Source organism: Asterias amurensis, chromosome 12 (assembly GCF_032118995.1).
Source record: "Asterias amurensis chromosome 12, ASM3211899v1".
Classification (NCBI taxonomy): Eukaryota; Metazoa; Echinodermata; class Asteroidea; order Forcipulatida; family Asteriidae; genus Asterias; species Asterias amurensis.
In genome coordinates, this window is record NC_092659.1 from 18,346,337 (window position 1) to 18,447,483 (window position 101,147).

The 101,147-nt window shown below is 38.3% G+C and overlaps 7 protein-coding genes and 1 pseudogene across 9 annotated transcripts; 2 read left to right on the forward strand and 6 right to left on the reverse strand.

Moving 5' to 3' along the window:
* Positions 1 to 14,466: 14,466 nt before the first annotated feature.
* Positions 14,467 to 19,520, reverse strand: LOC139945560 (E3 ubiquitin-protein ligase TRIM32-like). Its single transcript, XM_071942956.1, has 2 exons — positions 19,303 to 19,520; positions 14,467 to 17,613 (listed from the first exon to the last, which is right to left on the reverse strand). Exon 2 carries the CDS (start codon positions 17,581 to 17,583, stop codon positions 15,838 to 15,840), a length of 1,746 nt encoding a protein of 581 aa, XP_071799057.1. The 5' UTR covers positions 17,584 to 17,613; positions 19,303 to 19,520; the 3' UTR covers positions 14,467 to 15,837.
* A 7,253-nt stretch (positions 19,521 to 26,773) lies between these two features.
* LOC139944796 (E3 ubiquitin-protein ligase TRIM32-like) lies at positions 26,774 to 34,234 on the reverse strand (annotated as a pseudogene).
* A 1,283-nt stretch (positions 34,235 to 35,517) lies between these two features.
* Positions 35,518 to 42,129, reverse strand: LOC139945543 (E3 ubiquitin-protein ligase TRIM32-like). Its single transcript, XM_071942931.1, has 2 exons — positions 41,944 to 42,129; positions 35,518 to 41,126 (listed from the first exon to the last, which is right to left on the reverse strand). The coding sequence occupies exon 2, from the start codon at positions 41,094 to 41,096 to the stop codon at positions 39,360 to 39,362; it is 1,737 nt and encodes a 578-aa protein (XP_071799032.1). The 5' UTR covers positions 41,097 to 41,126; positions 41,944 to 42,129; the 3' UTR covers positions 35,518 to 39,359.
* A 5,691-nt stretch (positions 42,130 to 47,820) lies between these two features.
* LOC139945535 (uncharacterized) lies at positions 47,821 to 52,026 on the reverse strand. Its single transcript, XM_071942920.1, has 2 exons — positions 51,769 to 52,026; positions 47,821 to 49,791 (listed from the first exon to the last, which is right to left on the reverse strand). The coding sequence occupies exon 2, from the start codon at positions 49,761 to 49,763 to the stop codon at positions 47,835 to 47,837; it is 1,929 nt and encodes a 642-aa protein (XP_071799021.1). The 5' UTR covers positions 49,764 to 49,791; positions 51,769 to 52,026; the 3' UTR covers positions 47,821 to 47,834.
* Positions 52,027 to 53,865: 1,839 nt separating this feature from the next.
* LOC139945044 (WD repeat domain-containing protein 83-like) lies at positions 53,866 to 59,345 on the forward strand. The gene is made up of 4 exons (XM_071942298.1): positions 53,866 to 54,303; positions 55,746 to 55,940; positions 56,518 to 56,741; positions 58,160 to 59,345. Exons 1-4 carry the CDS (start codon positions 53,949 to 53,951, stop codon positions 58,301 to 58,303), a joined length of 918 nt encoding a protein of 305 aa, XP_071798399.1. The 5' UTR covers positions 53,866 to 53,948; the 3' UTR covers positions 58,304 to 59,345.
* Positions 59,346 to 63,630: 4,285 nt separating this feature from the next.
* Positions 63,631 to 78,764, reverse strand: LOC139945296 (uncharacterized). 2 transcript variants are annotated; one of them, XM_071942644.1, is made up of 14 exons: positions 78,576 to 78,764; positions 76,230 to 76,362; positions 75,253 to 75,287; positions 74,259 to 74,322; positions 73,553 to 73,650; positions 72,661 to 72,747; positions 71,645 to 71,736; positions 71,074 to 71,179; positions 70,134 to 70,260; positions 69,760 to 69,844; positions 68,765 to 68,913; positions 67,947 to 68,112; positions 66,571 to 66,741; positions 63,631 to 66,284 (listed from the first exon to the last, which is right to left on the reverse strand). In XM_071942644.1, exons 1-14 carry the CDS (start codon positions 78,621 to 78,623, stop codon positions 64,979 to 64,981), a joined length of 2,667 nt encoding a protein of 888 aa, XP_071798745.1. In that variant the 5' UTR covers positions 78,624 to 78,764; the 3' UTR covers positions 63,631 to 64,978. The 2 variants fall into 2 exon arrangements, with proteins under 2 accessions (XP_071798745.1, XP_071798744.1); XM_071942643.1 differs by having other exon boundaries at positions 63,631 to 66,287.
* A 508-nt stretch (positions 78,765 to 79,272) lies between these two features.
* Positions 79,273 to 82,644, reverse strand: LOC139945566 (testis-specific serine/threonine-protein kinase 6-like). Its single transcript, XM_071942960.1, has 3 exons — positions 81,828 to 82,644; positions 80,861 to 81,411; positions 79,273 to 80,328 (listed from the first exon to the last, which is right to left on the reverse strand). Exons 1-3 carry the CDS (start codon positions 82,351 to 82,353, stop codon positions 80,116 to 80,118), a joined length of 1,290 nt encoding a protein of 429 aa, XP_071799061.1. The 5' UTR covers positions 82,354 to 82,644; the 3' UTR covers positions 79,273 to 80,115.
* Positions 82,645 to 83,508: 864 nt separating this feature from the next.
* LOC139945081 (protein Wnt-11b-2-like) lies at positions 83,509 to 100,562 on the forward strand. Of its 2 annotated transcripts, none has more exons than XM_071942335.1 (6): positions 83,509 to 83,988; positions 88,205 to 88,440; positions 96,207 to 96,508; positions 96,919 to 97,021; positions 98,655 to 98,844; positions 99,402 to 100,562. In XM_071942335.1, exons 1-6 carry the CDS (start codon positions 83,900 to 83,902, stop codon positions 99,574 to 99,576), a joined length of 1,095 nt encoding a protein of 364 aa, XP_071798436.1. In that variant the 5' UTR covers positions 83,509 to 83,899; the 3' UTR covers positions 99,577 to 100,562. The 2 variants fall into 2 exon arrangements, with proteins under 2 accessions (XP_071798436.1, XP_071798437.1); XM_071942336.1 differs by lacking the exon at positions 83,509 to 83,988 and adding an exon at positions 87,731 to 87,795.
* The last annotated feature ends 585 nt before the right edge of the window (positions 100,563 to 101,147 follow it).

Consider the following 101,147-nt stretch of genomic DNA (forward strand, 5'->3'; position numbering starts at 1 on the left):
TAATGGTCTTTCATGGTTTTCTCTAATTTGTGGGGACTGGAAACAAGCCGTTTCATGGTTTGATAAACTTGACTTATTGTCGCCATATTTGTTTTTTTTTTTTTTTTTTTTGGGGGGGGGGGGTAATCCATTTATTGTAGTAATATCTTAAAAACAACTTTATTTACCGAATGATCACTTTGTGAAACTCCCCCTATATGTCCGCTTAAATATCTCGCTCATAGACAATAACGCAAACTCTTCTATATCTTATTTCCACCATGCAAAGTTTCCAATCCTACTTAATAACACAATTAAAAAATACCAGATTGGATCCGCCTTTGACAACCATCAAAATGAACACCATGGAACTCACTGCGACGAAAGAAATTGTAATACAAGAAAAATAGACATGGAATTAAACTCGTGCTTCAATTGGTTTGTGTCCGGAATTAGTTACGCATCATTCGGAGCTAATTTACGTTTTGTTGGTTTTGTTTTGTTTATTTGGTTTCTTTACTCAGTGCACCTTATTCCCAAATCTCTGTTCTATTTATTTTCAATAAAAAAGTAAACACGATGTTCTACGTAGTCATTTTTGGTTGTTGTGTTTTTTTCCCCTGCGGCAGAGATTTATTAATATTTAATAATTCAGTATTCTCCGTCATAAATTATTTATAATGATGAACTTGACCCATTAAACTAATGTTGTTGTTATCCCCTGCGAACAAACACGTTACAGTTTTGTGTTATTGATGATTTCCGCCGTTGGCTGCGCTATTTCCTTGGCTCCCTGGTAACGTACCAGCTGTGTGAACCAGATTTAAAGCAGACCAGTGTAAACTTATGCCAGACGTAGTGACGTCATATAGCGGGGCGCACGCTAGCGGGGCATTGGTCGTCGAAGCTGCGAGTGAAAAATGGAAGAAAAAACAAACACCCTTGTCTCACAAGTTGTGTGCTTTTAGATGCTTGAATTCGATACCTCAAAATCTAATTCTGAGGTCTCGAAACCAAATTCAACTATTTTAGTGGAAAATTATTTGTTTTCTCAAAATAAGTTACTTTAGAGGGAACCGTTTTTCACAACGTTTTATAGTAGCAAAAGCTCTCCACTACTCATTACTAATGAAGTTTTTATGCTAACAATTATTTTGAGTAATTTCCAATAGTGTCCAGTGCCTTTAAGATAACGGCGTGTTGACGTCATTGCATCAGGTCTATTGTCTGCTCTTATACACTGCAGTATATCCACCATTGTTCTTTCAGAAGAACAGTAATGATATTAAAAAATAGTCCAGAAATAATGATGAGTAACAAAAGCGCTGTTTCCGAGACTTAAGTAGCAGAAAATAAATCTTAAAGTTGTATTGATTTTGTATTGTTCTTATTGTTGCTACTAAGTTGGTAGACTTTAATTTCTTTGTCAAAGGTTTTATCTTTTAAGGTTCACAATTTTGAGTTTAATTAAAAAGAATGAACTATGTCTGGTTTATTATTAGCAACCACATAATTCGAAGACAATTCCAAGGGTTGGTGGAATATAGGCCATTTTCCATATTCAATCGGAACAAATTAAGTCATAATTTTGATGTTGTTTTTTGTTGTCGTTTTTCGTGACATATTTGTTGTAGCGAGTGCTTTCATTGACTACATGTTCAACCTATGGGCAGTAGAATTTTATATCCTTTTAATGTATGTTTTCTTTTGTTTAATTTGCTATATGCGTTCCGTGTTTCTTTAAAACTTTTGTTCACAGCAACGCAAATATTCCCGGTGAAAACAAAACCAACATTCAATTATTCCATGGACATGAACTTCTCCTTTCCAATTGTCAAACACAACGATGCAGACATCCCCCCGCGAGTCAAATGTCATAAAGATAATTTCCCCAAAGCAAGCCGCAGCTTTTTAGAAAACCCCTTCCATTTTTTATCAGATCCTCTCGAGTGCAGTTATACCTTAAGTAAGGGTTTTACCACAGCCACGAATTAATTTAACGCTCTAAGGCAGTTTGTCTGGATCCAGCCTCGGCACTTTTCCCCCCACAAATGGCCCACGAAGGAGGACCCTTTCGCCCGGCGAACTGAAGCTAATCAACATTGATGCTTGTGCAAACAGAACGAGTAGTTCATGTTTGATCGCTCACTCTATGTGTTGTCTTAAACAATAAGTCAAAACCTCCCCGAGCCTTAGAAGACCAAGCATTCCCCATTGAAGACTTAACTTGTTACCACTCAACACGCAATAAGACTCGGCACTTTGCTCTTTAAGGGACTTAAAACAGAGGAGTCAAAGTCAGTTTTAAATTGTTGCACTTGGTACGTTCTTGACGTTTACAGAACTGGGTGAAAGAATCTGTTATTATAGGCAAGTGTACGTGACACCCACACTAAGCAGACCGCTAACAAGCAATTTGCAAGTTAGATTTGAATATTGTCTGGTACAATGACTTGCTTAGTCACAAGTTACCGCTTACAATTAAATATACTCAGTCAGTTTCCCTCGTGGTTTATATTGATATCTGAAACAAAAAGTCGCATCCCCTTAAGGTGATTCCCTTGGCTAGATTATTGTAAAAGAAAATTAGATTGAATGTAACTTCTCCCCAAATAGTCTTGTTGCAAAAACTGATTGCAGAATTGTGATAAATAGTTGATTTCATTTCAGTGGAGCTTTGTTCCATTTTAATGTCCCAACCAATGTTGTATGTTCCCCGAGGGAGGCACATTATAATGTCAATGTGACACTTGATGCGTACGAACGCACTATTTAGTTACACTTAGACTCTATTGAAAGCTTCCTTTTGACTGGTTTATTGTGAATTAGTAACTAGGTATAGTGTGACGTACATAACGGGTTGGCGATCGCAATGTGTTTCTTCCCACGCATTGATCAAAGATTGATAGCATTTTACATGTGGTATAGTGTCATAATAGCATCCGTTAGCATTATCGATGGGGGATAGACAAAATGAAAAGGGGGACAGTTATTATATGATGCTCTCGAAAGACTCGGGTTTAGTTTTCACAAAACAAGAGATGAAGACAAAAATGGATCATTGCTTCGTCTCGGGGGGACTCATTCTAAAAAGGCAGGGAAATTGAATACGGGCATTTGGGAATAACACCGCTAGACAAATGTTGTTTGAAAAGTCCCAAATAATAATCACGGTAACCTTTTGCTCCTTCAATTGTCAAAGTGTAGATTATTCAAGGTATACTTGTTTTGTTCTTTTAGAGACAAGAATGATGTTTGTGGATTGAACTTTAAAGCGGTGAGCCATATACCGACCCCTTCCGACCGCAAATAAAGCTTAGAAAGTTAGTGTTGGGGCAATTAAATGTCACCCGGGTTGTTTGATCATATATCTTTGTCTTATATATACATCTGTCGTCAATTGTTCCACACAGATTATAGGTTAACTGATACAAAAAAAAAACATTATGTCTGTAATTAATAAGAGGTCAGTTGATAGCTGACATAAATTGAAAACAAAAAATAACACAAGAATTTGCTGAACGTGTGGGCATTTTTTTCATTGTGATTTTAAGTCGATAAAAAAGCTAACATAAGTTTGGCTCGCAGGCAAATGTCATATTTTTGACTTATTCTTCAACAAGATGTATTTCTTGTGTGTGTGTTGGGGGTAAATAAACAAACAGCAATAAAAACTCCTTAAATTAGACATTCAGTTCTCACATAGTGTGATTTTGTTTCGCTCTTCGCTTTTATGTATAAATATATATATATAGAAAAGCTAGACGTTTTAGTATTCACTTTGTTGTTTTATTATTTTAGTATTAACCTTTTTTCCCACAGCATCTAACCCTCCTCCACAGCTATGTCAAAATCGACTCCCACTTACACGCCTGGCTTCTCATCGCAACATACACAAGTCCATGGTTGGGCTAAACTCAATTCAGCTTGTCCATGAAAGTTGTTATCTTACCGCAAACACCTCTTTGAACTCCTGCCTGGCGGGCCGCTGAATCAAAGGATGGAGCTTGCACAAGGTGTTTGATCAAATTCTTCAAGATGTTTCACAGACCAATTCATCGCTAAATCAATAAACACTTACAGCATTATGCCAAATTGGACTTTGGTAACAATTCTTGAAGATGCGTGAATAACTTCAAAGCTCATTTGATATGGAAGACATCTCACTTGTTCTTTAAACAAGTGGGTTTTAGTTTTCGCTTGAAATTACAATTTACTTTTATTTAGTGATGTGTAGCTATTTTACGATGTTCTGACTCAAATCTGCGCTTTTAACATATACAATTTATAAACAACGGATATAAGAAATGAAGTTTAAAGAAGAAAAAAGGAATACAAAATATCATAAAACAACATTAAAATAACCGGATTTGATAATTAAAACAAAAAACGGAGGTTTTCTTTGTGAACAAAAAATGACAAACCTCAGCCGAATCATGATTATAGCTATACGTCCAAATGTTTTAGATAAAGACCATGTTATACGTATCGAAACGTCGTGTATTGACGCCTCCATTATTAAAACATTGATGACACTTAAGCTTAAGAAGGCAGCATGAATTGCTAAAGGTTTGTCCCCCTGAAATGGACTTGTTGGATTAAAATTGAGAGAATATTCATCCGGTTTAATCGAGTAATCAACTCGTTGCCTCTCTCGCAGTAGAACCAACCTGCTTGGAAGGATGGCAGTATACCACCCGAGGCAACCAAATCCCTTCATTCTCAGTCGAGCAGGAACTGAGGGATTTCGAGATAGATTCCAGACGGATCCGCGTGTAATTACTTTGGAATTGTGAAACTTGGCAGATCTGGATATCAGTATATTTCTTTCTCTGTATCCAATCATTCTACAGTTTCACGTGCATCATATAGGTTGCAACAGAATTATATGGTTTTTAATCAACTCTCTGACGTGGATTTACAATGAATCCAGAACTGATTAGAGAATTGAGTATAGTTAACGCCCGGACTATAACCTCAAAATGTTTGTATCATGACTGAAAGGGTTTCTTGATACCTTTTGTGGATCATGTTTTTACTTTTATTTGATGTTTGATTACACACGATTTATTTAAAAGCTGCACTGTTATTAACTAACGTAAGCGACCTGTGCAAAACAATATTTTTTACATAGCTGTTACAATAAATAGTTTGAAACAATTGTCAAGGGCCTAACGTTTCGACTCTAGCAGACCTTTCTCTTTAGACCACTGCTTGTATTTTTAGTAAAGTATATGCTGTTTCCCTATGGCAAGCCCTGTCTTAACATTACTAGATGCTTCCAACGGAACATAAATTGTAATTCAGATACCATGGATGACTGGATGCTTCAAACGGGACATACTCTCTAATTTAGATTCCATGGGAATCCGCAAGGCGGGAGCTCCATCGTGGCAGCAACTACGTTTAGACTGAGTCCCTAAGGTGTGTCATATATAGACCAGTAGTCACCAGTTTACGCGGCAATGGTCGTTTTCGGGTCTTTAATATGTCAATAAAACACTCTGCGTCCCTCCTCATTGTCTACGTTCCTTTTACATGAAAATATAGTTGTAACGTGAACATGTATTTGAATTCTCTGTAGACTAATGACAACTTGATGGAGACGTTATAATAGCAAGAAAACAACACAATTTGTATCAGCTTCATTGATTATAGATTAGTATACTTTTAGATGCTACCTTAATCACTGGCGTCACAAGGGAGTTTTCTGCTTGAGTGTTTCTAGTCTAATAAAGGCTATTTTTTGTTTCTTAACACAGTTATTAATGATATCCATAACCATAAATCCAGTGATGCGAAACATCACCGTAGCTCCCCCACTCCCCCCCCCCTTAAGCCAACCTATAACTTGCTGGGACGCCACTAACAGTCTCCTGCCTTTGGGCAGACGGGGGGGGGGGGGGGGGGGGGGGGGGGCTCAGTGGTTTCTCTCTAAAGTAGCTTGTGCCTAGGGTAACATAGACGTGTCCTCCTCACAGGCAAAATACGAACTGTCTTGTTACATTTTTATTCGAATTACAGCAAGCATAACATGGCGACCAGAACATCCCATCCAGTATAGCACAGAAGACTTAAGACACTGGACACCTTTGGTAATAATTGTCAAGGGCCAGTCTGCTCACTTGGTGTATAACAAAAATATAAGTTGTGTGCTTTCAGCAGATGCTTGATTTCGGGACCTTAAAATTTATAACTCTGAGGTATCGAAATCAAATTCAAATATTCTAGTGGAAAATTACTTTTTTCGAAAACTACGTTGCTTCAGAGGGAGCCGGTTCTCACAATCTCTTATACTATCAACAGCTCTCCATTGCTTGTTACCAAGTAATTTCTAACAATTATTTTGGGTAATTACCAATAGTGTACAGTGCCTTTAAACATAACCTTAAAAGTATGATTGCTCTTTGAGTATGTCTTTGACTCTCCTCTAATATAATCCATCATGTTTTGGTAACATGCTAGCCAATTAACCTAAACCAAATGCTGCCATCTTGTCTTAAGGGCACTGGACACTATTGGTAATTACTCAAAATAATTATTAGCATAAAACCTTACGTGGTAGCAGGTAATGGGGAGAGGATGATAGTATAAAACATTGTGAGAAACTGCTCCCTCTGAAGTGACTTAGTTTTCGAAAATTTTCCACGAATTTGATTCGAGACCTCAGATAGAACTTGAGGTCTCGAAATCAAGCATCTGAAAGCACACAACTTCGTGTGGCAATTGTGTTTTTTCTTTCATAGTTATCTCGCAATTTCGACGACCAAATTGAGCTGAAATTTTCACAGATTGGTTATTTGATGTATACACCAAGTGAGAAGACTTGTCTTTGACAGTTACCAATAGTGTCCAGTGTCTTTAAAGGCATTGGACACTTTTGGTAATACTCAAAATAATTTTAGCACAAAACATCTTGGGTAATGAGCAATGGAGACCTGTTTTCGTGATAGTAAATAATATCGTGAGAAACGTTCCTCTGAAGTAACGTAGATATTTGAGAAAGAGGTAATTTCTCACTCAATTCAGCTGAAGCCTTTTATAAAGCGACTAAAAAAGAAAACTTAATGCAGCAAGGGTGATTTTTCTTTCATTATTGTCTTACAACTGCAATGACCAATTGAGCCCAGATTACCACAGGTTTGTTATTTTATGCATTATGTTTCAATACACCAAGTGAGAAAACTGGTCTTTGACAATTACCAAACGTGTACAGTGCCTTTAAAATATCATCTCGGTGTATGTCGGCCAAGACGGTTGGATAACATCTCAGTCAACATTTTGCTTTTATATACTTGATAATAAAACCCACTCAGACATCATTTGTAACACTTAAGCTACCTGCTGGTAACTGAGATATGTTCATGAGGGGGCATGATAAATAAACTTTAGTGTCGAGCACACAAACGTAGCAATGAAGCCCTCAACAGGCAAAGACAAAAGTGGTGTTGTATTTCACTCCAACATTAATCTTACTCCTGTATAAGTTTTCTATCTTTCTTCTATTTGTCTGTTTTTGTTTGTCTTTATTGCTGGCATTCTACTCTCAGTGACGGACACCATCGGAAGCGTCGCCCGAAACTTCTGTCCATGAACAATTTGTACACTCTTTGTACAATGTTCCAGTAGCTATGTTTTGTCCATGCTCTCGCTAAATATTTGTTTCAGCGCCCCCAACGCACGTCAGGCATTGGTCTCGGATCCTTAGTGACACTGCCGTTTCAAGATTTCTTCTCTCTTTAAAAAAATTGGAACAAACTACAAGGGAATCTGCCTGGGTATTTTTTTTATTTTTTTTTTAATTAGGGTTTGAACGAAGGATAACTTTACTCAGAGCGGTCTTCCCATTAAAATTAGCCAATAGGGGGTTTTCGATTCGGGACGGGATGAGGAAGGGTAAGGGAGCGAAATAGTTGATCTGCGCATGCGCTGAACTGAACTTGTATCCGTCCTACAGAGTTTGAGGACGGTCTTAGGGTGAAATAACGTCCAGTCTGTAAGACGTACCGAGTGGTTTAATGTTGTACACGTTGTTAATGGTTGTTATGCACTGCACTGAATCGTGATCCTGTGGGTCATGTCACCGTCGACCTAGCTAGAAATCGAAACAGCTTATAAATCAAGACGTGAGCGTGAGCGCCAGGACCGCCGCGTCCGGTTACTTTCCGTCACGTACGCCCTACCGTCCCGAGTCGAAAGCTCCCTAATATCTTCGAACGAGGTGTCAGTCAGAAGCCATATCACCATTAGCCCCGCGGAGTCTGTTCGAACCATAAAAATGTGCAAACAATATAAGTATTTTTTTCAGATTAGTATTGTGTAATTCAGCATAGTTTTGTGGCTTTCCATGTGCTTGATACGTTTTTTCCAAACTTATGTTTTGCAACAAAATACGTAAACGTTTTTGGTTTATTTTATGGGTTGTTTTGCAAAGCTTTCCAATTGCCTGTATTTTGTTACCGCTTGGGGTCGCTTTTATTCATATCTTAGGCCTATTATCTGTATGATGTTGTTTGTATCAATGGCCAGATAAATAATATTTAAGTAATTACAGTTTTACTGAGGACAAAAACACTAGAATTAAACTAGATGTTTCATTAGTCTTTGCTTTGACAACTCCACCAGATTTACTATATGATTTGAGGCATTGCATGATGAGATCAATATATATATATATATATATTTAGTTTGCGGTAACACCGTGTGTGTATCTACCAAACCATCCTACAAATCTACTCTGCGGTAGTAGAATATAGAAAGACAGTTATCCAGATTAATTGGTATATTAGGTTTTTATGACTTGTGTGATTATCATTTTCTTTTTATATTATGATTTATCATGACAAGAAGTGGTTTGCGTTTGTAGGGCGGTTGGCGTCATGATACGTCCCAAGGTTCCCGATGGGTCTCCCGGTTGGGTTACCGCCTATGCTTTTAAGTGCCATTGCTAAAACTACTGTTTCCGTTAGATGTTGCCAACTCGCATGCAAGCAGCCAACCGTGATCGATCGATCGGACAGTGGTGGAAAAACGCGCTTCCGTACGGGGGCATTGTTTGCTGTCCGCCCATGTGACTAGAATCTGAAATCGCTCACACGCATTGCTCCCTATAATGGACCTGTAAGTAGAAATGCCAATTTTGCTGCATTGAAATTCAACTATTCTATTAAATAGAAAGAAACTATAATCGTTTGAAATCGTTTGTTATGAAGTGCATATGGTTTTAGAAAGATGTTTTAAAAGTAGAACTTAATTATCCCGACAATGCCTCGAAGTTTCGTGGTTTTCATTTTACTTTGCGAACGAACACGGTCGGCCATTTTGGGGAGTCAAAAAATTGACTTCACAAGCCGGCTATATATAGATGATGGAAATATCTCTAAAAAGCAACGATCCACACAAACAATGCATCGACACTGTTTGGTTTCATTTTTACTTGGTGTAACACGGTTCTAAATATTGTCTACTCAATTGGCTCCATTTTCCCTCTATATTACCTTGACCTCGATGTAGTTGTCTCTGCTCCTGCAATATTCCGCAATAAAAACATTATATATAACTACATTTTGATGAAACCTGTTTTTTAGGTACGAGACAGCTTGTACCAAATAAAATGTACCGATTCGATGTGGCACTTTGTGAAAATCAATCTGAAATGTAACACTTCAACGCAAGGTTATCCTCTTCACATTGCTTTAAAGTCATTGGACACTTTCGGAACAGAAACAAAAAAGTTCACAGATTTACAAATAACTTACAGGGTTTACAGAAGGTAATGGTAAAAGACTTCTCTTGAAATATTATTCCATGAAATGCTTTACTTTTTTGAGAAAACATTAAAACAATTATCAATTCTCGACATTGAGAATTATGGATTTACAGTAAACAAATGTCATGACACGGCGAAACGTGCGGAAACAAGGGTGGGTTTTCCCGTTATTTCCTCCCGACTCCGATGACGGGCTGAGCCTAAATTTTCACAGGTTTGTTATTTTACATATAAGTAATTGTGATACACGAAGTGTGGGCCTTTGGACAATACTGTTTACCTAAAGTGTCCAATGGCTTTAATGGCTTTATGCCTGTATTGCATTCATTTTCTTCCACATAACTATTTTGCAAATTAAACAGGCATGAATTTTTTTAAACTGGTAAATGTTACTGTAAATTGAAAGATAACATGTTTCCGTCTATGTTTTGTTGCACATCATGTTATCTTTCAGTTTGGAAATACGTTAATTTCCAAGCCGAACTATTTACAAACTTACGTTCGACGTGTATAACAAATCGACAGTTAAAGAGTGGATTCGTAACTACAGTTGCGTGTAGATTCGTAAACAGATAATCTACACTTACATCGATAGAGTGACGTCACAGAAATAGTTTAACAACCGTGTAATGGCATGCTGAAACATTGAACAAGCACCATTGCCCCTAACACCCCCTCGCCCCTAAGCTGAGCAAATTTGCTCCGGTAAATTGGAAGAGGAATTCCCCGTCTGTTTGTTTTCTGTAATTGAAAGGCTGTGCTTGAACCTATGGACTTCAGATTTAGCGGACGATCATATCAGGCAAGATGCGACACTGATAGCGTTGTCTCTGATCGGTTTTAGGCTGAAATCTGCAAAAATAAAAAATAAAGCATCGCAGATTTATTGCTTCGTTGCTGAGTTCATATTATCCCAAAACATGTTTTGGCGCTCTGTTTTGTTTTACTTTTATAGATTTGGGAAAGTACGAAATTGCAGCGTTGAGGGCGCCGTCATGGCAATATGAACCATCGTTACCTATAGTTTACTTTGATAATATGTTGTTTTTTTTTTGGGTCACCACGCAAATTAATGTGGATTGTAAGATGTGAGTGCGGGAGTATACAATTTAGAAAATTAATGCAAAAATTGTGCGTTTTTAAAAGTTTTTTAATTCTTAATTTTGAATTTGTGTTAATATTATGTCATATGCACGGAAGTAGTTGATTGTTTTACTTTATTTTTATTTTGTTTACTTTTTTATTTATTTGCTTATTATTTCTTCGTGTTCTTTTTTTTTAAAACAAATTCCGTCTCTAAAGCTAGCAAACCGTAATGGTACATAAAACCTTCAATATTGTGAAATTCTGTAACTATGAAAATCAATATTTTAACAAAACAACACACCAAAATCACCCCTTATGAGTTTTGTTTTCGTGTAGGAGGTGCATATCCCTGCTGTGCTAGCAGGAAATATAATACTGACTTCTATATACAAATCCTTGTATAGTACGTTCCTGGTCAGCCGCCCCTATCACCGCAATATGTCACTTTGGATGTGGAAGGTTTACGGTAAACTCTGACAACCCCGATGCTTAACCTTTAATGTGCCCCTTATACTGAAGTTCTCTCACAGATAAATACAGTATGTGTGCACAGCACATATATACTCCTATCTAGGCCATTTTAGCACACCCACCCCTGCAATCCATTTTGTAGAAACTCCTCGTGTGCGTCATGTACCTTTTACAAAAGTAACAAATTCCTCGAACCATGTTTTATAAAGCCCAAGCGTTGTTGACACGGTTTAACATTATACTACATGCTCACCGTACCAATTCCCCGATCCTATTTAACGAAGTCTCTAGTTTTAACTTTAGCTTGGTCGTTCACTTTTTACTTGTTTATCTTTGTAGTATTATCTTGATGGGGAATTCTCCCACACACCTTTTAAGCTTTGTGGATGCTGCGGTTCATGCATGCTCATACGGATTCAACTTCTCGCATTCTGATCTGAAACAACCGGCAGAAAGTTCACTCAGTTGGACACAATACTAAAGCACGGTGTTGTTTCTAAAAGGCCGGCTCTGGACACCTTTGGTAATTGTCAAAGACCAGTCTTCTCACGTGTTGTGTCTCAACATATGCATTGATAACAAACATGCGATAATTTCGAATCAATTGGTTGTCAAAGTTGTGAGAGATGGAAGAAAAAACACCCTTGTCGCACAAGTTGTGTGCATTCAGATGTCTTGAATTCGAGACCTCAGCTGAGGTATCTTATTCAATTTAAACAGTTTAGTGAGAAATTGCATCGCGTTGTATTGTAACATGTTATCGCTAGCTAAAGTACTGAGGAGACCAACGCGTGGTGCTCAAGCAGACCACCAAGCTTGAAACTATACGTCCCTACTCCGTGAGCTATCAACCCTGCCAATTAATGCAATTAAAAATGGTAATAATGTCTCTGCGTCATTTTGTGATATAAGAGCAGTGCCTTGCGCACTTAGCCCTTGGAAACTGCATTTATATAAAGAACAATTTGTTTGTAATTAATTAACGAGCATAATACCGTACAATCACCTCGTTCATTTATAGCCTTGCGTTTTTTTGGCATTATCTCATACATCTCTGGCTTGATTGAAACAGTATCCTATAGGGAGGCCCAAATTGCAACACCATTGGCAAATCTTTATGCAGATTGCACACCGTGAAATTACATTATCCCCAGACCATTTCATTTCCTGGTCGGGTAAGTGACAGAAATTTCAGCGATTTGTCGCAATTTGCGATTTCCCTGCCGGTGATTAAACGAACACAAATCGGTCGGGGGAGATCGTGGAGCTTGCGAGCTATAGGGAGAGTGAGGGAGAGAGAGCCGAAATTGACCGCGGTATCGGATTGCGCTGGGACACGAGCGACGGGGCGATTGGGACCAAAACACCGCTGGAAAGTTCAGGCCGACGCACCGATGGGACCGCCACTTTCTGCGGTCGGATCGACAAATTTGGATTAATAACAGAGTCCCAACTTGATTACCATTGTCTACAGTTGCAAGCACCGTGGCAAACTGGAGATTAGGCGGGAGTTAACGAGGCTGGAACGTGACGTCAACAATGGAGGGCCTGACAGATTTCGTGTCATCCAAACGAAGTTTGTTGGCGGCTAATGGTCTTCATCGCTCTTAGCGAACACGTGCTGTAATATACAGTAGCGAATTGTCTCGTCCAGTTGTTCAGCTCAACGGGAGATATGACCAGATATTGGTCTTATTAATATACGAGCGATATAGATCAAAATATGTGTACAAGGAGTGACCTGATGATCGTGATTTCTTCTGGAAAGAAAATGAACTTCAATCTGTTCTTTTGATGTGACTCTATCTCTGAAGAAACTCACGGGTCAGAACTGAACCGGATCAATGGGTCCCATCTAGATCCCGAACCATTATCATCTGTAAGGGCGAACCGGGAACTGGTAACTAAGCTCAGGCTCAGCGCAAGTTTGATCAATTACTGTATCATATTGATACCGATTATTGAAATGTTTTCCGTTCTGGGTGAGGAGGAGGAGGGTATCTTAGGGACAGTACCCTTGTGACGTCACTGCAACTCGATCGCACCAGTCTGGTAATTTTCTATTTCACTTTGGCCGATGTAATCTCCTGTGATTGTTCTTCTCGGTATGAAATCCATACCCTTTATTCCGAGTGTCTCGGTTTTTGGTGGAACATGAAATAGCCGTAGGTGGAGTTCATGCCATCGGATGAACCACAGAAACGAGTTTATTGAAACACGTGATGTATCCGTAAGCAACATTCCTCGTCCTGTGTGTTTGTGGACAAAGCCACCACCAAGCCACCATGAGATATGTAAATATTTAACATAGCGCGTGCGCGCGCACTTGGTTGGCAAGTACGTCACAGTGCTAAACCAAAACGAGGCCATGGGCGCAGCCACTGCAAGTGGTGGCGGACGTGCGCCCATAGCCTCATTTTGGGTAAGATTTATAACGTCATGCATAAATTCCAATATAACATCAAAGGCACAATAATTGGAAGTAATCCCCTACATGTTTTCTGCCCATCCAGGGAGCTGAATCAACGTGCTATTCGAATTGATTGCTGTCAATTTTGTAAAGTGCTGCAAGCCGTAAGATAAACAAGCAGTGCTCTATTGCGAAGGCCGGACGGCAAGAGCGCCATTTTGGTAAGCAACAACTTTCGTTTTGACATGGCTAACAGTGCGCTATGCGGTCTACGTATCAATGCGATTCACATCTGCTGATAGAGGGGGCCATAACACTTTACCGATACCATGCTATGACCGAGCCACTAGGCGTCCTCCAGGGTCAATTCCACAAAGAGTTGGGACTCGAGTAACTCGTCCTAACTCGAGATAAGACTAGTCTTAACTCTTTGTGAAATCCACCCCTGAAGTCATAAAACCGTAGTCGGTGGAATGAGAATTATATATCCATCGTCAGACCAGCCTTTAGTCAAGGCGCACGCAGCAGCGGCACCCCAGATGTCACGCACGAAAAAAAGACTAGCGCTAATCTTGACATCTGGGGTGCCACGTGCGTCTTGACTAAAGGCTAGGTGAGACCAACCAAAATGATACCGTTTTGATCATAAGCTCGGTGATATAATTTTACCAAAAAGTCCAGAACAAAAACGCCCCAAGAGTAAAAACAAATTAAAAACAAAAACAATCTGATAATTGAAATAAAAGTGGGAAGTTCCACAAGCCATTTAATACAGAGAATGCAGTAATCGTTATTTCTATCTTTTTTTTAACAAGCCAAACAAATAAAGATACAAAATAATGGTCATCGATTGAGTGATTTTAGTTCTACTGATAAATCCATAACATAACCCCCAAGGAATGCATTTTACAAGCTCTCGATATTAGAATAGAAAAACTAGAGTCTATATAAAGCCAAGCTTGCTGTTAGAACAAACTATTGCTGATAATAGGTAGCCTTGTGTTTAATAATTAATGAATTACTATTTACTGCCATGTATGTATGAGCATCATGTCAAAAGGTGGCGCCCTAGCATTTATGCTGTTTTACCAAGACATGTCTGAACTAAAACTCTATATTTTTAATAAGCAAATTGTATCATTGCTTTAAAAGAAAATAAAGATCAGCTGTTACTTCCAATCGTTAAAATTTACTCATTAGGCGAGTATTTTCTTTAAATTAAATCGTTGCATTAATAATAGTGAAAATACAAAGGTAATCAAAGGAGTCGAATCCATAAAATTATACAACAAAGAAATGCAAAATACAAGTTCTTGACATTGAATAAATTAACTAGACGTGGCTACAATGCTGTTTTACCAATGCATGTCTGGACTAACACTCCTACATTATTAAGCAAAATGTTAGCAACATGTCGGAAGAGTATAAAATAAGCTGTTACTTTCAATTGTTGAATAATTAGTTTGTATTTTTTTTTCTTTTTTTTTTCAGCGAATTTGTTTGCAAATGTAAATGGCGATGCTAAAATCAACTTGAAACTGTGAAAATGGTTAAAATAATGAACTGGAGTTGTAAAAGAGCTATAATAATGTACAATTATTGAAGCCAGGATCTACTAATTTAAGATTGCATTTTGATCGTGATCAAGTGTCACATGACGTCACTTGAAAGGAGCACTTTTCAAAGAATTATTTAAAATAAAATAAAATGTGCGATCAAGTTAAACACTGTGCATGTCTTCCAGCCGGGATGTGTTAGATATAAATATATTTACATCCCAAACAAATGACGTCATCGTTGTCAAATGACGTCGCCTTAATGGTGCAGTTTAACATGATCTATATAATTTGCCCAACATTGCATTATTCAAGCCGATTTGTGTAGAACTGCACCTTTAATTCATAATTGACTTATATCAATGTGAAAGTCGATCATATGATTCTTGAACCGATTTGTACGATTTGAATAATAACGATTTTTACGTGGATTGTCCGTATGACAGTCTATATTCACATTCTTGAGTATGACCGAGAGTCTCTCGTTTGATTATTACTTTTTCTAACTTTGTGAGCTGTAACTGCCTTGAAAATGTTTTTTTTTCCGACCATGACGTCATTGACACTCACACGCGATGCAAGATCTTGACCGAGTGCAGATTAGCCACGATGAGGTCACCGGTAGGAGTAAACGTCATGCCTAGAGGATTGAACAAGCCACGAGCTACACAGCCGATGTGCTCACCTGATGCATCGTAATGATGTATCTCACTGATTCCCTGTTTACCGCGATGACTAGACACATAGATGTCTCCAGCATCGTCGCAGCACACACCAGCAGGTTTTACAGGTTTACCGTCAATGGAGGTGCTGATATTGAACACCTCGTTTCCCATGAAATCCACACAAACTAGTTTCAACTTAACGTAGTTTTGGAAGATCAGTCGCTCCTTGCTGCTTACAGTTAGCTTGCATGGCTGGCCAATTTCGGCATGATGTATTGTGGAAATGATGGATCCATCCATATTATGGAGAGAGATAACCTTTCTCTTACAGTCAGCCACTGCAATCCGATCTTTCTTGTCCACAGCGATTCCACTGAGTAGACTCTCTGACTGCCCCTTGACTTGATTCTGTGAGGGTCTGAACTGACGGATATATCGCAGTTCTTTATCATAAACCTTTACATCCTGTCCGTCAGTAACCAGAAGCAGGTCATCAGAGGTCACCGCAACACCTCTAGGAGTTTTTAGTTTACCATCCTCCGTTCCACTTTGAACACCAGTAGATTTGTAACTACCATTTGATGTAAACGTGGATAATAGCTGCCTTTTGTAGTCACAAACGACAATGTCACCATTGCTAAAACAAGCAACGTCCGATGCCCCCTTGAACTCCCCCTCACCTTCCCCTTCTTCACCAAACTCTGTCTTCACCTCCCACTTCTCTTCCTCTAGTATTTCACCGAGATCTGCATCAGCGACGATATCATGACCTTTGAAACCGATGAATGACCTGCTATGCTGCACTGTTTGAAACTGAAGCTCTTTGTGGAAGTCTAAGTTGTGCATAACTTTTGGCTTGAGGTCCAGCAGCTCAAAGTTATCAGCTTGCTGCATTAAGTCATTGACTGAAGCTACGATCTCCTTGCCGACGCTCATCTTATCTTGATTGCTGCTCCGTATGCTCTTAAATTCCTTAACTCTTTCTTGACCTATTTCAGTGACTCTTTCTCGAAGGAGGCGAGATGCGTTTCTTAGTTTAGCAATTTCCTCTTCTTCCTTGGCCAAAATCTCTGCTAGAGTCCGGTCGACCATGAGCTGCAATCTACGCTCTGAATGTTTGATAGAGTCATCCACTTTTTGGAACTGCTTGTGACACTCATCGAACTTCATCAATTCCGCTGTAACAGCTTGACGGAAAGATTTAACGCATTCAGTGATTTCGATTAGGGTATGTGCTTGGTGATCGAGCAACGCACATTTGACACACACAAGTAAGTCACACGTGTCGCAATGAAAACACAGTTCCTGGTCAGTGTGTTTCCGGCACTTTGACGATTCGGTTTTTGGTCGCTGATTTGGACCTTCAAGATTGATGACGTCATCAATAAGCGAGCTCAAGAAAAAGCTGTTGAGAAGAGCCGACACTCCCTTAACTGGGATTTTAGTTTTATTTCTACATTTTGGGCAAACAATAAAATCCGTCTTCGGTTTCCGATTGTCTACAAGTTTTTGAAGACATTTTTTGCAAAAGCTGTGGTGACAATTCAGGATTTTCGGATCGATGAACCGTTTTAGACAGATTGGACATTCGATGAGTTCCTGACTAATCTCGCAAGTGGTTTTAGTAGGAAGTGCAGCTGCGGCCATCTTGATAATATTGAGCTGTCCAGTATTAACCTGAAGTAAACGAGTTTAATGTTCGTTAGTTCATACAGGGATTGAGTACAACAATGGATGAAGACTTTTAGACACTAGGTGGCCGCGCATCGCTGGGTAAAATCTGTTGGACTCGAAATTATGCGCATTCCCAAGATTTCATAAATAAGGTGTTAATTTGTTTAACTGAATAGAGGATGTCAACAAGATGGCAATACAACAATCTTCAAACGCGGTTATGTTTTGGCCAGTAATTTTGTTTTTTCTTCATAAATTTAGTTAATTCTGTCGTATTTTTTTATGAAGAGTTCCGTAAAGATAGTGTAATAAGTTGACTTGTTATTCCAAGCAATGTGACGGTTTGTTTTAATCTGGGAGCTGTGATTGTTTTACTGACAAGGTCGTATAATGTACAAGATGATGTTGAGTATTCCTAAAAAATCTGAGGATTTCGTCAATGATTTTGTACAAAGACGGGCAGAAAAGTGTCCCCAACAAATTTGTTAAAAATGTTGTCTGGTAGCGCCCTCTTTTGAATCCACTCATGTACCTTTTTAGGGCACACAAACCGGGGGACAAAAATTACATAATGTTATTATTTACAGTTTACCATGAAAGTTATCGCACCAGCGCGAATGGGATACGTAACAATAATTATAGCACTTCTGCGTCCCATATTCAACGAGGCCGATAGCCGAGTTGGATATGGGACGCAGAAACATTTTCTTTTCTTTATTATTTTTCTTCGATGAAACTTTCACCACAGGTTTGTTATTGTATGCATATGTTGGGATACACCAAGTGCGAGTACTGGTCTTTGACAATTAGCAAAGGTATCCAGTGCCCTTAACCACAACAACTTGAATTCGATTCGATGCTCTAAACCACTCGAACATGACACTCCATACTTTATAGTTGACTGACTCATTGCAAGTCAAACGAAGCAAACATTTGTAACTGCATGTTTATTTGACCCACATTTATTGTGACATTGACTTGAAAACTAGTCCCACTATCACTAGGGCTTGGCCCACATTAAATTTGTTTTTTTTTAGAGTGCTGGTAGATGGTAGCCCCAATGAAGTACTTTCCCTTAACAAACACGAAACAAAGCAAATTTCTAAAACATCAAATTACCCAAATCTGTCGCTCATTTTTGTCATATCGGTTTCAATACAAGAGCGTTTTCTCTTCTCAATTAAAGACAGTGCGCGGACACTATTGGTAATTGTCAAAGACCAGTCTTCCCACTTGGTGTATCTCAACATATGCATAAAATAACAAACCTGTAAAAATTTGAGCTCAATTGGTCGTCGAGACAATAATGGAAGAAAAAAAAACATTGTCACACGAAGTTGTCTGCTTTCAGATGCTTAATTTCGGGACCTCAAAATCTAGTTCTGAGGTCTCGAAATCGAATTCGTGGAAAATTACTTCTCTCTCGAAAACTTCCGAGGGAGCCGTTTCTCACAATGTTTTATACTACTAAATACCAAAAGCTCTCCATTGCTTGTTACCAAGTAAGTTTTTATGCTAGAAATTATGTTGAGTAGTTACCAATAGTGTCTACTGCCTTTAAAATACTTATTTTCCGTAAACCAGTTTCATAATCGTATCAGTTGTTATAAAATGTCCCACCCATCAATCTTTACGTTATTATATCTTGTCCGTCATGACAACATAAGACCCTTGTACAAATTGACGTCTTACCTGAAGATGTAGATGTGACTTATCTTCACTCACTGCGTAGAGTTAGTTGATCCTCTTTGCTGAACTTGTGAAAGTGGCTGATGGCCGGCAACAATGATGGATTCTTAACTACAAATTTAAAATTGCTCAAATAAAGTGGAGCTCTTTGCAAACCCTACTTCTGCATGCGAATGTTCAGCGAAAATATGATTGTCTGGCCATACACGCAAATTCAATGGTTTTTTTAACACCACTGGAAAAACCCAAACACTATTAATAATCCGTGATAAGAAAACAAGGACTTTGTACATTGTATGGTGGCCTAATGCAAACTTTGCGAAGGTACGCGCAGTGTAAAAGTCCTTTATTTCAATGAAATTTGCAGATGTGTTTTGTGGAACTTGATGTTGTTAATCTTCCAACTTTAAAAACAACGTTCCTCACGCTTATTGTGCGGCTAGGTTTCACTTACCACTCCGAATTTAACAAGGAACAAATGCCAAACAAACAAAAATGAGTGGATCTTATGGAACTCCGTACCTCACGACTGTGGCCTCCTTCTACCCCCATCACTACGTCATCATTGATGCACGATCGTGGGATCCCCAAACATGGACATGTTTTTGGAACCTACATTGTTGTTATTCAAATCAAGCTGCCAATGTACACAATAATTGTGTTGACTGAGAGATAACAACTAGTTAATGTTTGATTTTTACGGTATGTGATTTGTAAGTCAAGTACAAGTTTAAATAAACAAATGCAATCACAGGAGCCACTATTATGCTGAACTTTTGTTTCTATAAACTCGCATTTAATCTAGAGTTATGAAAGCAGCATCAGAACAATGCCTTGTTTATTTAAAAAAAATCTGTATTATTTTTTTGTCAAATAAACGAAATCATAAAAAGGTTTATTTGGCGTGGAAGTGTCGAGCACCGAATTCAAACTCTGGTGTTTTTGATGAGAGAGTGTGGGTTCGAATCCCCAGCCGTGACACTTGTGTCATTAAGCAAGACATTTTATCCATTGCTTCGTCCTTCAGATGGGACGCAAAGCCGTTGGTCCCATGTGTTGTGTAACGCGTGTAAAAGAACCCACTGCACTTATATCGACCAGAGAAGGGGTTTGCCCCGGTGTCCCCTGGCTGTGGCTGCTGTATGCGCCGTAGCACCTTGTAAACCCTTATAAGGTGCTACATAATTGGGTCTCAGAATTCTTCACTGCAATAAGCTATCTTTCTGAAAGTTTGTATATACTCAGCGCCTTGAGTACCTTATTTGGTAGATACTTGCGCTTTATAAGACTTCGATATTATTTGTATTATTATTAATGAGACTTGTTTGCACCACAACATTTCAAACCAAAATTCACCTGATCATTCAGCTAGTTGTATTTCCATCTTTATAAAAAAAAAGGTTATTGCTGGACCAAATTTAGCTCTGATTGTTTATATCCATGAATATTAAGCAACAATTTATAATAATTATAATAATTCACATATAGGTAAGAAATAACTGACAGTGTTGAAATTTTCAACTCCAGTTTGAAATTCTAAACAGTCCGGGTATTTATGGCGCGGTTCAGTCAGATTGCGATCCCTGGTGTAGCACATCAACGACTCATGATAACAAGAATCCATTCATCATGACTCCAATGAGATAATTTGCTGGGAAAAGCGGAACCATTTTTAATAATTAGTTGAAATTATGAATTAAAAAACCCCATAAACTTCTTTATTCTTAATAATTTTTTCCCCTGCAACTTCGCTGACCAATGATTGAGCCAAAATGTTCACAGTTTGTAAGTTTATGCACGGGATACACCATGGGGATACTGGGCTTTAACAATTAAAAATCCTTGACAAAGGAATGTGCTTTAAAATAACTAATTTTTTCCTTAAAAAAACAACGTTATTATTATACGTAAACAGCTAAAAGCGCTGATAATAAACACCGCCCCCCCCCTTCAGCCCGCCCCTTCCACCTGTGTGAGCAAGTTCTCTCTTTTCGAACGCGAGGTGGCGCAAACGATGTGAAAACCGAAATCTCAACCTTTTCTACCAAGCATCAACCTCACGTAGTCTGGTCCCCTGACCAAAGATTCTTTGACGTCTCTTGTTAAAATTCACAGGTTAGGTGTATCACCCACGGTTAAAAATAGAGCATGACGCAACTTGTTAGGGTCGGGGTCATCTCCAGGGAAACCATGTCTGCACGTACTACTAGTTGCAATAACGTAACCCTCCTCCCAACGGCCGCCAGGCCGGAGGGTTACGAGATTATTTTGATCGTCAATTAATGACAACACGTATAATTTCGACAGCTAGTCACCAGATTTGCGCCATTTTTACCACTTTCAAAAATCATGAAACTTAATCCTCAATCAATGTCTAAAGAACACTCAAGTCAAAACACCTTTGAAAAAATATTTTTGAAGAAAAAGGACAAAAACTTACCAGATCCCGGAGCGATTTCCCAGGTTTATATATTTTGAACTTGTCGCATCGCTTTGCAAACGCTTTATTTGCAACTCCTGCATTGACAATAGCTGGCATAAAAACTCCTGGATCTACGGCCGACAGGACTGACATTACCATTCCTGACGAACATCAACGATACTGTCCGAATGTTGACGACAACACGTTCGGAACATTTCGGATAACTTCAAAAAGGAGGAATTCCTCCTTTTTGGTCACGTGATTTTGGGTGATACCGGACCCTAAATTCGACAGAGCCTAGTCGGAGATTTTGGGGTCTGGGAACCAGACTACAACCTCACGTTCATCACACGCTTAAATCAACGCTAATGAGAATAACGAGGTTGAAAGTTTACTTTTAGGACCGGGACCGTACGCTGATTGATGGAGATCTGTTTTCTAATTTTTCGACACTGTTTGAAGGGAATTTTCACCGGTTATGGCGGACAAACTCCCCTTAAAGCTCAACAAAACACTCGAGTGCAAACAAGGGGCAGTTCTGAGTGTTTAGCTGCATGCTCCGCGAGAAACGTGAACGTGAACGTCAATTATGTCGTTAAAATCTCACGTGTTTAGCCTACGTGAAGAAACAAATGTTCACGTCAGGTACGTACGTGTGCGCGCAGACGTCTAATCGCATACGTGAGCATGCAACAAGCCCAAAGTGGCGACGTCACCCAAAACAACACAATTTGTTTACGTTCGCGGTCACGGATTTGCTCGCGTATAACGTGCAGCTAAACATCGCTATGAATAAAAAAATAAAAAAATCGACACACACAAACACACTTCCTTATACAGATAATTAATTGGTAATACAGATTATTATTAGCTGAACACAAATAGCTTACACAATTTGTTTACAAAACATTCAAATACACGCAATGCAGATTCAAATACAGTGCAGCTAACAAGACATTATTATGGTGGCACAAAAGATGAACACTATTATGTTGTGTGGTTTACCACCATTTGCTTTATAAGTTTGAAGTTAAAAGAACTGCAATCGGTTGATTGCATTATGTCTTTGATTAAACCATTATTGAACATTTGGAAAAATTTTTACTTTAGTAGAACTACAACAAGCAATTACAACCAGTTTGCAAATTTGTTTTGAAAATCGTATAACATTTTGTAAGGACATCGTAGCCAAATATCTTTCTAAACATTTGTAATGAAAATCATACGTTTTTATCACTCTTAATATTAAACTATTGGTTATTATAGAGTTATTTTGTTAGTATAAAACCTTTTGAGAATCATTTAACTTCAAAGTCATCATGGTTATGGAAAAGTATATCAGATTTTAGGATAGTTTTATTGTATGTATTCACATTTATATGGATTAAAACTATCGAACTATTCCACAAACCAAAGGGTTTGCCTTTAACTGTTTCCATTTTATCATCAAAGGCACACTAATTGGAATTAATCCCCTACATGTTTTTCCTATCTGCCCATCCAGGTAGCTGAATCAACGTACTACTCGACTTGTATAGTTGCTCTCAATATTGTATAGTGCTGCAAGCCGCAAGATAGGCAACCAGTGCTCCATTGCGAAGGACGGCAAGGACGCCATTTTGGTAAGCAAAAACTTTCGTTTTGACATCGCTAACTACATGGCCCAATTTCATGGCTCTGCTTACCGTAAGCACAGAATCGGCGTTTACGGATGCACGGAATTCTGTGCTTACGGCAAGCGTATTTCACGGGTTAGCGGTGAATTTTGGCTTCTGCGCGTGCGTTATTATTATATCGACGTCATTAGGCAGAAATTCGGCGTTTGCACGCCAGCGGGGAATCGTGATCGTAAGCACACAATTTGGCGGTAAGCAGAGCCATGAAATTGGGCCCATGCAGTGCGCTGCGGTCGTGGTATTATGGCGATGCACATCTGTCAATAGGTAGAGGTCCATAACACTCTACCAAGAGAATTCTACATCGATGGTCCATAGAGTTATATGGTCAGACCTAGCCTTTAGTCCACGCGCACGCGGCGGCGGCACCCCCAGATGTCACGCACGAAAACAAAAAATACCAGCACTGGTCTTGACCTCTGGGGGTCTTGACCTCTGGGGGTGCCACGTGCGCCTTGACTAGAGGCTATAGGTCAGACCAACCAAAATGATATCATTAATTTTGATAATCAGCTCGTTGATATTTTAAACTAAAACATCCATAACAACAACGCTCCCAAAGTAAAAAAAAATTAAAAACAAAAACAGTTGATAGTTATAATAAAAGTGGGAATTTCCACAAGCCACTAAAAACAGAGAATGCAGTAATCGGTTTTTTGTTTTGTTTTTTTTCGTGTTTTTTTTACAAGCCAAACAAATAAAGATACAATGGTCATCGATTGAGTGATTTTAGTTCTACTGATAAATCCATAACATTACCACCAAGGAATGCATTTTACAAGCTCTCGATATTAGAATAGAAAAACTAGAGTCTATTATAAAGCCTACAAGCTTTCTGCTAATACAAACTATTGTTGATAATAGGTAGCCTTATATGTTTACTAACTAATGAATTATTATTACTGCCATGTCTGTATGTGATCATGTCAAAAGGTGGCGCCCTAGCATTCATGCTGTTTTACCAAGACATGTCTGAACTAAAACTCTATATTAATAAGCAAATTGTATCGTTGCTTTAAATGAAAAATAAAGATCAGCTGTTACTTCCAATCGTTAAAAGTTACTTATTAGGTGAATATTTTCTTTAAATTAAATCGTTGCATTAATAATAGTGAAAATACAAAGGTAGTCAAAGGAGTCTAATCCAAAAAATTATACAACAAAGAAATGCAAAATACAAGTTCTTGGCATTGAATAAAATAACTAGACGTGTCTACAATGCTGTTTTACCAAGGCATGTCTGGACTAACACTCCTACATTATTAAGCAAAATGTTAGCAACATGTCGGAAGAGTATAAAGTAAGCTGTTACTTTCAATTTAGACCGTGGGATGATGCTCCAAATTCTGCTTTTCAGTGCTCTACCCTACACAACTACTTACATTTGGTCTCAAAATTTGAAGAAAATTCAACTTACCACCCAAAAAAAGTCGTCAAGCACAAAACTTGCACAGTATGGATTTATTCGCGAAATGAAGCACAATAATACAGCGAGAATAAATGGCTGAACGTGCAACAAAAAAATAGATGACTTATAAGCTCGGCCAATCATAGCGCATATGACATGCATGCGGATGTGTAGACCAATGAAAGAGCTTGTTTCGAAGTCCTGTGGTTTTGTGGCCCTTTTCGAAACGACGGCGCCTGCGTTGGATTCTGCTTCAGGCTCCCTTATCTCGTCTGAAGCCCTGACTGAGCGCGTACGCAAAGTACGCACAATTGCCAAAACAACCGCGGGGCCAAGCTAGCATGCGGAGCCGAAGCCGTGGTTTCGAGAAGGATTTCAGAAAGATGTCGTCTACGCTTCTCAGGAAACTTCGTCCTGTGTGAAGGGAAGAAAGTTGCGAAGATCGGCTCGTTTTATGTTACATGAAAACAACATAAATTTAATCCGAGCTAGTTCGGGAAAATAGTTATCGCTGGCAGGAGTTCGTTGGCCCAGCAGTGGTTAGGAAAAACATCATGATCATCATGACATGTGAAAATGTGTATGCTTGGAGTTTGGAGTTGGACGCCATGGATGGATGACATGACAGCGACCTACAAAAGACAAGACCTTCCGATCCAATTTCACCAGAAAGCACAACGGCAGCTGCTGGTTGGAGTACCGTGGATGTACTAGTGGAAGTTGAAGGTATTTAGGCAACATTTCTTTCCAGAATAAGTTGTGCTTCAATTCGAAGCAAAGCAGTTAATCATTTTTTTTAATTTTTTTTATTCAAGTCATGAAGTTAAACAAAATGAAATGCTCCGATCTCTCAAATATATGAAACGAAATCAGAGTCACGATCACATGATGAGGATACACATTTTGGTGATGAATCATGATGATGACACACATCGGTTTAAGTTATTTACTTAATACTTGAATTAATAACAAAAAACATACATCATATTCATACATGCACTGTTACAATTAGTAATTACAATTACATGTACAGACTACAGTATGAAAAATCAAAAAACATTAAGTATTCAATGCACTAGGCCGATTAAAAATTTACACGATTCAGGAAAAATTAAATTGGCCCTTACTTACTAAACTAAAACACTGAAGTGGAGGAAGGGCAAGGGTACATACACGTACCCCAAGACCCCCATACTAATCACGTGATGAAGTATGCTTGAATAATAATAAATAACATCCCCATCTTTATTCTTAAAATTCTAGAGGCAAACAACCAGATTTCTTTGAGATGTGGTATTAAAATTAAAATTTTGTATTTAAACTAAGGGGAACAAGCCTAATTTTGTTTTCAAATAAGATGAGTAAACTAGGGCCTCATTTATTTGTATTTCTTTTCTTTTCAGTATGACATGTCCGCTCTGGGTTAGTGGTATATCAACACTTTTCGCTGACAATGAAGCGTGCAGGTAGTAGAAAGCTAAAGAAGAACAAAAATTGAAGGTAAAAAAAAATAACTTGTTCATTACTCTCGTCCACCAGAAGAAATACTGTGCGTAACCTTCTAACCTTTTTTTCTTTTGTTTTCAGGAAAACGAGAGAAAAAACTCAAATGAATATATGGTTAACTGTTGGTATTTGTGAACAGGACCAGTATCCCTACTATTATATAAAAAAATCTATATATAAAATCTGTGTAAATTTTTGCAAGAATTTGCTACAAGATAATGAAAAGTTCAAAGTATTGGGTAAAAATGTCCTCTTTATATCAAAAGCTTTCCAGTGCTCTTTATCATACGTTTTGTATGGATTGACCTTTAGTAGTTGGGCACAAGTTGACTAGGGTATGAGGGCATGCCACTTGGATATGAGAAATTCATATTGCCTAAATAAACTTTGGATTGGATGTGTACTACAATTAAGGAACAATGAGTTGATCTACCTTCACCAAAACTGTACATGTTTGCTTTTCCTACATTATTTTTTTTATTTTGTGTACTGTCTGTTCAGTCATCGAGTATGCTTTTATAATTCGCTTGCAGAACGCGAGAATAGTGATGCCATTAGCAACGAGACAACTGAAGGTGAACCACGATCAAAAGGTTGCTACGCTCTGACACTGGTGATTCTGAAACGCCTCAGCTGAACGTGCTCCCCGAACAGTGTATCATGCAGATTGAAGAAGAAAGTATGTAAAGGAAAATATCACACAGCAGATGTTCCTGTCAACAAATCAATTTCCCCTGCACAGACTTATGCTTTTGTGCCAATTGCGGAGTGGCTACAAAGGACTCGGACGGGGATGTTTATTCTGATGATAACTAATTTAAACAAAATGTTGTCTGAATCATCATTTTCAATAGAAAAGTAGAAAAAACAAGAAGAGAATTCTGCACAAGTACAATGTGTAAAAAGTAAGCTTTTGGCTTACCAAAATATAAACCTTAAAATAAATGTGGAACAATTTATTTGAGAATTGAATTAACCCATCAGTTACTGTGGTACCAGAAAGACAGTTTGGGAACTAGATTTATATTATTTTCATTCAATTTTGTAAAATCTTTATATCTTTGAAATTGTTAACGGCCCTGTCACACCATGGTGTATCGCCTTAACGTATGCCGGCGTATAGGCCTACAGAAACTAGTTCGAGCATTTTAAAAGTTCAAGAGTGCCCAACTTCCCAGAATCGCATCCATAGCGTACTGAACGTATACAAAGCGTATGACTAATGAATTGATAGCGTATCACTAACTTAAAATGAAGTTATGTATGTTACATGTGGATACGTGAGAATACGTCAAGACTTTTTGGGGATACGCCAGGCATAGGTTATACGGCACATAAACGGATTTATTATTGTTTTAAATTGAATTGTGTGGGGGAATTTAAAAGGGCCTTTTCAAGAAAGTAACATAATTCATCATGATAACAATGAGTATTGTACTAGAAATGTGTCATTATGATATGAAGAGAAGAAATTAAAAAAATCTTAATGTCAACAATATCCTTTTTTTGTCAAGTTCATTCATTCAATCGATTACAATTTAATTAAGGCCTGTCTAAGCTCTGAAAACTTAGTAAATGACCAAAATGAGGCCCAGAAAGTTTGTTAGTGACATTAATTTGAAACAATTGAAATAACTCAATTGGGGAAATGATTGATGTCCAGGGATGTTAAATAATTAATTAATCTGGGAGAAAAGAGCTGAAAACCTGTAAATGAAAGCAAAATAAATAAGCCAGTATATTTTCCCCATTCGTTTGTGCACTTGGTGATTTGCCCATAGAGTTTGTGCATAGTTCTCCAGTTTTGACCAATAGAGGGCGCTATTTTTCTATAATTATTTTCTAATTAAAATAACTCATTACTGTGCAAGTTTTGCCCTTGACGACTTTCACATGTTATTCAGGACTACCATAAGAACATCTGGGGAAAAATTCAGGTAGTTGCAGAGGGTAGACCACAAAACTCGAAAACTAGAGCCCTTTTTGATGATCATCCCACGGTCTAATTGTTGAATAATTAGTTTTTATTTATTTTTTATTTTATTTATTTTATCTTTGCTTATTCTTTTCAGCGAATTTGTTTGCAAATGTAAATGGCGAGGCTTAAATCAACTTGAAACTGTGAAAGTGGTTAAAATAATGAACTGGAATTGTTTAAGAGCTATAATAATGTACAATTATTGAAGCCAGGATCTACTAATTTAAGATTGCATTTTTATCGTGATCAAGTGTCACATGACGTCACTTTAAAGGAGCACTTTTCAAAGAATTATATAAAATAAAATAAAATGTGCGATCAAGTTAAACACTGTGCATGTCTTCCAGCCGGGATGTGTTATATATAAATATTCACATCCCAAACAAATGACGTCATCGTTGTCAAATGACGTCGCCTTAATGGTGCAGTTTAACATGATCTATATAATTTGCCCAACATTGCATTATTCAAGCCGATTTGTGTAGAACTGCACCTTTAATTCATAATTGACTTATGTCAATGTGAAAGTCGATCATTATGATACTTGAACCGATTTGTACGATTTGAATAATAACGTTCACGTTCCTGAGCAGGACTGAGAGTCTCTCATTTAATTATTATTTTACTTTGTGAGCTGTAACTGCCTTGAAAATGTTTTTTTTTTTTTCGACCATGACGTCAATGACACTCACACGCGATGCAAGATCTTGACTGAGTGCCTATCAGTCACGATGAGGTCACCGGTCGGAGTAAACGTTATGCCTAGAGGAATGTACAAGCCACGAGCTACACAGCCGATGTGCTCACCTGATGCATCGTAATGATGTATCTCACCGGTTCCCATTTTACCGCAATGAACAACCACATAGATGTCTTCAGCATCGTCGCAGCACACACCAGCAGGATTTACAGGTTTACCGTCAATGGAGGTGCTGATATTGAACACATCGTTTCCCATGAAATCCAGACAAACTAGTTTCATCTTGTCGTAGTTTCCGAAGATCAGTCGCTCCTTGCTGCTTACAGATAGCCTGCATGGAATGCCTATTTCGGCATGATGTATTGTAGAAATGATGGATCCATCCATATTATGGAGAGAGATAACCTTTCTCTTACAGTCAGCCACTGCAATCCGATCTTTCCTGTCCACAGCGATTCCACTCAGTAGACTCTCTGACTGCCCCTTGACTTGATTATGTGAGGGTCTGAACTGACGGATATATCTCAGTTCTCTATCATAAACCTTTACATCCTGTCCGTCAATAACCAGAAGCAGGTCATCAGAGGTCACGGCAACACCGTAAGGTTGGTTTAGTTTACCATCCTCCGTTCCACTTTGAACACCAGTAGATTTGTAACTACCCGTTGATGTAAACGTGGATAATAGCCGCCTTTTTAAGTCACAAACGACAATGTCACCATTGCTAAAACAAGCAACGTCCGTTGCCCACTTGAACTCCCCCTCACCTTCCCCTTTTTTACCAAACTCTGTCTTCACCTCCCACTCCACTAGTATTTCACCGATATCCGCATCTGTGACGACGTCATGACCTTTGAACCCGATGAATGACTTGCCCTGCTGCACTGCTTGAAATTGGAGCACTGTATGGAACGTCAAGTTGTGCATAACGTTTAGCTTGAGGTCCAGCAGCTCAACGTCATTGGCATGTAGCATCAAGTGGTTGACTGAAGCTACGATCTCCTTGCCGACGCTCATCTTATCTTGATTGCTGCTCCGTATGCTCTTAAATTCCTCAATTCTTTCTCGACCGATTTCAGTGACTCTTTCTCGAAGGAGGCGAGATGCATTTCTTAGTTTAGCGACTTCCTCTTCTTCCTTGGCCAAAATCTCTGCTAGAGTCCGGTCGACCATGAGCTGTAATCTACGCTCTGAATGTTTGATAGAGTCATCCACTTTTTGGAACTGCTTGCGACACTCATCGAACTTCATCAATTCCGCTTTAACAGCCTGACGGAGAGATTTAACGCAATCAGTGATTTCGATTAGGGTATGTGCTTGGTGATCGAGCAACGCACATTTGACACACACAAGTAAGTCACACGTGTCGCAATGGAAACACAGTTCCTGGTCAGTGTGTTTCCGGCACTTTGACGATTCAGATTTGGGTCGCTGATTTGGACCTTCAAGATTGATGACGTCATCAATAAGCGAGCTCAAGAAAAAGCTGTTGAGAAGATCCGACACTCCCTTATCTGGGGTTTTAGTTTTCTCTTTACACACTGGGCAAATGATAAAACCCGTCTTCGGATTCTGATTGTCTACAAGTTCCTGAAGACATTTTTGGCAAAAGCTGTGGTGACAATTCAGGATTTTCGGATTGATGAACCGTTTAAGGCAGATTGGACATTCGATGAGTTCCTGACTAATCTTGCCAGTGGTTTTAGTTGGAAGTGCAGCTGCAGCCATCTTGATAATATTGAGCTGTCCACCCTGAAGCCAAATAATTTTAATGTTCATTAGTTCGTACATCAATGGAGACACTAGGTAAAATCTGCTGCACTCACAAATAATGTGTACATTTCCATTTTTGAGCAAATTTTCCATTCAAGTAATTGTAAAGGCTTCAGGCATGGGAGCTATTTATATTTGGGCATCTGAAAGCACACAAATTAATGTGACTTTGTGCAACAATGGTGTTTTTTTTCCATTACTCTCTTGCAACTTCGATGACAAATTGAGTTCAAAAATGCACAGATTTGCACGAATGTCAATGCTTATTATTCATTTAATTAATCTTATCAAACAACTATTTATTTCTTAATTTCAAACTTACATTGCCTATGATTTGATGCTGAATGTGATTTTGAAACTGTGGAAATAAACTGATTGATTGAACTGATTGATTGTCAGATATTTCCAGTTCAGTTGTACTAAAAAAAACGATGTTATTGCCTGATTTCATGATATTGACTCAAAAACTGGTCCCCCTTATCTGGCTTTTTTAACCAACACGGATCCCCGGACCTTGCCAAGAACGCCAGCAAGTATTTGTCCCTTATCTAAACAAAACGAGATACCCGGAATATTGACATGTTCGAAATTATAGTGTGAATTCATATCCGGTTTCAACTGTTTTGACAAAAAAAAACTAAAATCATGTTGTACCAACCGAAAACAAGATCATATCGGATGTTGTGTTTGGTTGAACATTAAAACTGTTGATGTATGCCTATAGTGTGCGTCAACACAATAACCCTTGTGCAAGTCCTACCTGAAGATGTAGATACTAACTGTGCTAAACTTCGTAGGCCTGCAGTTTGTCCTCTTTGCTGAACTTAAGGAAGTGGCTGATGGCCGGTAACAATGATGATTTCTTAACGACAAATTAAAAATTGCTCAAATACAGTGGAGATAATTGCAAACCCTATACTTCTGCATGCGAATGTACAGTGACATATGATAACGTTTGGTCATACACGCAATTGCAACACAACTGGAAAAACCCAAACACTTTTAATAAAGCTCAATAGAAAATTGGGCTTTATAATGCGTTCTATGATGGCCTAGTGCAGCCAAAGCAAGCGCAGTATGTTCCTTTATTAGATTTTTTTTTTTCAAAGATGTGTTTGTTGAACTTGATTTTCCATTTCCAATTGTTGTTTTGTATTAATACTATTATGGGACAATGTTGACTCGGTTAATATGCATCCTTTATTAATATTGGTTGCTCTTCTTTGTGAACGAACAAGAAAGATATCAAGGAATCTTTTAATTCCCCGATGATGCTCTGCCCAGTGTCAATTGGGTGAAGTTCCGTGGCTATCTGTTTCTGTGGAAGGCATAGGCCTATATGGTACCAATTGCAGTTCAGTGTTAAGTGCCTTGGATTGTCTTAATGATAATAATAATAATAATAATAATAGTAATAATAATAATAATAATAATAATAATAATAATAATAATAATAATAATAATAATAATAATAATAATAATAATAATAATAATAATAATAATAATAATAATAATAATAATAGTAATAGTAATAATGCAAAATGACTTCTGGCACATTTTTTTGTAGAATTTTCATTGGTTAATTTCATAAAAGTTTTTCTTAGGCCTAAATAAACAAGGCAGAGAGCAATGATGTTAACATGTTTCAAGAGCGTATCACACCAAGACAAGAATATTTCTGAATGTCAAGATTACAATCACACATAAATAAATGACTGTACAAACAGATGGTGGAAGTTATGGAACACCGCACATTATCCTCCAAACCCTCGTCATAATGCCATCAGTTATTATGATCATGACATCCCTTATATGGACATGTTTGTGGTACCAACTTTGTTAATATTCAAATCGAGCCGACAATGAATAATATCAATCATTCTGACTGTGGGGTAAATACAAGAATGAGTCCGTTGTGTTTGATTTTTACGGTACGTGCTTTTGTAAGTCAATCGCACAAACCGTACAGGCCTGCTCCAGTGCACTATTTTGTCGAATACATGTCTGGCCATTTTTTTTTTTACTAAAGGTAAACAAGTGCAATTACAGGGAGCTATTAGGCAAAGATTTACCTCAATTTGTTGTTCCTCGCTGGCACAGAATCCAGACTCAGAACAAAATCTCCCTTATTTAAAAAATCTGTATTGACAAAATAATGAAATAATTAAGGTTTATTTGGCGTGAATGAGACTTATTTGCACCAAAACATTTCAAACCAAAAATCACCTGATTATAGTTGTATTTCCATCTTTTGAAAAAACGTAGTCACTGAACCAGTCCGATTGTTATATCCATGAATATAAAACAAACGTTTATCCACATAATGGTTAGAAATAAATGTGACCCTCTCAATACTTAAGAGAGTCGTATAAGGATAAAGGCTAACGGCAAGTTGATTTTCTTTACACTCGGTGCACCATTTTATTTCCTGAAACAGACGAAGACAAAATACATGTTGTCAGGTCTTCGCTGGAATCATTATCTTAATTAACTTATAAAACAAATAATCACAGAACAGTATTTATGTACAAACAGTATTAAATGAAATCGTAAACGGCTTTAAGTAAACAGGTATGTCTCAAGATCATGACATGTGATTTTCACATCATGCGCCATCTTGATTATCGATGGAAAACAACAACTTAAATGCAAATAAAACTTGGCCGATGCTCCTGATCGGAAATGTTTTAAAGAACAAATACTTATAAATAGCAACTCTTGTCAAATAAACTACAAGGGTATAGTTCAACAAATAAATAATAAACTTGTATTCAGAAAACTAAACCGGGACAAATCTTTAGTCCGGCAATCAATCAATTCCATTAAATCTCTAATAATCTCGAAATGAATAAAAATAGAATCAATAGTGGTTGAAGATAAACACCAGTTTACAATAATGTACATGAATGATGATTTTAGAGGGAAAATGTATGAAAATAAACCAAAAGATTATTACCTGAAACAGACGAAGACAAAATACGTGTTGTCAGGTCTTCGCTGGAATCATTATGAGGGTGGCGGAAGCGCGCGAAATGGGAATGCTGTCCAAGAGAGGGCGCTTCTCTTGAATAATTAAATGTTACATAATAAGTAAGTGCAATAAAAATAACAGTGGGGGTACAATTTCTATGACCGTCACATAAATAACAGTGATGGATTTTTCAACTCCAGTTCTAAAAAGTCCGGTTAAAGGGACCGCCGTTCAGTCAGACTGAACAGGATACGGTCTTCATCGCTCTTAGCGAACACGTGATGTAATATACAGTAGCGAATTGTCTCGTCCAGTTGTTGAGCTCAACGGGAGATATGACCAGATATTGGTCTTGTTAAAATACCAGCGATGTGTACAATTAGTAACCTGATTATCGTGTTTTCGTGGAAAGAAAATGAACTTCTGTTGTTTTATCGTGACTCTATAATTAAACTCTATAGAAACTCACGGGTCAGAACTGAACCGGATCCTAGGTCCCATCTAGATCCCAGACCATATCATCTGTAAGGGCGAACCGGGAACTGGTAACTAAGCTCAGGCTCTGCGCAAGTTTGATCAATTACCGTGTGTTATTTTGATACCGATTATAGTACGGGACACACCAACATCTAGAAATCGTTCTGAACCAAATCCCGGGCCCCATCTAGATCTCGGACCCAATCCGGTGTAAGGGTGAACCGGGAACTGGTAACAAGAGTGGTTTTCAGCCCAGGCTCTGTGTAATTTTGTTGTTGTCATTACCGATTTACAGAACGGATCACACTAACCCGGAGTGAGCTTTCTTTTAGTATTTACTTTGTTTTGTAATCTTTGATTTGCTCATTCTGTTGAGTAATCATGTTGTCCTTTGTTTCATTACAATCTAGTATAACTTTCGATGTTATCAACTTTTTGGTTGAAGTGTTTTGTTTTTGCTCTGGGTGTGAAGGAAGAGTAAATTCGGACCTTTTTTTGTTAGTGTTTACTGTGGTTTGCAAATATGTGTCATTATTATTAATTGAACATGTTTTTTTTCTTTTTTTTCCTGGTGTTTGTTTTTTGTTGTTGTTCTTTTTTCCTTCTCGGTATGAAATCCATACCCTTTCCGAGTGTCTCGGTTTTGGGTGGAACATGAAATAGCCGTAGTTCATGCCATTGTGCACGAATGAAGGCGTTCATTGGCTGTGAGTTGTGCGCAGCGCGTGCACACAATATAATGGACCCTTCCCATGACATATGCTAATTACATTCACGCATGCGTACAGACCCTGTTGGTTGGCAACCGCCATAGAGTTGTGCACTAAGCAGACGCGCAATCGCGTCTGCGTCACGCACCCATTAGCCGTGTACAAAACAGCGCGATGTTCCCTCATTTTGCCAACCAAAACGTTAGTGCGCACGCGCTACGTGCAATTTACATATTTCATGGGAAGGGTCTATTTAGGAGGTTTAGCTGCATGTTCCGCGAGAAACGTGAACGTGAACGTCAGAAAATTATGTCGTTAAAATCTCACGTTTTTAGCCTACGTGAAGTAACAAATGTTCACGTCAGGTACGTACGTGTGCGCGCAGACGTCTAATCGCATACGTGAGCGTGCAATAAGCCCAAAGTGGCGACGTCACCCAGAAACAACACAATTTACGTTCAGTTTACGTTCGCGGTCACGGATTTGCTCGCGTATAACGTGCAGCTAAACATCGCTATAAATAAATAAAATAAAAAAATAAAAAAAAAAACACTCGACGCACACAAACACACTTCCTTATACATAAGTAATTGGTAATACAGATTATTATTAGCTGAACACAATTAGCTTACACAATTTGTTTACAAAACATTCAAATACACGCAATGCAGATTCAAATACAGTTCAGCTTACAAGACATTATTATGGTGGCACAAAAGATGAACACTTTACAAAACACTATTATGTTGTGTGGTTTACCACCATTTGCTTTATAAGTTTGAAGTTAAAAGAACTGCAATCGGTTGATTGCATTGTGTCTTTGATTAAACCATTATTGAACATTTGGAAACTTTTTTACTTTAGTAGAACTACAACAAGCAATTACAACCAGTTTGCAAATTTGTTTTGAAAATCGTATAACATTTTGTAAGGACATCGTTATAGCCAAAAATCTTTCTGAACATTTTGTAATGAAAATCATACGTTTTTATCACTTTTAATATTAAACTATTGGTTATTATAGAGTTATTTTGTTAGTATAAAACCTTTTGAGAATCATTTAACTTCAAAGTCATCATGGTTATGGAAAAGTATATCAAATTTTAGGATAGTTTTATTGTATGTATTCACATTTATATGGATTAAAACTATCGAACTATTCCACAAACCAAAGGGTTTGCCTTTAACTGTTTCCATTTTATCATCAAAGGCACACTAATTGGAATTAATCTCCTACATGTTTTTCCTATCTGCCCATCCAGGTAGCTGAATCAACATACTACTCGACATGTATAGTTGCTCTCAATATTGTATAGTGCTGCAAGCCGCAAGATAGGCAACCAGTGCTCCATTGCGAAGGACGGCAAGGGCGCCATTTTGGTAAGCAACAACTTTCGTTTTGACATCGCTATATACATACATGGCCCAATTTCATGGCTCTGCTTACCGTAAGCACAGAATCGGCGCTTACGGATGCAGTGAATTTTGTGCTTACGGCAAGCGTATTTCACGGGTTAGCGGTGAACTTTGGCTTCTGCGCGTGCGTTATTATTATATCGACGTTATTAGGCAGAAATTCGGCGCTTGCACGTCAGCGGGGAATCGTGATCGTAAGCGCAGAATTTAGCGGTAAGCAGAGCCATGAAATTGGGCCCATGCAGTGCGCTGCGGTCGTGGTATTATGGCGATGCACATCTGCCGATAGGTAGAGGGCCATAACACTCTACCAAGAAAATTCTACATCGATGGTCCATAGAGTTATATGGTCAGACCTAGCCTTTAGTCCACGCGCACGCGGCGGCGGCACCCCCAGATGTCACGCACGAAAACAAAACATACCAGCACTGGTCTTGATCTCTGGGGGTCTTGACCTCTGGGGGTGCCGCGTGCGCCTTGACTAGAGGCTATAGGTCAGACCAACCAAAATGATACCATTTTGATAATCAGCTCATTGATATAGTTTAACAAAAACATCCATAACAACAACGCTCCCAAAGTAAAAACAAATTAAAAACAAAAACAGTTGATAGTTATAATAAAAGTGGGAATTTCCACAAGCCACTAAATACAGATAATGCAGTAATCGTTTTTTTTTTTTTTTTTTTTTTTTTTACAAGCCAAACAAATAAAGATACAATGGTCATCGATTGAGTGATTTTAGTTCTACTTATAAATCCATATAATAACCACCAAGGAATGCATTTTACAAGCTCTCGATATTAGAATAGAAAAACTAGTGTCTATTATAAAGCCTACAAGCTTTCTGCTAACACAAACTATTGCTGATAATAGGTAGCCTTGTGTTTACTAACTAATGAATTATTATTACTGCCATGTCTGTATGAGCATCATGTCAAAAGGTGGCGCCCTAGCATTCATGCTGTTTTACCAAGACATGTCTGAACTAAAACTCTACATTTTTAATAAGCAAATTGTATCATTGCTTTAAAAGAAAATAAAGATCAGCTGTTACTTCCAATCGTTAAAAGTTACTTATTAGGTGAATATTATTTTCTTTAAATTAAAGGGACACCCCGGCCGAATTTGGGCTATTTTGGGCTACAAAATAGACTAACATAGACTTCAACGGTCTTCCAGGAATGAAGAAGATCAGTCCTTAAAAAAAATCATCATATTTAGGCGTTTTTGACCATTTTAAGACAAAAACGCAGGTCGCGTGATTGTTCTAACCAAAAAGTGGTACAAACAATCACGTGACCTTCCGGGCTAGTTTTACTTTCAGCCGTCTAAAAGTTACTTGTTTAACCAAATTTTAATCTTTTTTTTACAAAATTATTTACGAATAATTGACGAAAAAGATCATGTATTCAAATTATCGCTACAACATGTAAATAATGGTGAAAAATCTAACGTAAGATTCACATTCAAAGAGTCCGTGTAACGGAAGCTTGTTATATTGCCGCTTTGTTTTTTTTTTTATTTTTCGCTAAATACGTGACATTTTGATGATTTTTTTTTATAGCAACCATCTATAAAAACATTATTTATTATTCAACACCTCTAAATTGCGTAAACGGTGAGCCGGTGTGTCCCTTTAAATCGTTGCATTAACAATAGTGAAAATACAAAGGTAATCAAAGGAGTCGAATCCATAAAATTATACAACAAAGAAATGCAAAATACAAGTTCTTGACATTGAATAAAATAACTATAGACGTGTCTACAATGCTGTTTTACCAAGGCATGTCTGGACTAACACTCCTACATTATTAAGCAAAATGATAGCAACCTGTCGGAAGAGTATAATATAAGCTGTTACGTTCAATTGTTGAATAATTAGTTTGTATTATTTTTTTATCTTTGCTTATTCTTTTCAGCGAATTTGTTTGCAAATGTAAAAGGCGAAATGGTTAAAATAATGAACTAGAATTGTATAAGAGCCATAATAATGTACAATTATTGAAATTAGGATTTGTTACATCTACAAATTTAAGATCGCATTTTGATCGTGATCAAGTGTCACATATGACGTCACTTTAAAGGAGCACTTTTCAAAGAAAATAGTGAAAATACAAAGGTAATCAAAGGAGTCGAATCCATAAAATTATACAACAAAGAAATGCAAAATACAAGTTCTTGACATTGAATAAAATAACTATAGACGTGTCTAGAATGCTGTTTTACCAAGGCATGTCTGGACTAACACTCCTACATTATTAAGCAAAATGATAGCAACCTGTCGGAAGAGTATAATATAAGCTGTTACTTTCAATTGTTGAATAATTAGTTTGTATTATTAATTTTTTTTTTTGCCTTTTCTTTTCAGCGAATTTGTTTGCAAGCAAATGTAAATGGCGAAGCTTAAAATCATCTTGAAACTGTGAAAGTGGTTAAAATAGTGAACTGGAATTGTACCAGAGCTATAATAATGTACAATTATTTAAGCCAGGACTTGTTAAATCTACAAATTTAAGATCGCATTTTGATCGTGATAAAGTGTCACATGATGTCACTTTAAAGGAGCACTTTTCAAAGAATTATATTTAAAAAAAACCATGTGCGATCAAGTTTAACACTGTGCATGTCTTCCAGCCGGGATGTGTTAGATATAAATATTCACATCCCAAACAAATGACGTCATCGTTGTCAAATGACGTCGCCTTAATGGTGCAGTTGAACATGATCTATATCTTTATAATTTGCCCAACATTGCATTATTCATGTCGATTTGTGTAGAACTGCACCTTTAATTCACAATTGACTTATATCAATGTGAAAGTCGATCATTTATGATTCATGAACCGATTTGTACGATATGAATAATAACGATTTTTACGTGGATTGTCCGTATGACAGTCTATATTCACGTTCTTGAGTATGACTGAGAGTCTCTCGTTTAATTATTATTTGTTCTAACTTTGTGAGCTGTAACTGCCTTGAAAATGTGGGTTTTTTTTCGACCATGACGTCATTGACACTCACACGCGATGCAAGATCTTGACTGAGTTCCTATCAGTCACGATGAGGTCACCGGTCGGAGTAAACGTTATGCCGCCAGGATTATACAAGCCACGAGCTACACAGCCGATGTGCTCACCTGATGCATCGTAATGATGTATCTCACAGGTTCCCACTTTACCACCGCAATGAACAACCACATAGATGTCTCCAGCATCGTCGCAGCACACACCATTAGGATTTACAGGTTTACCGTCAATGGAGGTGCTGATATTGAACACCTCGTTTCGAATGAAATCCACACAAACTAGTTTCAACTTAACGTAGTTTATAAAGATCAGACGCTCCTTGCTACTTACAGATAGCCTGTATGCAATATCGTCATGATGTATTGTAGAAATGATGGATCCATCCATATTATGGAGAGAGATAACCTTTCTCTCACAGTCAGCCACTGCAATCCGATCTTTCTTGTCCACAGCGATACCACTGAGCTCTGACTGTCCCTCGACTTGATTCTGTGAGGGTCTGAACTGACGAATGTATCTCAGTTCTCTATCATAAAGCTTTACATCCTGTCCGTCAATAACCAGAAGCAGGTCATCAGAGGTCACGGCAACATCAAAAGGTTGTTTTAATTTACCATCCTCCGTTCCACTTTGAACACCAGTAGATTTGTAACTACCCTTTGATGTAAACGTGGATAATAGCTGCCTTTCGTGGTCACAAACGACAATGTCACCATTGCTAAAACAAGCAACGTCCGATGCCCACTCGAACTCCCCCTCACCTTCCCCTTCTTTACCAAACTCTGCCTTCACCTCCCACTTCTCTTCCTCTAGTATTTCACCGAGATCTGCATCAGTGACGACATCATGACCTTTGAACCCGATGAATGACCTGCTATGCTGCACTGTTTGAAACTGAAGCTCTTTGTGGAAGTCTAAGTTGTGCATAACTTTTGGCCTGAGGTCCAGCAGCTCAAAGTTATCAGCTTGCTGCATTAAGTCATTGACTGAAGCTACGATCTCCTTGCCGACGCTCATCTTATCTTGATTGCTGATCCGTATGCTCTTAAATTCCTTAACTCTTTCTTGACCTATTTCAGTGACTCTTTCTCGAAGGAGGCGAGATGCATTTCTTAGTTTAGCGACTTCCTCTTCTTCCTTGGCCAAAATCTCTGCTAGAGTCCGGTCGACCATGAGCTGTAATCTACGCCCTGAATGTTTGATAGAGACATCCACTTTTTGGAACTGCTTGCGACACTCATCGAACTTCATCAATTCCGCTGTAACAGCCTGACGGAGAGATTTAACGCATTCAGTGATTTCGATTAGGGTATGTGCTTGGTGATCGAGCACCGCACATTTGAGACACACAAGTAAGTCACACGTGTCGCAATGAAAACACAGTTCCTGGTCAGTGTGTTTCCGGCACTTTGACGATTCAGATTTGGGTCGCTGATTTGGACCTTCAGAATTGATGACGTCATCAATAAGCGAGCTCAAGAAAAAGCTGTTGAGAAGAGCCGACACTCCCTTATCTGGTATTTTAGTTTTCTCTTTACACACTGGGCAAATGATAAAACCCGTCTTTGGATTCTGATTGTCTACAAGTTTCTGAAGACATTTTTGGCAAAAGCTGTGGTGACAATTCAGGATTTTCGGATCGATGAACCGTTCTAGGCAGATTGGACATTCGATGAGTTCCTGACTAATCTCGCAAGTGGTTTTAGTGGGAAGTGCAGCTGCGGCCATCTTGATAATATTGAGCTGTCCAGTATTAACCTGAAGTAAACGAGTTTAATGTTCGTTAGTTCATACAGGGATTGAGTACAACAATGGATGAAGACTTCTAGACACTAGGTGGCAGCACATCACTGGGTAAAATCTGTTGGACTCGAAAATATGCGCATTCCCAAGATTTCATAAATAAGGTGTTAATTTGTTTAACTGATTAGAGGATGTAAACAAGATGGCAATACAACAATCTTCAAACGCGGTTATGTTTTGGCCAGTAATTTTGTTTTGTTTTCTTCATAAGTTTAGTTAATTCTGTCGTATTTTTGTTATGAATAGTTCCGTAAAGATAGTGTAATAAGTTGACTTTTTATTCCAAGCAATGTGACGGTTTGTTTTAATCTGGGAGCTGTGATTGTTTTACTGACTGATTTTTGTTTCACTAAAAATTTGAGCTCAATTGGTCGTCGAGACAATAATGGAAGAAGAAAAAAACATTGTCACACGAAGTTGTCTGCTTTCAGATGCTTAATTTCGGGACCTCAAAATCTAGTTCTGAGGTCTCGAAATCGAATTCGTGGAAAATTACTTCTGTCTCGAAAACTTCCGAGGGAGCCGTTTCTCACAATGTTTTATACTACTAAATACAAACAGCTCTCCATTGCTTGTTACCAAGTAAGTTTTTATGCTAGAAATTATGTTGAGTAGTTACCAATAGTGTCTACTGCCTTTAAAATACTTATTTCCCGCAAACCAGTTTCATAATCGTATCAGTTGTTATAAAATGTCCCACCCATCAATCTTTACGTTATGATATCCTGTCCGTCATGACAACATAAGACCCTTGTACAAGTTGACGTCTTACCTGAAGATGTAGATGTGACTTATCTTCACTCACTGCGTACAGTTAGTTGATATTCTTCGCAGAACTTGTGAAAGTGGCTGATGGCCTGCCGGCAACAATGATGGATTCTTAACGACAAATTAAAAATTGCTCAAATACAGTGGAGCTAATTGCAAACCCTTCATGAGAAACACTTCTTCATGCGAATGCACAGCGAAATATATGATAACGTTTGGCCATACACGCAAATGCAATGGTGTTTATTGTTAACACAACTGGAAAAACCCAAACACTATTAATAAAGCTCAATAGAAAATTGGACTTTATAATGCATTCTATGGTGGCCTAGTGCAGCCAAAGCAAGCGCAGTATGTTCCTTTATTGGAGTTTTTTTTCAAAGATGTGTTTGTTGAACTTGATGTTTTTATTCTTTCGCAATAAGCCCAACTAACACATCATTGATCATGCGTATTGGTTGGCTAGAGTGAAGTTACCTGAAGCTCAGAAATTAACAAGAAACGAACCCACTTCCAATCGTTGTTTTGTATTAATACTATTATGGGACAATGTTGACTCGGTTAAAATGCATCCTTTATTAATAATGGTTGCTCTTCTTTGTGAACGAACAAGAAAGATACCAGGAATCTTTTAATTTCCCGATGATGCTCTGCCCAGTGTCAATTGGGTGAAGTTCCGTGGCTACCTGTTTCTGTGGAAGGCCTAGGCCTATATGGAACCAATTGCAGTTCAGTGTTAAGTGCCTTGGATTGTCTTAATAATAATAATAATAATAATAATAATAATAATAATAATAATAATAATAATAATAATAATAATAATAATAATAATAATAATAATAATAATAATAATAATAATAATAATAATAATAATAATAATAATAATAATAATAATAATAATAATAATAATAATAATAATAATAATAATAATAATAATAATAATAATAATAATAATACTGCAAAATGACTTTTTACACATTTCTGTAGAATTTTCATTGGTAAATTTCATAAAAGTGTTTCTTAGGCCTAAATAAACAAGGCAGAGAGCAATGATGTTAACATGTTTCAAGAGCGTATCAAACTAAGGCAAGAATATTTCTGAATGTCAAGATTACAATCACACATAAATAAATGACTGTACAAACAGATGGTGGAAGTTATGGAACACCGTACATTATCCTCCAAACCCTCGTCATAACGCCATCAATTATTATGATCATGACATCCCTTATATGGACATGTTTGTGGTTCCAACATTGTTAATATTCAAATCGAGCCGACAATGAATAATATCAATCATTCTGACTGTGGGGTAAATACAAGAATGAGTCCGTTGTGTTTGATTTTTACGGTACGTGCTTTTGTAAGTCAATCGCACAAACCGTACAGGCCTGCTCCAGTGCACTATTTTGTCGAATACATGTCTGGCCATTTTTGTTTATACTAAAGGTAAACAAGTGCAAACACAGGGAGCTATTAAGCAAAGATTTACCTCAATTTGTTGTTCCTCGCTGGCACAGAATCCAGACTCAGAACAATATCTCCCTTATGTAAAAAAATCTGTATTGACAAAATAATGAAATACTTAAGGTTTATTTGGCGTGAATGAGACTTATTTGCACCAAAACATTTCAAACCAAAATTCACCTGATCATAGTTGTATTTCCATCTTTGAAAAAACGTGGTCACTGAACCAGTCCGATTGTTATTATCCATGAATATAAAACAAACGTTTATTTACATAATGGTTAGAAATAAATAACAGTGATGGATTTTTCAACTCCAGTTCTAAAAAGTCCGGTTAAAGGGACCGCCGTTCAGTCAGACTGAACAGGCTACGGTCTTCATCGCTCTTAGCGAACACGTGATGTAAAATACAGTAGCGAATTGTCTCGTCCAGTTGTTCAGCTCAACGGGAGATATGACCAGATATTGGTCTTATTAAAATACGAGCGATATAGATCAAAATATGTGTACAAGGAGTAACCTGATTATCGTGTTTTCGTAGAAAGAGGATGAACTTCTGTTGTTTTATCGTGACTCTATAATTAAACTCTATAGAAACTCAGGGTTCAGAACTGAACCGGATCCTAGGTCCCATCTAGATCCCGGACCATATCATCTGTAAGGGCGAACCGCGAACTGGTAACTAAGCTCAGGCTCTGCGCAAGTTTGACCAATTACTGTATCATATTGATACCGATTATACTACGGGACACACCAACATCTTTTTTTTTTCCTGGTGTTTTTTTTTTTTTTTTTTTTTTTTTTCCTTCTCGAAATCCATACCCTGTCCGAGTGTCTTTGTTTTGGGTGGAACATGAAATAGCCGTAGTTCATGCCATTGTGCACGAATGAAGGCGTTCATTGGCTGTGAGTTGTGCGCAGCGCGTACACACAATATAATGGACCCTTCCCATGAAATATGCTAATTACATTCACGCATGCGTACAGACCCTGTTGGTTGGCAAACGCCATAGAGTTGTGCACTAAGCAGACGCGCAATCGCGTCTGCGTCACTCACCCATTAGCCGTGTACAAAACAGCGCGATGTTCCCTCATTTTGCCAACCAAAACGTTAGTGCGCACGCGCTACGTGCAATTTACATATTTTATGGGAAGGGTCTATTAAGGAGGTTTAGCTGCATGTTCCGCGAGAAACGTGAACGTGAACGTCAGAAAATTATGTCGTTAAAATCTCACGTTTTTAGCCTACGTGAAGTAACAAGTTTTCACGTCAGGTACGTACGTGTGCGCGCAGACGTCTAATCGCATACGTGAGCGTGCAATAAGCCCAAAGTGGCGACGTCACCCAAAACAACACAATTTGTTTACGTTCGCGGTCACGGATTTGCTCGCGTATAACGTGCAGCTAAACATCGCTATGAATAAAAAAAAAAAAAAAAAAAACTCGACACAAACAAACACACTTCCTTATACAGATAATTAATTGGTAATACAGATTATTATTAGCTTAACACAATATTAGCTTACACAATTTGTTTACAAAACATTCAAATACACGCAAAGCAGATTCAAATACAGTGCAGCTTACAAGACATTATTATGGTGGCACAAAAGATGAACACTTTACAAAACACTATTATGTTGTGTGGTTTACCACCATTTGCTTTATAAGTTTGAAGTTAAAAGAACTGCAGTCGGTTGATTGCATTGTGTCTTTGATTAAACCATTATTGAACTTTTGGAAACATTTTTACTTTAGTAGAACTACAACAAGCAATTACAACCAGTTTGCAAATTTGTTTTCAAAATCGTATAACATTTTGTAAGGACATCGTTGCCAAATATCTTTCTAAACATTTGTAATGAAAATCATACGTTTGTATCACTCTTAATATTAAACTATTGGTTATTACAGAGTTATTTTGTTAGTATAAAACCTTTTGAGAATCATTTAACTTCAAAGTCATCATGGTTATGGCAAAGTATATCAGATTTTATCCCCGAATCTTCTCAGACCTACAACGGGATTGTTTCTCATGCATGAACATAATTGTTGTTCGCTCCGGATTTTCGGTTTTCACAAACTGTTAGGATAGTTTTATTGTATGTATTCACATTTATATGGATTAAAACTATCGAACTATTCCAAAAACCAAAGGGTTTGCCTTTAACTGTTTCCATTTTATCATCAAAGGCACACTAATTGGAATTAATCCCCTACATGTTTTTCCTATCTGCCCATCCAGGTAGCTGAATCAACGTACTACTCGACTTGTATAGTTGCTCTCAATATTGTATAGTGCTGCAAGCCGCAAGATAGGCAACCAGTGCTCCATTGCGAAGGACGGCAAGGGCGCCATTTTGGTAAGCAACAACTTTCGTTTTGACATCGCTAACTACATGGCCCAATTTCATGGCTCTGCTTACCGTAAGCACAAAATCGGCGCTTACGGATGCAGGGAATTTTGTGCTTACGGCAAGCGTATTTCACGGGTTAGCGGTGAACTTTGGCTTCTGCGCGTGCGTTATTATTATATCGACGTTATTAGGCAGAAATTCGGCGCTTGCACGTCAGCGGGGAATCGTGATCGTAAGCGCAGAATTTGGCGGTAAGCAGAGCCATGACATTGGGCCCAGTGCGCTGCGGTCGTGGTATTATGGCGATGTACATCTGCCGATAGGTAGAGGGCCATAACACTCTACCAAGAGAATTCTACATCGATGGTCCATAGAGTTATATGGTCAGACCTAGCCTTTAGTCCACGCGCACGCGGCGGCGGCACCCCCAGATGTCACGCACGAAAACAACAAATACCAGCACTGGTCTTGACCTCTGGGGGTCTTGACCTCTGGGGGTGCCGTGTGCGCCTTGACTAGAGGCTATAGGTCAGACCAACCAAAATGATACCATTTTGATAATCAGCTCCTTGATATAGTTTTAACAAAAACATCCATAACAACACCGCTCCAAAAGTAAAAACAAATTAAAAACAAAAACAGTTGATAGTTATAATAAAATTTGGAATTTCCACAAGCCACTAAATACAGAGAATGCAGTAATCGTTTTTTTTTTTTTTTTTTTTAACAAGCCAAAGAAATAAAGATACAATGGTCATCGATTGAGTGATTTTAGTTCTACTGATAAATCCATAACATAACCACCAAGGAATGCATTTTACAAGCTCTCGATATTAGAATAGAAAAACTAGAGTCTATTATAAAGCCTACAAGCTTTCTGCTAATACAAACTATTGCTGATAATAGGTAGCCTTATATGTTTACTAACTAATGAATTATTATTACTGCCATGTCTGTATGTGATCATGTCAAAAGGTAGCGCCCTAGCATTTATGCTGTTTTACCAAGACATGTCTGAACTAAAACTCTATATTACTAAGCAAATTGTATCGTTGCTTTAAAAGAAAATAAAGATCAGCTGTTACTTCCAATCGTTAAAAGTTACTTATTAGGTGAATATTTTCTTTAAATTAAATCGTTCCATTAATAATAGTGAAAATACAAAGGTAATCAAAGGAGTCGAATCCATAAAATTATACAACAAAGAAATGCAAAATACAAGTTCTTGACATTGAATAAAATACAACTAGACGTGTCTACAATGCTGTTTTACCAAGGCATGTCTGGACTAACACTACTACATTATTAAGCAAAATGATAGCAACCTGTCGGAAGAGTATAATATAAGCTGTTACTTTCAATTGTTGAATAATTAGTTTGTATTTTTTTATTTTTTTTTTGCTTATTCTTTTCAGCGAATTTGTTTGCAAGCAAATGTAAATGGCGAAGCTTAAAATCATCTTGAAACTGTGAAAGTGGTTTAAATAGTGAACTGGAATTGTACCAGAGCTATAATAATGTACAATTATTGAAGCCAGGATTTGTTAAATCTACAAATTTAAGATCGCATTTTGATCGTGATAAAGTGTCACATGATGTCACTTTAAAGGAGCACTTTTCAAAGAATTATATTTAAACAAAAACATGTGCGAACAAGTTTAACACTGTGCATGTCTTCCAGCCGGGATGTGTTAGATATAAATATTCACATCCCAAACAAATGACGTCATCGTTGTCAAATGACGTCGCCTTAATGGTGCAGTTTAACATGATCTATATCTTTATAATTTGCCCAACATTGCATTATTCATGTCGATTTGTGTAGAACTGCACCTTTAATTCACAATTGACTTATATCAATGTGAAAGTTGATCATTTATGATTCATGAACCGATTTGTACGATATGAATAATAACGATTTTTACGTGGATTGTCCGTATGACAGTCTATATTCACGTTCGTGAGTATGACCGAGAGTCTCTCGTTTAATTATTATTTTTTCTAACTTTGTAAGCTGTAACTGCCTTGAAAATGTGTTGTGTTTTTTTTCGACCATGACGTCATTGACACTCACACGCGATGCAAGATCTTGACTGAGTGCCTATCAGTCACGATGAGGTCACCGGTCGGAGTAAACGTCATGCCTTCAGGATTGTACAAGCCACGAGCTACACAGCTGATGTGCTCACCTGATGCATCGTAATGATGTATCTCACAGGTTCCCACAGTACTACCGCAATGAAGAGACACATAGATGTCTCCAGCATCGTCGCAGCACACACCAGTAGGTTTTAAAGGTTTACCGTCAATGGAGGTGCTGATATTGAACACCTCGTTTCCCATGAAATCCACACAAACTAGTTTCAACTTAACGTAGTTTCCGAAGATCAGTCGCTCCTTGCTGCTTACAGATAGCCTGCATGGAATGCCTATTTCGGCATGAGTTGTAGAAATGATGGATCCATCCATATTATGGAGAGATATAACCTTTCTCCCAAGGTCAGCCACTGCAATCCGATCTTTCTTGTCCACTGCGATTCCACCGAGTTGACTCTCTGACTGTCCCTCGACTTGATTATGTGAGGATCTGTCCTGATGAATATATCGCAGTTCTTTATCATAAACCTTTACATCCTGTCTGTCAGTAACCAGAAGCAGGTCATTAGAGGTCACGGCAACACCGTAAGGGTGTTTTAGTTTACCATCCTCGGTTCCACTTTGAACACCAGTAGATTTGTAACTACCCGTTGATGTAAACGTGGATAATAGCCGCCTTTTGAAGTCACAAACGACAATGTCACCATTGCTAAAACAAGCAACTTCCGATGCATGCTTGAACTCCCCCTCACCTTCCCCTTCTTTACCAAACTCTGTCTTCACCTCCCACTTCTCTTCCTCTAGTAATTCACCGAGATCTGCATTAGTGACGATATCATGACCTTTGAACCCGATGAATGACCTGCTATGCTGCACTGTTTGAAACTGGAGCTCCTCATGGAATGTCAAGTTGTGCATAATTTTTAGCTTGAAGTCCAGCAGCTCAACGTCATCGAGATGCAGCATTAAGTCATTGACTGAAGCTACATTCTTCTTTCCGACGCTCATCTTATCGTGATTGCTGCTCCGTATGCTCTTAAATTCCATCATTCTTTCTTGACCGATTTTAGTGACGCTTTCTTGAAGGAGACGAGATTCATTTCTCAATTTAGCGACTTTCTCTTTTTCCTTAGCCAAAATATCTGCACGAGTCCGTTCGACCATGAGCTGTAATCTTTGCTCTGATTTGGTGATAGAGATATCCATTTGTTGGAACTGCTTGCGACACTCATCGAACTTCATCAATTCCGCCTTAACAGCTTGACGGAGAGATTCAACGCATTCAGAGATTTTGATTAGTTTATGGTTTTGTGCTCGGTGATCACTCTCTACACATTTGAGACACACAAGTAAATCACACGTGTCGCAATGAAAACGCAGTTCCATATCAGTGTGTTTCCGGCACTTTGGCGCCGTTTTGTCCTTGTGTTTTCGTCGCTCATTTGACGAACTGACATCAACGATTTGATGATGTATGTTACCTTTTAACTTCACGTGGTGTTCCAGACATGCAGTGCAGAAACTCGCTTCACAGTCAACACACCGTGAAACGGCTTCAAGACCTACGTCGCATCCTTTGCAAGTCGAGACAGGAGGCTTGATGTCCTTCTCCGGACCTTCAGGAATGATGCCGTAATCAATAAGGGAGCGTAAGAAAAGGCAGTTAATAAGAGCCGACACTCCCTGAGCTGGGATTGAAGTTGGCTGTTTGCACTCAGGACAAATAATAAAACCCGTCTTCGGATCCTGGTGTTCTACAAGTTTGTGAAGACATTTTAAGCAGACGATGTGCTGACAGTCCAAGATTTTCGGATCCTTGAACCGACTCAGGCAGATTGGGCATTCGATGTGTACATTCCTAATCTTGCAAGCGTCCTCAGCGAATGGTGCAGCTTCGGCCATCTTGACGAGAATGAGCTGTCCAGTTTACCTGAAGTAAATGAGTGTAAAGACACTGGACACTATAGGTAATTGTCAAAGACGAGCCTTTACAGTTGGTGTATCTCAATGCATAAAATAACAAACCTGTGAAAATTTGAGCTCAATCGGTCATCGAAGTTGCGAGATAATAATGGAAGAAAAAACACTCTTGTCACACAAAGTTGTGTGCTTTCAGATGCTTGATTTCGAGACCTCAAGTTCTAAATTTGAGGTCTCGAAATCAAACTCGTGGAAATTACTTCTTTCTCGACAACTACATTACTTCAGAGGAAGCCGTTACTCACAATGTTATATACTATCAACCTCTCCCCATTACTCGTTACCAAGCAGGTTTTATGCTGATAATTTTTTTGAGTATAATTACCAATAGTGTCCACTGCCTTTAAAGGCACAATTAATAACCCACACTCCGATGACTTATGCAATGGACACTATTGGTACTTACTTAAAATAATAATGTCAGCATAAAAGTTAACTTGTTAACGAGCAATGGAGAGCTGTGTAAGTATCAAACATTGTGAGAAACGGCTCCCTCTGAAGAAAACGTAGTTTTTGAGAAAGAGGTAATGTATCACTAACTGATAAAATACTCCAGCCTTTTATTATCTATATATGAAATCACACAAAGTTGTGCAACAAGGGTTTTTCCTTCATTATTTTCTTGCAACTTCGATGATCAATTGAGCCAACCTTTTCACAGGTTTGATGTTTTATGCACATGTAGGGATACACCAAGTGCGAGTACTGTCTTTGACCCAAAGGTATCCAGTACCTTTAACCACAACAACTTGAATTCGATTCGATGCTCTAAACCACTCGAACATGACAACCCTACTTTATAGTTGACTGACTCATTGCAGGTCAAACGAATCAGAAATTTGTAACTGCATGTTTATTTGACCCACATTTTTGTGTTGACTTGAAAACTGGTCCCACTATCACTAGGGCTTGGCCCACATTAAGTTTTGTTTTTTAGAGTGCTGGTAGATGTTAGCATTAATGAAGTACTCTCCCTTAACAAACACGAAACAAAACAAATTTCTAAAACATCAAATTACCCAAATCTGTCGCACATTGTCGTATCGGTTTCGATACAAGAGCGTCTGCTGTTCCCAATTAAAGTCACTGGACACTATTGGTCATTGTCAAAGACCAGTCTTCCCACTTGGTGTATCTCAACAAATGCATAAAATAACAAACATGTAAAAATTTGTCACACGAAGTTGTCTGCTTTCAGATGCTTAATTTCGGGACCTCAAAATCTAGTTCTGAGGTCTCGAAATCGAATTCGTGGAAAATTACTTCTTTCTCGAAAACTATGGCACTTCAGAGGGAGCCGTTTCTCACAATGTTTTATACTACTAAATACCAACAGCTCTCCATTGCTTGTTACCAAGTAAGTTTTTATGCTAGAAATTATGTTGAGTAGTTACCAATAGTGTCTACTGCCTTTAAAGACAGTGGACACTATTGGTAATTGTCAAAGACTAGCCTTCACAGTTGGTGTATCTCCACATATGCATAAAATAACAAACATGTGAAAATTTGAGCTCAATCGGTCATCGAAGTTGCGAGATAATAATGAAAGAAAAATAGCCCTTGTCACACGAAGTTGTCTGTGTTTAGATGGTGTATTTCGAGACCTCAAGTTCTAAACTTGAGGTCTCGAAATCAAATTCGTGGAAAATTACTTCTTTCTCAAAAACTATGGCACTTCAGAGGGAGCCGTTTCTCACAATGTTTTATACCACCAACCTCTCCCCATTACGTCACCAAGAAAGGTTTTATGCCAATAAATATTTTGAGTAATTACCAATAGTGTCCACTGCCTTTAAAATACTTATTTCCCGCAAACCAGTTTCATAATAGTATCAGTTGTTATAAAATGTCCCACCCATCAATCTTTACGTTATTATATCTTGTCCGTCATGTCAACATAAGACCCTTGTACAAGTTGACGTCTTACCTGAAGATGTAGATGTGACTTATCTTCACTCACTGCGTACAGTTAGTTGATATTCTTCGCAGAACTTGTGAAAGTGGCTGATGGCCGGCCGGCAACAATGATGGATTCTTAACTACAAATTTAAAAATTCCTCAAATAAAGTGGAGCTCTTTGCAAACCCTACTTCTGCATGCGAATGTTCAGCGAAAATAATTATGATATTGTCTGGCCATACACGCAAATGCAATGGTATTTTTAACACAACTGGAAAAACCAAAACCCTATTAATAATGCGAGATAAGAAACAAGGGACTTTACATTGTAATGTGGCCTAGTGCAGACTTTGCGAAGGTACGTGCAGTATATAGTCCTTTATTTCAATGAAAATTCGCAGATATGTTTTGTGAAACTTGATCTTCCAACTTTAAAAACAACGTTCCTCACGCTTATTGTGCGGCTAGATTTCACTTACCACTCCGAATTTAACAAGGAACGAATGTTAAACAAACAGAAATAGGTGGATCTTACGGAACACCGTACCTCACGACTGTGGCCTCCTTCTACCCCCATCACTACGTCATCAACGATGCACGATCATGAGATCCCCAAACATGGACATGTTTTTGGAACCAGCATTGTTGTTATTCAAATCAAGCTGCCAATGTACACAATAATCATGTTGACTGAAAGATAACAACTAGTTAATGTTTGATTTTTACGGTATGTGATTTGTAAGTCAAGTACAAGTTTAAATAAACAAATGCAATCACAGGGAGCCACTATTATGCTGAACTTTTGTTTCTATAAACTCGCATTGAATCTAGAGTTATGAAAGCAGCATCAGAACAATGCCTTGTTTATTTAACAAAAATCTGTATTATTTTTGTCAAATAAACGAAATTATAAAAAGATTTATTTGGCGTGGAAGTGTCGAGCACCGAATTCAAACTCTGGTGTTTTTGATCAGAGAGTGTGGGTTCGAATCCCAAGCCGTGACACTTGTGTCAAAGACATAACCATTGCTTCGTCCTTCAGATGGGACGTAAAGCCGTTGGTGTTGTGTAACGCATGTAAAAGAACCCAGTGCACTTATCGACCAGAGAAGGGGTTCGCCCCGGTGTTCCTGGTTGTGGTTGCTTAATGCGCCGTAGTACCTTGTAAACCCTTATAAGGTGCTACATAATTGGGTCTCAGAATTCATCACTGCAATAACCTATCTTTCTGAAAGTTTGTATATACTCAGCGCCTTGAGTACCTTATTTGGTAGATACGTGCGCTATATAAGACTTCGATATTATTTGTATTATTATTAATGAGACTTGTTTGCACCAAAACATTTCAAACCAAAATTCACCTTATCATTCAGCTAGTTGTATTTCCATCTTTATAAAAAAAATTGTCCCTGGACCAAATTTAGCTCTGATTGTTTATATCCATGAATATAAAGCAAAAATTTATAATAATTATAATAATTCACATATAGGTTAGAAATAACCGACAGTGTTGGAATTTTCAACTCTAGTTTGAAATTCTAAAAAGTCAGGGTATTTATGGCGCGGTTCAGTCAGATTGCGATCCCTGGTGTAGCACATCAACGACTCATGATAACAAGAATCCATTCATCATGACTCCAATGGGATAATTTGCTGGGAAAAGCCGAACTATTTTTAATAATTACTTAAAATTATGAATTAAAAACCCTATAAACTTCTTTATTATTATTATTATTCTGTTTCCCTGCAACTTCGCTGACCAATAATTGAGCCTAAATTTTCACAGTTTGTAAGTTTATGCACGGGATACACCATGGGGATACTGGGCTTTAACAATTAACAATCCTTGACAAAGGAATGTGCTTTAAAATAACTAATTTTTCCTTTAAAAAAAAACATTATTATTATACGTAAACAGCTGAAAGCGCTGATAATAATTATACACCGCCCCCCCCCCCCTTCAGCCCGCCCCTTCCACCTGTGTGAGCAAGTTCTCTCTTTTCGAACGCGAGGTGGCGCAAACGATGTGAAAACCGAAATCTCAACCTTTTCTACCAAGCATCAACCTCACGTTCATCACACGCCTAAATCAACGCTAATGGGAATAACGAGGTTGAAAGTTTACTTCCAGGACCGGACCGCACGCTGTTTAATGAAGATCTGTTTTCTCATTTCTCCGACACTGTTTGAAGGGAATTTTCACCGGTTATGGCGGACAAACTCCCCTTAAAGCTCCACAAAACACTCGAGTGCAAACAAGGGGCAGTTCGGAGTGTTTCCTTCAACGCAGACGGTAACTACTGCACCTCTTGCGGCAGTGACAAGTCACTCAAGTTATGGAACCCTCACCGTAACTTGCTGCTCAAAACGTACTCGGGCCACGGGTACGAAGTGCTCGATTCACGGGCGTCTTTGGACAATTCGCAGCTGGTGTCGTGTGGAGCGGACAATACTGTGATTCTGTGGGATGTTGCATCTGGGCAGATTCTACGAAAGTTCCGGGGCCATGCTGGGAAAGTGAACTGTGTGTGTTTTAACGAGGAAGCGTCCGTTATTTTATCAGGTATAAATAATAATATAAATAAGTATAAATAAGTATAAATAAGGCTCCCGGGAGCCTTATTTTTTGTATAGTTTCTAGAAGTACACCCCATCATACGGGGGATCTACACGTACGTATCTCGAGCTCAATCAATGATTCAATCTCATTCTCATGTCAAATGTTAAATAATGAATGACTAGTTGACTAGCTTAGATTTAGAACCAATAATTATTAGATCTTAGTATAGTACGAAAGTAAAAGAAGTAATAATGAAGTACATTTAATTTATATAAAATTAAGGAAAAGTTTCTGTATGGCGCCATCACTTTTTCATTCGATAGGGCCTATAATATATAATTTACTTACCTCAATTGATTGATGAGTGAGATATCCCTTTATTTGTAAACATGAGTGGAAAAGTTGTGGCGTGACACTGACAGTTATCAAAATTAAAATAAAGTAAAAAACCAGGTTGCTGATATTGCGTTATCGTGAACAATGGGGGGCAGAACGTTGTGCTTGTCATTGTCAGTGGCAGATCTAGGTTTAGTAAAAGAACTATCAATATCAAGTCGTAGTTCCGCTAGCGTCTCCATGTTCCTCTTGTTTCCACGTTCCGCTATCATCCATGTCATCTCCAGGTTCCGAAATGAACCTTAAACTTTTATAGGATACTTTTAGAAACATTTACATGGTTATGATGGTAGGTCAAGTGAGGGATATGCGGGCCTACACTTTGTGATAACTGAAAAAGTGGGTGTGTAATATTTTAGTACAGTAGACTAGTGGGCTGAAATGCAGCATTGATAAATGAGATATCAATAACAAATTAATTTCCAACAGAGAACAATTTATGCATGAATCTTTCTTTAGATTGGCGTGACGTGTTGGTGTCCGTTTGCCAAGGCCTGCATTTGCCAACTCTGCGGCAAGAGAAGCGGTTAGTACATGTATGCGCTGTCACCAAACAATGTGGATGTACCTACATGAAAATACTCTGATCAGTGTGAAAGGTTAAACACATGGCCATGGAAAATTGAAAATACAGAGCTCTGATTAAGATTTGTGTATCTGCTGTCAATTTCCTTTGGAACTAAGAAAAAATTACTAGAGCATGATTTGAACCAACGACCTCCGGTTACTGTTTCAAAGCTAGCCTATGTTGGGGGTGTCCCTATTTTGTCAATTTATTTGTTTGATTTGAGGTACCGTTCAGAAGCCAATCAACCATTAACTGCTGTGCAGCCAGGGATCGCACCCAAGTTAACCATGCGACCTGGGAAGTGGTACCCAGGGGATGTGACTTTTCATTTCGGATATCAAATTATCAGTTTATTACAGTTTTTTTTTTCCTTCAAAGTAAGTTGCACGTCTGCAAATATTACACCAAACGGTACAGCATCAATTGATTTAGAAGGTGCAAGAAAAACTAATAATTTTTTATTTATTTGCATTTTACATAGGTTCAATTGATTCAACCGTAAGGATATGGGACTGCCGCTCTCGGAAGATGGACCCAATTCAGATAATGGATGAGGCCAAAGATAGCATTTCCTCGATCACCGTTTCCGACTTTGAGATATTGACAGGTTCGGTCGATGGCTACATTAGGAGGTATGACATGCGAAACGGGATGTTGCATGCCGACTGTATTGGGCGTAAGTATTACATGTTAGGTGTCATGGCCGAGTGGTTAAGAGCATTGAATTCAAGTTCCTACGTACTTGAATTCAATGGTCTTTCCACTTCGTGGTTTTGTCGGAGTGTGGGTTCGAGTCCCGGTCGTGACACTTATTATTATTGTTAAGTATTATATACAGGGTAGCCTTGAGCGAGAAACATTATAGTAATACTATAATTGCTTCTCTTCACCCATGGGCATATGGGTACTTCCGGGGGTAGACATGTGGGTAGAGGTTGATATAGTGTATGAAAAAGCCTTTGAGCGCTACACTTGCCCAATTTGTATAGCCTGCGCCCCAGGGAGCTGAGAATTGATTACAGGATGTTTTTGGCCCAATGACCGGGGCACTAATGTAAAGCGCATATAGACGGTTATTGTGAACTGCGCTGTAAGAACTTGTTGTTATTATATTATTATTATTATTATTATTAGATGGGTCTGCAATTACATCTTTGAGAGGGCAACAAGGCCATTTTTGTTTTTCAACCTGCACTTTCTTTTTAAAAACTTAAGTAAAGAAGTTTTTATCTTCAACATTGACGTCTTTTCAGAATCGGCCACATGTGTCAACTTCACCAAGGACGGCCAGTGCACTCTGGTGTCTTCGCTGGACAACAGGATCCGACTTCTAGACAAAGACACAGGGGAGCTCCTCGGCGAATATGCGGGTCACCAGAACAGCAGATACAGAGTGGATAGCTGTATGAATAACGATGACAGCCATGTTGTGAGCGGATCCGAGGATGGGAAAATCTACTTCTGGGACTTGGTCGAGGTGAGGATATGATTGAATTTTAGTATTCATACTAGGGTGTAACATTGTTCTGAATAGATAGGTTGCAATATGACGTCAATCAGCCATATTTGAACATGCAGTCCTGTGTTTTTGTGCGAGAAAGACATGCAGCACGCGCACATTTCACAAAACTCGTTGCCTGATTGGTTAGTTATAGCAGGCCTGCGTTAATAGTTGAGCTTAAAGACGGAGTCTATTGCAACCTATCTACTGTATTAGTTGTCCAGCATGTTACATTCAGCATTAGGGCACAATTTCGAGGCTCTGCTTACCGTAACCGGTTTTGGAACCAAATAATCAGCGTTTTTGGAAGCAGGGAATTCTGTGCTTTCGTCAAGCATAATTTCACAGGTCAGCATGGAATTTTTGCTTTTACGGGGGAGACAATGTTTATTGTTAATGGTAAGTGGATAGGGAATAGTTTTATATAGCCTTAGGAATGGGTGGCCCAAGCATTTTAGCCGGGATTGTAGCCTAATGTTACTCCACTGCTGAAGGCAGGCCTCTTTGCCACCATTCCACCTTGATCTTTCTTGTGATTGTCGCATCCGTATGACGCTTCCAAATGCTCTGACGTTGTCCATCCAACGCCTGCCTCTTCGACTCGCTTGTGTTCTTAGGGTCCATTCTGTTGTCCATCTGTTGTAACGATGCCTTGCAAGGTTGCCCGCCATCGCCATGTCGTTGTCGTTATTAATAAAAAAAATGGCTGGTCATCTACTCATGTAATCACACAGTATTGAGACTTTCTGGTGATTTTGTCATTGACATTTGTGTTTCTACCTTCTTGTGGTCATTTCAGCCACTTCCCTCCAACCCCCCCCCCCCCCCCCCCCCCCCCGCTCCCTTTTTATTTTCACCCCTTGCTACTTCCTGAGTGCTTTCTGACTCTCTCTCTCTCTCTATTCATGTCCCACTGCTCAATTTTCACTTAGTTACCTGGACCCAATTTCATGGCTCTGCTTACCGTAAGCCCAGAATCGGCGCTTAGGGAAGCAAGGAATTCTGTGCTTACGGCAAGCGTATTTCACGGGTTAGCGGCGAATTTGGGCTTCTGCGCGTGCGTACTCCACGTTACTAGGCATTCTACGCTTACAAGGCAAGCGCCGAATTTCGGCGCTTGCACGTAAGCGGGCAATCGTGATCGTAAGTGCAGAATTCGGCGGTAAGCAGAGCCATGAAATTGGGCCCTGTTGGTGTTTGTTGTGTTGTCATTTTAGCCTTCGAGAAAGACTCTGCTAGGGTCAAAACGTTAGGCCATTAACTAACTTTTGCATTTATACCATAGGTCCTTTTGGTTGGTAAGCTAATTCTATTTCTCATTAATATATAGTTCAGAAATGCATATGAAGAAACTTCTTGTAAATATTGATTCCATTTTGTTTTATTGTCAACAGGGGTCAATGGTGACTACAATTGAGAAAGCCGGAAAGGACAATGTACACTCCTTGTCGTTCCATCCTAAGGAAGTTTGTCTCTTGTCTGCTTCGGAAGGGACAATCAAGTTATGGAGAAGTAACTCTTATCCGGAGGATGGATGAGAGACTAGAACACATCGGATAGGAGTAGTCTGATGACAATCTACCTGACTAGAACACATGCTGTTGTGGTATCGACACAGGAGCAAGTGGAATTGAAGGACGAGCATCGCTAGAACACATGAAGGTGAAGATGAGTCCTATGAGGTGGATGGATGAGAGACTAGAACACATCAGATAGGAGTAGTCTGATGACAATCTATCTGACAGCTAGAACAGTAGAACACATGAGGTTTAGGTTGCTTGTGTAGAAGCAAATGACCTACATGTAGACCCAAATTCATGGCTCTGATTACCACCATCTTCTATGCTTACGATCACCATTCTTCGGTTTCTGTGCAGGCGTCTAAATTCTGGGTATGAGGAGAATGCCTAATAGTTGTGTGGAGTTTGCAATTTGTTTACACAAAGCGATTACATGCACATTTCTGAGCAAAAAGTTCACAAGGCATCAGTCTTGGTCATTAGTCTTGTACACTTTTTTGAGCGAAAAGTTCAAAAGGCTATAACCTTGTGTACTTTTTTGAGTGCAAAGTTCGCAAGGCTATAGCCTTGTGATTTTTTTCGATCGAAAAGTTCATGAGGCTTATTATGATTTTTTTGGAGTGAAAAGTTCACAAGGCCATGTACAGTTTTTCGAGCAAAAGTGTGATTTTTTTGTGATTGAAAAGATCACTCATATTTTGCAGACTGAAACGGAGGTTTGTTATATTAATTTGGGGGCAGATATTTACAAGTTGCGTAATTTCACTGTATTTAAATTATTATTATATTGATTCTTGGGAAGATATATGAACAAGTTGTATAATTCAAATTCTGGTTCTTTCTTTTAACTGTCAGAGAACCGTTCTGACTGTCGTTTTTTAAGTACTATGAACACAACAATTCACCTGTAAATAAACACCGAATAAAGTAACTAATCTATCAACTTAAAAATCCGTCTCGTTGTCACTGCCTGTACACAGGAGCCTTCCAACTCGGTTACACAAAATTTTGTGGGTTTTTTTTCGAGCAAAAAAACTCTGTAGCCTTGTGATTTTTTTCAAGAAAAAGTTCACAAGGCTTATGGCCTTATGATTTTTTCGAGCGAAACGTTCACAAGGCTATAGCCTTATGATTTTTTCGAGCGAAAAGTTCACAAGGCTATATATAGCCTTATGATTTTTCCGAGCGAAAAGTTCACAAGGCTAGAGTCATATGATATTTTCGAGCGAAAAGTTCACAAGGCTATAGCCTTATGATTTTTTTCAAAAGGTTCACAAGGCTATATAGCCTTATGATTTTTTCCGAAAAGTTCACAACCTTATGATTTTTTCCGAAAAGTTCACAAGGATTTTTTCCGAAAAGTTCACAAGGCTATATAGCCTTATGATTTTTTCCGAAAAGTTCACAAGGCTATAGTCTTATAATTTTTTTCAAAAAGTTCACAAGTCCTTTGATTCTTTCCGAAAAGTTCACAAGGCTATAGCCTTATGATTTTTTCCGAAAAGTTCACAAGGCTATAGCCTTATGATTTTTTCAAAAAGTTCACAAGGCTATAGCCTCATGATTTTTTTCGAAAAGTTCACAAGGCTATAGCCTTATGATTTTTTTCGAAAAGTTCACAAGGCCTTATGATTTTTTCCGAAAAGTTCACTTATGATTTTTTTCAAAAGGTTCACAAGGCTATAGCCTTATGACTCTTTCCGAAAAGTTCACAAGGCCTTATGATTTTTTCCGAAAAGTTCACAAGGCTATAGCCTTATGATTTTTTCAAAAAGTTCCTTATGATTTTTTTCAAAAGGTTCACAAGGCTATAGCCTTATGATTCTTTCCGAAAAGTTCACAAGGCCTTATGATTTTTTCCGAAAAGTTCACAAGCCTTATGATTTTTTCAAAAAGTTCACAAGGCTATAGCCTTATGATTTTTTCCGAAAAGTTCACTTATGATTTTTTTCAAAAGGTTCACAAGGCTATAGCCTTATGATTTTTTTCGAAAAGTTCACAAGCCTTATGATTTTTTCCGAAAAGTTCACTTATGATTTTTTTTCAAAAGGTTCACAAGGCTATAGCCTTATGATTCTTTCCGAAAAGTTCACAAGGCCTTATGATTTTTTCCGAAAAGTTCACAAGGCTATATAGCCTTATGATTTTTTCAAAAAGTTCACAAGGCCTTATGATTTTTTCAAAAAGTTCACAAGGCTATAGCCTTATGATTTTTTCCGAAAAGTTCACAAGCCTTATGATTTTTTCAAAAGGTTTTTTTCGAAAAGTTCACAAGGCTATAGCCTTATGATTTTTTCCGAAAAAGTTCACAAGGCTATAGCCTTATGATTTTTTCCGAAAAGTTCACAAGCCTTATGATTTTTTCCGAAAAGTTCACTTATGATTTTTTTCAAAAGGTTCACAAGGCTATAGCCTTATGATTCTTTCCGAAAAGTTCACAAGGCCTTATGATTTTTTTCGAAAAGTTCACAAGGCTATAGCCTTATGATTTTTTCAAAAAGTTCACAAGGCCTTATGATTTTTTCAAAAAGTTCACAAGGCTATAGCCTTATGATTTTTTCCGAAAAGTTCACAAGCCTTATGATTTTTTCAAAAGGTTTTTTTCGAAAAGTTCACAAGGCTATAGCCTTATGATTTTTTCCGAAAAAGTTCACAAGGCTATAGCCTTATGATTTTTTCCGAAAAGTTCACAAGCCTTATGATTTTTTCAAAAAGTTCACAAGGCTGTAGCCTTATGATTTTTTTCGAAAAGTTCACAAGGCTATAGCCTTATGATTTTTTCGAGCGAAAAGTATACAAGGCTATATATAGCCTTATGATTTTTTCGAGCGAAAAGTTTACAAGGCTATATATAGCCTTATGATTTTTTCGAGCGAAAAGTTCACAAGGCTATAGTCATATGATATTTTCGAGCGAAAAGTTGACAAGGCTATAGCCTTATGATTTTTTCCGAAAAGTTCACAAGGCTATAGACTTATGATTTCTTCTGAAAAGTTCACAAGGCTATAGCCTATAGCCTTATGATTTTTTCCGAAAAGTTCACCTTATGATTTTGTTCAAAAGGTTCACAAGGCTTATTTATAGCCTTATGATTTTTTCCGAAAAGTTCACCTTATGATTTTTTTCGAAAAGTTCACAAGGCTATATATAGCCTTATGATTTTTTCCGAAAAGTTCACAAGCCTTATGATTTTTTTCAAAAGGTTTTTTTCGAAATGTTCACAAGGCTATAGCCTTTTGATTTTTCCGAAAAAGTTCACAAGGCTATAGCCTTATGATTTTTTCGAGCGAAAAGTATACAAGGCTATATATAGCCTTATGATTTTTTCCGAAAAGTTCACAAGCCTTATGATTTTTTTCAAAAGGTTTTTTTCGAAATGTTCACAAGGCTATAGCCTTTTGATTTTTTCCGAAAAAGTTCACAAGGCTATATATAGCCTTATGATTTTTTCAAGCGAAAAGTTCAAAAGTGCCTTATGATTTTTTCTGAAAAGTTCACTTATGATTTTTTTCAAAAGGTTCACAAGGCTATAGCCTTATGATTTTTTTCGAAAAGTTCACAAGGCTATAGCCTTATGATTTTTTTTCGAAAAGTTCACAAGGCTATAGCCTTATGATTTTTTCAAAAAGTTCACAAGGCTATATAGCCTTATGATTTTTTTCGAAAAGTTCACAAGGCTATAGCCTTATGATTTTTTCAAAAAGTTCACAAGGCTATAGCCTGATGATTTTTTTCGAAAAGTTCACAAGGCTATATTTAACTCAATAGAAATTTTAATCAATTTTGTTTTAAAATCTACGATAAAGACACGTGGCCTTTTGTAGATTTCACTCAAATTGATAATAACTAAAGGGGCAACCAAAACCAGAAAGTACATGTAAATACCAGTAAAGAGCTTCTTTTACATAATCAATTCCAATTTAATTATAAAGTTTGTTTGTCTTTTTTTACCAATGAGTCCAATAATGGAAGAAGAATCGCAACATAATAATTTTAAAATAAAGAATTACAAAATCACTGAGTGAACAGTGAGTGAATAACAGAGCAATGTCAGGATGTGTTTTTCGTTCCATAGTGTTTTTTTTTCACTTTTTGTTTAATGGCTGTGGACTCTATTGGTAATTACTCAAAATAATTATTAGGCTCATAAAACCTTACTTGGTAATGAGTAATGGGGAGGGTTTGATCGTATAAAACATTGTGAGAAACGGCTCCCTCTGAAGTGACGTAGTTTTCGAGAAAGAAGTAATTTTCAAGAATTTGATTTTGAGACCTAAGATTTAGAATTTAAAGTCTCGAAATCAAGCATCTGAAAGCATACAACTACGTGTGACAAGGATGTTTTCTTTCATTATTATCTTGCACTTTCAACGACCAATTGAGCTCAAGTTTTCACAGGTTTGTTATTTTATGCATACAAAATATGTTGAGATACACCACGTGAGAAGACTGGTCTTTGACAATTACCAATAGTGTCCAGTGTCTTTAAGCATAGCTAAGCAAAGCTAAATATTCCAGAAATGCTTTAAGGAAAATTCCTTACACGATTGTACTGAACCCAATATCATAGAACTGCTAAGCAGATACTGAGTATGAACTGCTAAGCAGATACTGAGCATTATCTGCTTACAAAACCATGCAAAGCAAAACAGATTAGGAACGGGGAGCCGGTCACAGACAGTAAATGATTCATTAGATTTTGGCTGGTAACCTTAGTCTGGTAAGAGAAACTATAAATATAAATATTGAATAGTGAACTTGCGGGTACAACCATGATTAAAATCTCTTTTGAAGGAGTGGTGGCTCTAAAAAGAGCCGGTTTGGTCTCGACGTTTCGAACAGTATACTCTGCTCGTCTTCAGAGTAAAAAAGTTTAGTTTAGACAAGTTTTGCGCTCTACCAGCTCATTTAAATTTGGGTCGTGGCAAATGTTCTCACGTTTCTGCGTGCCACAATGTATAAGAAAGTTGTGTTAAATTAACACAAACACGTATTTTTGTTATTAACAAAATGATTTGATGTTTTTGAATTTAACTTCTTCTAAAAGAAGGAATCAATTTTTCTGCTCATCTTTAACAGAATGCAACTCGAAAACAAATTTCGAGACAACTTGACCCCCTGTTTGTTGCTTTTTAACAGGACGCAGTTGCGTTAAACCAGGCAATTGACAAGTGCTACAGCACTTGTCAATTGCCAATAAGTCCAGAATAATTTACATGAAAAAGCCTTGATCAAAAGCAATCATAATGTACAATTTGAGCCATACTTTCCTACAAAAAAATACATGTACGTGTACATGAAAAGACATTAAGCTAAAGATTTTGATGCAAAAAGTGTTTGCGAACTAACACGGTCGGCCATTTATGGGAGTCAAAACTTTTACTCTCATAAATGGCCGACCGTGTTAGTCGACGAGGTCAAAGGAAAACCACGCACTTTCAAGGTATATTTGTGTAGATCATTGTATTCTACTTATACAACATCTTTCTAACCATGTGCATTTCATAACAAACAGTTAAAAACGCTTTTTATAGACCAACTCGTCCGACCCAAGGCAACGTGTTCCTTTAAGATTGATAAACATAGGATTGATGTTCTTATAGCTCTTCTATTCAGAGGACAATGAAATTGAGTTATGCCCTGTACCAGTTTCCGGTTAATGTGAAGGGCAAATACAAATAATTAAAAAGACTTTTATACTAATCAATTGCACATAATCACCAGTCCCATTGCCAACACACATTGGGTTAACAAAGAACTCCCATTGAACTTGCACAATAATATTTGCACAAAAATCTAACTAAATAGCTCATAATTAAAACTTGAGCAAAATGTAGCAGCAGGGAACGGTTTCATCCAGCAATTTATAGTCAAATGGTGGCGTGCATGAATTGCTTCAAAATTAACAGACACAACATTGTCTTTGTTCCTTTTTGGTACAACTAAGTTTCTCAAACTTTGCATAATTTGCCCATTTTCCAAGAGAGCATATTCTGGTATTTGTAGTTAAACAGTGACGGAGCTATTTGGTACCTGGTACATTTTGAAAATATGTCAGTTAAAGGCAGTGGACACTATTGGTAATTACTCAAAAAAACAGTTAGCATAAAAACTTACTTGGTAACAAGCAACGGTTGATAGTATAAAACAGTGTGAGAAAGGACTCCCTCTGAAGTAACGTAGTTTTTGAGAAAGAGGTAATTTCTCTCTAAAAAAGTAAAGACTTCTGGCCAGAAGCCTTTTATTCCTATCTGAATGCACACTATTTTGTACAACACGGGTGTTTTTTCTTTCAGCATTTTCTTGCAACTTGAATGACAAAGTGAGTCCAAGTTTTCACAGGCTTGTTATTTTATGCATATGTTGGGATACACCAAGTGAGAATACTGGTCTTTGACAATTACCAAACCTGTTCAGTGCCTAGAGGGTGCATTGCCTTGATCAATGCACATGTAAGTATTCAATAATTAAAACTGTGCAAAATATGAGTTCAATGTAAAAACAAATTCTTAAAAAGTGACTAAATGTAATTGTAAATGCCTTATAAGATTAAAATAGAGACTGTAAGAGAATTATTAATATAATACTTACCGCGTAAATATATTTATCTATTGGTTCCAGAGGGAAATGACCCTCCTTACAGGTGCAAGCGCTTTGCTTACAACAATTGTCAAATTAGTTTGGTCGAGGTTTCTATGTTTTCCCAAATTTGTGCGCTTTAGCCGGACTAGACGCTTTTTTGAAGCTTGAGAAGCTTTCGTGTCTAGCGAGGGCCTCCGTACGACTCCCGAGGTCATCAAACTGGTAAACGGGATCCGATTCTGTTGAGTAACCAGGATGGACAGGCTCCCTTTGTGGAATCTCTACAGGGGACCGGTTATTGGAAGCTCGATCTACGCTCATAGGACGATCGTTATCTTGAGGATATGTGACTTTGGCATTCTCGTCAAAATTTAATGCTTCTATGAAGCTATTTTTAGGCGATTGGCTGAGATTGTGCATGTTGTGTGCCGAGTTTGGTTTTGACATTGGTTCTGCCGGTGTCGAGGAGGTGATGACTTGGTCAGGAGTTTGGGTTAAATTTGTGCTGTCACAGTCAGGTGATGCACGCTTGGTTTCGGGTTTTGAAGCAGTTTGAAAATCAGGAAGGCTGACTGAAGATGAGTTGTGGTTGCTGTTCATACTGGATGGGTTGGCTTGTTTGTTATCAGCAGGAGGTTGAGCTGCTGGTTCTGCTGTGGACTGCTCTGAAACAACAAGCTGGCCTGAGGGTGCAAACTTTGGTAAGGCTGTGGAATCGCCTTCAAAGTCTGGCGAGAAGTCAAGTGAGGTGGTCTGCAAGTTTCCGCGAGGAGATTCCAGTACATTCCCTTCATCTCCTAGTGATAATGTAAACACCTCTAGGGACTTCTCCATCTCTGTCTGGTCAACGTCTAGAGACTTCTCCAGCGTTCTACTGATTTCGTTGTCTTCACCGACAGACTGATTTGTCGGCCAGCTGCTCTGCTGCTTCTGATAGGTTTCGCTAGAATGTCTTGGCTGGAGAGTTCCTGTGCTGTCTACGTCGCTTAGAGATTCTTCTAAGTTAGTGTTTCTGTGAGGTTCCACCAAAGCAGTGGTTTGCACGGTCGTGCCATTCTGGCGATTCACAAGCATGGCTTGTTTTGCTTCAATATCCTTGGCAGCCATGTCAACGCTCGGGATAGGTATTGGAAGGGTCTGAGTTGGCTCTGTTTCCAGAGTCAGCTCTTCAAACGGACTTATCAGCTCGACAAACGGCGAAGCGGGAGGGGTTCTCCCTGCGTCGGGTTGTTGGTAGACGGGCGGTGGGGTGTTGGGAACTGTCTCTGACCTTGAGGAATCTACCTGGCTGTAGACAGGGGGTGCCTGGACGGGGTAAGGTTGGGCGTTGGCTGGCGTTGTCCTCTGCTGGGGCGGGGTCGAGGACGAACCCTGCTGGCGGAGGCTTCTTGGTGATTGGTATATCATGCTGTCGGTACTGCTGAGGATGTCAAACAAACAATACATTAGACTACTTTAGACTACTCCCCTAGACCAAGTCACTAACAACACACAATAAATGCTATAAAAGTTTCAAGCCTGATACTTCGTGGAGGCAATGAAGTCCATTGCTTCTATTCCACCTGGCCATTGCCTTGGTGCCCTTGAAACGCTACAGTAAAAAATTTGCAGTTTCCTCATACCAAGAAAAAATGCCTTTGTGCCCTTGCCCTTTCAAAAACCAAGCATACAGGTCTGAAATTTTACTGAAGGGGCATCCTTACTTTTTAATTCCCCACTTGAGTTCCAGAAGTGTTTTGAGGTTAGGTAGAGTGGCTCTGAGATCCGTGGTTTGGACTCCCATGGCGAATCTGAGTTGAGCGATGTTCCGATTGAGAAGGTACAGAGCATAGTTGAACTGGAATCGTTCCTTGCCGCGACTGTATAACGGGAAACTGTCAACGCAAAAAGAAATCAGTTAAAAATAATTTTACAAATACAAGCATGCGAAAACGGTACAATCTTTGGATTAAGTCGCTTTTGAAGACGGAGAAAATAGTTGATTTGTAGCCAAGGCCTGTGAGTCTGGCGACTTGCAACACAAAAATTTAAATATATTTTGTTTAAATAGTGGTATTTTGGAGATTTGAAAAGGCTTTTGAGAATTAAAAGAACCTCCTTGGAAGGTCAAGACACTGCTCTCGAATTGCAAGGGTTTTGGGTTCGAATCCCTCCTCCATCATTCAATCTAGACTGTTTTAAAACCATTGGACCCTTTCGGTACAGATACAAAAATAAAAGTTCACAGATTTACAAATAACTTACAGGGTTTACAGAAGGTAGTGGTGAAAGACTTCTCTTGAAATATTATTCCATGAAATGCTTTACTTTTTGAGAAAACAGTATACAAAATATCAATTCTCGATACAGATTTATTTTAAACACACGTCATGACACGGCGAAACGTGCGGATAAAAGGGTGGGCTTTCCCGTTATTTTCTCCCAACTCCGACGTCGGATTGAGCCTAAATTTTTACAGGTTTGTTATTTTTTATAGAAGTTGTGATACACAAAGTGTGGGCCTTGGACAATACTGTTTACCGAAAGGGTCCAATGGCTTTAAGAGGAAAATCAATTCATATCTTCAGCTCCCCCCCCCCCCCGAGTTCTTTTCATTAAATTCACCTTTTTTCTCGAGCCCATACCAAGAGTGGCTTTAAAGCCATTATACACTTTCGGTAAACAGTATTGTCCAAGTCCCACACTTCGTGCATCACAACTTATATATAAAATAATAATCCTGTGGAAATTTAGGCTCAATCGGACATCGGAGTCGGGAGAAAATAACGGGAAAACCAACTCCTGTTTTCGCGCGTTTCGCCGTGTCATGACATGTGTTTATAACAAATCCGTAATTCTCGTTAACGAGAATTTATATTGTTTTACCGTTTTCTCAAAAAGTAAAGCATTTCATGGACTAATATTTCAAGAGAAGTCTTTCACCATTACCTTCTGTAAACCCTGTAAATTATTTGTAAATCTGTGAACTTTTTTTTTTTTTTTTGTACCGAAAGGGTCCAATGGCTTTAAGCCTTGTTTGGGACGAACTTGAATTCAAAAGAAATTAAATAAAAAACTCTTTTCAAAACTTCCAACTTACTCTCTGTCCTTCTCAGCCAGCGCTTCCGTGATGTGATCTCGGACGATAGATCGAGACCCGTAGTGGATCATGGGATAGCGAAGGGGTAACTTGAGGATCTGTGACATCATCAAGATAAGATGGCAAGTATGTCCGAGCCCGGTGGATACCACCATATCATCGGTTCCTGTATGGAACAGACAAGTCAGATTAAAGGGTCTGGGTACTTTTTGTACGACACAAAACACAGACTTCCACAGATTTACATTAAACTTAGATGATAAAGATGATAGAACGCTATATTCCTAGCTTGATGCTATAGTTTTTGAGAAATAAGTCAATACAACGGATTTACGCGACTCTCCTCAAAACATTGCTTTGTGTCTCCCACATTTTTTTTCTCAAAAACTTACAGGTAAATTATAATTATTACAAACTCGTTAAAGAATGAGAAAATTTGGGGTTGAATAAAGACAAATAATATTTACTTCAGCAAATTTTAACCAATGACCTCTAGAAACATGCCAGCGCTCCACCAACTGAGCTGTTTATTGACAAATAAAGGAGACCACCAAAATAAAGCTAGAAAGCTCAGTTGGTTGTCCCAGGGAATTATGTCCCCCAGGTATTCTGATCTCCATATGGGAATTAATATTGGCTGAAGGACGATGGTTCAAAAGAGGGCGCTATCAGAAGAAGTTTGTACAAAGGTTGCCGTATGGGGGGACAGAACCACTGGGGGAGGGGAAGGGGGGAGAGAACACAGACTCTCCTGCGATACCGGCATGTTACCGGAGGTCAATGGTTCACATCCTGCTCTAGGAAGTGGTTCTAGGTACCTGAGTAATTCTCCGCATTGGGAAGTCTGATGCCTAAGATTGTGTGCTCATTGTTTGCGACCTCCACAACGGGGTAGATATCAGCCAACTCCCCGATGAGGGTAGTTTTACGGGCTGCGTACTGCGCTGATAACTTCTGCAGTTGTTCTCTGCACAAACAAACAAAATAACAAAAAGTGTCAGGAGGAAATGAAGATGAAACGCATCGTATTTTTGACCGCATTTATCACTTTCGGGGGTCTACGCAATTCGTCCTGCAGTTTTAAATAGGCGTTCTGTCACTTTTGTTGCGTTGTAGTTTAAAGTTGCTTTAGTAGAGGTTTATAACGACTCCTTTAAAAGTTTTATTGTCCGTGATGGATTAGATGTCTGTGGTGGTAATTAATCCAGTCTTTAATAATCGTTTTTGGGTATCAATTAATATACCCCCAGAAGTGATTGAGAGACCCTACATGGTAAAAAGTATGGCACATTGCTGGAAAGTTTTTCGGATACATACATCGACTGTATTAAAGTTTAATTCCTTGTTACATTTGTTATTGTTTATCTACACCTGCATTATTCATTTCGTAATTTATCCTTTGCCACTTAAAGGCAGCGGACACTATTGGTAACTACTCAAAATAATTATTATCATAAAACCCTTCTTGATTACGAGTAATGGGAAGAGGTTGATAGTATAAAACAATGTGAGAAACAGCGTCTCTGAAGTGACGTAGCTTTTGAGAATGAAGTAATTTTCCACAAATTTGATTTCGAGACCTCAGAATTAGATTTTAAGGTCTCGAAATCAAGCATCTTAAAGCACACAACTACGTGTGACCATGGTGCGACAATTTTTTTTCATTAATATCTCGCAATTTCGACTACTGATTGAGATAGAATTTTCACAGGTTTGTTAATTTATGCATATGTTCAGATACAGCAACTGTGAAGGCTAGTCTTTGACAATTACCAATAGTGTCCAGTGTCTTTAAAGATGATGTTTAACTTACTTTCTCTCTCTGAGAAGCTGAAGTTGGTTTGTCCACTCGTCTTTTTCACTCCTCATTCTCTCACATCGTAACTTGTGAGCTTGAGCTACAAGAATCAAAGGCAACATTCCATGATTAGTTTTATTTTGTATTTATTTTTAATTTATTTCAGCCACATCCATCAACGCAAGCGCCAAACTTAAATTACATAAAATAACACAATAAAATTATTTGAACAGACAAAACAAGACAGAGATTATAATGGCGAAAAGTTGCAACATTCTTGAAATAATAACATTCTTCTCCCATCCTCCTTAAAAAAATAATAAAATAATAAAAATGAATAACTAGAGTGTCCCCAAAAACACTGATATAGAACAAAGGCAATGAGCTACCTCTTTCATCAATGACCTCTCTCTTTTTGGTGCATCTTTTGCAGTCTGACGCCATCAAGACTTCCTGCCTTTCCATTTCACCCTTTAGAATTCCCAGACGTAGTTTCAACTCTTCAATTCCCGAACGCTGATCGATAAGAAAGTAGAAACAGTGAGGGTGGCGTAAGTTAAACAACTGCTAAAGTTGTAAACCAGTTATACAATGTATGTACTAGTAGTGTTTTATGGCTTAAGGTCCTTGACTTAAAATAACTGTTCAATTAGAAACCGCTTTTGGGTTTAGGAGTCCTATCTTTACTGTCATACAAAATATTCTTAGTTACCATTAATAACATAAACATCATCCTCTTATAATAAATTTAAGTGTTTACTTTCGATTAATTAAAAGTTATTATGTTTGTATATATTTCTTGGATGAAACCAAGAATGCCTAATAAGTAGACCTGCGGCTGATTTCACAAAACGCTAGGATTAACCCTATCTCGAGTTAGAACGAGTAACCCGTCCTAACTTAGGATGGGTTCAATGCGTCCTACGTCTTCAGATAGGGAACTTAACTCGTCAAAAATCCTAAGAGCACCGAATGCAAACTCTGGTGTTTCTGATCAGCAGAGTGATATTATTATTATCGATAATTATTAACTAAGCAGCGTACATGTGTGAAATGCTCATAAATTTTATGATAAACTTAATAAACATGAATGTTTTGAGAAGAGTCTTGAAATGTGTGACGGTGGTTGCTTGATTGATTTTAAGAGGGAGATTGTTCCATAAACGAAGTCCAGTAAATGATGTACACCAAATATTGCTTTGGTGGTAATAGTTTGAATAAAAAGGATGTCTTTCTAGTGCAATTTGGATGACAAGTATACAGTCAGCAAAACAAAAAGCCTTTGGGGGTTGAATATGAGAGGCAAACCCTCAGGAAAGGCTGGCTTACCAGGACGGTTTTCTTCTTTGCTAAAGTCAGTTTATGGACGATGGAACTTCGGACTTTGGTAACCGTTGCTTCCGTCTGTCTTATTGCTCGCTGGGTGGTGTGTAGCCTGCAAGAATGAAACCAAGTGTTCACAGCATTATAATATGGACTTTGCATTAGGGATAAATAATAGTCTTATTTTGACCCTTTCAGACATGTCACAGTCCACACTCTGCTGATCAGAAACACCAGCAGTCCTGTGCGCTTGACTGCTATGCTATAACATCTTTACTCCGGTAACCTCAAAAGGGTTTGGGAACTTTTTGTACGTCACAAACACAATGTCTGCAGATTTACATTAAATGTAAATGGTTCGAAGATAATGATAGTGGAAATGTTCCCTTGAAATATTACTTGCTGACGTGCTGTAGCATTTGAGAAATATGTAAAACAGAGCCACGAAAAGTGTGTCTTTAAGTAAACAAGTTCTGCAGTAAAAACAACTCAGTCACTGCCTACACTCAATTAGATAAAATCAACATGATCAGAAATTAATTTTGCTCTCCAGGTAGATCAAAATAAAATGTCTTACCTTCCCAAAGAAAACGTCTTGTATGAAAGAATTGCGGCACTCTGCTCCACTTCGATCGATGTTTGAAAATAATTAGTTTTTACAGCTGAAACCTGTATATAAACATGAGAAATGAAAAAATATTGTTTAATGCACATTTTCTAACAAAACAGTTGCTGGCAGTGTAAGCACTTTATGTAATCAACCATATACGTGTGTACATAAACTGACAAACCTGTAGATGGTTGAGACTGATCGACCATCTGGTATGGGTCATGAGAAAACAGTGACATCGATGCAAAAAAAACGATTGAATAAAACTCTCACTGAGCGATAAACTCCAAACAGGAAATTAGTTTGATTTATTTCTCATCAAATATGACATTTCAGGCAGAAATATTTCAAGGGATGTTCTACTTTCATCATCATTAGACCATGTTAATTTTATGTAAATCTTTGATCTTCACAATTTTTTGTTCTAACCGTTTCTGTAATGTTCCTTTAAAAAGATTGGAAAGATAAGTTTATCACATGCATGAATTTTAACCACATCAACCCTCCTACCATTACTCTCATTTGCAAGGAAGATGACCAATAATATTGTAGAGCCACTCAAATGAGAGGGTAGGGTTTTTGGACAACTATGGTTCAACCTGTACGTATAATGAAGGAAACAAACTCACGCACTTTAACAGGTCCAATGTTCAAATCAAATGTTTGAGTAAGAGTAAGACTTGCACAGTCTAAAAGCTTAAAGAGGGTTAAAACGTCCCCTCGGACGTAAAGCCGTTGGTCCCAGTTGTTGTGTAATGCATGTAAAAGAACCCAGTGCACTTTACAAAAAGAGAAGGGGTTCGCCCCGGTGTTCCTGGCTGTGGCAGCTAAATGTGCCGTAAACCCTTATAAGATGCTACATAATTGGGTCTCAGAATCCATCACTGCAATAACCTATCTTTCTGAAAGTTTGTATATACTCAGGGCCTTGAGTACCTTGTTTGGTAGATACGTGCGCTATATAAGACTTCGATATTACTTACTAGTAGGTTATCCGAGGCACCATAGAAACCCTGAAACATCCCAAAGATGAGGGAATTGGGTTGGTACCGAACTCCATCCTTGTGTATCTACAAATGGTAAACAACAATAACAACAACAATGGTTGAGCATTTTCTAGCCAAGTTGGCCTCTCAAAGAGCCTTCTGTTCATCTCGCACTAAGCATTCCTGAAACCATCTCAACTTTTGACAAAGCAATTATAGTTTAGGCACTGAACACTATTGGTAATTACTCAAAATAACTGTTAGCATAAAAACTTACTTGGTAACGAGCAACGGAGAGCTGTTGATAGTATAAAACACGTAATTTCTCACTTAAATTATCAAAAGACTTCAGGCCTGAAGCCTTTTATTAGGCATCTGAAAACACACAAGTTTGTGCAACAAGGATGTTTTTTCTTTATTCTCTTGCAACTTTGATGACCAATAGAGTAAAAATTTTCACACACTTGTTTGTTCATGCATTTATGTTGGGATACACCAAGTGAAAATACTGGTCTTTGACAATTACCAAAGCTGTCTTTAAGTGCCTTACTCAACGGCACAATATTGTCATGACTGGGATTCAAACCCACTCTGATGCTGACGACACCTGAGCTTGGGTCCGGGAACTTAGACCAGTGGGTCATAACACTTTTCTATGTTTAAAGGCAGTGGACACTATTGGTTGTTACATGTACTTCAAAATAATTCACAACTTCGTGTGACAATTTTTAAATTTTTTTTTTTAATCATCTTGCAACTTCGACGACCAATTGAGTTCAAATTTTCACAGGTTTGTTATTTATGGAGAATGTTGAGATACACCCATTGAGGAGACTAGTCTTTGACAATTACCAATAGTGTGAAGTGTCTTTAAGGTAGATTGACTCACCTGAGTTCCTAGGTAGCACAGACCTCTGAGATTGACCAGCCATTCTATAACAAGGCTACATTCGGAGTCTTGACCGCCCCACATCCTTACTAGAATAGCTGGGTAACAGGTGCGTTAAGGAAACACTTCTTACAACAACAGAGTTATTGATAAACAAATAAACTTCATGAAGTCAAAATAGGTAATTGTCTTCATGCCCCCTGTGGCCAATTTCATAGAGCTGCTTAAGCAAACAAATTCACTTAAGCACGAAAATAGCTCGCTTATTTTACACATGTTACTGGCAAAAATTTCATGCCATATGCATTGCTTGTGACTGGTATTTAGCTGTTGTTTACTTAGCACAACAATTGAGTGGAGTCTTGGCCGTTAATCTGATTTGACTAGGCAAGGTTTTTTTTTGCTTAAGCAAAATTTTGTGCTTAAGCAGCTCTATGAAATTGGGCCCTAGTCATTGCCTTGGTACCCTTGAAATGCTCTGCCAGTAGAAACTTGCAATTTCCTCATAAGGTGCCCTTTACCAAGGAAAAAATCGAGGCCTGTAACAAGATTGAAAATGACTATTTCTTAAAAGGATTTTTTTTTTTTTTTTATTTTTTATATATTCATTATTTACATTATAAACTTTTTTTTTAATTGATGGGCAAGTTATTTGGGAAGGCTAAATAATTAATCAGACAAATACACAGAACTTTTTAAAGGATACTTGACTGGGATACGTCCAAGTCAGGGCAGGACATCTGAAGGTCAAAGCTACGCCATGTTGGATTCTGTAAAGACAAAAACAAATCATGAGACTCAACTCAAAATATTTGACTAATCTTTACAGATGATTTTTGTTTAAAACGTAAGACACATGCGTATTATGCCACGAACAATGCAAAACAAAACATAAAACTGCAGAATTGTTTGTACCTGGCTTACGGACGATATTTAATGTCCAGATACCGACAACAAATAAATTTAGTTTTCTATTTAACTAGCACTTACTGTTGGTAAAGTTTTTTTTCGTGCAAGACATAAAATCAAAGCTTACTGTACATAACTTTCTCGCATCTATGAAAATAGCAAGGTACAATTTAAATCGAAGGGTCAAACAAGCCAAAATTGCACCAAGCATCTTAAACAGTGAAACACACAAACAGGGTACACATTAAGCACCGCAGAGCTTCTTTTTTTGCTGCTATAAAAATTTGCTAATAATTAAAAATGTTACTTTTTGTTTTTATCATTTATCTACTTTAAAGGCAGTGGACACTATTGGTAACTACTCAAAATAATTAGCATAAAACCTGACTTGGTGATGAGTAATTGGGAGAGGTTGATAGTATAAAACATTGTGAGGAACGGCTCCCTCTGAAGTGCCATAGTTTTTAGGAAAGAAGTAATTTTCCCAGATTTGATTTCGAGACCTCAGATTTAGAACTTGAGGTCTCGAAATCCACCATCTAAAAGCACACAACTTCATGTGACAAGGGTGTTTTTTCTTTCATTATTATCTCGCAACTTCGAAGACCAATTGAGCTAAAATTTTCACAGGTTTGTTATTTTATGCATATGGTGAGATACACCAAGTAAGAAGACTGGTCTTTGACAATTACCAATAGTGTCCAGTGTCTTTAAATAGTACTTGTTTCAACAAAGGTATTTATCTTGCTTATAATTATCTAATGCATGAACTGACTGAATGGATTACTTACTAAAGAATTGTTGATCTTTTCACTTGTGTAAACAGCTGTCAACAAAGGACAAAAAGTTATTTAATTAAAGACGGTATTACAAATAAAAATAATTACCCTGTGGTTGAATGGGGTTCGCCCACACCTTTTAAGTTTAAATTCCGAGAGGCCTACATGATGGCTACTGGCAACTTCTTCAAAACGCTCTTGGCCTTCAAGTCCGAGTGTGTTAAGACTAGTGCTGGGCGAATAGTGAAATTTGTTATTCGGATACCGCTGGCCAACTATCCGAAATTAACCGGATATTCGAATAGTTTTTTCGCCACTAGAGGGCGCTGTTCATTTGTGAATGAGATCTTATGGGCGGATTGATACTAGTTTTAGACAGTGTCACTCGGTTCATTCATAAAAATGACCGGATCTAATTTAAAGATGGCGATTTGCTTTTTCTTTTGATCGTGATTGACTCTACGTGAAGGAAAACTTTTGTAATCTTTGAAGAAACTACGCCAGAAATGTCATTGTTTTAACTCTTCACGGAGGTGAGCATAGTTTAATACTTAATTTATGCTGTTTTATGCTGTCTTAATAGAAGTTTCATAAGGATTCAGACAAAACATTCATATCAGTTGTCGCCCGACGTCCGCGGATATTCGGATAGTTAAAGAATATCCGGTTACTCGGTTGTAATTACAGAATTATCCGGTTTGTAAATAGGTATTAGCGCCCTATGCGGATATCCGGTTAAGAAAAAAAAGGCATTCGCGGTTACGGATAGGAAAACCTATTCGCCATTAACCGGATATTCGAATAATTCGCCCAGGCCTAGTTAAGACATACCGTAACATGATGAATCGTGCATACCTGAAAGGCTACATGTATGTATACTGTATCATTGCCTGAGAGTTGTACCCAGCTCATACACCAGTGCATTTTTCCATTGTTTACCATCAAATTTGATAGTCGTTGACGCTAGTGCAATCCATATTTACACTTACTTTGACAAGACGGCCATATATGCAGAGTAAAGTAGGTTTCTATCAGCGACTCTTTCTCCTTCGGAGTGGCATCAGGCTGTGTACCGACCTGGATGTTGCGAGCTGATAGACTGCAGAGGTGACGCAACCGCCTCTGCAAGAAACAATAGAATAATATTTCAAAATTAGAAATAAAAGACAGGTCTTTTCAGAATACCTAGCAACTTGTTGTAAAAGAGACCCCCTTCTTCAGAATAGTAGGCAAATTCAGCAGAAGTACTTTTAAAAATGCATGTTAACAAATCAAGCCTGACACTCAACCACACTACATTGTAGCTGAGCAATATCTGAAGCAATAAAGAAGAATCTTCTTGATTTGGGGATGAAAACAAAATTCAGTTGTATCCTGCCAACACTTTTTCAGTTGTTATCATTACAACTGGTTAAAAAGAGATTCCCTTTTTTGGTACAAATTTGTGAAACATTTGTGGCAGGATCACATTAATGTTTGCCTACACTACCGTTTCTACACTCTTACTAAATTAATGAAGTAACTATAGAATACAGGATCATAATTCACTCCACACAGCTACACATGTACCTCTATTCTGTATGTATATAATTTTGTGACTAACTAAGTAAGACTAGTAGAGTGTCAGTCACTAATTTAAAATATTATATGCATTTGTAGGTAGGGAGTCCGGCAAAATTTGCCTTTTTCACAAAACCTCAACAAGTTTTATACCATTGGAAAGAGGACGGCAAGAGCAAACCAATGGTGTGTTTTTTATTTCAATAGCTTGTATAATGAAGAAGCTTTGCTCATTTAAACATGGCAAAGGGAGTTTTGAGTCTGTCAATTTCTTACTGATTAAAAGAGTGTAGAAACTGCTCCTGATTTATTCATTAGAGCATACCAGACATAATAAATTTGACAAAATTGATCTCGGTATTCACATCAATCGGAAAAAGGTGATAATTGTGTCTTGTTTACATATTTTAAAGCCTAATTATATATTTAAAAAAGGTAAACAAATTAAAAATAAAATACATGAACTTGAAGCGTGAATATATCTCTTTTTTTTCCATTTCAGGTACCTCAAGTCTTGAAGATTCAAGCAAGTCAGTTTCTAAGACATAAAGCTGCACAATTAACCACTACCTTGGCCTGAAAACTGCACTTTATGCCAATTAAACAAATGCTAATATTAGAAATATGGGAATTTGTGTGATAATTTTTGTTTTTCTTTTTTTCCTTTCTATCTTATTAAACAAATAGTGATAAAAGTCAAGTTTAAAACGAATCCCCATTTAAAACATGTATGTAACCTCAAACAATGGAATTAAGATAAAAAAAAGGCCATTAGAACGTAATTTATTTAAACCCTCTCCGATTCTGAATTTATATTAAAACCAATAAATCCCGGGGCGGACGTCGCCGGCCGTTGTTTCTTAGTCGGTCTGGTTTTCATGTATCAGCGAATTGCGCAATCTTTCAAAGACTGGTGTCCACACTCACGCGGCAACGCTTGCTGATAAGCCGTCAGGGAAAACGACAATTGAAATGGCAACTTGCGCATACACAGTGTGTCGGATAGTCTTGGTTGGATTTGGAAATCAGAGAAACAGTGCGCCCTCTACGTTCATTCATTACAAGCGTGTACAGTTTTTGCCTTGCGTGCATGGATCGAACGTTGGCTGTGTGTGACCGCGCAACACCAATGGTCTCGGAACCAATGCTATGTGTCTGAGTGCGCAGAGTGCCGCACTGTGTTCAACCATCGACCCGATTTTGATGGGTTTTTTAAGAACCTTCTCTATAAATTTGCTTTGCGATTGTTTGCGATAGTTAATAAAACAAACAAAAGTGCATAGACACCCAGTTCAGAGTATAATCTTTCAAATAGAGTTCTGTCAAAGAACTGTAATTTTTGTTATTATTTTGGAAAGGTTTCCATATGGCGCCACCACTTTTTCATTCGATATGAAATATTAGTATCTAAATTTACCTCAATGAGATATCCCTTTTTGTAAAAACTAGTGAAAAAGTGGTGGCGCCATACGGCAAGTTATCCATTATTTTTTATTATTTAAGATTAATTTAACTTTCTTTCACAAATAATCCAACAAGTTATAATCTAAATCGAATAAATTAGATAAAAAATAAAATAAATGGATGATGGGTACGGCAAGTTTTTCAATACACATAAAGGGAGGAAAGGGTGATCCGGAAAGGGTATGAGGTACGTAGAGAAAGGGGGTCAACTAAAGAAAACGTAAAGAAAAAAGGGGGAAGGGCCTGCTAAATGTATTTTCTCACGAATAAGATGCAGTTAAATAGAAGGCGGGTTTCCTGTGCGATTTTACCTGTTGTGTGACCAGTCCGGTATGTTGTATTCTGTCAGACGATGACATAATTTCAACTAACTATTGCTTCCTAAAGCTGCAAAATATTGAAAAGCGTCAAAAAGGCGTCAGCACTTCACATCTTTCTATCTATGTTGTAATTATTTGCAAAAACAATATCAAAATCACAAGCAGCCACAGTTTACAGAAAGGCAGCGAACTTTGAGATCTCTCTCTCCGCTGGTAAACAAACCGGCCGGTGACATAAGGACGTTCTTAAGCATACGTTATTCTGCAGGTAGGCTGGACACCAGCTATGTGTTTGTCACCAAGTGAGGGCGCTGTTATGATAATAAATAAACGCCTCTTCGCCAAGATGGGGCGGGGCGAACGCGTGTTGGGGGCAGCAATTATTAAGTTAACTTTTCATTCGGGGAACAGGGGGAGTTAAGTACTACGTTTTCCCCTTGTTAGTATTAGTTTGGGGCTCAACACATGTGCTTTCAAAGGGTCTGATTTTACCAATAACTCATACAACCAAGCAGAACTCAATATTATTTGTTTCGTGTTCACCCTACACCAACCCCCTTTTTATTGTCTAGATGATTATCAGTGATGTGCACAGAACTTATGAATGCACCATGAAGCAAATCATGAACTACTGTTTTGATTGTTCGTTTAAATTTGTTTTGTTAGTGTAATTTTGTTACTTTATTTGTCCGAAACACTGATTTATTATCAGTCTTATTAATAGCCTATTGACGGCTAGAAAATGATTATTATTAAAAATCCAGGTCCCTCCTCATCGTGCAAGAAAATTCCAAAATCATAAATTACTTCTTCTCCATTACAGGATAAGTTTCGGCAAAAAAATCTTATTTAAAAAAACATTGACTGATGAGGAAGAAGAGTTTCCGAAAGATGATTCAAGAAAAGTTGTCAAAAGTAGAAACATACATCAATCATTTTAGATACATTTTATTCAAAATGTTGTGCCTTGCGTCCAGTTTCGGTACCTAACATTGATAAGGTTACAACGAAGACATTGTTACCACAATCTGTTAAAAATGTAAGAACCTTTTAAAGGTATGGACACAAAAACAATAGGACATTCAGAAAGTTAAAGGAAAAACAAAATTGGGTAGGCCATTAATCGGCTCAGCTTCAGAACAGGTCGTCAGTGCAACTTTTATATTATGCATAACTTTTTGGAGTTAATGGTAAATATTGTGTGTAGGCCTATTGATCAATAGCGGTCTTCTCAGCAATTTCATTCTAAGCAAAACCTTCATTTTCTAAGTAAAACGTACATTTTTGTTTATTTTGTAATTTTTGTTTTTTTCGTGGTTTGTTTTCTTTGATCGTGACCTTTAGTTCTGAGCGGACTGGTGTCAAAATACAGTGGGGCACTAATTGTTGCCATGCCCCGGAGGTGTTGCATGCAAAACAAGGCTCCGTAGAAGCAAGTCATCTCCGGTGTGATCGGTATGAAGGCATGACCATTAAATTTACACAGTTAGACTACAATAAAGATTATTCAGAGATTATCCATGTACAAGATTCACGCCTTGACTGAACTTTCCATCAGCCATCGGCTAGACTTAATGTCGCCGATGGTGGCGCGATCCCATTGCCCGTGGTTCAAAATAGACTGGATGAGTGCCTTCAAATGTGCCGATAGAGGGCGTTTGGAGAAGAAGGTGACGTCATACTTCCTGACCACGTGGAGCATGCGCTTTACGTCCGCATCGTCAAAAGGCATTTTACCCTGCACCTACAAAAACAACATTAAGGTAGGGTTATAATTGGTAGTGACCCGAAACAAGTTTCCGTTTTTTACCCGAGTACACACAAAGATGGTAACCCGCGGTCGTAAGCATCATCTTGATTTCTTCTGTGCCTCAGCGCCTTTGAGCAAAGAGTGCCTCCCCCGACCCCGTTAATAGAATTTTATAAAAGTATGGCGACAACAGTGATTTTCCAATAATAATGTTTTCCAAAGAGTTGAAACAGAATTATTTAAAAGTAGAAATCTGAACTTTTTTTCACAAACTGATGAAACGATCGCAGTCATTCTAAACAAAGGCAGGCCATACAGTTTACATCCCCCCACATTATCCAAAGTGATGAAACGATCGCAGTCATTCTAAACAAAGGCAGGCCATACAGTTTACATCCCCCCACATTATCCAAACTTTTGTTGAAGAGTTTGTGAAACTTTATACAACAAAAATCATGAGAAATAAATATTATTCTTTTAAAGGATCAAGTACTTCATGATGAGTATTCCCTAACCAATTACATACCATAACATACAGTACAACTCCCATGCTCCAGACGTCAGCCGTGCTTGGTTCATACGACACACCAGAGAGAATCTCCGGCGAGGCGTAGGCAGCGCTTCCGCAGAAGGTCCGGCAGAGGTTGTTCGGTTCGTACCACTCCCTAGCGAACCCAAAATCCGTCAGCTTCACCCTGTCACCCGGGTCGAGTAGGATATTCTCACACTTAAGATCCCGATGGTAGATGCCGTTTTGATGCAAGTACTCTATGCCGTCAGCAATCTGGGAGAAGATTGTGCGAGCCACCGGTGAGGATAGGACCTTAAGCTTCTGAACGTAGCACAGCAGGTCTCCTCTATGGGCAAGCTCAGTCACGAAGAAGACCTTCTGGCCGTACCTGAGCGTATCGAAGAGGTGGATGATGTTGGGGTGGTTCACCTTCCGGAGGATGTCCGTCTCGCGGGGTAGAAACTTTGAGCGGTATCTCTGGTTGGTCTTCGCCAGTGAGATGATCTTGACGGCTACTTGGCGGTTGCGCTTTACCTGATGACCGGCGTGGACCTGAGCGTACGTACCTTCAATTTAATTTCAAATCAATTTCAATCAACATCTATTTCCGTATAGGTCAGAGAAGGAGAAAAACAAAGTTGAGTACAATTATATAAGTCAAAGACGGTCAAGAACAGATCAAGAAAAATAAATGAAAATGCAATTCGATATGGAGCATACAGAGCAAACCACTACGGGCTTCAGAAGCCAGTAAGGTTTGTTTTGAAATGCCCGACAATTACAAAACCAAATCAATATAAACCAAACATATCAATTTAATAATCAAGGAGAATGAAAACAAATGAATATCAACAATATTATTGATACATATTTATTTATAACATAATACTATTTTTGGTATAATAACAACAATTTGGACGTAGTGTTGATGATATTAGGAACAGACAGGAAGACAATACAAGAAGTTACAGGCAATGCATACCTTCCCCAAGCTTCTTCTCCAGTTCGATTCCCCGTCGGGAGAGGAACCACAGGTCCTCGTTGTCGGCGTTCTCGTTCCCTTCGCAGCTGCTTGACGAGTCCGCGGAATCGGCCTTCGCGTAGGCCCTTCTCTTGGGATGCTTCTTTCGTCTAGGTCTCTGCGTGGAGTTGGAACACGCCCTGCTGCCGTCGAGGGTCTTGTACTGCTGGGTCGGCTTCCCGACTGTCGTGGTAGTCTGGTCCTCCTTCACCTTCCGCTGTCTGTCGCGAGAGTAAGCTAGAGCTAGACCCCGTGTCTTAGACGGTTCCTCGGAACCCTTAACCTTAGTTGTTTTCGGCTTGGGCTTTCTGTCGACGGCCTCCTCTGTCTTAACCGGTACATCCTGCTTCTTCTTGGGCTTCGGGCGGACTAGCTGCCGTAGCCTCTCGTACGCGTTCCCTAAGGCAGACCGTGGTCTATCTCCACTCTTGCTGTTTTGTGCTTTCGGTGTTTTCGGGTTCAAAGCATCACTCATTCCAAACGTCATTTTCAAATGACTGGCTATTGAGAACTTATTAGTTATATTCTAACCATGTTTATTAAGGCATTTGTCCTTTGGTGATAAACAAGAACTTCGGCATGACTTCAACTCTCTCCGAGTCTCCAAAACAATGATCAAGTTTACCAGTTTAGTCTTATGTTGTGTTGGGCAAGAAGCAGACGAGCAGATGAGTAGTGTTCATACATTGATATGTTTAATCCAATTAATGCATAATTACATAGCTCATGATTTTGTGGTTGCACAGCTACACAATCCGATGCGCACACAAACTTCCAGCCAAATCACGCATGTTGACATTGTGACGTATACACTGCTTTTGTTTACACTTTTTGCGTCACACATGCAGGCCGCGCGCGTCACAGCCTCGCTAACAATGGGCAGCGCACCGAATCAACACCTCTCGTCACTCACCCCTGGTAATGAAAACAACGCAAATTAATGTGACTGCTCTATGGGCAAGATCGATCACCCATGGGAACGATGTTGCGAGAGTCCATCATTGACCAGACAGTATAACTTTCATTGGGCTCTCTATTATGGTTCAAGCCTGATCACGTTTTGACCCACAAAATTGAGGGAACTAACTGTGAGACTAATCATAAATAACAACCTTTCGCTGTGTGAAAAGACACATAATACAGTTTCTTGAATGCAGTTTTAACCTTTACCAATTGACTTAAAATTACATTTTTTTTCTTTCTAAAAAGACATTGATGTCTTAACTTCAAAATAACTTTTTAACCTCGAAACCACCTTGGTGGAAACAAACTTACAGCAATTTAAACGATTCCTGACAGACATGCATCAAATTATAGACATAGCTCTGAAAAGTCTGCCCAGTGGCAGTATCTGTCTGTACAAGAAGAAACCACTCAGTGGTCAACCCAAGACATTCTTCATGTCGAAAGAGGAGAGGGAATTATAAGGCATCAGCAAAAGACCAACATTTCACCTGTCGCTGACTTCTCAGGTGTCTAACGCTTGATTGACCCCAGTGACAGTGATCTAATAGGAGGCTCCTTGTGTCACAAATCCCGGTCTTTGACCAGCTTCACCCATCCCCCTTCACCGCCACACAACTCGGTGGTAAGATACCACCACTCAAAAGGGATCCCGAAATGACCCATCCTTTTAAAAACCGTCTCACAAATTAGGTGTCCGACCCCGCGGGGGATTGTTGAGGTACCTTCGTCATCACAGGGATGGAAAAGCTTTAGAGAGCATCTCCTAATTAAGAGACTACCACACAACGCTGGCGAGCGTCAGCCGTTACAGGAAAAACAAGGATGACATGTTGTCACGGACAAGAAAAATAGCCTGCAGTGATTCTAGCTATTGGATGGGTGTTACCACCTCTGCGGGCTCTTAATTATAGTACAAAGAAGACTGTCCTTAAAGCAAGTTGACAAGGGAATACCAAAACCTCATCATTGATACAGTATTTTTTTTTCCACGAAGACGAGAACACACTGTCTGGACATTTTGTTTTTGACAGAACTGTTTGAGGAGTTATTTCTCCGTGTGTTTGAAGATGCTCCTGAATGAGATGTTTGCCTTGGTTGTTTTAGCTCTTATTGCGATCGTTCCCTTCACATCAAGGGCCTCCTCACTGAAATGGATGTAAGTATAAAGTACTTTTAATTATCTGTATCCAAGGTGTACAATGGACTCTCACAAGCAATGTTTCGAGCATACTCGTATAAACCTAGGGTTGAGACACACTACGGAATGAACGTCAAATACAATTGGGACTTGAGTCAAGTCTACAGCCTATCTTTATGACAGAACCGCCAGAAAAGGTCACACACGTACGGTGATAGAAATTGTGATATGAGGATACTACTTGTTACGAAATAGTAATTATAGATACAAATGTAGATAGGTAGATTATAAAAGACTGATATTATTTGTCATAAAATAATATTATAAATATGTTTATTATACCATAAACAGATGTAAAATAAACTATATATGGAAAGCCATTCTGAACTCGAATTTAAGAGGTAATACAAGCCCTGATTCCCACCTTCCAAGCAAAAATATGTGGAAAATGATCGTGAATATTGTCAGATCTGATAGTTGTATATAATTCAAATACCGCCTGTAGCGGGTTCATTTTTATGTAAAAGGTATGATTTGTAATTTGAAAGCGCGCGGTCAAGAATGGCATAAGATTGTCAACGGTTCACATCGTGTGTGACCCAAGAATCAATGAAACAACAAACCTGTGAAAAACCAAAAATTGTCAATCGACCACCGGAGTCAGAAGAAATAGTGAAACACTTCATCACACTGTTTAAACAATTTTATTTTATTCATTCCTCAGAAAGTCTATAGCATTCCAGGTAAAATTATTTCAAAGGGAAGTTTTCCACCACCAAATTATGTGTGAATGTGTCAGTCTGTAATACATTTTTTTTGTTAATTCTAAACAAGTGCTTTATCGACAAAGGAACAGCGTCGAATGCCCCCAAAATAGTCGAAATATTTACCTTAAAAATGAATAAAACAGTTGTTAACGGCCTGACGTTTCGACCCTGGCAGAGTCTGTCTCGAAGTCTAACCAACACAACACACACGCTTGTACATTGTAACATATTATAGGAATAGTGAAAGAATGTCGATTGTGCCGGCTTGTCCCGCCAACGTGGAAGGCATGTTACATTTTAATTTCCTTGAGGACATGAATTCGAGCACTAATTTGTAGAATTCCCACACGGCCATCTGATGAACTTTTTCCATCATCGTAGAGTTCTAGAGTCCCAGCCAAAAAGCCTGGCCCACCCATGTAGGAAGGACATACCTCCATGCATGGGCCCCTGACAACAAAACATACTTTCCCATTCCCAGCTCAATATTGTTACCACTAAACTTTAAACTTGTTTGGGACTCTTCAGAAATGAGTCAAAGAAATCTGGTTCACTTTTTTTTCATTAAGATGGCCATTTCAGAATGAGTTTGCCTAGTCACTTGATTCCAATTTATTTGGTATGGCATTTATATTGTTGTGCATGAACATATCACATCTTTAGTTTCTTGAAAAAGAAACTATTTTATTGTATTGTTGCATTTGAGTTGAGCTCTTGGCCGAACGAGTAATGCTAAAATGAGTAAAATAATCTGAATAGTCTAAACTTTCCCATCAATGAGGTACAACATTGATCGAAGCCTTTGGGCAACGAGTTATGAGCAGGGTTGTAGATTAATGAAGTAGTATTTAAATCGATTCTAGTCAAAATATTGTACATAATTTACACTCACTCTTCTCAAGAACATACAGCAACACAACAAGTACACAGATGGAGGGAAAAGAGTTCATCTTATGTTAACCAAAAGTACGGTGGTTTACGTTTTATCAAAGTGATAACTTTTGCTAAAAATGTATTTGAATTTTGAGTTTTCAGTATTGTAATCAATTATCACATGTATGGGTTACGGGTTTGATCAACGTGAAACTCAGATTACCGGATCGAAAATGATAAACCACATGCCTCTATTCACAACGTGTTTATATGCAACAGACCGAAAAACATGTCTGTTGATAAGAATGTCTTCTATTTCTACCTCCATGGTCTTACAATGGCCCTTGAGTGGTACCCTAACAGATCAGCCTCTTAGATCAACCACACCTGGCCCAAAAGCCTCCCAGCAAGACGTATATTGAAAAGGCCGATCCATAATGGTGTCACAATTACACACCCACGATGGTGGATTGTTAGGGGCACAAGAGCTCATTAGCGAGGGGGCTGTATCACACCCACCACCCGCACCAAGAAAGATTGGAAGTTTGACTTGGGATCACCTACTGGAGACAGACATGGCTTTACTTTTGGGGACTAATTAAGGATTCGGTGCGGTACGTATAAAGAGGATTAAATCACTGGTAAGAGTGCCGCTTTGTAAAGGGTTCAACAATCCACCGACCGGTTGAGCTAGAATCAGGTGCAATCCGATTAAGGATAACTGTAAAGTTTGATACCCGCTGTGCTAATTATTCCCGCATCTATGGCCGTCTAACATCGTCTTAAAGGTATCAGTCTCTCTTCATGTGAAAGCATGAGTTTCTTCAAGTCTTACAAACTTTGCCCGTTACTCCTGCACCCATGATCGTCTCAAAGGTATCCCCCTTCACGTGAAAGTATGAGTTCCAGTCTTTACCTATACGGTGCCCATGATGAACCTATAACGTCGTCTCAAAGATTCTCTCTCTTTGAGTGTGAAAGCATGATATTCTTACAGTCTTACCTACTGTGCCTTTTATTCCTTCATTCATCTTTGATGTTCCTAACATTGTCTCAAAAGCATCTCTCTCCTCATGTGAAAGCATGAGTATTGTGTAGTCTTTACTCCTGCATCTTTGATGTGCCTAACGTCGTCTCAAAGGTATAATTCCCCTTCATGTGAAAGCATGAGTTTGTTATGGTCTTACCCACTTTGCCCATTACTCCTGCATCTTTGATGTGCCTAACGTCGTCTCAAAGGTATCCCCCTTCATATGAAAGCATGTGTTTCATGTTGTCTTACCTATACGGTGCCCAATGATGTACATAACGTCATCTCAAAGATTCTCTCCCTTTGTGTGTGAATGCATAATATTCTTATAGTTTTACCTACTGTGCCTGTTCTTCATTCTTCTTGGATGTTCCTAACATCGTCTCAAAGGTATCAATCTCTCTTCATGTGAAAACATGAGTTTGTTTGGGTTTTACCCTCTGCTCCCAATACTCCTGCATCCTTACTCGCAGCTAAAAGCTGAATATTACGAAGGACGCGGCTACAACGTGTTCGAGAAGCAGGCATGCAAGGGCGCCTTTGGCTGCCAGCCACATCAACTCATTATGAGTGTTTGATTTTTTTTCCCGAGGGAGGAAAACAGGATAGTCTGGAAAACCATCGTGGCACAGCAGAGAACCAACGCACAACTCAACTCACATATGACCCCGGTCGCAAATCGAACCGGGGTCACCTTGGTGAGAGGCGAGCGCTTTACGTACAAGCCAACCATGCCACCCACATCTCTAGAATGCAGATGTTTTTGATCGGTAGTATGAAGAATTAACCCATTTTCAACATTGGGGGGGGGGGGTGTTCCCACATCAGACTGGGTATACAGTGCTCTTCTGTAATAGCTTGTCAGCACATTATGTTCAACGGCAAATTATCGTAACTTTTACAAATCTCAAGGGTTCAAAATGGACTCACACACAAAACACACAATGAACAGGAAACAAGTATTGATATCTGTATGCAAGTTGACCTCCTTTTACATCAAACTGACACCATCAAAAGGTCTTCACGTCCTTTTAAGATTTCATCCTTAATTCACAGGGACCGTTCGTGTCCGGCATAACAAACGCGTCAATGTCAACCTGCCAATTAGGACCAATGATAGACCCTTGTGGGAATCAACTCTGAATCGACTCCCGGGTAATGGAACTATGAAAAGACCTTGCCGTGGTTTAACTATTAGAAGACGAAAAAAAAATAGGTAACTCTGATTTCCCCAAAACATTGTGCTCGTTTTGGTGACACAGTTGAATTGAACGTCTACCATTAAATGAAGCGCGGTGTTTGAAGTCTTTAGGCTTGGGAAGTTCTTGCTGGGTTGTTAGGGTGATCCTTGTGAATGTTTGTCTGTTTGGGTGTTTGTTATGGACGTTTTTTTTTCTTTTTTTTCTTCTTTATTTTCTGACGTTTGTTTCTGTCTTTGTTTGTTGGGGGTGTTTGTTTCTTTATTTGTTTGTTGGAGTGTTTGTGTCTATGTTTCCCCTATCCCTGTCAAGTCATTTCTCTTTGGAAAATCGTTTGATTTGCTATTGCCTTTTTCCCCTACCAGAGCATTAACAAAAGACCATAAAAACACGGTATGGGCGAATGCAACTGTCTGCAAATCAACACGACTGCTAGTCTCCCCTCAGACGTCACTTTGCAAAAGAAATCTCGACGTCATGTCGGCTGTAGTGGAGTCTACGACTGTGACCTTTGACACGTGTCAAGAACAGTTCCAGGACCGTCGATGGAACTGCAGCAGTATCGTATCCGCACCAAACTTCACTCCGGACTTGGATAAAGGTAAGCTATTGTGGGTGTTGAGTTGAACAGCGCCCTCTAGGGGCCATCTTTGGACATGTTTTAATTCTGAGTATTAATGAGATTCTATAGTAACTGGTGCATGTGGTAGATGTTAGTTTCCAAACGCCAGGAGTCGATCGCTACTCGAAAGGATCCGATGTAATCGGTAGTCGTCAAACGGGGCAGCAATACATAGACTCGCTACCATTCCTTGAGCTTTTTCTCCCTAAGATTTGTTTGTGTATTTTTGTATGGTAGCTACACCGATGTTTTGGAGTTTCGCTCTTAAGTTCAGACATTTGTTTTATTTATTTTTATTCACAACCATTAATATACAAAGGGGTCATGTATTGCTGATTTTTAAAGTATATTTCCAGATTTTTTAAATAAACAACAAAGCAATGTGTAGCCACAGAATACAAACTCTTCATCAACTAAAAGATGATTTGTTAAAAACTGTTTATCAATACGTTATCTTTCAGATTAAGCCAATCAAAGACTGCCATTCCCTATACAAAGGATTCCTGTAGCATTACTGATTTTATCGTATTTTTATAAAACTCCATTACATTTATTTCAGATTTAAAAAAATTAAAGACCACGAGTCTGCTGTGCGAACAGTTTACGATTTCATCAACGCCACGGGTCGATTTGTAAAACGGTTTATCAACATGTTATCATTTAAACGAAGTCAATCCAAGACTGCCATTACCTATACAAAGCATTCATGTAGCATTACTGATTTTATCATAAATTTATAAAGCTCCCTTATATTTATTTCAGATTTTTGAAAATTACACACCACGAGTCCCTTTGCAGCATACTTTGTATGTGTACTACACTGCTGTGCGCACAGTTTAAGATTTCATCAACGCCACGGGTCGATTTGTAAAACAGTTTATCAACACGTTATCATTCAAACGAAGCCAATCAAAGACAGTCAGTACCTAAACAAAGCATTCATGTAGCACTGCTGATTTTATCATAATTTAATAAAGCTCCATTATATTTATTTCAGATTTTTGAAAATTAAAGACCACGCGAGTCCCTTTGCAGCTTAGGCTACTGTGCGTGTGTATTCAACACCGCTGTGCGCACAGTTTAAGATTTCATCAACGCCACGGGTCGATTTGTAAAACGGTTTATCAATACGGTATCATTCAAATTAGACCAAGCAAAGACAGTCATTACCTAAACAAAGCATTAATGTAGCATTACTGATTTTATCATATTTTTTATAAAACTCCGTTATATTTAGTTCAGATTTTTGAAAATTAAAGACCACGAGTCCCTTTGCAGCATACTGTGCGTGTGTACAACACTGCTGTGTGTACAGTTTACAATTTCATCAACGCCACGGGTCGATTTGTAAAACAGTTTATCATTACGTTATCATTCAAACGGAGCCAATCAAAGACTGCCATTTCCTATACAAAGCATTCATGTAGCAAAACTGATTTTTATCATATTTTTTATAATGCTCCATTATATTTATTTCAGATTTTTGAAAATTACACACCACGAGTCCCTTTGCAGCATACTGTGCGTGTGTACAACACTGCTGTGCGTACAGTTTAAGATTTCATCAACGCCACGGGTTGATTTGTAAAAACAGTTTATCAACACGTTATTGTGTAAACGAAACCAATCAAAGACTGCCAGTACCTAAACAAAGGACTCATGTAGCATTACTGATTTTATCATAATTTTATGAAGCTCCATTATATTTATTTCAGATTTTTGAAAATTAAAGACCAAGCGAGTCCTGTCGCAGCATAGGCTACTGTTCGTGTGTATTCAACACCGCTGTGCGCACAGTTTAAGATTTCATCAACGCCACGGGTCGATTTGTAAAACGGTTTATCAACATGTTATCATTTGAACGAAGTCAATCCAAGACTGCCATTACCTATACAAAGCATTCATGTAGCATTACTGATTTTATTATAAATTTATAAAGCTCCGTTATATTTATTTCAGATTTTTGAAAATTACACACCACGAGTCCCTTTGCAGCATACTTTTTATGTGTACTACACTGCTGTGCGCACAGTTTAAGATTTCATCAACGCCATGGGTCGATTTGTAAAACGGTTTATCAATGCGGTATCATTCAAATGAAGCCAATCAAAGACTGTCATTCCCTACAAAAAGCATTCATGTAGCATTACTGACTTTATCATAAATTTATAAAGCTCCGTTATATTTATTTCAGATTTTTGAAAATTACACACCACGAGTCCCTTTGCAGCATACTTTGTATGTGTACTACACTGCTGTGCGTACAGTTTAAGATTTCATCAACGCCACGGGTCGATTTGTAAAACAGTTTATCAACACGTTATCATTCAAACGAAGCCAATCAAAGACAGTCAGTACCTAAACAAAGCATTCATGTAGCACTGCTGATTTTATCATAATTTAATAAAGCTCCATTATATTTATTTCAGATTTTTGAAAATTAAAGACCACGCGAGTCCCTTTGCAGCTTAGGCTACTGTGCGTGTGTATTCAACACCGCTGTGCGCACAGTTTAAGATTTCATCAACGCCACGGGTCGATTTGTAAAACGGTTTATCAATACGGTATCATTCAAATTAGACCAATCAAAGCCTGTCATTACCTAAACAAAGCATTCATGTAGCATTACTGATTTTATCATATTTTTTATAAAACTCCGTTATATTTATTTCAGATTTTTGAAAATTAAAGACCACGAGTCCCTTTGCAGCATACTGTGCGTGTGTACAACACTGCTGTGTGTACAGTTTACAATATTTCATCAACGCCACGGGTCGATTCGGTAAAACAGTTTATCATTACGTTATCATTTAAACGGAGCCAATCAAAGACTGCCATTTCCTATACAAAGCATTCATGTAGCAAAACTGATTTTATTATAAATTTATAAAGCTCCGTTATATTTATTTCAGATTTTTGAAAATTACACACCACGAGTCCCTTTGCAGCATACTTTGTATGTGTACTACACTGCTGTGCGCACAGTTTAAGATTTCATCAACGCCATGGGTCGATTTGTAAAACGGTTTATCAATGCGGTATCATTCAAATGAAGCCAATCAAAGACTGTCATTCCCTACAAAAAGCATTCATGTAGCATTACTGACTTTATCATAAATTTATAAAGCTCCGTTATATTTATTTCAGATTTTTGAAAATTACACACCACGAGTTCATTTGCAGCATACTGTGCACATGTACTACACTGCTGTGCGTACATTTTACAATTTCATCAACGCCACGGGTCGATTTGTAAAACAATTGATCAACACGTTATCATTCAAATTAGACCAATCAAAGACGGTCATTACCTAAACAAAGCATTCATGTAGCATTACTGATTTTATCATAATTTTATAAAGCTCCATTATATTTATTTCAGTTCTTTTTTAAATTAAAGACCACGAGTCCCTTTGCAGCACACTGTGCGTGTGTACAACACCGCTATCGCACAGTTTAAGATTAACTTCATCAACGCCACGGGTCGATTTGTAAAACGGTTTATCAATACGATAACAAAGGATTTATTTAGTATTACTGATTTTATCCCATTTGTATAATGCTCCATTCTGTTTATTTCTGATTTTTGAATATTGTATCATAAGAAAGTGGCATCTAGAGAAGGAAGGAACAAACAAAAATCGGTGAGAAATAAAAATGTGTGGCTCTTCCATACAATATCCTCTTTTTATATCAAGTTCTTCATTTAGTTAAAATTTAAATGGCCTGTCTTAGCTCCGTAAACTTAGTAAATGACCAAAATTAGGTTCAGAAAGTTTTGTTGGTGATAGTATTAAAACAATTGAATTAAAATTAAGGGGGGAATTAAGTAATGTTTTCACATACGACACAGAAACACTTTGGTTTGATAAAGCATAGAGGAAGGCTGTCCTTCATTTATGATGTAAGTGAGTAAGCCAGCACAGACCGGCTATCAAGGACTGCGAAGGCACTCAATTGGACGAAACAGTTAAATAATTTCCCAATTCTTTTGTGCATGGTGATTTGCCCATTGTTTTGTACAGTTTGTGCACAGTTCTCCAGTTTCGACCAATAGAGGGCGCTGTTTTCCAATAATTATTTTCTATAATTAAAAAAACTCGTACTTTGCCAGTTTTACCATTGACGACTTTCACATGTTATTCGGGACTACCATAAGTACATGTGGGGGAAAAATCAGGTAGTTGCTGATTTCTCTGTAAAAAATAATATATCTAGAGCGATAGTATGAATGTCATTAGTGAAGACACTCAATTTTGTCAAATAAGCAGACGATTTATTTGTGTTTGACGTGATGGCCTAAAATTGACTGAAAAAAATTGTAGGCAACTGTTCCGTACTTTCTTTAAATCTGATTGTCTTTATTATATTTTCATTACCAGGGTGTGATTAATCCTCTTTTTTCTCTTTTATTCCAATTAATAGATTTTATAACTAAGATAAAATTCATGAGAAAATTAACTTAGATAAAAACCACATGAAACACCCCAGATTGTGGGCTTTCAAAACCAAAGAAAATTAGTGTAAGAATGCCTCGCATTCGGATGCTTTCGCGCTCGCAAGCTTCACGCTTTGCACATTATTTTTATTTATTTTTTTATTAGTTTATTTTCGATGTCAACAACCTATCACACCCCTGCCCATACGGTGTTAATTTTTTTTCTCTTTTTTCTTTTTTAAATTTATTTATTAATTCTTTTTGTACTTTATGCCTCCGAAGAAGGTCCTGTTTGGATCGAAAGCTAAGGCCATTTATACCTTACTCATTATATATTTTATTTGTTTATTTTATTTATTTATTTATTTATTTATTAATAGATTTTCTTGGTCAATTTCGGCAAATTAGCAGCCAATTTAACCATCAACAACCTGTTCTAATTCGCGCGAAATCGAAAGCTACTGAAAAGGGTAATTTCGTTTTTATGATTAGTCAAAAACTGTAATGCTGCGGGGACAGCGTCATTCAATTTAACAATTCAACAAAGCAGCATTGAAATTCGCAGACGCTTCTTCAAGCTTGTGTGTCTCGAAAAAGAATGACGATACGCTAAATTGATGTGCTAAAGGAATTTTAATAACTCGACTCAATACGAAATTGAAGGGCCGAATTCTAAATTTGAAACGCAGTCACAATTGGAGAGGCAAAACAGCTTTAATTCCAGCGCATGAAAGTTAATTCCACTGCTCATTAATTGCCAAATTTGACCGAGGAAACCTACATTTATTCATTGGGGGAGGCATGTATTGGAAACTGACCAAGACCTGATTTTGTATTGTGTGACAGAAATCTTGGCAGATGTTCAACTGCTAAGGTGTGAAGAGTGTTTGCCTTTACATTATACAGGAAACAACTTTTAAACCAAGCGTGTCTTCAGTTTAGATATAAGTGAAGTTGTTTGTTTCATTACTTGAAATTGAATACATGAAAACCATTGCTCCCGGTCCATCACCAACAATCTTTTTCTGCATTCGTGTAAGTTGTAGGACGACATAATCGAAGGACCATCAAAGGGCGGGTCCTTTTGATAAAAAGTTTTACAAATCGACCCGTGGCGTCGTAAACTGTAAACTGTACACACAGCAGTGTTATACACACGCACGGTATAATGCAAAGGGACTCGTGGTCTGTAATTTTAAAAAATCTGAAATAAATATAACGGATCTTTATAAAAATATGATAAAATCAGTAATGCTACATGAATGCTTTGTTTAGGTAATGACAGTCTTGAATTGGCTTCGTTTGATCGATAACGTATTGATAAACCGTTTTACAAATCGACCCGTGGCGTTGATGAAATTGTAAACTGTATGCACAGCAGCGGTGTAAACAGGCAACTAGGCTGCAAAGGGACTCGCGGTGTGTACTTTTCAAAAATCTGAAATAAATAGAACGGAACTTTATAAAATTATGATAAAATCAGTAATGCTACATGAATGCTTTGTTTAGGTAATGACAGTCTATGAATGGTCTAATTTGAATGATAACGTATTGATAAACCATTTTACAAATCGACCCGTGGCGTTGATGAAATCGTTGACTGTACGCACAGCAGTGATGTACACCATAAAGTATGCTGCAAAGGGACGCGTGGTTTGTAATTTTCAAAAATCTGAAATAAATATAACGGAGCCTTATAAAATTATGATAAAATCAGTAATGCTACATGAATGCTTTGTTTAGGTAATGACAGTCTTTGATTGGTCTAATTTGAATGATAACGTACTGATAAACCGTTTTACAAATCGACCCGTGGCGTTGATGAAATCGTTGATTGTACGCACAGCAGTGATGTACACCATAAAGTATGCTGCAAAGGGACGCGTGGTGTGTAATTTTCAAAAATCTTAAATAAATATAATGGAACTTAATAAAAATATGATAAAATCAGGAATGCTACATGAATCCTTTGTTTAGGGAATGGCAGTCTTTGATTGGTTTAATTTGAATGATACCATATAGATAAACCGATTTACATATCGACCCGTGGCGTTGATGAAATCTTAAACTGTACGCACAGCGGTGTAATACACGCGCACAGTATGCTGCAAAGAGACTCGTGGTGTGTAATTTTCAGAAATCTGAAATAAATATAACGGAGCTTTATAAAATAATAATAAAATCAGTAAGGCTACATGAATGCTTTGTTTAGGTAATGACAGTCTTTGATTGGTCTAATTTGAATGATAACGTATTGATAAACCGTTTTACAAATCGACCCGTGGCGTTGATGAAATTGTAAACTGTACGCACAGCAGCGATGTACACAGATAAATTAGGCTGCAAAGGGACTCGCGGTGTGTACTTTTCAAAAATCTGAAATAAATATAACGGAGCTTTATAAAATTATGATAAAATCAGTAATGCTACATGAATCCTTTGTTTAGGGAATGACTGTCTTTGATTGGTCTAATTTGAATGATAACGTATTGATAAACCGTTTTACAAATCGACCCGTGGCGTTGATGAAATCTTAAACTGTGCGCACAGCGGTGAACGTTGTTTACACACGCACAGTAGCCTATGCTGCAAAGGGACTCGCGTGGTCTTTAATTTTTAAAAATCTCAAATAAATACAATGGAGCTTTATCAAACTATGATAAAATGAATTCTTAAACTGTACGCACGGCAAAGTGACTTGCCACAGTATATGAAGCAATTTAGGGGGACTCTCGGTCTTAAATATTAAAATCAGCAGAACTAGATGAATCTCTTGTGTACTGAAAGGGAATTGACCAGTCTTTTGATTGGCCTTAACTTAATTGATAACGTACGTTTGTGTTGAGAAGTTTTGCAACGTGGAGAGTGATACGTATGTACCCCTGCAGTGGGTCCCATCCACTCGCAACACGAGAAATGCTGCACGGACTTGGTCAAGTCTAAAAGCGTTCTTAACAGTGTGGTTATTTCGGATCCTTTTCACGTGTAACGATCGACTCCTGGCGTTTGGAAACTAACATCTACCGGTGCATGTAGATCAAACCTTCTCCAATGAAGTCACAATTTTTATGATTAATAATCGCTGCTCGTCCCTGTGTCAAACTAACTAAATTGCCCACTGCTCGTCCATGAAACATTGGACATATAACAAGGCAAATATAAATTGAACACAAAGGTACACAATGTGTGGTCATGTGGCCCAATTAATGCCCCGAACCGGCATGGTGCCCTACCACTCACAGTGAACGCAACAGTTGATTAACTAAGCCAAATAATATTTAATGTTGACATTTTATTTCTTAAACAGGTACCAGGGAAGCAGCTTTCGTCCAGGCTCTATCAGCAGCAAGCTTGGTACACACACTCGCAATCTCTTGCAGCGCTGGTATCCTGTCGCGGTGCGGTTGCGGGCAGCTGCCGTTCGAAGACAGTGGAGATGCGCCCCCTAACGACGCAAGAGAGACATTCCGCTGGGGCGGCTGCAGCGACAACGTAGACTACGCTGTTGAGTTTACAGGAAGGTTTGCAAACGGTCCTCTATTGACCAATAGGAACAGAGACAATCCAAAGTCGCGGATGAATCTGCATAACAATGGAGCTGGCATAAAAGTAAGTCTGATATTTAAACTTCACTTGTCTTAAAATTCAAACACTTTAAATATGAAAGTAAACCGATTAAACAAAGGGGTTTGTTACGTTTGCCAAAATACATGGAACAATTATTTCGGTAATACTCAGGCAACCGAGAGAACCCTGCCCCTGTGCAAGACCGTTATGAGTGTGCAAAACCGCCACCATTTTGGCTGTATACACAGAAACACAGATGCTGGAGCCAAGACATCTGAAATCAGTGGTAAGCGGTAGAATTCGAACCTACAACCTTGTGATTGCAAGTCATCATGCAGTCTGACTATTGGACCACGGTGTTTTTATACAACGGTGTCCATTATAATTCATATCTCGAGTATCCAAAAGAAAACTAGTATAATGTTTGTTCTTTTCTTGTCTATGCTTTCCAGTTGATACAGTCAAGTGTGAAGCGACGGTGTAAATGCCACGGAGTATCTGGATCATGCAACCTCAAGACTTGCTGGCAATCCCTTCCCAACATCTCAGTCGTAGGTACGCCCTCTAACGTTATCAAATGTTCAGTAGACGACGACCTCGCAATAACCGTTATCATTATACAGTAATCTAGACTTTGCGAACTTGTGCTGACAATCGGCATTTTATTATAAGCTCAGTATAGTAAACCTAGTCGCATAATACTATTATTTGTTTGTGAGGTAAAAATATTTTTGAGTATGGAATTTAAAAACATCCACCAAATGTACATAGAAATTAAAACAGTGATGCAGACAAGGGGAGATCACTGATAGGTAAAACACCTACCAGAGAACGGTTTCTTTACACCTTGTGAAAATTTTTGGCGGGATATAATTCAAATTCCGAAGTAACTTACAGTCCGCGGCGATGTTTAGATTGTGTGGTAGGTTACTAATAAGTGTATGCATATAAGTATTGGGTTGTCGTTATCACTTAACATGCGAGGAATAATGGTTGGTATTTTGTGTATTATTAACATTTCCATTGAAGTTATGCTTATAACCAATCCGTGCAGACATTAATTCGCAAAAAAGGCGCGATTTTTCTACCTCAGTTGGCAACCAGTAGTGATATATGTGTGCGCGCGTGTTGTGCAACAATTTACATTATTCATGAAATGTGTACTCTAAGCACGCACACCTCTTTATAGATTTATTATGTACGGTCTGTTGCCTGCCAAGCCTTATCTGTAAACCACTTATCTCGATTATACTAACTGGATAAAAATGATTAGAGATCTACACTAATGCCTGAGCTAGGATGACATGTTGCAACAGACTTGCACTGGACCCAATTTCATAGAGCTGCTTAAGCACAAAATTTTGCTTAAGCAAAAAATTCATTGCTTAGTAAAATCAGATTACCGGCCTAGACTCCACTCAATTGTTATGCTAAGTTAACAACAGCTAAATACTAGTCAATGTATATGGCATGACATTTTTGCCAGTAACATGTGTAAAATAAGCGAGCTATTTTCGTGCTTAAGCCATTTTTTTGCTTAGGCAGCTCTATGAAATTGGCCCCTGGATAAGGCCATCTACATTTTATGTGGCTTACTCTTGGCTACCATTATGTTTGCATTAAAGGGACACGTTGCCTTGGATCGGTCGAGTTGGTCCATACAAAAGCGTTTTAAACAGATTGTTATGAAGTGCATATTATGGCTAGAAAGATGTTTTAAAAGTATGATAAAATAATTCACACAAAATATATGCCTCGAAATATTGCGTGGCAATTCCTTTTACTTTACGAACTTACACGGTCGGCCATTTTATGGAGTCAAAAACTTTACTCAACAAAACGGCGTGCCGTGTACTGTTAGTTCACGACGTAAAAGGAAAACCATCAATTTCGTATAATTCCCACTTTTATAAGATCAGTCTTTCAAACCAATGCATTTTTTAACGATCGGTTTCAAACGCTTTTCATGGACCAACTCGACCGATCCAAGGCAACGTGTCCCTTTAACAGAGAGTCCCCGTTGTGTTCATTTGATTTAGCTATGGGGCCATCTATACATTTATATATTGAGTGTCATTTTTGCGTTTCTTTACTGAGTTTACCTTTAGGACCCTCTTGACTGAGAGTGGCAAAATGTCTCCGGTGTAGCATCATCAGTCAAATTAACATGTCTCCATCTTTGGCACAGGGTCGGCGCTCAAGCGGAAGTACTCAGGCGCAACGGAGGTATCATATCGCCGGACAGTGGTGAGGCGGGAACTAGTCCCTAGAGATCCACAGCGCAAGAACCTCACACTGTTTGACCTCATCTTCTTAACTCCTTCACCAGACTACTGCAGGCAGAATATCAAATATGGGTCATACGGCACGCGTGGCAGGTGACTATTCACAGACTAAAATTCGAAGAAAAGAAAATCAAACCTTAAATAAAATTAAGTTAAGAATATCATAATGTTTTGTTTGAATGAAATATTCTTCGTTGCATTATAACAAAGTTTATAACCGAAATCACAGAATTGTGCAATGAAATGATATTGGTAAACCCACGTTGGGGGGGGGGGGGCATTGACTCTTTAAACTTTAAATTTTCTAAAGAGGAGGTCATTAAGCAAACATACATTGCGCTTAAATATACTAATACAAGCATTTTCGTTTGGAATTTCCCCACCTATCTCAGCTCAACTCCTTAGGAGTATGCAGCCCAGGCAGCGGCGCCCGGCATCCAATTTAACACCACCATGTTTCGTAATAGGAGGCTTTTAAAGCCAACATGTTATAACGCCTTTACTTTTACAACCATTTGTTCAGGCCTCCTGTAAATCATTTCAATGGGGATTTCCGTACCCATCTCAACTCCTGAGGAGTATGCAGCCCCGGAAGCCAAATTAACACACAATGATAGCTAACCAATGACGGATCATTATTTTCCTCACAGAACTTGCAACAGAACTTCACCACGTAGCGAAGGCTGTGAAGTGATGTGCTGCGGCAGAGGCTACGAAAGACTCGTGTCAGAGGTCACCGAGCAGTGTCGATGCAAATACAACTGGTGCTGTTACGTCACGTGCGATGAGTGCACGCAAACAGTGGAGCAATTTGTCTGCCTGTAGTCTTGAAACAAGACGTAAATGAAATGATGGATCTTAAATGACGCTCAAATCCATGACTCAGTGATGCTCTTGACGCTAAAACATCCTTACTCTTGGTCACTGAGCCGCCATTCCACCATCCAAGCTCCCTGCACTTGAAACAAAACCTGGTCGTGCTGACAAGATACATCTTGTTTTGCCACTATGCCTGTGCTACCAAGAAGTAGCCCGTCAAGTTAAATCAACCACGTGAACCAACTCTGCCGTCACATGAACCCACTCGTGAGAGCGGGGAGCAATTCAAGTTAACCATCAGGTTAATTACACTCAAGGTTAACGACAGGAACTCAAACCATTGGCATCGGCCTCGCTTGAAACTTGTAAATTTAATTTCAAGATGATTTTGAGTTAGACTCCCTTCTATACTACGCTTAAAGTCTCCCGGTATGGAAATTGTAAATAAGAGCATAAAATAATAATACTATAATAACCACTGATTCAATTATTTTCCAAATGAACAATAATGGGAGACTTTTAGGGAACTCTAGGTGGCAGCAGAATCACCAGGAAAATAAATTCATCATGCTCTTGGAAGTGTGCCTGGTAAGTCTGCTGCCACCCAGCGTTCAAAAGTCTCCCATTGTGTACTTTTTCGTAAATGTATATAATTACTATTGAGACATCTTTCTATGATAAACGCCTTGCTGAATAGTGATCTTTTAGTAAATTGAACATGTGTTCATATATTATTTTTCTTTTATATTGTCACAATGTGCTGTTTTGTGCCCACGGAGTCAGGGGTCAGTTATCAAAACAAAGATCAGTGTAGGCTGTATATTTTCGAGTCAGATTGGCCCGTTTTAGGGTCACCATGGCCCGTTCCACTTATTTGACCAGGACAACATGTCACGGAACACAAATTTAATGTCGCAGAATCTTCAAGGGTCAGGATTGATCCGCGTTTTATGAATGTAAATGAATGATGTTCGTTCCTGCTTTAATTAATAATAAAGAAATCTTAAAACAAATTGAGCCACTAGGTGATTTGCGTAAAGGGAGCCCTCTGTTGAAATGATTCAGAATATAATTCTTGACTTGATTTAAGACAAAATCTGTTTCCTGGAGACCTTGTCTTCCACTGGGGAAATTAACATGGGCTAAAGGAAGATGATTCAAAAGAGGGCGCTATCAGAAGAAATGTGTACACAGTTCGCCATGTGGGGACAGAATCTCTGGAGAGACATAATCTCCTGCCACACCGGCCCGGTGACACGACACCTCACGGGCCAGTAACAATTATTGATACCATGTTCGATATCTGGCTGGCACGTGTCCATTCGGCCTCCAAATGTGCCCATAATTATACTGTAACCATGTTCCTTCCTCCATGCTTAGCACACTCTTTTTGTCTTGTACAGAAGCACCCCTCTAAAAAACACTGGAAAGACTTCCCGTGGTTTCCTGCAAGAACTAAACGAAGACACAACGACAAACTGGGCCGGGGGGGGGGGGGGTTACACCATGCCAAATATCGAACACCAAAAGCCACGGTAACAGTGTCGTGTGAGCTTGTCAAGTTTCAACAAGGTCGT

Bases quoted from the DNA above. Each gene is read 5' to 3' on its own strand.
- LOC139945560 (XM_071942956.1), bottom strand. From the start codon at position 17,583: ATGGCCGCAGCTGCACTTCCTACTAAAACCACTTGCGAGATTAGTCAG.
- LOC139945044 (XM_071942298.1), top strand. From the start codon at position 53,949: ATGGCGGACAAACTCCCCTTAAAGCTCCACAAAACACTCGAGTGCAAA. The intron at 54,304-55,745 runs GTATAAATAATA...CATTTTACATAG, and splicing joins AGCGTCCGTTATTTTATCAG to GTTCAATTGATTCAACCGTA. The intron at 56,742-58,159 runs GTGAGGATATGA...TATTGTCAACAG, and splicing joins ACTTCTGGGACTTGGTCGAG to GGGTCAATGGTGACTACAAT.
- LOC139945296 (XM_071942643.1), bottom strand. From the start codon at position 78,623: ATGTCATCGTCTGACAGAATACAACATACCGGACTGGTCACACAACAG. The intron at 66,742-67,946 runs GTAAGTTGGAAG...TTGCGTTGACAG, and splicing joins CTGGCTGAGAAGGACAGAGA to TTTCCCGTTATACAGTCGCG. The intron at 66,288-66,570 runs GTAAGGATGCCC...TGACATCCTCAG, and splicing joins CTCAAGTGGGGAATTAAAAA to CAGTACCGACAGCATGATAT.
- LOC139945081 (XM_071942335.1), top strand. From the start codon at position 83,900: ATGCTCCTGAATGAGATGTTTGCCTTGGTTGTTTTAGCTCTTATTGCG. The intron at 88,441-96,206 runs GTAAGCTATTGT...TTTCTTAAACAG, and splicing joins CACTCCGGACTTGGATAAAG to GTACCAGGGAAGCAGCTTTC. The intron at 96,509-96,918 runs GTAAGTCTGATA...TATGCTTTCCAG, and splicing joins ACAATGGAGCTGGCATAAAA to TTGATACAGTCAAGTGTGAA.
- LOC139945566 (XM_071942960.1), bottom strand. From the start codon at position 82,353: ATGACGTTTGGAATGAGTGATGCTTTGAACCCGAAAACACCGAAAGCA. The intron at 81,412-81,827 runs GTATGCATTGCC...ATTAAATTGAAG, and splicing joins GGAGAAGAAGCTTGGGGAAG to GTACGTACGCTCAGGTCCAC. The intron at 80,329-80,860 runs GTATGTAATTGG...TTGTTTTTGTAG, and splicing joins GAGTTGTACTGTATGTTATG to GTGCAGGGTAAAATGCCTTT.
- LOC139945535 (XM_071942920.1), bottom strand. From the start codon at position 49,763: ATGGCCGAAGCTGCACCATTCGCTGAGGACGCTTGCAAGATTAGGAAT.
- LOC139945543 (XM_071942931.1), bottom strand. From the start codon at position 41,096: ATGGCCGCAGCTGCACTTCCCACTAAAACCACTTGCGAGATTAGTCAG.